At 50.4% G+C, this 105,265-nt stretch overlaps 1 protein-coding gene across 1 annotated transcript; it reads right to left on the bottom strand.

The window, feature by feature from the left end:
• Nucleotides 1-20,792: 20,792 nt before the first annotated feature.
• On the bottom strand, nucleotides 20,793-103,940 carry LOC308610868 (uncharacterized protein; the record flags this gene model as incomplete). The annotated part of the gene is made up of 3 exons (XM_081259869.1): nucleotides 20,793-21,401; nucleotides 27,988-28,596; nucleotides 103,338-103,940. Coding segments are annotated over 3 exons (1,821 nt in total), but the record flags the coding sequence as incomplete, so codon positions are not given.
• Nucleotides 103,941-105,265: the final 1,325 nt, after the last annotated feature.

Genomic DNA, 105,265 nt, shown 5'->3' with positions numbered 1-105,265 from the left:
ACTGTGTACTTGCTAAGGGCAGGCATCCTATGGGAATTGCTGTTCTCTGTGTCCCCAGCGTATATAGCACAGTGCTGGCAGGAACTTAGAAAGAGTGCTACGTGTCAGAGTCCCACTGGTACTGTCATTTCCAGGATATGGAGAATTTTCTCACCCATTTTCTCTTTTCAAGGAGGCTAACTTTTGTTTATATTTATATTTATATTTATATTTTTTACAGTTTTAGAAACTTTTTATTGTGAAATATAACACACATTCATGAAAGTGCAGAAAGCATAAATATAGCTTAATGAGTAACAAGAAAGTGAACACCCTTGTAGCTGCCACCCAGAGCAAGAAATAGAACCCTGCCAGCCCCTCTTCTGCATGCTCCCTCCCCACAAAGGTAACCCAAACTTGGATTGTATTTATTTTCTTTTCCTTCTTCTTTTTTATTGATGTATAGTTGATTTACAATGTTGTGTTAATTTGTGTTGTGTTAATTTCTTCGGTTAATTTCTGATTCAGTTTTTTGTATACATACATTCTTTTTCCTATTCTTTTCCATTATGGTTTATCACAGGATACTGAATATAGTTCTCTGTGCTCTACAGTAGGACCCTGCTGTTTATCCATCCTGTAGTTTGTATCTGCTAATCCCAAACTCCCAATCCTTCCCTCCTTGACCCCTGCTTGTTTTTTTGTTTTTTTTTTTTTTTTTTTTTTGCGGTACACGGGCCTCTCACTGTTGTGGCCTCTCTCGTTGCGGAGCACAGGCTCCGGAGCCATGGCTCACGGGCCCAGCCGCTCCGCGGCATGTGGGGCCCTCCCGGACCGGGGCACGAACCCGTGTCCCCTGTGTCGGCAGGCAGACTCCCAACCACTGCGCCACCAGGGAAGCCCGAAGCTGAGCTCTTGAACTGGAGTGACCCTTCCGAGAGGGTCTGTGTTGGGCTACGACGGCCTGACCTTCACACTCCACATCAATCATTTCTTGCCGTGCACCTTGGGTGAGGAACCCAGGCAATTTCCAAACTCACTGCCAGCTGAAGGCTTTCTGTGGGATGCACCCCCAGCAGCTGGGGCCACAAGTCCTTCGTTGAAGAAATGCACCCCACGTGGATATTTCAAATGGAACGGTGTCTTTCAAAGCATACCCTCCAATCTCCTCATTATATAGATCCTGTGGCCCCAAATAGGAAGTAACATAAAGTCCCATATTAACAACCCCCCCAGCCAAATACTTCTTTTCACAGAAACCACAGTACCCTCCACAAAGTGCACATTTGATCAGGCCACTCCCCTCTTGAAAACATATCATGGCTTTGCATCACTCCAAGGTCAGAAATCAAACTCCTTTAAATGGACCTCAAAGCCTTGCATGGCGTGGCCCCTGCTGTGTTCCCCAGCATCACATCACGCTTGCTGTGCCAGCCACGACACTGCCTTCAATATGCCTCCCACCGTAGCACATCTTCAACAATCCTGTGAATGACCTTATTTTGCTGTAGGGAAAAAAACCCTTTCTAGTATGTATGTGTGTTGCCAGACTTGAAGTTTGGGACATTGGTTAGTTTGTAATCAACCATCCATTGCCTAATTGCACTTGCAGCTGCAGAATTGCTACCACGGTGATGAATATTGCTGTCCAAAATATTGGCCTTTATCTGATAGGGTGTACTGACTTGATACCCAAATTGATGTCTCCCTCCAGAAGAAGATGCCTGTTGCTTTGAAATACGTAGGTATCTGTGCATGTGTCTCTTGATGAACCGTCAAGATAGAAAAGGAAATCCAGAGCAAGTGCCAGGCAGGGCACGTTGCGGTGGGCAAGTCCCCACCTCCACTTTACTACTGCACTGGAGGTGTAAATTGTGTCAACTGTGGGTCTGCTCAGCTAACGCCCTGCATAGTGGACTAACTAGGTTCACGTTAAAGAAGTCCTTTGGGGTGAGGGAGTGAGAATGCCTAATACAGGCTAAGAAAGACAAAAGGTAAAGCCAAGGGTACAGAATCCTAAGATGAAGCTGTTTTAAGTAGGCTGATTCAGCCTCTGGCATAGTGAAAATCTGGGGCTCTGAGTCAAAGGCTTTGGAAAGAGTTCCCCTTTATCTCCCTCCTCTACCCCGTAACTCCTCACATTTCCGGAAGGCTTCCCCCAAACCCCTCTCAGGTCTTAGAGAACATGGCTCTTTCTCTCCTCTTACCAAGACCCACTGCTTCAAGAGGTAACTCCCAGGACACATTGATCCCCACAATCTATTGGTCTTTGTGTATCGGAAATCACAAGATGGGATTTTCCAGCCACCCACCAGAGCAACTGAGAAGGGCTTCCTCTCATCCTCCCAAGCTACCACTCCTCCCAGAATCCGTATCTTATTTCTCACCTCCTCCACCTCTACCACTTAATTTGCTCTGCAGAGAAAGTCCCTAAGTTTTACTGGAAACCCAACTTCCATCCTAGTAGACCCTGTTGTCACAGAAGGGAATGAGCAGAGAATTGCAAGGCTAGCAGATGACTCCCCGGTTCATACAAAGACACATGGGGCTTCCCTGGTGGCGCAGTGGTTGGGAGTCCGCCTGCCGATGCAGGGGGCACGGGTTCGTGTCCCTGTCCGGGAAGATCCTACATGCCGTGGAGCCGCTGGGCCCGTGAGCCATGGCCGCTGAGCCTGTGCGTCCGGAGCCTGTGCTCCGCAATGGGAGAGGCCACAGCAGCGAGAGGCCCGCATACCGCAAAAAAAAAAAAAACCGCAAAACAAAAAACACACATGGTTCTCAGAGGCATTCTTCTCAAATCCGACGGTTGTTAACTGTTATCAACAGTTACTCTAATCCAACTGTCATCAAGTGTTGTTAACAATTTAATGATTTTCATGGACTCATGAAATTTATTTACAACTTTTTTTTAAACTGGAAAGACTTTTTTATGATGGACATTTAAAAATGCATAATCTCAGTATGAAATGAGATTTCATAATCTCATTTATGATTTTTTTTATTTTTAGAATCGCTTTCCACATGCATACATAATTTGCATAGTTCATCAGTACAGAGCATTTTGGATTATTCTGTTATTCCTTAGCAATATATCTAAACCTTTCTTGTGTTCCTGGATAGTGAGTATTTATGTCCCTTAGTTTCTTTATGTTATAGTTCTTGAAAGATATCTTTCAGACTTTGTCATCCATCTCTTGTGCATATATTGAAAGGAAAACAACAGTGAAACAAATTGGTTGAGATATTTCTAAGGCAGTGACTGCCACTTGGCTGACAGCAGTATAAGAATCATCCTGATGTCAGAGACGTTAAAATAAAATGGAAACGATAATACATTCCCATGGACATACCGCTTTGCATAATAGCTTTTCCTCCCAGACCATCCCTCCCTTGTTTTGACCCTACAGAAATCCAGTATTGTGAATTTTGTGTTTATCATGTCCTTGTTTTTTTCTCCCCTTTTAGCAAATGTGTGCTAAACATGGAAGCCAACCGGGGCTTTGTCTGCCTCTCAATGGTCATGTGTGAGCCTTGTTTCTGAACCAGGAATGACTCTGAAGCTCCTAAAGAAGGAGAGGATCTTACTGGATGTCTTACTTAGAGTCCCTGAACTGGTGGCGGACTGGCTGTTCCTCAGTTTGCGAGCTGTCCTCCCGTCCTTTGTCAACTTTGGAGTTTCCATGGCCAGATGAGGACCAGTGGGAGGATGATTTCTGGGTCTTGTCCCCTCCTGTCCTGTGGTGACCTTCACGTGTCCTGCGGTGATGGGAACTTTTCCTCGATGAAGACGTGTCCTTCTTTTCTTTTTTTCTCTCCAGGCTTCATCCCTGGGGTGGAAGCCCTTCTGGCTTCCATCCCGTTCAGACATGTAGCCTTCGGTCTGCAAGGTGGAGACCACGGGGTCTGCGACCTTCCCTTCAGCTCTTCCAGCAGCAGGCTTGCTGGTTGTGACTGCAACTGGCAACACCATGCTCATGCTGCTCTCTGGACCATCTGCCCCCGTCGAGGATGTGCTGGCATCATCGGCCAAGACCAGGTTCGTGTCCTGCAAGGATAAGCTGGCAGCACCTGCAGTGTCCTCGCCGGATCCGCTTTCTCCTGGATCCTTGATGGTGGCTCCCGCCAGGCCCATGGTCAACCCTGCCGCTGCTCCTTCGGCGCTTTTCACGGCTGCAGTTGATCCATGGGGGGCACCTGCAATGGCCTCGCCAGATCCGCTTTCTCCTGGATCCTTGATGGTGGCTCCCGCCAGGCCCATGGTCAACCCTGCCGCTGATCCTTCGGCGCTTTTCACGGCTGCAGTTGATCCATGGGGGGCACCTGCAATGGCCTCGCCAGATCCGCTTTCTCCTGGATCCTTGATGGTGGCTCCAGCCAGGCCCATGGCCATTCCTGCCGCTGATCCTTCGGCGCTTTTCACGGCTGCATTTGATCCATGGGGGGCACCTGCAATGGCCTCGCCGGATCCGCTTTCTCCTGGATCCTTGATAATGGCTCCCGCCAGGCCCATGGACATCCCTGCCGCTGATCCTTCGATGCATTTCACGGCTGCAGTTGATCCATGGGGGGGCACCTGCAGTGGCCTCACCGGATCCGCTTTCTCCTGGATCCTTGATGGTGGCTCCCGCCAGACCGGTGGTCATCCCTGCCGCTGATCCTTCGGCGGTTTTCACGGCTGCAGTTGAGACATGGGGGGCACCTGCAATGGCCTCGCTGAATCCGCTTTCTCTTGGATCCTTGATGGTGGCTACAGCCAGGTCCGTGGTCATCCCTGCCGCTGATCCATCGGCGCTTTTCACGGCTGCAGTTGATCCAAGGGGGGCACCTGCAGTGGCCTCGCCGGATCCGCTTTTTCCTGGATCCTTGACCGTGGCTCCCGCCAGGTCCGTGGTCATCCCTGCCGCTGATTCTTCGGAGCTTTTCACGGCTGCACTTGATGTGTGGTGGCACCTGCAATGGCCTCGCCGGATCCGCTTTCTCCAGGATCCTTGATGGTGGCTCCTTGATGGTGGCTCCAGCCAGGCCCATGGCCATTCCTGCCACTGTTCCTTCGTCGCTTTTCACGGCGGTAGTAGATCCATGGTGGGTACCTGCAATGGCCTCGCCGGATCTGCTTTCTCCTGGATCCTGGATAATGGCTCCCGCCAGGCCCATGGACAACCCTGCCGCTGATCCTTCGGCGCTTTTCACGCCTGCAGTTGATCCATCGGGGATACCTGCAGTGGCCTCGCCGGATCCGCTTTCTCCTGGATCCTTGATGGTGGCTCCCGCCAGGCCCATGGTCATTCCTCCTGCTGATCCTTCGGCACTTTTTGTGGCTCCAGTCACGTCACGAAGCTTGTGAAGCCCAGCCTCATCCTGATCCCTTTCTCTGTGGAGCTCTGTGGTCTGAGCCAAGGGGAGGAGAATCAGGTAAGTTAGAGATGACAGAAAGTGAGATCTGAACTGTCTGCTCCTCTCTCATCCTGGAGCTGAGCAACTCAAGGGCTTATACTTAGAATAACCTTTGAGATCACCCAGTCTAAGCTCCCATTGGATGCTAGATCCCATCTACTGCACCGCTCTCAAACGGCCACTCCATTTTACTTGAACAGTCCCAGGGTCAGGGAAAGCACTGATACAGTTCTCCATGATACACACTTTAATTTTATACCCTTGTGCTTCTCTCTCTGCAGGACAGACTCCTAGAAGTGGGGTTCCCGGGTCAAGGGATGCACACCTTCTGCATTTTGGTGACTCCACGGGTTGGGCTGATTTGAATCAGCATGTCGGCGTCACGGGGAGACACAATGAAGGAAGGACTTCCTAACTGTGAATGATGTTCCACAACTGATGAGACTACCTGGGCTGGGGTAAGTGTTCAAGAAGAGACCAGACAGTCAGGATGCTGTAGGAGGGATTACAGCCCTGGTGAGGAGACCAGTGCAGCTGATAATGATACCTAAGGTCTCTCTGAAATTCAGCCCTGTGGGACAAGGTGGAGAAGCACTCGGAACCTCTCCAGTGTGGTGAATCCCATAGTGATAGCTCGTTTGTCCCTGACCCTTTTCAACAATAGAAGGTATTTCCCAGGTGAGTCTCAGAGAGCACCAAAGGCTATGAAGGACCAGCTTTGCCCTGCTCTCCCAAAGCACCCTGCCCCGTGTTCTTGAGTCTCTGTGGGTGCTTCCCACTAGGATTTTGGCATCCTCTGTAGTCGCTGCATCTCCAGTTTGGAGCATCGGGGTACTGCTGTAACTGTCTACCGGTGGTCTCAGGATATAGACAAGCTTTTCCCAATGGGAAAAGAGGTCTTTTTGTGCATCGGAAGAGGGGCACAGCTGCAGATAGAAAGTCCGGCCGGTAGCAAGATTCAGGCACAGCTGCTGTTTCTCACGGTTGTGGATGGAGATCTTGACAAACTTCAAGGGAAGCAGCCTGGTGAGCTCTAGGGTCTTCACGGGCTTGCAACCTCTCCCCTTGGTGATCCCGGCGCATCTGACATGCTCTTCACAGACTTTCGTTGTTCGGGCCAGCAGCATGACGTCAGGTAGTGGGAAGAGGGGGCTGGTGGATGCGACACCCACAGTCACCCTTCGGACGCGGTTGTCTAGGTCAATCAGTTCTCCTTTCTTGCTGACCTGGATAAAGTCGCTCTCAAACATGGGAGCGTACTTGAAAATGTCATACTCTCCTCCCTCGTACAGTTGTCGTTGCAGGACCCCCATGGAGGTCCTCAACACCCCCACTGAACAGTAGCTATTGGCCGTGTAATGAGGTAAACTCTCACTGCTCATGGCTCTCTTCGTTCAAGACAGAGCCACCAGCCACAAATTGAGTCTCGGAGAGAGAGAGGGAACGAAAGCAACTCGTCACCTCCCTGCAGGACTCTGCCAGAGTCTCTTGGCCCGACCATATTTATACCGCAAGTCCTTTGTGACCCGTCACCATCACATCGCACACCCCTTTGTTGAGCCTCCAAGTCCCCACCCCCTTGGGGCAGGCTCACCAGCCTCCCCCTAAACCAACCACCATGTCCATAGGGAACAGGCTGACCCTGCCAGGGTATAGGTGTGGGTAGGCTGGATAGTCTTTCTACTCAAAAGGTTGAGAAAACCCTCCTGCTTTTGTAAATATCTGGGTGGTTTCCAGTCTTGTTGTTGTTACAAATCTCCCTGCAGGGGTCATCTTCGTGCTTCTGCTGAATGATGTCCTGGGGATAAAATCCTGGAAGTGGACTGTGTACTTGCTAAGGGCAGGCATCCTATGGGAATTGCTGTTCTCTGTGTCCCCAGCGTATATAGCACAGTGCTGGCAGGAACTTAGAAAGAGTGCTACGTGTCAGAGTCCCACTGGTACTGTCATTTCCAGGATATGGAGAATTTTCTCACCCATTTTCTCTTTTCAAGGAGGCTAACTTTTGTTTATATTTATATTTATATTTATATTTTTTACAGTTTTAGAAACTTTTTATTGTGAAATATAACACACATTCATGAAAGTGCAGAAAGCATAAATATAGCTTAATGAGTAACAAGAAAGTGAACACCCTTGTAGCTGCCACCCAGAGCAAGAAATAGAACCCTGCCAGCCCCTCTTCTGCATGCTCCCTCCCCACAAAGGTAACCCAAACTTGGATTGTATTTATTTTCTTTTCCTTCTTCTTTTTTATTGATGTATAGTTGATTTACAATGTTGTGTTAATTTGTGTTGTGTTAATTTCTTCGGTTAATTTCTGATTCAGTTTTTTGTATACATACATTCTTTTTCCTATTCTTTTCCATTATGGTTTATCACAGGATACTGAATATAGTTCTCTGTGCTCTACAGTAGGACCCTGCTGTTTATCCATCCTGTAGTTTGTATCTGCTAATCCCAAACTCCCAATCCTTCCCTCCTTGACCCCTGCTTGTTTTTTTTTTTTTTTTTTTTTTTTTTTTTTGCGGTACGCGGGCCTCTCACTGTTGTGGCCTCTCTCGTTGCGGAGCACAGGCTCCGGAGCCATGGCTCACGGGCCCAGCCGCTCCGCGGCATGTGGGGCCCTCCCGGACCGGGGCACGAACCCGTGTCCCCTGTGTCGGCAGGCAGACTCCCAACCACTGCGCCACCAGGGAAGCCCGAAGCTGAGCTCTTGAACTGGAGTGACCCTTCCGAGAGGGTCTGTGTTGGGCTACGACGGCCTGACCTTCACACTCCACATCAATCATTTCTTGCCGTGCACCTCGGGTGAGGAACCCAGGCAATTTCCAAACTCACTGCCAGCTGAAGGCTTTCTGTGGGATGCACCCCCAGCAGCTGGGGCCACAAGTCCTTCGTTGAAGAAATGCACCCCACGTGGATATTTCAAATGGAACGGTGTCTTTCAAAGCATACCCTCCAATCTCCTCATTATATAGATCCTGTGGCCCCAAATAGGAAGTAACATAAAGTCCCATATTAACAACCCCCCCAGCCAAATACTTCTTTTCACAGAAACCACAGTACCCTCCACAAAGTGCACATTTGATCAGGCCACTCCCCTCTTGAAAACATATCATGGCTTTGCATCACTCCAAGGTCAGAAATCAAACTCCTTTAAATGGACCTCAAAGCCTTGCATGGCGTGGCCCCTGCTGTGTTCCCCAGCATCACATCACGCTTGCTGTGCCAGCCACGACACTGCCTTCAATATGCCTCCCACCGTAGCACATCTTCAACAATCCTGTGAATGACCTTATTTTGCTGTAGGGAAAAAAACCCTTTCTAGTATGTATGTGTGTTGCCAGACTTGAAGTTTGGGACATTGGTCAGTTTGTAATCAACCATCCATTGCGTAATTGCACTTGCAGCTGCAGAATTGCTACCACGGTGATGAATATTGCTGTCCAAAATATTGGCCTTTATCTGATAGGGTGTACTGACTTGATACCCAAATTGATGTCTCCCTCCAGAGGAAGATGCCTGTTGCTTTGAAATACGTAGGTATCTGTGCATGTGTCTCTTGATGAACCGTCAAGATAGAAAAGGAAATCCAGAGCAAGTGCCAGGCAGGGCACGTTGCGGTGGGCAAGTCCCCACCTCCACTTTACTACTGCACTGGAGGTGTAAATTGTGTCAACTGTGGGTCTGCTCAGCTAACGCCCTGCATAGTGGACTAACTAGGTTCACGTTAAAGAAGTCCTTTGGGGTGAGGGAGTGAGAATGCCTAATACAGGCTAAGAAAGACAAAAGGTAAAGCCAAGGGTACAGAATCCTAAGATGAAGCTGTTTTAAGTAGGCTGATTCAGCCTCTGGCATGGTGAAAATCTGGGGCTCTGAGTCAAAGGCTTTGGAAAGAGTTCCCCTTTATCTCCCTCCTCTACCCCGTAACTCCTCACATTTCCGGAAGGCTTCCCCCAAACCCCTCTCAGGTCTTAGAGAACATGGCTCTTTCTCTCCTCTTACCAAGACCCACTGCTTCAAGAGGTAACTCCCAGGACACATTGATCCCCACAATCTATTGGTCTTTGTGTATCGGAAATCACAAGATGGGATTTTCCAGCCACCCACCAGAGCAACTGAGAAGGGCTTCCTCTCATCCTCCCAAGCTACCACTCCTCCCAGAATCCGTATCTTATTTCTCACCTCCTCCACCTCTACCACTTAATTTGCTCTGCAGAGAAAGTCCCTAAGTTTTACTGGAAACCCAACTTCCATCCTAGTAGACCCTGTTGTCACAGAAGGGAATGAGCAGAGAATTGCAAGGCTAGCAGATGACTCCCCGGTTCATACAAAGACACATGGGGCTTCCCTGGTGGCGCAGTGGTTGGGAGTCCGCCTGCCGATGCAGGGGGCACGGGTTCGTGTCCCTGTCCGGGAAGATCCTACATGCCGTGGAGCCGCTGGGCCCGTGAGCCATGGCCGCTGAGCCTGTGCGTCCGGAGCCTGTGCTCCGCAATGGGAGAGGCCACAGCAGCGAGAGGCCCGCATACCGCAAAAAAAAAACAAACCGCAAAACAAAAAACACACATGGTTCTCAGAGGCATTCTTCTCAAATCCGACGGTTGTTAACTGTTATCAACAGTTACTCTAATCCAACTGTCATCAAGTGTTGTTAACAATTTAATGATTTTCATGGACTCATGAAATTTATTTACAACTTTTTTTTAAACTGGAAAGACTTTTTTATGATGGACATTTAAAAATGCATAATCTCAGTATGAAATGAGATTTCATAATCTCATTTATGATTTTTTTTATTTTTAGAATCGCTTTCCACATGCATACATAATTTGCATAGTTCATCAGTACAGAGCATTTTGGATTATTCTGTTATTCCTTAGCAATATATCTAAACCTTTCTTGTGTTCCTGGATAGTGAGTATTTATGTCCCTTAGTTTCTTTATGTTATAGTTCTTGAAAGATATCTTTCAGACTTTGTCATCCATCTCTTGTGCATATATTGAAAGGAAAACAACAGTGAAACAAATTGGTTGAGATATTTCTAAGGCAGTGACTGCCACTTGGCTGACAGCAGTATAAGAATCATCCTGATGTCAGAGACGTTAAAATAAAATGGAAACGATAATACATTCCCATGGACATACCGCTTTGCATAATAGCTTTTCCTCCCAGACCATCCCTCCCTTGTTTTGACCCTACAGAAATCCAGTATTGTGAATTTTGTGTTTATCATGTCCTTGTTTTTTTCTCCCCTTTTAGCAAATGTGTGCTAAACATGGAAGCCAACCGGGGCTTTGTCTGCCTCTCAATGGTCATGTGTGAGCCTTGTTTCTGAACCAGGAATGACTCTGAAGCTCCTAAAGAAGGAGAGGATCTTACTGGATGTCTTACTTAGAGTCCCTGAACTGGTGGCGGACTGGCTGTTCCTCAGTTTGCGAGCTGTCCTCCCGTCCTTTGTCAACTTTGGAGTTTCCATGGCCAGATGAGGACCAGTGGGAGGATGATTTCTGGGTCTTGTCCCCTCCTGTCCTGTGGTGACCTTCACGTGTCCTGCGGTGATGGGAACTTTTCCTCGATGAAGACGTGTCCTTCTTTTCTTTTTTTCTCTCCAGGCTTCATCCCTGGGGTGGAAGCCCTTCTGGCTTCCATCCCGTTCAGACATGTAGCCTTCGGTCTGCAAGGTGGAGACCACGGGGTCTGCGACCTTCCCTTCAGCTCTTCCAGCAGCAGGCTTGCTGGTTGTGACTGCAACTGGCAACACCATGCTCATGCTGCTCTCTGGACCATCTGCCCCCGTCGAGGATGTGCTGGCATCATCGGCCAAGACCAGGTTCGTGTCCTGCAAGGATAAGCTGGCAGCACCTGCAGTGTCCTCGCCGGATCCGCTTTCTCCTGGATCCTTGATGGTGGCTCCCGCCAGGCCCATGGTCAACCCTGCCGCTGCTCCTTCGGCGCTTTTCACGGCTGCAGTTGATCCATGGGGGGCACCTGCAATGGCCTCGCCAGATCCGCTTTCTCCTGGATCCTTGATGGTGGCTCCCGCCAGGCCCATGGTCAACCCTGCCGCTGATCCTTCGGCGCTTTTCACGGCTGCAGTTGATCCATGGGGGGCACCTGCAATGGCCTCGCCAGATCCGCTTTCTCCTGGATCCTTGATGGTGGCTCCAGCCAGGCCCATGGCCATTCCTGCCGCTGATCCTTCGGCGCTTTTCACGGCTGCATTTGATCCATGGGGGGCACCTGCAATGGCCTCGCCGGATCCGCTTTCTCCTGGATCCTTGATAATGGCTCCCGCCAGGCCCATGGACATCCCTGCCGCTGATCCTTCGATGCATTTCACGGCTGCAGTTGATCCATGGGGGGGCACCTGCAGTGGCCTCACCGGATCCGCTTTCTCCTGGATCCTTGATGGTGGCTCCCGCCAGACCGGTGGTCATCCCTGCCGCTGATCCTTCGGCGGTTTTCACGGCTGCAGTTGAGACATGGGGGGCACCTGCAATGGCCTCGCCGGAACCGCTTTCTCCTGTATCCGTGATGGTGCCTCCCGCCAGCCGATGGATATCCCTGTCGCTGATCCTTCGGCGCTTTTCACGGCTGCAGTTGATCCATGGCTGGGCACCTGCAATGGCCTCGCCGGAACCGCTTTCTCCTGAATCTTTGATGGTGGTTCCCGCCAGGCCCGTGGTCATCCCTGCCGGTGATCCTTCTGTGCTTTTCACGGCTGCAGTTGATCCATGGGGGGCACCTGCAATGGCCTCGCTGAATCCGCTTTCTCTTGGATCCTTGATGGTGGCTACAGCCAGGTCCGTGGTCATCCCTGCCGCTGATCCATCGGCACTTTTCACGGCTGCAGTTGATCCAAGGGGGGCACCTGCAGTGGCCTCGCCGGATCCGCTTTTTCCTGGATCCTTGACCGTGGCTCCCGCCAGGTCCGTGGTCATCCCTGCCGCTGATTCTTCGGAGCTTTTCACGGCTGCACTTGATGTGTGGTGGCACCTGCAATGGCCTCGCCGGATCCGCTTTCTCCAGGATCCTTGATGGTGGCTCCTTGATGGTGGCTCCAGCCAGGCCCATGGCCATTCCTGCCACTGTTCCTTCGTCGCTTTTCACGGCGGTAGTAGATCCATGGTGGGTACCTGCAATGGCCTCGCCGGATCTGCTTTCTCCTGGATCCTGGATAATGGCTCCCGCCAGGCCCATGGGCAACCCTGCCGCTGATCCTTCGGCGCTCTTCACGCCTGCAGTTGATCCATCGGGGATACCTGCAGTGGCCTCGCCGGATCCGCTTTCTCCTGGATCCTTGATGGTGGCTCCCGCCAGGCCCATGGTCATTCCTCCTGCTGATCCTTCGGCACTTTTTGTGGCTCCAGTCACGTCACGAAGCTTGTGAAGCCCAGCCTCATCCTGATCCCTTTCTCTGTGGAGCTCTGTGGTCTGAGCCAAGGGGAGGAGAATCAGGTAAGTTAGAGATGACAGAAAGTGAGATCTGAACTGTCTGCTCCTCTCTCATCCTGGAGCTGAGCAACTCAAGGGCTTATACTTAGAATAACCTTTGAGATCACCCAGTCTAAGCTCCCATTGGATGCTAGATCCCATCTACTGCACCGCTCTCAAACGGCCACTCCATTTTACTTGAACAGTCCCAGGGTCAGGGAAAGCACTGATACAGTTCTCCATGATACACACTTTAATTTTATACCCTTGTGCTTCTCTCTCTGCAGGACAGACTCCTAGAAGTGGGGTTCCCGGGTCAAGGGATGCACACCTTCTGCATTTTGGTGACTCCACGGGTTGGGCTGATTTGAATCAGCATGTCGGCGTCACGGGGAGACACAATGAAGGAAGGACTTCCTAACTGTGAATGATGTTCCACAACTGATGAGACTACCGGGGCTGGGGTAAGTGTTCAAGAAGAGACCAGACAGTCAGGATGCTGTAGGAGGGATTACAGCCCTGGTGAGGAGACCAGTGCAGCTGATAATGATACCTAAGGTCTCTCTGAAATTCAGCCCTGTGGGACAAGGTGGAGAAGCACTCGGAACCTCTCCAGTGTGGTGAATCCCATAGTGATAGCTCGTTTGTCCCTGACCCTTTTCAACAATAGAAGGTATTTCCCAGGTGAGTCTCAGAGAGCACCAAAGGCTATGAAGGACCAGCTTTGCCCTGCTCTCCCAAAGCACCCTGCCCCGTGTTCTTGAGTCTCTGTGGGTGCTTCCCACTAGGATTTTGGCATCCTCTGTAGTCGCTGCATCTCCAGTTTGGAGCATCGGGGTACTGCTGTAACTGTCTACCGGTGGTCTCAGGATATAGACAAGCTTTTCCCAATGGGAAAAGAGGTCTTTTTGTGCATCGGAAGAGGGGCACAGCTGCAGATAGAAAGTCCGGCCGGTAGCAAGATTCAGGCACAGCTGCTGTTTCTCACGGTTGTGGATGGAGATCTTGACAAACTTCAAGGGAAGCAGCCTGGTGAGCTCTAGGGTCTTCACGGGCTTGCAACCTCTCCCCTTGGTGATCCCGGCGCATCTGACATGCTCTTCACAGACTTTCGTTGTTCGGGCCAGCAGCATGACGTCAGGTAGTGGGAAGAGGGGGCTGGTGGATGCGACACCCACAGTCACCCTTCGGACGCGGTTGTCTAGGTCAATCAGTTCTCCTTTCTTGCTGACCTGGATAAAGTCGCTCTCAAACATGGGAGCGTACTTGAAAATGTCATACTCTCCTCCCTCGTACAGTTGTCGTTGCAGGACCCCCATGGAGGTCCTCAACACCCCCACTGAACAGTAGCTATTGGCCGTGTAATGAGGTAAACTCTCACTGCTCATGGCTCTCTTCGTTCAAGACAGAGCCACCAGCCACAAATTGAGTCTCGGAGAGAGAGAGGGAACGAAAGCAACTCGTCACCTCCCTGCAGGACTCTGCCAGAGTCTCTTGGCCCGACCATATTTATACCGCAAGTCCTTTGTGACCCGTCACCATCACATCGCACACCCCTTTGTTGAGCCTCCAAGTCCCCACCCCCTTGGGGCAGGCTCACCAGCCTCCCCCTAAACCAACCACCATGTCCATAGGGAACAGGCTGACCCTGCCAGGGTATAGGTGTGGGTAGGCTGGATAGTCTTTCTACTCAAAAGGTTGAGAAAACCCTCCTGCTTTTGTAAATATCTGGGTGGTTTCCAGTCTTGTTGTTGTTACAAATCTCCCTGCAGGGGTCATCTTCGTGCTTCTGCTGAATGATGTCCTGGGGATAAAATCCTGGAAGTGGACTGTGTACTTGCTAAGGGCAGGCATCCTATGGGAATTGCTGTTCTCTGTGTCCCCAGCGTATATAGCACAGTGCTGGCAGGAACTTAGAAAGAGTGCTACGTGTCAGAGTCCCACTGGTACTGTCATTTCCAGGATATGGAGAATTTTCTCACCCATTTTCTCTTTTCAAGGAGGCTAACTTTTGTTTATATTTATATTTATATTTATATTTTTTACAGTTTTAGAAACTTTTTATTGTGAAATATAACACACATTCATGAAAGTGCAGAAAGCATAAATATAGCTTAATGAGTAACAAGAAAGTGAACACCCTTGTAGCTGCCACCCAGAGCAAGAAATAGAACCCTGCCAGCCCCTCTTCTGCATGCTCCCTCCCCACAAAGGTAACCCAAACTTGGATTGCATTTATTTTCTTTTCCTTCTTCTTTTTTATTGATGTATAGTTGATTTACAATGTTGTGTTAATTTGTGTTGTGTTAATTTCTTCGGTTAATTTCTGATTCAGTTTTTTGTATACATACATTCTTTTTCCTATTCTTTTCCATTATGGTTTATCACAGGATACTGAATATAGTTCTCTGTGCTCTACAGTAGGACCCTGCTGTTTATCCATCCTGTAGTTTGTATCTGCTAATCCCAAACTCCCAATCCTTCCCTCCTTGACCCCTGCTTGTTTTTTTGTTTGTTTTTTTTTTTTTTTTGCGGTACGCGGGCCTCTCACTGTTGTGGCCTCTCTCGTTGCGGAGCACAGGCTCCGGAGCCATGGCTCACGGGCCCAGCCGCTCCGCGGCATGTGGGGCCCTCCCGGACCGGGGCACGAACCCGTGTCCCCTGTGTCGGCAGGCAGACTCCCAACCACTGCGCCACCAGGGAAGCCCGAAGCTGAGCTCTTGAACTGGAGTGACCCTTCCGAGAGGGTCTGTGTTGGGCTACGACGGCCTGACCTTCACACTCCACATCAATCATTTCTTGCCGTGCACCTCGGGTGAGGAACCCAGGCAATTTCCAAACTCACTGCCAGCTGAAGGCTTTCTGTGGGATGCACCCCCAGCAGCTGGGGCCACAAGTCCTTCGTTGAAGAAATGCACCCCACGTGGATATTTCAAATGGAACGGTGTCTTTCAAAGCATACCCTCCAATCTCCTCATTATATAGATCCTGTGGCCCCAAATAGGAAGTAACATAAAGTCCCATATTAACAACCCCCCCAGCCAAATACTTCTTTTCACAGAAACCACAGTACCCTCCACAAAGTGCACATTTGATCAGGCCACTCCCCTCTTGAAAACATATCATGGCTTTGCATCACTCCAAGGTCAGAAATCAAACTCCTTTAAATGGACCTCAAAGCCTTGCATGGCGTGGCCCCTGCTGTGTTCCCCAGCATCACATCACGCTTGCTGTGCCAGCCACGACACTGCCTTCAATATGCCTCCCACCGTAGCACATCTTCAACAATCCTGTGAATGACCTTATTTTGCTGTAGGGAAGAAAACCCTTTCTAGTATGTATGTGTGTTGCCAGACTTGAAGTTTGGGACATTGGTTAGTTTGTAATCAACCATCCATTGCCTAATTGCACTTGCAGCTGCAGAATTGCTACCACGGTGATGAATATTGCTGTCCAAAATATTGGCCTTTATCTGATAGGGTGTACTGACTTGATACCCAAATTGATGTCTCCCTCCAGAGGAAGATGCCTGTCGCTTTGAAATACGTAGGTATCTGTGCATGTGTCTCTTGATGAACCGTCAAGATAGAAAAGGAAATCCAGAGCAAGTGCCAGGCAGGGCACGTTGCGGTGGGCAAGTCCCCACCTCCACTTTACTACTGCACTGGAGGTGTAAATTGTGTCAACTGTGGGTCTGCTCAGCTAACGCCCTGCATAGTGGACTAACTAGGTTCACGTTAAAGAAGTCCTTTGGGGTGAGGGAGTGAGAATGCCTAATACAGGCTAAGAAAGACAAAAGGTAAAGCCAAGGGTACAGAATCCTAAGATGAAGCTGTTTTAAGTAGGCTGATTCAGCCTCTGGCATAGTGAAAATCTGGGGCTCTGAGTCAAAGGCTTTGGAAAAAGTTCCCCTTTATCTCCCTCCTCTACCCCGTAACTCCTCACATTTCCGGAAGGCTTCCCCCAAACCCCTCTCAGGTCTTAGAGAACATGGCTCTTTCTCTCCTCTTACCAAGACCCACTGCTTCAAGAGGTAACTCCCAGGACACATTGATCCCCACAATCTATTGGTCTTTGTGTATTGGAAATCACAAGATGGGATTTTCCAGCCACCCACCAGAGCAACTGAGAAGGGCTTCCTCTCATCCTCCCAAGCTACCACTCCTCCCAGAATCCGTATCTTATTTCTCACCTCCTCCACCTCTACCACTTAATTTGCTCTGCAGAGAAAGTCCCTAAGTTTTACTGGAAACCCAACTTCCATCCTAGTAGACCCTGTTGTCACAGAAGGGAATGAGCAGAGAATTGCAAGGCTAGCAGATGACTCCCCGGTTCATACAAAGACACATGGGGCTTCCCTGGTGGCGCAGTGGTTGGGAGTCCGCCTGCCGATGCAGGGGGCACGGGTTCGTGTCCCTGTCCGGGAAGATCCTACATGCCGTGGAGCCGCTGGGCCCGTGAGCCATGGCCGCTGAGCCTGTGCGTCCGGAGCCTGTGCTCCGCAATGGGAGAGGCCACAGCAGCGAGAGGCCCGCATACCGCAAAAAAAAAAAAAACCGCAAAACAAAAAACACACATGGTTCTCAGAGGCATTCTTCTCAAATCCGACGGTTGTTAACTGTTATCAACAGTTACTCTAATCCAACTGTCATCAAGTGTTGTTAACAATTTAATGATTTTCATGGACTCATGAAATTTATTTACAACTTTTTTTTAAACTGGAAAGACTTTTTTATGATGGACATTTAAAAATGCATAATCTCAGTATGAAATGAGATTTCATAATCTCATTTATGATTTTTTTTATTTTTAGAATCGCTTTCCACATGCATACATAATTTGCATAGTTCATCAGTACAGAGCATTTTGGATTATTCTGTTATTCCTTAGCAATATATCTAAACCTTTCTTGTGTTCCTGGATAGTGAGTATTTATGTCCCTTAGTTTCTTTATGTTATAGTTCTTGAAAGATATCTTTCAGACTTTGTCATCCATCTCTTGTGCATATATTGAAAGGAAAACAACAGTGAAACAAATTGGTTGAGATATTTCTAAGGCAGTGACTGCCACTTGGCTGACAGCAGTATAAGAATCATCCTGATGTCAGAGACGTTAAAATAAAATGGAAACGATAATACATTCCCATGGACATACCGCTTTGCATAATAGCTTTTCCTCCCAGACCATCCCTCCCTTGTTTTGACCCTACAGAAATCCAGTATTGTGAATTTTGTGTTTATCATGTCCTTGTTTTTTTCTCCCCTTTTAGCAAATGTGTGCTAAACATGGAAGCCAACCGGGGCTTTGTCTGCCTCTCAATGGTCATGTGTGAGCCTTGTTTCTGAACCAGGAATGACTCTGAAGCTCCTAAAGAAGGAGAGGATCTTACTGGATGTCTTACTTAGAGTCCCTGAACTGGTGGCGGACTGGCTGTTCCTCAGTTTGCGAGCTGTCCTCCCGTCCTTTGTCAACTTTGGAGTTTCCATGGCCAGATGAGGACCAGTGGGAGGATGATTTCTGGGTCTTGTCCCCTCCTGTCCTGTGGTGACCTTCACGTGTCCTGCGGTGATGGGAACTTTTCCTCGATGAAGACGTGTCCTTCTTTTCTTTTTTTCTCTCCAGGCTTCATCCCTGGGGTGGAAGCCCTTCTGGCTTCCATCCCGTTCAGACATGTAGCCTTCGGTCTGCAAGGTGGAGACCACGGGGTCTGCGACCTTCCCTTCAGCTCTTCCAGCAGCAGGCTTGCTGGTTGTGACTGCAACTGGCAACACCATGCTCATGCTGCTCTCTGGACCATCTGCCCCCGTCGAGGATGTGCTGGCATCATCGGCCAAGACCAGGTTCGTGTCCTGCAAGGATAAGCTGGCAGCACCTGCAGTGTCCTCGCCGGATCCGCTTTCTCCTGGATCCTTGATGGTGGCTCCCGCCAGGCCCATGGTCAACCCTGCCGCTGCTCCTTCGGCGCTTTTCACGGCTGCAGTTGATCCATGGGGGGCACCTGCAATGGCCTCGCCAGATCCGCTTTCTCCTGGATCCTTGATGGTGGCTCCCGCCAGGCCCATGGTCAACCCTGCCGCTGATCCTTCGGCGCTTTTCACGGCTGCAGTTGATCCATGGGGGGCACCTGCAATGGCCTCGCCAGATCCGCTTTCTCCTGGATCCTTGATGGTGGCTCCAGCCAGGCCCATGGCCATTCCTGCCGCTGATCCTTCGGCGCTTTTCACGGCTGCATTTGATCCATGGGGGGCACCTGCAATGGCCTCGCCGGATCCGCTTTCTCCTGGATCCTTGATAATGGCTCCCGCCAGGCCCATGGACATCCCTGCCGCTGATCCTTCGATGCATTTCACGGCTGCAGTTGATCCATGGGGGGGCACCTGCAGTGGCCTCACCGGATCCGCTTTCTCCTGGATCCTTGATGGTGGCTCCCGCCAGACCGGTGGTCATCCCTGCCGCTGATCCTTCGGCGGTTTTCACGGCTGCAGTTGAGACATGGGGGGCACCTGCAATGGCCTCGCTGAATCCGCTTTCTCTTGGATCCTTGATGGTGGCTACAGCCAGGTCCGTGGTCATCCCTGCCGCTGATCCATCGGCGCTTTTCACGGCTGCAGTTGATCCAAGGGGGGCACCTGCAGTGGCCTCGCCGGATCCGCTTTTTCCTGGATCCTTGACCGTGGCTCCCGCCAGGTCCGTGGTCATCCCTGCCGCTGATTCTTCGGAGCTTTTCACGGCTGCACTTGATCTATGGTGGCACCTGCAATGGCCTCGCCGGATCCGCTTTCTCCAGGATCCTTGATGGTGGCTCCTTGATGGTGGCTCCAGCCAGGCCCATGGCCATTCCTGCCACTGTTCCTTCGTCGCTTTTCACGGCGGTAGTAGATCCATGGTGGGTACCTGCAATGGCCTCGCCGGATCTGCTTTCTCCTGGATCCTGGATAATGGCTCCCGCCAGGCCCATGGACAACCCTGCCGCTGATCCTTCGGCGCTTTTCACGCCTGCAGTTGATCCATCGGGGATACCTGCAGTGGCCTCGCCGGATCCGCTTTCTCCTGGATCCTTGATGGTGGCTCCCGCCAGGCCCATGGTCATTCCTCCTGCTGATCCTTCGGCACTTTTTGTGGCTCCAGTCACGTCACGAAGCTTGTGAAGCCCAGCCTCATCCTGATCCCTTTCTCTGTGGAGCTCTGTGGTCTGAGCCAAGGGGAGGAGAATCAGGTAAGTTAGAGATGACAGAAAGTGAGATCTGAACTGTCTGCTCCTCTCTCATCCTGGAGCTGAGCAACTCAAGGGCTTATACTTAGAATAACCTTTGAGATCACCCAGTCTAAGCTCCCATTGGATGCTAGATCCCATCTACTGCACCGCTCTCAAACGGCCACTCCATTTTACTTGAACAGTCCCAGGGTCAGGGAAAGCACTGATACAGTTCTCCATGATACACACTTTAATTTTATACCCTTGTGCTTCTCTCTCTGCAGGACAGACTCCTAGAAGTGGGGTTCCCGGGTCAAGGGATGCACACCTTCTGCATTTTGGTGACTCCACGGGTTGGGCTGATTTGAATCAGCATGTCGGCGTCACGGGGAGACACAATGAAGGAAGGACTTCCTAACTGTGAATGATGTTCCACAACTGATGAGACTACCTGGGCTGGGGTAAGTGTTCAAGAAGAGACCAGACAGTCAGGATGCTGTAGGAGGGATTACAGCCCTGGTGAGGAGACCAGTGCAGCTGATAATGATACCTAAGGTCTCTCTGAAATTCAGCCCTGTGGGACAAGGTGGAGAAGCACTCGGAACCTCTCCAGTGTGGTGAATCCCATAGTGATAGCTCGTTTGTCCCTGACCCTTTTCAACAATAGAAGGTATTTCCCAGGTGAGTCTCAGAGAGCACCAAAGGCTATGAAGGACCAGCTTTGCCCTGCTCTCCCAAAGCACCCTGCCCCGTGTTCTTGAGTCTCTGTGGGTGCTTCCCACTAGGATTTTGGCATCCTCTGTAGTCGCTGCATCTCCAGTTTGGAGCATCGGGGTACTGCTGTAACTGTCTACCGGTGGTCTCAGGATATAGACAAGCTTTTCCCAATGGGAAAAGAGGTCTTTTTGTGCATCGGAAGAGGGGCACAGCTGCAGATAGAAAGTCCGGCCGGTAGCAAGATTCAGGCACAGCTGCTGTTTCTCACGGTTGTGGATGGAGATCTTGACAAACTTCAAGGGAAGCAGCCTGGTGAGCTCTAGGGTCTTCACGGGCTTGCAACCTCTCCCCTTGGTGATCCCGGCGCATCTGACATGCTCTTCACAGACTTTCGTTGTTCGGGCCAGCAGCATGACGTCAGGTAGTGGGAAGAGGGGGCTGGTGGATGCGACACCCACAGTCACCCTTCGGACGCGGTTGTCTAGGTCAATCAGTTCTCCTTTCTTGCTGACCTGGATAAAGTCGCTCTCAAACATGGGAGCGTACTTGAAAATGTCATACTCTCCTCCCTCGTACAGTTGTCGTTGCAGGACCCCCATGGAGGTCCTCAACACCCCCACTGAACAGTAGCTATTGGCCGTGTAATGAGGTAAACTCTCACTGCTCATGGCTCTCTTCGTTCAAGACAGAGCCACCAGCCACAAATTGAGTCTCGGAGAGAGAGAGGGAACGAAAGCAACTCGTCACCTCCCTGCAGGACTCTGCCAGAGTCTCTTGGCCCGACCATATTTATACCGCAAGTCCTTTGTGACCCGTCACCATCACATCGCACACCCCTTTGTTGAGCCTCCAAGTCCCCACCCCCTTGGGGCAGGCTCACCAGCCTCCCCCTAAACCAACCACCATGTCCATAGGGAACAGGCTGACCCTGCCAGGGTATAGGTGTGGGTAGGCTGGATAGTCTTTCTACTCAAAAGGTTGAGAAAACCCTCCTGCTTTTGTAAATATCTGGGTGGTTTCCAGTCTTGTTGTTGTTACAAATCTCCCTGCAGGGGTCATCTTCGTGCTTCTGCTGAATGATGTCCTGGGGATAAAATCCTGGAAGTGGACTGTGTACTTGCTAAGGGCAGGCATCCTATGGGAATTGCTGTTCTCTGTGTCCCCAGCGTATATAGCACAGTGCTGGCAGGAACTTAGAAAGAGTGCTACGTGTCAGAGTCCCACTGGTACTGTCATTTCCAGGATATGGAGAATTTTCTCACCCATTTTCTCTTTTCAAGGAGGCTAACTTTTGTTTATATTTATATTTATATTTATATTTTTTACAGTTTTAGAAACTTTTTATTGTGAAATATAACACACATTCATGAAAGTGCAGAAAGCATAAATATAGCTTAATGAGTAACAAGAAAGTGAACACCCTTGTAGCTGCCACCCAGAGCAAGAAATAGAACCCTGCCAGCCCCTCTTCTGCATGCTCCCTCCCCACAAAGGTAACCCAAACTTGGATTGTATTTATTTTCTTTTCCTTCTTCTTTTTTATTGATGTATAGTTGATTTACAATGTTGTGTTAATTTGTGTTGTGTTAATTTCTTCGGTTAATTTCTGATTCAGTTTTTTGTATACATACATTCTTTTTCCTATTCTTTTCCATTATGGTTTATCACAGGATACTGAATATAGTTCTCTGTGCTCTACAGTAGGACCCTGCTGTTTATCCATCCTGTAGTTTGTATCTGCTAATCCCAAACTCCCAATCCTTCCCTCCTTGACCCCTGCTTGTTTTTTTGTTTTTTTTTTTTTTTTTTTTTTGCGGTACACGGGCCTCTCACTGTTGTGGCCTCTCTCGTTGCGGAGCACAGGCTCCGGAGCCATGGCTCACGGGCCCAGCCGCTCCGCGGCATGTGGGGCCCTCCCGGACCGGGGCACGAACCCGTGTCCCCTGTGTCGGCAGGCAGACTCCCAACCACTGCGCCACCAGGGAAGCCCGAAGCTGAGCTCTTGAACTGGAGTGACCCTTCCGAGAGGGTCTGTGTTGGGCTACGACGGCCTGACCTTCACACTCCACATCAATCATTTCTTGCCGTGCACCTTGGGTGAGGAACCCAGGCAATTTCCAAACTCACTGCCAGCTGAAGGCTTTCTGTGGGATGCACCCCCAGCAGCTGGGGCCACAAGTCCTTCGTTGAAGAAATGCACCCCACGTGGATATTTCAAATGGAACGGTGTCTTTCAAAGCATACCCTCCAATCTCCTCATTATATAGATCCTGTGGCCCCAAATAGGAAGTAACATAAAGTCCCATATTAACAACCCCCCCAGCCAAATACTTCTTTTCACAGAAACCACAGTACCCTCCACAAAGTGCACATTTGATCAGGCCACTCCCCTCTTGAAAACATATCATGGCTTTGCATCACTCCAAGGTCAGAAATCAAACTCCTTTAAATGGACCTCAAAGCCTTGCATGGCGTGGCCCCTGCTGTGTTCCCCAGCATCACATCACGCTTGCTGTGCCAGCCACGACACTGCCTTCAATATGCCTCCCACCGTAGCACATCTTCAACAATCCTGTGAATGACCTTATTTTGCTGTAGGGAAAAAAACCCTTTCTAGTATGTATGTGTGTTGCCAGACTTGAAGTTTGGGACATTGGTTAGTTTGTAATCAACCATCCATTGCCTAATTGCACTTGCAGCTGCAGAATTGCTACCACGGTGATGAATATTGCTGTCCAAAATATTGGCCTTTATCTGATAGGGTGTACTGACTTGATACCCAAATTGATGTCTCCCTCCAGAAGAAGATGCCTGTTGCTTTGAAATACGTAGGTATCTGTGCATGTGTCTCTTGATGAACCGTCAAGATAGAAAAGGAAATCCAGAGCAAGTGCCAGGCAGGGCACGTTGCGGTGGGCAAGTCCCCACCTCCACTTTACTACTGCACTGGAGGTGTAAATTGTGTCAACTGTGGGTCTGCTCAGCTAACGCCCTGCATAGTGGACTAACTAGGTTCACGTTAAAGAAGTCCTTTGGGGTGAGGGAGTGAGAATGCCTAATACAGGCTAAGAAAGACAAAAGGTAAAGCCAAGGGTACAGAATCCTAAGATGAAGCTGTTTTAAGTAGGCTGATTCAGCCTCTGGCATAGTGAAAATCTGGGGCTCTGAGTCAAAGGCTTTGGAAAGAGTTCCCCTTTATCTCCCTCCTCTACCCCGTAACTCCTCACATTTCCGGAAGGCTTCCCCCAAACCCCTCTCAGGTCTTAGAGAACATGGCTCTTTCTCTCCTCTTACCAAGACCCACTGCTTCAAGAGGTAACTCCCAGGACACATTGATCCCCACAATCTATTGGTCTTTGTGTATCGGAAATCACAAGATGGGATTTTCCAGCCACCCACCAGAGCAACTGAGAAGGGCTTCCTCTCATCCTCCCAAGCTACCACTCCTCCCAGAATCCGTATCTTATTTCTCACCTCCTCCACCTCTACCACTTAATTTGCTCTGCAGAGAAAGTCCCTAAGTTTTACTGGAAACCCAACTTCCATCCTAGTAGACCCTGTTGTCACAGAAGGGAATGAGCAGAGAATTGCAAGGCTAGCAGATGACTCCCCGGTTCATACAAAGACACATGGGGCTTCCCTGGTGGCGCAGTGGTTGGGAGTCCGCCTGCCGATGCAGGGGGCACGGGTTCGTGTCCCTGTCCGGGAAGATCCTACATGCCGTGGAGCCGCTGGGCCCGTGAGCCATGGCCGCTGAGCCTGTGCGTCCGGAGCCTGTGCTCCGCAATGGGAGAGGCCACAGCAGCGAGAGGCCCGCATACCGCAAAAAAAAAAAAAACCGCAAAACAAAAAACACACATGGTTCTCAGAGGCATTCTTCTCAAATCCGACGGTTGTTAACTGTTATCAACAGTTACTCTAATCCAACTGTCATCAAGTGTTGTTAACAATTTAATGATTTTCATGGACTCATGAAATTTATTTACAACTTTTTTTTAAACTGGAAAGACTTTTTTATGATGGACATTTAAAAATGCATAATCTCAGTATGAAATGAGATTTCATAATCTCATTTATGATTTTTTTTATTTTTAGAATCGCTTTCCACATGCATACATAATTTGCATAGTTCATCAGTACAGAGCATTTTGGATTATTCTGTTATTCCTTAGCAATATATCTAAACCTTTCTTGTGTTCCTGGATAGTGAGTATTTATGTCCCTTAGTTTCTTTATGTTATAGTTCTTGAAAGATATCTTTCAGACTTTGTCATCCATCTCTTGTGCATATATTGAAAGGAAAACAACAGTGAAACAAATTGGTTGAGATATTTCTAAGGCAGTGACTGCCACTTGGCTGACAGCAGTATAAGAATCATCCTGATGTCAGAGACGTTAAAATAAAATGGAAACGATAATACATTCCCATGGACATACCGCTTTGCATAATAGCTTTTCCTCCCAGACCATCCCTCCCTTGTTTTGACCCTACAGAAATCCAGTATTGTGAATTTTGTGTTTATCATGTCCTTGTTTTTTTCTCCCCTTTTAGCAAATGTGTGCTAAACATGGAAGCCAACCGGGGCTTTGTCTGCCTCTCAATGGTCATGTGTGAGCCTTGTTTCTGAACCAGGAATGACTCTGAAGCTCCTAAAGAAGGAGAGGATCTTACTGGATGTCTTACTTAGAGTCCCTGAACTGGTGGCGGACTGGCTGTTCCTCAGTTTGCGAGCTGTCCTCCCGTCCTTTGTCAACTTTGGAGTTTCCATGGCCAGATGAGGACCAGTGGGAGGATGATTTCTGGGTCTTGTCCCCTCCTGTCCTGTGGTGACCTTCACGTGTCCTGCGGTGATGGGAACTTTTCCTCGATGAAGACGTGTCCTTCTTTTCTTTTTTTCTCTCCAGGCTTCATCCCTGGGGTGGAAGCCCTTCTGGCTTCCATCCCGTTCAGACATGTAGCCTTCGGTCTGCAAGGTGGAGACCACGGGGTCTGCGACCTTCCCTTCAGCTCTTCCAGCAGCAGGCTTGCTGGTTGTGACTGCAACTGGCAACACCATGCTCATGCTGCTCTCTGGACCATCTGCCCCCGTCGAGGATGTGCTGGCATCATCGGCCAAGACCAGGTTCGTGTCCTGCAAGGATAAGCTGGCAGCACCTGCAGTGTCCTCGCCGGATCCGCTTTCTCCTGGATCCTTGATGGTGGCTCCCGCCAGGCCCATGGTCAACCCTGCCGCTGCTCCTTCGGCGCTTTTCACGGCTGCAGTTGATCCATGGGGGGCACCTGCAATGGCCTCGCCAGATCCGCTTTCTCCTGGATCCTTGATGGTGGCTCCCGCCAGGCCCATGGTCAACCCTGCCGCTGATCCTTCGGCGCTTTTCACGGCTGCAGTTGATCCATGGGGGGCACCTGCAATGGCCTCGCCAGATCCGCTTTCTCCTGGATCCTTGATGGTGGCTCCAGCCAGGCCCATGGCCATTCCTGCCGCTGATCCTTCGGCGCTTTTCACGGCTGCATTTGATCCATGGGGGGCACCTGCAATGGCCTCGCCGGATCCGCTTTCTCCTGGATCCTTGATAATGGCTCCCGCCAGGCCCATGGACATCCCTGCCGCTGATCCTTCGATGCATTTCACGGCTGCAGTTGATCCATGGGGGGGCACCTGCAGTGGCCTCACCGGATCCGCTTTCTCCTGGATCCTTGATGGTGGCTCCCGCCAGACCGGTGGTCATCCCTGCCGCTGATCCTTCGGCGGTTTTCACGGCTGCAGTTGAGACATGGGGGGCACCTGCAATGGCCTCGCTGAATCCGCTTTCTCTTGGATCCTTGATGGTGGCTACAGCCAGGTCCGTGGTCATCCCTGCCGCTGATCCATCGGCGCTTTTCACGGCTGCAGTTGATCCAAGGGGGGCACCTGCAGTGGCCTCGCCGGATCCGCTTTTTCCTGGATCCTTGACCGTGGCTCCCGCCAGGTCCGTGGTCATCCCTGCCGCTGATTCTTCGGAGCTTTTCACGGCTGCACTTGATGTGTGGTGGCACCTGCAATGGCCTCGCCGGATCCGCTTTCTCCAGGATCCTTGATGGTGGCTCCTTGATGGTGGCTCCAGCCAGGCCCATGGCCATTCCTGCCACTGTTCCTTCGTCGCTTTTCACGGCGGTAGTAGATCCATGGTGGGTACCTGCAATGGCCTCGCCGGATCTGCTTTCTCCTGGATCCTGGATAATGGCTCCCGCCAGGCCCATGGACAACCCTGCCGCTGATCCTTCGGCGCTTTTCACGCCTGCAGTTGATCCATCGGGGATACCTGCAGTGGCCTCGCCGGATCCGCTTTCTCCTGGATCCTTGATGGTGGCTCCCGCCAGGCCCATGGTCATTCCTCCTGCTGATCCTTCGGCACTTTTTGTGGCTCCAGTCACGTCACGAAGCTTGTGAAGCCCAGCCTCATCCTGATCCCTTTCTCTGTGGAGCTCTGTGGTCTGAGCCAAGGGGAGGAGAATCAGGTAAGTTAGAGATGACAGAAAGTGAGATCTGAACTGTCTGCTCCTCTCTCATCCTGGAGCTGAGCAACTCAAGGGCTTATACTTAGAATAACCTTTGAGATCACCCAGTCTAAGCTCCCATTGGATGCTAGATCCCATCTACTGCACCGCTCTCAAACGGCCACTCCATTTTACTTGAACAGTCCCAGGGTCAGGGAAAGCACTGATACAGTTCTCCATGATACACACTTTAATTTTATACCCTTGTGCTTCTCTCTCTGCAGGACAGACTCCTAGAAGTGGGGTTCCCGGGTCAAGGGATGCACACCTTCTGCATTTTGGTGACTCCACGGGTTGGGCTGATTTGAATCAGCATGTCGGCGTCACGGGGAGACACAATGAAGGAAGGACTTCCTAACTGTGAATGATGTTCCACAACTGATGAGACTACCTGGGCTGGGGTAAGTGTTCAAGAAGAGACCAGACAGTCAGGATGCTGTAGGAGGGATTACAGCCCTGGTGAGGAGACCAGTGCAGCTGATAATGATACCTAAGGTCTCTCTGAAATTCAGCCCTGTGGGACAAGGTGGAGAAGCACTCGGAACCTCTCCAGTGTGGTGAATCCCATAGTGATAGCTCGTTTGTCCCTGACCCTTTTCAACAATAGAAGGTATTTCCCAGGTGAGTCTCAGAGAGCACCAAAGGCTATGAAGGACCAGCTTTGCCCTGCTCTCCCAAAGCACCCTGCCCCGTGTTCTTGAGTCTCTGTGGGTGCTTCCCACTAGGATTTTGGCATCCTCTGTAGTCGCTGCATCTCCAGTTTGGAGCATCGGGGTACTGCTGTAACTGTCTACCGGTGGTCTCAGGATATAGACAAGCTTTTCCCAATGGGAAAAGAGGTCTTTTTGTGCATCGGAAGAGGGGCACAGCTGCAGATAGAAAGTCCGGCCGGTAGCAAGATTCAGGCACAGCTGCTGTTTCTCACGGTTGTGGATGGAGATCTTGACAAACTTCAAGGGAAGCAGCCTGGTGAGCTCTAGGGTCTTCACGGGCTTGCAACCTCTCCCCTTGGTGATCCCGGCGCATCTGACATGCTCTTCACAGACTTTCGTTGTTCGGGCCAGCAGCATGACGTCAGGTAGTGGGAAGAGGGGGCTGGTGGATGCGACACCCACAGTCACCCTTCGGACGCGGTTGTCTAGGTCAATCAGTTCTCCTTTCTTGCTGACCTGGATAAAGTCGCTCTCAAACATGGGAGCGTACTTGAAAATGTCATACTCTCCTCCCTCGTACAGTTGTCGTTGCAGGACCCCCATGGAGGTCCTCAACACCCCCACTGAACAGTAGCTATTGGCCGTGTAATGAGGTAAACTCTCACTGCTCATGGCTCTCTTCGTTCAAGACAGAGCCACCAGCCACAAATTGAGTCTCGGAGAGAGAGAGGGAACGAAAGCAACTCGTCACCTCCCTGCAGGACTCTGCCAGAGTCTCTTGGCCCGACCATATTTATACCGCAAGTCCTTTGTGACCCGTCACCATCACATCGCACACCCCTTTGTTGAGCCTCCAAGTCCCCACCCCCTTGGGGCAGGCTCACCAGCCTCCCCCTAAACCAACCACCATGTCCATAGGGAACAGGCTGACCCTGCCAGGGTATAGGTGTGGGTAGGCTGGATAGTCTTTCTACTCAAAAGGTTGAGAAAACCCTCCTGCTTTTGTAAATATCTGGGTGGTTTCCAGTCTTGTTGTTGTTACAAATCTCCCTGCAGGGGTCATCTTCGTGCTTCTGCTGAATGATGTCCTGGGGATAAAATCCTGGAAGTGGACTGTGTACTTGCTAAGGGCAGGCATCCTATGGGAATTGCTGTTCTCTGTGTCCCCAGCGTATATAGCACAGTGCTGGCAGGAACTTAGAAAGAGTGCTACGTGTCAGAGTCCCACTGGTACTGTCATTTCCAGGATATGGAGAATTTTCTCACCCATTTTCTCTTTTCAAGGAGGCTAACTTTTGTTTATATTTATATTTATATTTATATTTTTTACAGTTTTAGAAACTTTTTATTGTGAAATATAACACACATTCATGAAAGTGCAGAAAGCATAAATATAGCTTAATGAGTAACAAGAAAGTGAGCACCCTTGTAGCTGCCACCCAGAGCAAGAAATAGAACCCTGCCAGCCCCTCTTCTGCATGCTCCCTCCCCACAAAGGGAACCCAACCTTGGCTTCTATTTTTTTTCTTTTCCCCCTTCTTTTTTATTGACAGTGTAGTTGATTTACAAGGTTGTATTCGTTTCTGTTGTGTTAATTTCTGATTCAGTTTCATGTGTATTCTTTGTATATTTCATGTATAGTCTTTTTCCTATTCTTTTCCATTATGGTTTATCACAGGATACTGACTATAGTTCTCTGTGCTCTACAGTAGGACCCTGCTGTTTATCCACCCTGTAGTTTGTATCTGCTAATCCCAAACTCCCAATCCTTCCCCGCCCCCAACCCCACTGAAAACCCCAAGTCTCTTCCCTATGTCTGGGAGTCTGTTTCTGTTTTGCAGATATGTTCATTTGCGTCGTACTTTAGAGTCCACGTATAAGGGCTATCATGTGGTGAGAAATGTTATTTTTTAAATAGGCTTCCCAGGTGATCCTTATGCATGTGAATGTTGGAGAACTACTGTCTTCCACTGTAAAGTTATGGCATACTGGGGCTGAAAGAGGCCCCCCAGACCTCCTAGCCCAGTGGTTTTCCAACTTGGCTGCTGCACAGTAGAATTATTGGGTGAGATTTTTAAAACTCCCGGTGCTGGAGGGCTTACCCCACCTAAATGTCATCAGAATCTCTGGGATTGGGGTCAGGCTATCAATGTTTGTTTGTTTGTTTGTTTTGAAGCTCCCCAGGGAACTCCCAACATACAACCAAGGGTAAGAATCACTGCAGCGGTCCAATCCATTGGTTTTACAGTTGGGGACCCCGTGGCTGCCCACAGAGGTACCATTACAGAGAGGCAGAGTGACCCAGGAGAGTCAGTGGCCCAGACAGGATAGGAACTCAGATTTCCTGACTCCTCGTTGGTGCTGCTTCTACCATAAAGATTGTGTCCCTTTGTTGAGCCAATGACAACCCTGATCCCCCCCGTGTTCTGTTTTACCCTACACAAAGTAAAATAACTCCCAATGGTTTCATTTCCTTACAAGCCAGAGAGAGTTTCTGTTTTCATAAGGTGAACCTCTGACCCCAGCTATGGCCTAAAGCTCAGCCCCGGCTGCAGACTTGTCCTCCCTCCACCCTACGTGCCCTGGAGAAGCCTTGCTGGGAAAACAGGCTTCTCTTTCGGGCAGTGGCTATGCACGTGTGACCTGCGAGCAAGCGACCAAAACCTTTTTCTGTGCTTATTTCCTTGCCTTCTACAGAGTGCCCATAACCAAACCAAAGGGCTTTGCTGAGAAAAGGATGGTTTTTCCATAACATAGCCTCGTGCTAGGCACAGCACGGCACAGACACCCCGTAAATACTTGATGAATTCAGTAATTAATTCAGCAACGCAAGTTTACACATCACGCAGTCACCTCCCCCAGCTTATCTTCTCCCCAAACTATATTTACATAGTAAATCTTATTTCCAAAGATTCGCAACCTCGCAATGAACATTTCTGTATAGTGCATCTATTTCCAGCCCTAGTGAATGGCTGAATGATACTTAATACCTATCTTGTACAACAAAATTTTGATTCTGGGGTCTCAGGCCAAAGCACAATTCGCATCACAGAAGTCACTGTCAAGTCCCTACCAGGCGAGGGGACATAGAAAACACAAGATAGCATTTCTTTTGGAGTTGTACGGTTTCCTTTATTAAAGAAAGTAGGAACTGCCTCTCTAGGGAAGGACCCAAGCCAACCGGGGCTTTGTCTACCTCCCAGTGGTCATGTGTGAGCCTTGGTGCTGAATCAGGAGTGACTGAAGCGCCTAAAGAAGGAGAGGATCTCACTGGATGCCTTACTTAGAGTCCCCGAACTGGTGGCGGGCTGGCTCTTCCTCCGTCTGCGAGCTGTCCTCCCCTCCTTGGTCAACTTTGGGGTTTTCATGGCCGCATGAGGACCAGTGGGAGGATGCTTTCTGGGTCTTGTCCCCTCGTGTCCTGTGGTGACCTTCACCTGTCCTGCGGTGATGGGAACTTTTCCTCGATGAAGACGTGTCCTTCTTTCCTTTTTTTCCTTCCAGGCTTCATCCCTGGGGTGGGAGACCTTCTGGCTTCCATCCCCTTCAGACGTGTAGCCTTCGCTCTGCAAGGTGGAGACCACGGGGGCTGCGACCTTCCCTTCAGCTCTTCCAGCAGCAGGCTTGCTGGTTGTGACTGCACCTGGCAACACCATGCTCATGCTGCTCTCTGGACCATCTGCCCCCGTCGAGGATGTGCTGGCAACATCCGCCGAGACCAGGCTCGTGTCCTGCAGGGATAGGCTGGCAGCACCTGCAGTGGCCTGGCCGGATCTGCTTTCTCCTGGATCCTCGATGGTGGCTCCCGCCAGGCCCACGGTCATCCCTGCCGCCGATCCTTCGGCGCCTTTCAGGGCTGCAGGTGACCCACGGGGGGCATGATGGATTCCCTCTCCCCCCACATAAGCACAAGACGTGGCTCCAGTCACGTCACGAAGCTTGCGAAGCCCAACCTCATCCTGATCCCTTTCTCTGTGGAGCTCTGTGGTCTGAGCCAAGGGGAGGAGAGACAGGTAAGATAGAGATGACAGAAAGTGAGCTCAGAACTGTCCGCTCCTCTCTCATCCTGGAGCTGAGCAACTCAAGGCCTTATACTTAGAATAACCTTTGAAATCACCCAGTCTAAGCTCCCATTGGATGCAAGACCCCATCTACTGCACCCCTGTCAAACGGCCACTCCACTGTACTTGAACAGTCCCAGGGCCAGGGAGAGCACTGATACAATTCTCCATGATGCTATGCACTTTAACTTTATACCCTTGTGCTTCTCTCCCTGCAGGACAGATTCCTAGAAGTGGGGTTCCTGGGTCAAGGGATGCACACCTTCTACATTTTGGTGACTCCACGGGTTGGGCTGATTTGAGTCAGCATGTCGGAGTCCCGGGGAGACACAATGAAGGAAGGACTTCCTAGCTGTGAATGACGTTCCCCACCTGCTGAGACTACCTGGGCTGGGGTAAGTGTTCAGGAAGAGAGCAGACAGTCAGGATGCTGTAGGAGGGATTACAGCCCTGGTGATGAGACCAGTGCAGCCGAGATGATACCTAAGGTCTCTCTGAAATTCGGCCTCGTGGGACAAGGTGGAGAAGCACTCGGAACCTCTCCCGTGTGGGGACTCCCGTAGTGATAGCTCGTTTGTCCCTGACCCTTTTCAACGGTAGAAGGTATTTCCCAGGCGAGTCTCAGAGAGCACCAAAGGCTATGAAGGACCAGCTTTGCCCTGCTCTCCCAAAGCACCCTGCCCCGTGTTCTTGAGTCCCTGTCGGTGCTTACCACTAGGATGTTGGCATCCTCTGTAGTCGCTGCATCTCCAGTTTGGAGCATCGGGGTACTGCTGTAACTGTCTACCGGTGGTCTCAGGATATAGACAAGCTTTTCCCAATAGGAAAAGAGGTCTTCTTGTGCGTCGGAAGAGGGGCACAGCTGCAGGTAGAAAGTCCGGCCGGTAGCAAGATTCAGGCACAGCTGCTGTTTCTCCCGGTTGTGGATGGAGATCTTGACAAACTTCAAGGGGAGCAGCCTGGTGAGCTCTAGGGTCTTCACGGGCTTGCAACCTCTCCCCTTGGTGACCCCGGCACAGACTCTCCTTGGTCGGGCCAGCAGCATGACGTCAGGTAGCGGGAAGAGGGGGCTGGTGGATGCGACGCCCACAGTCACCGTTCGGACGCGGTTGTCTAGGTCAATCAGTTCTCCTTCCTTGCTGACCTGGATAAAGTCGCTCTCCAACATGGGAGCGTGCTTGAAAATGTCATACTCTCCTCCCTCGTACAGTTGTCGTTGCAGGACCCCCATGGAGGTCCTCGACACCCCCACTGAACAGTAGCTGTTGGCCGTGTAATGAGGTAAACTCTCACTGCTCATGGCTCTCTTCGTTCAAGACAGAGCCACCAGCCACAAACTGAGTCTCGGAGGGAGAGAGAGAGAGGGAACGAAAGCACCTCGTCACCTCCCTGCAGGACTCTGCCAGAGTCTCTTGACCCGACCCTATTTATACCGCAAGCCCTTTGTGACCCGTCACCATCGCATCACACACCCCTTTGTTGAGCGTCCAAGCCCCCACCCCCTTGGGGCAGGCTCACCAGCCTCCCCCTAAACCAACCACCACGTCCATAGGGAAGAGGCTGACCCTGCCAGGGTATAGGTGTGGGTAGGCTGGATAGTCTTTCTACTCAAAAGGTTGAGAAAACCCTCCTGCTCTTGTAAATATCTGGGTGGCTTCCAGTCTTGTTGTTGTTACAGATCTCCATCATCTTGGCGCTTCTGCTGAATGATGTCCTGGGGATAAAATCCTGGAAGTGGACCGTGTACTTGCTAAGGGCAGGCATCCTATGGGGATTGCTGTTCTCTGTGCCCCCAGCGTATACAGCCCAGTGCTGGCAGGAACTTAGAAAGAGTGCTGCTACCTGTCAGAGTCCCACTGGTACTGTCATTTCCAGGATATGGAGAATTTTCTCACCCATTTTCTCTTTTCAAGGAGGCTAACTTTTGTTTATATTTATATTTATATTTCTTACAGTTTTAGAAACTTTTTATTGTGAAATATAACACACATTCATGAAAGTGCAGAAAGCATAAATATAGCTTAATGAGTAACAAGAAAGTGAACACCCTTGTAGCTGCCACCCAGAGCAAGAAATAGATCCCTGCCAGCCCCTCTTCTGCATGCTCCCTCCCCACAAAGGTAACCCAAACTTGGATTGTATTTATTTTCTTTTCCTTCTTCTTTTTTATTAATGTATAGTTGATTTACAATGTTGTGTTAATTTGTGTTGTGTTAATTTCTTCGGTTAATTTCTGATTCAGTTTTTTGTATACATACATTCTTTTTCCTATTCTTTTCCATTATGGTTTATCACAGGATACTGAATATAGTTCTCTGTGCTCTACAGTAGGACCCTGCTGTTTATCCATCCTGTAGTTTGTATCTGCTAATCCCAAACTCCCAATCCTTCCCTCCTTGACCCCTGCTTGTTTTTTTGTTTGTTTTTTTTTTTTTTTTGCGGTACGCGGGCCTCTCACTGTTGTGGCCTCTCTCGTTGCGGAGCACAGGCTCCGGAGCCATGGCTCACGGGCCCAGCCGCTCCGCGGCATGTGGGGCCCTCCCGGACCGGGGCACGAACCCGTGTCCCCTGTGTCGGCAGGCGGACTCCCAACCACTGCGCCACCAGGGAAGCCCGAAGCTGAGCTCTTGAACTGGAGTGACCCTTCCGAGAGGGTCTGTGTTGGGCTACGACGGCCTGACCTTCACACTCCACATCAATCATTTCTTGCCGTGCACCTCGGGTGAGGAACCCAGGCAATTTCCAAACTCACTGCCAGCTGAAGGCTTTCTGTGGGATGCACCCCCAGCAGCTGGGGCCACAAGTCCTTCGTTGAAGAAATGCACCCCACGTGGATATTTCAAATGGAACGGTGTCTTTCAAAGCATACCCTCCAATCTCCTCATTATATAGATCCTGTGGCCCCAAATAGGAAGTAACATAAAGTCCCATATTAACAACCCCCCCAGCCAAATACTTCTTTTCACAGAAACCACAGTACCCTCCACAAAGTGCACATTTGATCAGGCCACTCCCCTCTTGAAAACATATCATGGCTTTGCATCACTCCAAGGTCAGAAATCAAACTCCTTTAAATGGACCTCAAAGCCTTGCATGGCGTGGCCCCTGCTGTGTTCCCCAGCATCACATCACGCTTGCTGTGCCAGCCACGACACTGCCTTCAATATGCCTCCCACCGTAGCACATCTTCAACAATCCTGTGAATGACCTTATTTTGCTGTAGGGAAAAAAACCCTTTCTAGTATGTATGTGTGTTGCCAGACTTGAAGTTTGGGACATTGGTCAGTTTGTAATCAACCATCCATTGCGTAATTGCACTTGCAGCTGCAGAATTGCTACCACGGTGATGAATATTGCTGTCCAAAATATTGGCCTTTATCTGATAGGGTGTACTGACTTGATACCCAAATTGATGTCTCCCTCCAGAGGAAGATGCCTGTTGCTTTGAAATACGTAGGTATCTGTGCATGTGTCTCTTGATGAACCGTCAAGATAGAAAAGGAAATCCAGAGCAAGTGCCAGGCAGGGCACGTTGCGGTGGGCAAGTCCCCACCTCCACTTTACTACTGCACTGGAGGTGTAAATTGTGTCAACTGTGGGTCTGCTCAGCTAACGCCCTGCATAGTGGACTAACTAGGTTCACGTTAAAGAAGTCCTTTGGGGTGAGGGAGTGAGAATGCCTAATACAGGCTAAGAAAGACAAAAGGTAAAGCCAAGGGTACAGAATCCTAAGATGAAGCTGTTTTAAGTAGGCTGATTCAGCCTCTGGCATGGTGAAAATCTGGGGCTCTGAGTCAAAGGCTTTGGAAAGAGTTCCCCTTTATCTCCCTCCTCTACCCCGTAACTCCTCACATTTCCGGAAGGCTTCCCCCAAACCCCTCTCAGGTCTTAGAGAACATGGCTCTTTCTCTCCTCTTACCAAGACCCACTGCTTCAAGAGGTAACTCCCAGGACACATTGATCCCCACAATCTATTGGTCTTTGTGTATCGGAAATCACAAGATGGGATTTTCCAGCCACCCACCAGAGCAACTGAGAAGGGCTTCCTCTCATCCTCCCAAGCTACCACTCCTCCCAGAATCCGTATCTTATTTCTCACCTCCTCCACCTCTACCACTTAATTTGCTCTGCAGAGAAAGTCCCTAAGTTTTACTGGAAACCCAACTTCCATCCTAGTAGACCCTGTTGTCACAGAAGGGAATGAGCAGAGAATTGCAAGGCTAGCAGATGACTCCCCGGTTCATACAAAGACACATGGGGCTTCCCTGGTGGCGCAGTGGTTGGGAGTCCGCCTGCCGATGCAGGGGGCACGGGTTCGTGTCCCTGTCCGGGAAGATCCTACATGCCGTGGAGCCGCTGGGCCCGTGAGCCATGGCCGCTGAGCCTGTGCGTCCGGAGCCTGTGCTCCGCAATGGGAGAGGCCACAGCAGCGAGAGGCCCGCATACCGCAAAAAAAAAACAAACCGCAAAACAAAAAACACACATGGTTCTCAGAGGCATTCTTCTCAAATCCGACGGTTGTTAACTGTTATCAACAGTTACTCTAATCCAACTGTTATCAAGTGTTGTTAACAATTTAATGATTTTCATGGACTCATGAAATTTATTTACAACTTTTTTTTAAACTGGAAAGACTTTTTTATGATGGACATTTAAAAATGCATAATCTCAGTATGAAATGAGATTTCATAATCTCATTTATGATTTTTTTTATTTTTAGAATCGCTTTCCACATGCATACATAATTTGCATAGTTCATCAGTACAGAGCATTTTGGATTATTCTGTTATTCCTTAGCAATATATCTAAACCTTTCTTGTGTTCCTGGATAGTGAGTATTTATGTCCCTTAGTTTCTTTATGTTATAGTTCTTGAAAGATATCTTTCAGACTTTGTCATCCATCTCTTGTGCATATATTGAAAGGAAAACAACAGTGAAACAAATTGGTTGAGATATTTCTAAGGCAGTGACTGCCACTTGGCTGACAGCAGTATAAGAATCATCCTGATGTCAGAGATGTTAAAATAAAATGGAAACGATAATACATTCCCATGGACATACCGCTTTGCATAATAGCTTTTCCTCCCAGACCATCCCTCCCTTGTTTTGACCCTACAGAAATCCAGTATTGTGAATTTTGTGTTTATCATGTCCTTGTTTTTTTCTCCCCTTTTAGCAAATGTGTGCTAAACATGGAAGCCAACCGGGGCTTTGTCTGCCTCTCAATGGTCATGTGTGAGCCTTGTTTCTGAACCAGGAATGACTCTGAAGCTCCTAAAGAAGGAGAGGATCTTACTGGATGTCTTACTTAGAGTCCCTGAACTGGTGGCGGACTGGCTGTTCCTCAGTTTGCGAGCTGTCCTCCCGTCCTTTGTCAACTTTGGAGTTTCCATGGCCAGATGAGGACCAGTGGGAGGATGATTTCTGGGTCTTGTCCCCTCCTGTCCTGTGGTGACCTTCACGTGTCCTGCGGTGATGGGAACTTTTCCTCGATGAAGACGTGTCCTTCTTTTCTTTTTTTCTCTCCAGGCTTCATCCCTGGGGTGGAAGCCCTTCTGGCTTCCATCCCGTTCAGACATGTAGCCTTCGGTCTGCAAGGTGGAGACCACGGGGTCTGCGACCTTCCCTTCAGCTCTTCCAGCAGCAGGCTTGCTGGTTGTGACTGCAACTGGCAACACCATGCTCATGCTGCTCTCTGGACCATCTGCCCCCGTCGAGGATGTGCTGGCATCATCGGCCAAGACCAGGTTCGTGTCCTGCAAGGATAAGCTGGCAGCACCTGCAGTGTCCTCGCCGGATCCGCTTTCTCCTGGATCCTTGATGGTGGCTCCCGCCAGGCCCATGGTCAACCCTGCCGCTGCTCCTTCGGCGCTTTTCACGGCTGCAGTTGATCCATGGGGGGCACCTGCAATGGCCTCGCCAGATCCGCTTTCTCCTGGATCCTTGATGGTGGCTCCCGCCAGGCCCATGGTCAACCCTGCCGCTGATCCTTCGGCGCTTTTCACGGCTGCAGTTGATCCATGGGGGGCACCTGCAATGGCCTCGCCAGATCCGCTTTCTCCTGGATCCTTGATGGTGGCTCCAGCCAGGCCCATGGCCATTCCTGCCGCTGATCCTTCGGCGCTTTTCACGGCTGCATTTGATCCATGGGGGGCACCTGCAATGGCCTCGCCGGATCCGCTTTCTCCTGGATCCTTGATAATGGCTCCCGCCAGGCCCATGGACATCCCTGCCGCTGATCCTTCGATGCATTTCACGGCTGCAGTTGATCCATGGGGGGGCACCTGCAGTGGCCTCACCGGATCCGCTTTCTCCTGGATCCTTGATGGTGGCTCCCGCCAGACCGGTGGTCATCCCTGCCGCTGATCCTTCGGCGGTTTTCACGGCTGCAGTTGAGACATGGGGGGCACCTGCAATGGCCTCGCCGGAACCGCTTTCTCCTGTATCCGTGATGGTGCCTCCCGCCAGCCGATGGATATCCCTGTCGCTGATCCTTCGGCGCTTTTCACGGCTGCAGTTGATCCAAGGGGGGCACCTGCAATGGCCTCGCCGGAACCGCTTTCTCCTGAATCTTTGATGGTGGTTCCCGCCAGGCCCGTGGTCATCCCTGCCGGTGATCCTTCTGTGCTTTTCACGGCTGCAGTTGATCCATGGGGGGCACCTGCAATGGCCTCGCTGAATCCGCTTTCTCTTGGATCCTTGATGGTGGCTACAGCCAGGTCCGTGGTCATCCCTGCCGCTGATCCATCGGCACTTTTCACGGCTGCAGTTGATCCAAGGGGGGCACCTGCAGTGGCCTCGCCGGATCCGCTTTTTCCTGGATCCTTGACCGTGGCTCCCGCCAGGTCCGTGGTCATCCCTGCCGCTGATTCTTCGGAGCTTTTCACGGCTGCACTTGATGTGTGGTGGCACCTGCAATGGCCTCGCCGGATCCGCTTTCCCCAGGATCCTTGATGGCGGCTCCTTGATCGTGGCTCCAGCCAGGCCCATGGCCATTCCTGCCACTGTTCCTTCGTCGCTTTTCACGGCGGTAGTAGATCCATGGTGGGTACCTGCAATGGCCTCGCCGGATCTGCTTTCTCCTGGATCCTGGATAATGGCTCCCGCCAGGCCCATGGGCAACCCTGCCGCTGATCCTTCGGCGCTTTTCACGCCTGCAGTTGATCCATCGGGGATACCTGCAGTGGCCTCGCCGGATCCGCTTTCTCCTGGATCCTTGATGGTGGCTCCCGCCAGGCCCATGGTCATTCCTCCTGCTGATCCTTCGGCACTTTTTGTGGCTCCAGTCACGTCACGAAGCTTGTGAAGCCCAGCCTCATCCTGATCCCTTTCTCTGTGGAGCTCTGTGGTCTGAGCCAAGGGGAGGAGAATCAGGTAAGTTAGAGATGACAGAAAGTGAGATCTGAACTGTCTGCTCCTCTCTCATCCTGGAGCTGAGCAACTCAAGGGCTTATACTTAGAATAACCTTTGAGATCACCCAGTCTAAGCTCCCATTGGATGCTAGATCCCATCTACTGCACCGCTCTCAAACGGCCACTCCATTTTACTTGAACAGTCCCAGGGTCAGGGAAAGCACTGATACAGTTCTCCATGATACACACTTTAATTTTATACCCTTGTGCTTCTCTCTCTGCAGGACAGACTCCTAGAAGTGGGGTTCCCGGGTCAAGGGATGCACACCTTCTGCATTTTGGTGACTCCACGGGTTGGGCTGATTTGAATCAGCATGTCGGCGTCACGGGGAGACACAATGAAGGAAGGACTTCCTAACTGTGAATGATGTTCCACAACTGATGAGACTACCTGGGCTGGGGTAAGTGTTCAAGAAGAGACCAGACAGTCAGGATGCTGTAGGAGGGATTACAGCCCTGGTGAGGAGACCAGTGCAGCTGATAATGATACCTAAGGTCTCTCTGAAATTCAGCCCTGTGGGACAAGGTGGAGAAGCACTCGGAACCTCTCCAGTGTGGTGAATCCCATAGTGATAGCTCGTTTGTCCCTGACCCTTTTCAACAATAGAAGGTATTTCCCAGGTGAGTCTCAGAGAGCACCAAAGGCTATGAAGGACCAGCTTTGCCCTGCTCTCCCAAAGCACCCTGCCCCGTGTTCTTGAGTCTCTGTGGGTGCTTCCCACTAGGATTTTGGCATCCTCTGTAGTCGCTGCATCTCCAGTTTGGAGCATCGGGGTACTGCTGTAACTGTCTACCGGTGGTCTCAGGATATAGACAAGCTTTTCCCAATGGGAAAAGAGGTCTTTTTGTGCATCGGAAGAGGGGCACAGCTGCAGATAGAAAGTCCGGCCGGTAGCAAGATTCAGGCACAGCTGCTGTTTCTCACGGTTGTGGATGGAGATCTTGACAAACTTCAAGGGAAGCAGCCTGGTGAGCTCTAGGGTCTTCACGGGCTTGCAACCTCTCCCCTTGGTGATCCCGGCGCATCTGACATGCTCTTCACAGACTTTCGTTGTTCGGGCCAGCAGCATGACGTCAGGTAGTGGGAAGAGGGGGCTGGTGGATGCGACACCCACAGTCACCCTTCGGACGCGGTTGTCTAGGTCAATCAGTTCTCCTTTCTTGCTGACCTGGATAAAGTCGCTCTCAAACATGGGAGCGTACTTGAAAATGTCATACTCTCCTCCCTCGTACAGTTGTCGTTGCAGGACCCCCATGGAGGTCCTCAACACCCCCACTGAACAGTAGCTATTGGCCGTGTAATGAGGTAAACTCTCACTGCTCATGGCTCTCTTCGTTCAAGACAGAGCCACCAGCCACAAATTGAGTCTCGGAGAGAGAGAGGGAACGAAAGCAACTCGTCACCTCCCTGCAGGACTCTGCCAGAGTCTCTTGGCCCGACCATATTTATACCGCAAGTCCTTTGTGACCCGTCACCATCACATCGCACACCCCTTTGTTGAGCCTCCAAGTCCCCACCCCCTTGGGGCAGGCTCACCAGCCTCCCCCTAAACCAACCACCATGTCCATAGGGAACAGGCTGACCCTGCCAGGGTATAGGTGTGGGTAGGCTGGATAGTCTTTCTACTCAAAAGGTTGAGAAAACCCTCCTGCTTTTGTAAATATCTGGGTGGTTTCCAGTCTTGTTGTTGTTACAAATCTCCCTGCAGGGGTCATCTTCGTGCTTCTGCTGAATGATGTCCTGGGGATAAAATCCTGGAAGTGGACTGTGTACTTGCTAAGGGCAGGCATCCTATGGGAATTGCTGTTCTCTGTGTCCCCAGCGTATATAGCACAGTGCTGGCAGGAACTTAGAAAGAGTGCTACGTGTCAGAGTCCCACTGGTACTGTCATTTCCAGGATATGGAGAATTTTCTCACCCATTTTCTCTTTTCAAGGAGGCTAACTTTTGTTTATATTTATATTTATATTTATATTTTTTACAGTTTTAGAAACTTTTTATTGTGAAATATAACACACATTCATGAAAGTGCAGAAAGCATAAATATAGCTTAATGAGTAACAAGAAAGTGAACACCCTTGTAGCTGCCACCCAGAGCAAGAAATAGAACCCTGCCAGCCCCTCTTCTGCATGCTCCCTCCCCACAAAGGTAACCCAAACTTGGATTGTATTTATTTTCTTTTCCTTCTTCTTTTTTATTGATGTATAGTTGATTTACAATGTTGTGTTAATTTGTGTTGTGTTAATTTCTTCGGTTAATTTCTGATTCAGTTTTTTGTATACATACATTCTTTTTCCTATTCTTTTCCATTATGGTTTATCACAGGATACTGAATATAGTTCTCTGTGCTCTACAGTAGGACCCTGCTGTTTATCCATCCTGTAGTTTGTATCTGCTAATCCCAAACTCCCAATCCTTCCCTCCTTGACCCCTGCTTGTTTTTTTTTTTTTTTTTTTTTTTTGCGGTACGCGGGCCTCTCACTGTTGTGGCCTCTCTCGTTGCGGAGCACAGGCTCCGGAGCCATGGCTCACGGGCCCAGCCGCTCCGCGGCATGTGGGGCCCTCCCGGACCGGGGCACGAACCCGTGTCCCCTGTGTCGGCAGGCGGACTCCCAACCACTGCGCCACCAGGGAAGCCCGAAGCTGAGCTCTTGAACTGGAGTGACCCTTCCGAGAGGGTCTGTGTTGGGCTACGACGGCCTGACCTTCACACTCCACATCAATCATTTCTTGCCGTGCACCTCGGGTGAGGAACCCAGGCAATTTCCAAACTCACTGCCAGCTGAAGGCTTTCTGTGGGATGCACCCCCAGCAGCTGGGGCCACAAGTCCTTCGTTGAAGAAATGCACCCCACGTGGATATTTCAAATGGAACGGTGTCTTTCAAAGCATACCCTCCAATCTCCTCATTATATAGATCCTGTGGCCCCAAATAGGAAGTAACATAAAGTCCCATATTAACAACCCCCCCAGCCAAATACTTCTTTTCACAGAAACCACAGTACCCTCCACAAAGTGCACATTTGATCAGGCCACTCCCCTCTTGAAAACATATCATGGCTTTGCATCACTCCAAGGTCAGAAATCAAACTCCTTTAAATGGACCTCAAAGCCATGCATGGCGTGGCCCCTGCTGTGTTCCCCAGCATCACATCACGCTTGCTGTGCCAGCCACGACACTGCCTTCAATATGCCTCCCACCGTAGCACATCTTCAACAATCCTGTGAATGACCTTATTTTGCTGTAGGGAAAAAAACCCTTTCTAGTATGTATGTGTGTTGCCAGACTTGAAGTTTGGGACATTGGTCAGTTTGTAATCAACCATCCATTGCGTAATTGCACTTGCAGCTGCAGAATTGCTACCACGGTGATGAATATTGCTGTCCAAAATATTGGCCTTTATCTGATAGGGTGTACTGACTTGATACCCAAATTGATGTCTCCCTCCAGAGGAAGATGCCTGTTGCTTTGAAATACGTAGGTATCTGTGCATGTGTCTCTTGATGAACCGTCAAGATAGAAAAGGAAATCCAGAGCAAGTGCCAGGCAGGGCACGTTGCGGTGGGCAAGTCCCCACCTCCACTTTACTACTGCACTGGAGGTGTAAATTGTGTCAACTGTGGGTCTGCTCAGCTAACGCCCTGCATAGTGGACTAACTAGGTTCACGTTAAAGAAGTCCTTTGGGGTGAGGGAGTGAGAATGCCTAATACAGGCTAAGAAAGACAAAAGGTAAAGCCAAGGGTACAGAATCCTAAGATGAAGCTGTTTTAAGTAGGCTGATTCAGCCTCTGGCATGGTGAAAATCTGGGGCTCTGAGTCAAAGGCTTTGGAAAGAGTTCCCCTTTATCTCCCTCCTCTACCCCGTAACTCCTCACATTTCCGGAAGGCTTCCCCCAAACCCCTCTCAGGTCTTAGAGAACATGGCTCTTTCTCTCCTCTTACCAAGACCCACTGCTTCAAGAGGTAACTCCCAGGACACATTGATCCCCACAATCTATTGGTCTTTGTGTATCGGAAATCACAAGATGGGATTTTCCAGCCACCCACCAGAGCAACTGAGAAGGGCTTCCTCTCATCCTCCCAAGCTACCACTCCTCCCAGAATCCGTATCTTATTTCTCACCTCCTCCACCTCTACCACTTAATTTGCTCTGCAGAGAAAGTCCCTAAGTTTTACTGGAAACCCAACTTCCATCCTAGTAGACCCTGTTGTCACAGAAGGGAATGAGCAGAGAATTGCAAGGCTAGCAGATGACTCCCCGGTTCATACAAAGACACATGGGGCTTCCCTGGTGGCGCAGTGGTTGGGAGTCCGCCTGCCGATGCAGGGGGCACGGGTTCGTGTCCCTGTCCGGGAAGATCCTACATGCCGTGGAGCCGCTGGGCCCGTGAGCCATGGCCGCTGAGCCTGTGCGTCCGGAGCCTGTGCTCCGCAATGGGAGAGGCCACAGCAGCGAGAGGCCCGCATACCGCAAAAAAAAAACAAACCGCAAAACAAAAAACACACATGGTTCTCAGAGGCATTCTTCTCAAATCCGACGGTTGTTAACTGTTATCAACAGTTACTCTAATCCAACTGTTATCAAGTGTTGTTAACAATTTAATGATTTTCATGGACTCATGAAATTTATTTACAACTTTTTTTTAAACTGGAAAGACTTTTTTATGATGGACATTTAAAAATGCATAATCTCAGTATGAAATGAGATTTCATAATCTCATTTATGATTTTTTTTATTTTTAGAATCGCTTTCCACATGCATACATAATTTGCATAGTTCATCAGTACAGAGCATTTTGGATTATTCTGTTATTCCTTAGCAATATATCTAAACCTTTCTTGTGTTCCTGGATAGTGAGTATTTATGTCCCTTAGTTTCTTTATGTTATAGTTCTTGAAAGATATCTTTCAGACTTTGTCATCCATCTCTTGTGCATATATTGAAAGGAAAACAACAGTGAAACAAATTGGTTGAGATATTTCTAAGGCAGTGACTGCCACTTGGCTGACAGCAGTATAAGAATCATCCTGATGTCAGAGATGTTAAAATAAAATGGAAACGATAATACATTCCCATGGACATACCGCTTTGCATAATAGCTTTTCCTCCCAGACCATCCCTCCCTTGTTTTGACCCTACAGAAATCCAGTATTGTGAATTTTGTGTTTATCATGTCCTTGTTTTTTTCTCCCCTTTTAGCAAATGTGTGCTAAACATGGAAGCCAACCGGGGCTTTGTCTGCCTCTCAATGGTCATGTGTGAGCCTTGTTTCTGAACCAGGAATGACTCTGAAGCTCCTAAAGAAGGAGAGGATCTTACTGGATGTCTTACTTAGAGTCCCTGAACTGGTGGCGGACTGGCTGTTCCTCAGTTTGCGAGCTGTCCTCCCGTCCTTTGTCAACTTTGGAGTTTCCATGGCCAGATGAGGACCAGTGGGAGGATGATTTCTGGGTCTTGTCCCCTCCTGTCCTGTGGTGACCTTCACGTGTCCTGCGGTGATGGGAACTTTTCCTCGATGAAGACGTGTCCTTCTTTTCTTTTTTTCTCTCCAGGCTTCATCCCTGGGGTGGAAGCCCTTCTGGCTTCCATCCCGTTCAGACATGTAGCCTTCGGTCTGCAAGGTGGAGACCACGGGGTCTGCGACCTTCCCTTCAGCTCTTCCAGCAGCAGGCTTGCTGGTTGTGACTGCAACTGGCAACACCATGCTCATGCTGCTCTCTGGACCATCTGCCCCCGTCGAGGATGTGCTGGCATCATCGGCCAAGACCAGGTTCGTGTCCTGCAAGGATAAGCTGGCAGCACCTGCAGTGTCCTCGCCGGATCCGCTTTCTCCTGGATCCTTGATGGTGGCTCCCGCCAGGCCCATGGTCAACCCTGCCGCTGCTCCTTCGGCGCTTTTCACGGCTGCAGTTGATCCATGGGGGGCACCTGCAATGGCCTCGCCAGATCCGCTTTCTCCTGGATCCTTGATGGTGGCTCCCGCCAGGCCCATGGTCAACCCTGCCGCTGATCCTTCGGCGCTTTTCACGGCTGCAGTTGATCCATGGGGGGCACCTGCAATGGCCTCGCCAGATCCGCTTTCTCCTGGATCCTTGATGGTGGCTCCAGCCAGGCCCATGGCCATTCCTGCCGCTGATCCTTCGGCGCTTTTCACGGCTGCATTTGATCCATGGGGGGCACCTGCAATGGCCTCGCCGGATCCGCTTTCTCCTGGATCCTTGATAATGGCTCCCGCCAGGCCCATGGACATCCCTGCCGCTGATCCTTCGATGCATTTCACGGCTGCAGTTGATCCATGGGGGGGCACCTGCAGTGGCCTCACCGGATCCGCTTTCTCCTGGATCCTTGATGGTGGCTCCCGCCAGACCGGTGGTCATCCCTGCCGCTGATCCTTCGGCGGTTTTCACGGCTGCAGTTGAGACATGGGGGGCACCTGCAATGGCCTCGCCGGAACCGCTTTCTCCTGTATCCGTGATGGTGCCTCCCGCCAGCCGATGGATATCCCTGTCGCTGATCCTTCGGCGCTTTTCACGGCTGCAGTTGATCCAAGGGGGGCACCTGCAATGGCCTCGCCGGAACCGCTTTCTCCTGAATCTTTGATGGTGGTTCCCGCCAGGCCCGTGGTCATCCCTGCCGGTGATCCTTCTGTGCTTTTCACGGCTGCAGTTGATCCATGGGGGGCACCTGCAATGGCCTCGCTGAATCCGCTTTCTCTTGGATCCTTGATGGTGGCTACAGCCAGGTCCGTGGTCATCCCTGCCGCTGATCCATCGGCACTTTTCACGGCTGCAGTTGATCCAAGGGGGGCACCTGCAGTGGCCTCGCCGGATCCGCTTTTTCCTGGATCCTTGACCGTGGCTCCCGCCAGGTCCGTGGTCATCCCTGCCGCTGATTCTTCGGAGCTTTTCACGGCTGCACTTGATGTGTGGTGGCACCTGCAATGGCCTCGCCGGATCCGCTTTCCCCAGGATCCTTGATGGCGGCTCCTTGATCGTGGCTCCAGCCAGGCCCATGGCCATTCCTGCCACTGTTCCTTCGTCGCTTTTCACGGCGGTAGTAGATCCATGGTGGGTACCTGCAATGGCCTCGCCGGATCTGCTTTCTCCTGGATCCTGGATAATGGCTCCCGCCAGGCCCATGGGCAACCCTGCCGCTGATCCTTCGGCGCTTTTCACGCCTGCAGTTGATCCATCGGGGATACCTGCAGTGGCCTCGCCGGATCCGCTTTCTCCTGGATCCTTGATGGTGGCTCCCGCCAGGCCCATGGTCATTCCTCCTGCTGATCCTTCGGCACTTTTTGTGGCTCCAGTCACGTCACGAAGCTTGTGAAGCCCAGCCTCATCCTGATCCCTTTCTCTGTGGAGCTCTGTGGTCTGAGCCAAGGGGAGGAGAATCAGGTAAGTTAGAGATGACAGAAAGTGAGATCTGAACTGTCTGCTCCTCTCTCATCCTGGAGCTGAGCAACTCAAGGGCTTATACTTAGAATAACCTTTGAGATCACCCAGTCTAAGCTCCCATTGGATGCTAGATCCCATCTACTGCACCGCTCTCAAACGGCCACTCCATTTTACTTGAACAGTCCCAGGGTCAGGGAAAGCACTGATACAGTTCTCCATGATACACACTTTAATTTTATACCCTTGTGCTTCTCTCTCTGCAGGACAGACTCCTAGAAGTGGGGTTCCCGGGTCAAGGGATGCACACCTTCTGCATTTTGGTGACTCCACGGGTTGGGCTGATTTGAATCAGCATGTCGGCGTCACGGGGAGACACAATGAAGGAAGGACTTCCTAACTGTGAATGATGTTCCACAACTGATGAGACTACCTGGGCTGGGGTAAGTGTTCAAGAAGAGACCAGACAGTCAGGATGCTGTAGGAGGGATTACAGCCCTGGTGAGGAGACCAGTGCAGCTGATAATGATACCTAAGGTCTCTCTGAAATTCAGCCCTGTGGGACAAGGTGGAGAAGCACTCGGAACCTCTCCAGTGTGGTGAATCCCATAGTGATAGCTCGTTTGTCCCTGACCCTTTTCAACAATAGAAGGTATTTCCCAGGTGAGTCTCAGAGAGCACCAAAGGCTATGAAGGACCAGCTTTGCCCTGCTCTCCCAAAGCACCCTGCCCCGTGTTCTTGAGTCTCTGTGGGTGCTTCCCACTAGGATTTTGGCATCCTCTGTAGTCGCTGCATCTCCAGTTTGGAGCATCGGGGTACTGCTGTAACTGTCTACCGGTGGTCTCAGGATATAGACAAGCTTTTCCCAATGGGAAAAGAGGTCTTTTTGTGCATCGGAAGAGGGGCACAGCTGCAGATAGAAAGTCCGGCCGGTAGCAAGATTCAGGCACAGCTGCTGTTTCTCACGGTTGTGGATGGAGATCTTGACAAACTTCAAGGGAAGCAGCCTGGTGAGCTCTAGGGTCTTCACGGGCTTGCAACCTCTCCCCTTGGTGATCCCGGCGCATCTGACATGCTCTTCACAGACTTTCGTTGTTCGGGCCAGCAGCATGACGTCAGGTAGTGGGAAGAGGGGGCTGGTGGATGCGACACCCACAGTCACCCTTCGGACGCGGTTGTCTAGGTCAATCAGTTCTCCTTTCTTGCTGACCTGGATAAAGTCGCTCTCAAACATGGGAGCGTACTTGAAAATGTCATACTCTCCTCCCTCGTACAGTTGTCGTTGCAGGACCCCCATGGAGGTCCTCAACACCCCCACTGAACAGTAGCTATTGGCCGTGTAATGAGGTAAACTCTCACTGCTCATGGCTCTCTTCGTTCAAGACAGAGCCACCAGCCACAAATTGAGTCTCGGAGAGAGAGAGGGAACGAAAGCAACTCGTCACCTCCCTGCAGGACTCTGCCAGAGTCTCTTGGCCCGACCATATTTATACCGCAAGTCCTTTGTGACCCGTCACCATCACATCGCACACCCCTTTGTTGAGCCTCCAAGTCCCCACCCCCTTGGGGCAGGCTCACCAGCCTCCCCCTAAACCAACCACCATGTCCATAGGGAACAGGCTGACCCTGCCAGGGTATAGGTGTGGGTAGGCTGGATAGTCTTTCTACTCAAAAGGTTGAGAAAACCCTCCTGCTTTTGTAAATATCTGGGTGGTTTCCAGTCTTGTTGTTGTTACAAATCTCCCTGCAGGGGTCATCTTCGTGCTTCTGCTGAATGATGTCCTGGGGATAAAATCCTGGAAGTGGACTGTGTACTTGCTAAGGGCAGGCATCCTATGGGAATTGCTGTTCTCTGTGTCCCCAGCGTATATAGCACAGTGCTGGCAGGAACTTAGAAAGAGTGCTACGTGTCAGAGTCCCACTGGTACTGTCATTTCCAGGATATGGAGAATTTTCTCACCCATTTTCTCTTTTCAAGGAGGCTAACTTTTGTTTATATTTATATTTATATTTATATTTTTTACAGTTTTAGAAACTTTTTATTGTGAAATATAACACACATTCATGAAAGTGCAGAAAGCATAAATATAGCTTAATGAGTAACAAGAAAGTGAACACCCTTGTAGCTGCCACCCAGAGCAAGAAATAGAACCCTGCCAGCCCCTCTTCTGCATGCTCCCTCCCCACAAAGGTAACCCAAACTTGGATTGTATTTATTTTCTTTTCCTTCTTCTTTTTTATTGATGTATAGTTGATTTACAATGTTGTGTTAATTTGTGTTGTGTTAATTTCTTCGGTTAATTTCTGATTCAGTTTTTTGTATACATACATTCTTTTTCCTATTCTTTTCCATTATGGTTTATCACAGGATACTGAATATAGTTCTCTGTGCTCTACAGTAGGACCCTGCTGTTTATCCATCCTGTAGTTTGTATCTGCTAATCCCAAACTCCCAATCCTTCCCTCCTTGACCCCTGCTTGTTTTTTTTTTTTTTTTTTTTTTTTGCGGTACGCGGGCCTCTCACTGTTGTGGCCTCTCTCGTTGCGGAGCACAGGCTCCGGAGCCATGGCTCACGGGCCCAGCCGCTCCGCGGCATGTGGGGCCCTCCCGGACCGGGGCACGAACCCGTGTCCCCTGTGTCGGCAGGCGGACTCCCAACCACTGCGCCACCAGGGAAGCCCGAAGCTGAGCTCTTGAACTGGAGTGACCCTTCCGAGAGGGTCTGTGTTGGGCTACGACGGCCTGACCTTCACACTCCACATCAATCATTTCTTGCCGTGCACCTCGGGTGAGGAACCCAGGCAATTTCCAAACTCACTGCCAGCTGAAGGCTTTCTGTGGGATGCACCCCCAGCAGCTGGGGCCACAAGTCCTTCGTTGAAGAAATGCACCCCACGTGGATATTTCAAATGGAACGGTGTCTTTCAAAGCATACCCTCCAATCTCCTCATTATATAGATCCTGTGGCCCCAAATAGGAAGTAACATAAAGTCCCATATTAACAACCCCCCCAGCCAAATACTTCTTTTCACAGAAACCACAGTACCCTCCACAAAGTGCACATTTGATCAGGCCACTCCCCTCTTGAAAACATATCATGGCTTTGCATCACTCCAAGGTCAGAAATCAAACTCCTTTAAATGGACCTCAAAGCCATGCATGGCGTGGCCCCTGCTGTGTTCCCCAGCATCACATCACGCTTGCTGTGCCAGCCACGACACTGCCTTCAATATGCCTCCCACCGTAGCACATCTTCAACAATCCTGTGAATGACCTTATTTTGCTGTAGGGAAAAAAACCCTTTCTAGTATGTATGTGTGTTGCCAGACTTGAAGTTTGGGACATTGGTCAGTTTGTAATCAACCATCCATTGCGTAATTGCACTTGCAGCTGCAGAATTGCTACCACGGTGATGAATATTGCTGTCCAAAATATTGGCCTTTATCTGATAGGGTGTACTGACTTGATACCCAAATTGATGTCTCCCTCCAGAGGAAGATGCCTGTTGCTTTGAAATACGTAGGTATCTGTGCATGTGTCTCTTGATGAACCGTCAAGATAGAAAAGGAAATCCAGAGCAAGTGCCAGGCAGGGCACGTTGCGGTGGGCAAGTCCCCACCTCCACTTTACTACTGCACTGGAGGTGTAAATTGTGTCAACTGTGGGTCTGCTCAGCTAACGCCCTGCATAGTGGACTAACTAGGTTCACGTTAAAGAAGTCCTTTGGGGTGAGGGAGTGAGAATGCCTAATACAGGCTAAGAAAGACAAAAGGTAAAGCCAAGGGTACAGAATCCTAAGATGAAGCTGTTTTAAGTAGGCTGATTCAGCCTCTGGCATGGTGAAAATCTGGGGCTCTGAGTCAAAGGCTTTGGAAAGAGTTCCCCTTTATCTCCCTCCTCTACCCCGTAACTCCTCACATTTCCGGAAGGCTTCCCCCAAACCCCTCTCAGGTCTTAGAGAACATGGCTCTTTCTCTCCTCTTACCAAGACCCACTGCTTCAAGAGGTAACTCCCAGGACACATTGATCCCCACAATCTATTGGTCTTTGTGTATCGGAAATCACAAGATGGGATTTTCCAGCCACCCACCAGAGCAACTGAGAAGGGCTTCCTCTCATCCTCCCAAGCTACCACTCCTCCCAGAATCCGTATCTTATTTCTCACCTCCTCCACCTCTACCACTTAATTTGCTCTGCAGAGAAAGTCCCTAAGTTTTACTGGAAACCCAACTTCCATCCTAGTAGACCCTGTTGTCACAGAAGGGAATGAGCAGAGAATTGCAAGGCTAGCAGATGACTCCCCGGTTCATACAAAGACACATGGGGCTTCCCTGGTGGCGCAGTGGTTGGGAGTCCGCCTGCCGATGCAGGGGGCACGGGTTCGTGTCCCTGTCCGGGAAGATCCTACATGCCGTGGAGCCGCTGGGCCCGTGAGCCATGGCCGCTGAGCCTGTGCGTCCGGAGCCTGTGCTCCGCAATGGGAGAGGCCACAGCAGCGAGAGGCCCGCATACCGCAAAAAAAAAACAAACCGCAAAACAAAAAACACACATGGTTCTCAGAGGCATTCTTCTCAAATCCGACGGTTGTTAACTGTTATCAACAGTTACTCTAATCCAACTGTTATCAAGTGTTGTTAACAATTTAATGATTTTCATGGACTCATGAAATTTATTTACAACTTTTTTTTAAACTGGAAAGACTTTTTTATGATGGACATTTAAAAATGCATAATCTCAGTATGAAATGAGATTTCATAATCTCATTTATGATTTTTTTTATTTTTAGAATCGCTTTCCACATGCATACATAATTTGCATAGTTCATCAGTACAGAGCATTTTGGATTATTCTGTTATTCCTTAGCAATATATCTAAACCTTTCTTGTGTTCCTGGATAGTGAGTATTTATGTCCCTTAGTTTCTTTATGTTATAGTTCTTGAAAGATATCTTTCAGACTTTGTCATCCATCTCTTGTGCATATATTGAAAGGAAAACAACAGTGAAACAAATTGGTTGAGATATTTCTAAGGCAGTGACTGCCACTTGGCTGACAGCAGTATAAGAATCATCCTGATGTCAGAGATGTTAAAATAAAATGGAAACGATAATACATTCCCATGGACATACCGCTTTGCATAATAGCTTTTCCTCCCAGACCATCCCTCCCTTGTTTTGACCCTACAGAAATCCAGTATTGTGAATTTTGTGTTTATCATGTCCTTGTTTTTTTCTCCCCTTTTAGCAAATGTGTGCTAAACATGGAAGCCAACCGGGGCTTTGTCTGCCTCTCAATGGTCATGTGTGAGCCTTGTTTCTGAACCAGGAATGACTCTGAAGCTCCTAAAGAAGGAGAGGATCTTACTGGATGTCTTACTTAGAGTCCCTGAACTGGTGGCGGACTGGCTGTTCCTCAGTTTGCGAGCTGTCCTCCCGTCCTTTGTCAACTTTGGAGTTTCCATGGCCAGATGAGGACCAGTGGGAGGATGATTTCTGGGTCTTGTCCCCTCCTGTCCTGTGGTGACCTTCACGTGTCCTGCGGTGATGGGAACTTTTCCTCGATGAAGACGTGTCCTTCTTTTCTTTTTTTCTCTCCAGGCTTCATCCCTGGGGTGGAAGCCCTTCTGGCTTCCATCCCGTTCAGACATGTAGCCTTCGGTCTGCAAGGTGGAGACCACGGGGTCTGCGACCTTCCCTTCAGCTCTTCCAGCAGCAGGCTTGCTGGTTGTGACTGCAACTGGCAACACCATGCTCATGCTGCTCTCTGGACCATCTGCCCCCGTCGAGGATGTGCTGGCATCATCGGCCAAGACCAGGTTCGTGTCCTGCAAGGATAAGCTGGCAGCACCTGCAGTGTCCTCGCCGGATCCGCTTTCTCCTGGATCCTTGATGGTGGCTCCCGCCAGGCCCATGGTCAACCCTGCCGCTGCTCCTTCGGCGCTTTTCACGGCTGCAGTTGATCCATGGGGGGCACCTGCAATGGCCTCGCCAGATCCGCTTTCTCCTGGATCCTTGATGGTGGCTCCCGCCAGGCCCATGGTCAACCCTGCCGCTGATCCTTCGGCGCTTTTCACGGCTGCAGTTGATCCATGGGGGGCACCTGCAATGGCCTCGCCAGATCCGCTTTCTCCTGGATCCTTGATGGTGGCTCCAGCCAGGCCCATGGCCATTCCTGCCGCTGATCCTTCGGCGCTTTTCACGGCTGCATTTGATCCATGGGGGGCACCTGCAATGGCCTCGCCGGATCCGCTTTCTCCTGGATCCTTGATAATGGCTCCCGCCAGGCCCATGGACATCCCTGCCGCTGATCCTTCGATGCATTTCACGGCTGCAGTTGATCCATGGGGGGGCACCTGCAGTGGCCTCACCGGATCCGCTTTCTCCTGGATCCTTGATGGTGGCTCCCGCCAGACCGGTGGTCATCCCTGCCGCTGATCCTTCGGCGGTTTTCACGGCTGCAGTTGAGACATGGGGGGCACCTGCAATGGCCTCGCCGGAACCGCTTTCTCCTGTATCCGTGATGGTGCCTCCCGCCAGCCGATGGATATCCCTGTCGCTGATCCTTCGGCGCTTTTCACGGCTGCAGTTGATCCAAGGGGGGCACCTGCAATGGCCTCGCCGGAACCGCTTTCTCCTGAATCTTTGATGGTGGTTCCCGCCAGGCCCGTGGTCATCCCTGCCGGTGATCCTTCTGTGCTTTTCACGGCTGCAGTTGATCCATGGGGGGCACCTGCAATGGCCTCGCTGAATCCGCTTTCTCTTGGATCCTTGATGGTGGCTACAGCCAGGTCCGTGGTCATCCCTGCCGCTGATCCATCGGCACTTTTCACGGCTGCAGTTGATCCAAGGGGGGCACCTGCAGTGGCCTCGCCGGATCCGCTTTTTCCTGGATCCTTGACCGTGGCTCCCGCCAGGTCCGTGGTCATCCCTGCCGCTGATTCTTCGGAGCTTTTCACGGCTGCACTTGATGTGTGGTGGCACCTGCAATGGCCTCGCCGGATCCGCTTTCCCCAGGATCCTTGATGGCGGCTCCTTGATCGTGGCTCCAGCCAGGCCCATGGCCATTCCTGCCACTGTTCCTTCGTCGCTTTTCACGGCGGTAGTAGATCCATGGTGGGTACCTGCAATGGCCTCGCCGGATCTGCTTTCTCCTGGATCCTGGATAATGGCTCCCGCCAGGCCCATGGGCAACCCTGCCGCTGATCCTTCGGCGCTTTTCACGCCTGCAGTTGATCCATCGGGGATACCTGCAGTGGCCTCGCCGGATCCGCTTTCTCCTGGATCCTTGATGGTGGCTCCCGCCAGGCCCATGGTCATTCCTCCTGCTGATCCTTCGGCACTTTTTGTGGCTCCAGTCACGTCACGAAGCTTGTGAAGCCCAGCCTCATCCTGATCCCTTTCTCTGTGGAGCTCTGTGGTCTGAGCCAAGGGGAGGAGAATCAGGTAAGTTAGAGATGACAGAAAGTGAGATCTGAACTGTCTGCTCCTCTCTCATCCTGGAGCTGAGCAACTCAAGGGCTTATACTTAGAATAACCTTTGAGATCACCCAGTCTAAGCTCCCATTGGATGCTAGATCCCATCTACTGCACCGCTCTCAAACGGCCACTCCATTTTACTTGAACAGTCCCAGGGTCAGGGAAAGCACTGATACAGTTCTCCATGATACACACTTTAATTTTATACCCTTGTGCTTCTCTCTCTGCAGGACAGACTCCTAGAAGTGGGGTTCCCGGGTCAAGGGATGCACACCTTCTGCATTTTGGTGACTCCACGGGTTGGGCTGATTTGAATCAGCATGTCGGCGTCACGGGGAGACACAATGAAGGAAGGACTTCCTAACTGTGAATGATGTTCCACAACTGATGAGACTACCTGGGCTGGGGTAAGTGTTCAAGAAGAGACCAGACAGTCAGGATGCTGTAGGAGGGATTACAGCCCTGGTGAGGAGACCAGTGCAGCTGATAATGATACCTAAGGTCTCTCTGAAATTCAGCCCTGTGGGACAAGGTGGAGAAGCACTCGGAACCTCTCCAGTGTGGTGAATCCCATAGTGATAGCTCGTTTGTCCCTGACCCTTTTCAACAATAGAAGGTATTTCCCAGGTGAGTCTCAGAGAGCACCAAAGGCTATGAAGGACCAGCTTTGCCCTGCTCTCCCAAAGCACCCTGCCCCGTGTTCTTGAGTCTCTGTGGGTGCTTCCCACTAGGATTTTGGCATCCTCTGTAGTCGCTGCATCTCCAGTTTGGAGCATCGGGGTACTGCTGTAACTGTCTACCGGTGGTCTCAGGATATAGACAAGCTTTTCCCAATGGGAAAAGAGGTCTTTTTGTGCATCGGAAGAGGGGCACAGCTGCAGATAGAAAGTCCGGCCGGTAGCAAGATTCAGGCACAGCTGCTGTTTCTCACGGTTGTGGATGGAGATCTTGACAAACTTCAAGGGAAGCAGCCTGGTGAGCTCTAGGGTCTTCACGGGCTTGCAACCTCTCCCCTTGGTGATCCCGGCGCATCTGACATGCTCTTCACAGACTTTCGTTGTTCGGGCCAGCAGCATGACGTCAGGTAGTGGGAAGAGGGGGCTGGTGGATGCGACACCCACAGTCACCCTTCGGACGCGGTTGTCTAGGTCAATCAGTTCTCCTTTCTTGCTGACCTGGATAAAGTCGCTCTCAAACATGGGAGCGTACTTGAAAATGTCATACTCTCCTCCCTCGTACAGTTGTCGTTGCAGGACCCCCATGGAGGTCCTCAACACCCCCACTGAACAGTAGCTATTGGCCGTGTAATGAGGTAAACTCTCACTGCTCATGGCTCTCTTCGTTCAAGACAGAGCCACCAGCCACAAATTGAGTCTCGGAGAGAGAGAGGGAACGAAAGCAACTCGTCACCTCCCTGCAGGACTCTGCCAGAGTCTCTTGGCCCGACCATATTTATACCGCAAGTCCTTTGTGACCCGTCACCATCACATCGCACACCCCTTTGTTGAGCCTCCAAGTCCCCACCCCCTTGGGGCAGGCTCACCAGCCTCCCCCTAAACCAACCACCATGTCCATAGGGAACAGGCTGACCCTGCCAGGGTATAGGTGTGGGTAGGCTGGATAGTCTTTCTACTCAAAAGGTTGAGAAAACCCTCCTGCTTTTGTAAATATCTGGGTGGTTTCCAGTCTTGTTGTTGTTACAAATCTCCCTGCAGGGGTCATCTTCGTGCTTCTGCTGAATGATGTCCTGGGGATAAAATCCTGGAAGTGGACTGTGTACTTGCTAAGGGCAGGCATCCTATGGGAATTGCTGTTCTCTGTGTCCCCAGCGTATATAGCACAGTGCTGGCAGGAACTTAGAAAGAGTGCTACGTGTCAGAGTCCCACTGGTACTGTCATTTCCAGGATATGGAGAATTTTCTCACCCATTTTCTCTTTTCAAGGAGGCTAACTTTTGTTTATATTTATATTTATATTTATATTTTTTACAGTTTTAGAAACTTTTTATTGTGAAATATAACACACATTCATGAAAGTGCAGAAAGCATAAATATAGCTTAATGAGTAACAAGAAAGTGAACACCCTTGTAGCTGCCACCCAGAGCAAGAAATAGAACCCTGCCAGCCCCTCTTCTGCATGCTCCCTCCCCACAAAGGTAACCCAAACTTGGATTGTATTTATTTTCTTTTCCTTCTTCTTTTTTATTGATGTATAGTTGATTTACAATGTTGTGTTAATTTGTGTTGTGTTAATTTCTTCGGTTAATTTCTGATTCAGTTTTTTGTATACATACATTCTTTTTCCTATTCTTTTCCATTATGGTTTATCACAGGATACTGAATATAGTTCTCTGTGCTCTACAGTAGGACCCTGCTGTTTATCCATCCTGTAGTTTGTATCTGCTAATCCCAAACTCCCAATCCTTCCCTCCTTGACCCCTGCTTGTTTTTTTGTTTTTTTTTTTTTTTTTTTTTGCGGTACGCGGGCCTCTCACTGTTGTGGCCTCTCTCGTTGCGGAGCACAGGCTCCGGAGCCATGGCTCACGGGCCCAGCCGCTCCGCGGCATGTGGGGCCCTCCCGGACCGGGGCACGAACCCGTGTCCCCTGTGTCGGCAGGCAGACTCCCAACCACTGCGCCACCAGGGAAGCCCGAAGCTGAGCTCTTGAACTGGAGTGACCCTTCCGAGAGGGTCTGTGTTGGGCTACGACGGCCTGACCTTCACACTCCACATCAATCATTTCTTGCCGTGCACCTTGGGTGAGGAACCCAGGCAATTTCCAAACTCACTGCCAGCTGAAGGCTTTCTGTGGGATGCACCCCCAGCAGCTGGGGCCACAAGTCCTTCGTTGAAGAAATGCACCCCACGTGGATATTTCAAATGGAACGGTGTCTTTCAAAGCATACCCTCCAATCTCCTCATTATATAGATCCTGTGGCCCCAAATAGGAAGTAACATAAAGTCCCATATTAACAACCCCCCCAGCCAAATACTTCTTTTCACAGAAACCACAGTACCCTCCACAAAGTGCACATTTGATCAGGCCACTCCCCTCTTGAAAACATATCATGGCTTTGCATCACTCCAAGGTCAGAAATCAAACTCCTTTAAATGGACCTCAAAGCCTTGCATGGCGTGGCCCCTGCTGTGTTCCCCAGCATCACATCACGCTTGCTGTGCCAGCCACGACACTGCCTTCAATATGCCTCCCACCGTAGCACATCTTCAACAATCCTGTGAATGACCTTATTTTGCTGTAGGGAAAAAAACCCTTTCTAGTATGTATGTGTGTTGCCAGACTTGAAGTTTGGGACATTGGTCAGTTTGTAATCAACCATCCATTGCGTAATTGCACTTGCAGCTGCAGAATTGCTACCACGGTGATGAATATTGCTGTCCAAAATATTGGCCTTTATCTGATAGGGTGTACTGACTTGATACCCAAATTGATGTCTCCCTCCAGAGGAAGATGCCTGTTGCTTTGAAATACGTAGGTATCTGTGCATGTGTCTCTTGATGAACCGTCAAGATAGAAAAGGAAATCCAGAGCAAGTGCCAGGCAGGGCACGTTGCGGTGGGCAAGTCCCCACCTCCACTTTACTACTGCACTGGAGGTGTAAATTGTGTCAACTGTGGGTCTGCTCAGCTAACGCCCTGCATAGTGGACTAACTAGGTTCACGTTAAAGAAGTCCTTTGGGGTGAGGGAGTGAGAATGCCTAATACAGGCTAAGAAAGACAAAAGGTAAAGCCAAGGGTACAGAATCCTAAGATGAAGCTGTTTTAAGTAGGCTGATTCAGCCTCTGGCATGGTGAAAATCTGGGGCTCTGAGTCAAAGGCTTTGGAAAGAGTTCCCCTTTATCTCCCTCCTCTACCCCGTAACTCCTCACATTTCCGGAAGGCTTCCCCCAAACCCCTCTCAGGTCTTAGAGAACATGGCTCTTTCTCTCCTCTTACCAAGACCCACTGCTTCAAGAGGTAACTCCCAGGACACATTGATCCCCACAATCTATTGGTCTTTGTGTATCGGAAATCACAAGATGGGATTTTCCAGCCACCCACCAGAGCAACTGAGAAGGGCTTCCTCTCATCCTCCCAAGCTACCACTCCTCCCAGAATCCGTATCTTATTTCTCACCTCCTCCACCTCTACCACTTAATTTGCTCTGCAGAGAAAGTCCCTAAGTTTTACTGGAAACCCAACTTCCATCCTAGTAGACCCTGTTGTCACAGAAGGGAATGAGCAGAGAATTGCAAGGCTAGCAGATGACTCCCCGGTTCATACAAAGACACATGGGGCTTCCCTGGTGGCGCAGTGGTTGGGAGTCCGCCTGCCGATGCAGGGGGCACGGGTTCGTGTCCCTGTCCGGGAAGATCCTACATGCCGTGGAGCCGCTGGGCCCGTGAGCCATGGCCGCTGAGCCTGTGCGTCCGGAGCCTGTGCTCCGCAATGGGAGAGGCCACAGCAGCGAGAGGCCCGCATACCGCAAAAAAAAAAAAAACCGCAAAACAAAAAACACACATGGTTCTCAGAGGCATTCTTCTCAAATCCGACGGTTGTTAACTGTTATCAACAGTTACTCTAATCCAACTGTCATCAAGTGTTGTTAACAATTTAATGATTTTCATGGACTCATGAAATTTATTTACAACTTTTTTTTAAACTGGAAAGACTTTTTTATGATGGACATTTAAAAATGCATAATCTCAGTATGAAATGAGATTTCATAATCTCATTTATGATTTTTTTTATTTTTAGAATCGCTTTCCACATGCATACATAATTTGCATAGTTCATCAGTACAGAGCATTTTGGATTATTCTGTTATTCCTTAGCAATATATCTAAACCTTTCTTGTGTTCCTGGATAGTGAGTATTTATGTCCCTTAGTTTCTTTATGTTATAGTTCTTGAAAGATATCTTTCAGACTTTGTCATCCATCTCTTGTGCATATATTGAAAGGAAAACAACAGTGAAACAAATTGGTTGAGATATTTCTAAGGCAGTGACTGCCACTTGGCTGACAGCAGTATAAGAATCATCCTGATGTCAGAGATGTTAAAATAAAATGGAAACGATAATACATTCCCATGGACATACCGCTTTGCATAATAGCTTTTCCTCCCAGACCATCCCTCCCTTGTTTTGACCCTACAGAAATCCAGTATTGTGAATTTTGTGTTTATCATGTCCTTGTTTTTTTCTCCCCTTTTAGCAAATGTGTGCTAAACATGGAAGCCAACCGGGGCTTTGTCTGCCTCTCAATGGTCATGTGTGAGCCTTGTTTCTGAACCAGGAATGACTCTGAAGCTCCTAAAGAAGGAGAGGATCTTACTGGATGTCTTACTTAGAGTCCCTGAACTGGTGGCGGACTGGCTGTTCCTCAGTTTGCGAGCTGTCCTCCCGTCCTTTGTCAACTTTGGAGTTTCCATGGCCAGATGAGGACCAGTGGGAGGATGATTTCTGGGTCTTGTCCCCTCCTGTCCTGTGGTGACCTTCACGTGTCCTGCGGTGATGGGAACTTTTCCTCGATGAAGACGTGTCCTTCTTTTCTTTTTTTCTCTCCAGGCTTCATCCCTGGGGTGGAAGCCCTTCTGGCTTCCATCCCGTTCAGACATGTAGCCTTCGGTCTGCAAGGTGGAGACCACGGGGTCTGCGACCTTCCCTTCAGCTCTTCCAGCAGCAGGCTTGCTGGTTGTGACTGCAACTGGCAACACCATGCTCATGCTGCTCTCTGGACCATCTGCCCCCGTCGAGGATGTGCTGGCATCATCGGCCAAGACCAGGTTCGTGTCCTGCAAGGATAAGCTGGCAGCACCTGCAGTGTCCTCGCCGGATCCGCTTTCTCCTGGATCCTTGATGGTGGCTCCCGCCAGGCCCATGGTCAACCCTGCCGCTGCTCCTTCGGCGCTTTTCACGGCTGCAGTTGATCCATGGGGGGCACCTGCAATGGCCTCGCCAGATCCGCTTTCTCCTGGATCCTTGATGGTGGCTCCCGCCAGGCCCATGGTCAACCCTGCCGCTGATCCTTCGGCGCTTTTCACGGCTGCAGTTGATCCATGGGGGGCACCTGCAATGGCCTCGCCAGATCCGCTTTCTCCTGGATCCTTGATGGTGGCTCCAGCCAGGCCCATGGCCATTCCTGCCGCTGATCCTTCGGCGCTTTTCACGGCTGCATTTGATCCATGGGGGGCACCTGCAATGGCCTCGCCGGATCCGCTTTCTCCTGGATCCTTGATAATGGCTCCCGCCAGGCCCATGGACATCCCTGCCGCTGATCCTTCGATGCATTTCACGGCTGCAGTTGATCCATGGGGGGGCACCTGCAGTGGCCTCACCGGATCCGCTTTCTCCTGGATCCTTGATGGTGGCTCCCGCCAGACCGGTGGTCATCCCTGCCGCTGATCCTTCGGCGGTTTTCACGGCTGCAGTTGAGACATGGGGGGCACCTGCAATGGCCTCGCCGGAACCGCTTTCTCCTGTATCCGTGATGGTGCCTCCCACCAGCCGATGGATATCCCTGTCGCTGATCCTTCGGCGCTTTTCACGGCTGCAGTTGATCCATGGCTGGGCACCTGCAATGGCCTCGCCGGAACCGCTTTCTCCTGAATCTTTGATGGTGGTTCCCGCCAGGCCCGTGGTCATCCCTGCCGGTGATCCTTCTGTGCTTTTCACGGCTGCAGTTGATCCATGGGGGGCACCTGCAATGGCCTCGCTGAATCCGCTTTCTCTTGGATCCTTGATGGTGGCTACAGCCAGGTCCGTGGTCATCCCTGCCGCTGATCCATCGGCACTTTTCACGGCTGCAGTTGATCCAAGGGGGGCACCTGCAGTGGCCTCGCCGGATCCGCTTTTTCCTGGATCCTTGACCGTGGCTCCCGCCAGGTCCGTGGTCATCCCTGCCGCTGATTCTTCGGAGCTTTTCACGGCTGCACTTGATGTGTGGTGGCACCTGCAATGGCCTCGCCGGATCCGCTTTCTCCAGGATCCTTGATGGTGGCTCCTTGATCGTGGCTCCAGCCAGGCCCATGGCCATTCCTGCCACTGTTCCTTCGTCGCTTTTCACGGCGGTAGTAGATCCATGGTGGGTACCTGCAATGGCCTCGCCGGATCTGCTTTCTCCTGGATCCTGGATAATGGCTCCCGCCAGGCCCATGGGCAACCCTGCCGCTGATCCTTCGGCGCTTTTCACGCCTGCAGTTGATCCATCGGGGATACCTGCAGTGGCCTCGCCGGATCCGCTTTCTCCTGGATCCTTGATGGTGGCTCCCGCCAGGCCCATGGTCATTCCTCCTGCTGATCCTTCGGCACTTTTTGTGGCTCCAGTCACGTCACGAAGCTTGTGAAGCCCAGCCTCATCCTGATCCCTTTCTCTGTGGAGCTCTGTGGTCTGAGCCAAGGGGAGGAGAATCAGGTAAGTTAGAGATGACAGAAAGTGAGATCTGAACTGTCTGCTCCTCTCTCATCCTGGAGCTGAGCAACTCAAGGGCTTATACTTAGAATAACCTTTGAGATCACCCAGTCTAAGCTCCCATTGGATGCTAGATCCCATCTACTGCACCGCTCTCAAACGGCCACTCCATTTTACTTGAACAGTCCCAGGGTCAGGGAAAGCACTGATACAGTTCTCCATGATACACACTTTAATTTTATACCCTTGTGCTTCTCTCTCTGCAGGACAGACTCCTAGAAGTGGGGTTCCCGGGTCAAGGGATGCACACCTTCTGCATTTTGGTGACTCCACGGGTTGGGCTGATTTGAATCAGCATGTCGGCGTCACGGGGAGACACAATGAAGGAAGGACTTCCTAACTGTGAATGATGTTCCACAACTGATGAGACTACCTGGGCTGGGGTAAGTGTTCAAGAAGAGACCAGACAGTCAGGATGCTGTAGGAGGGATTACAGCCCTGGTGAGGAGACCAGTGCAGCTGATAATGATACCTAAGGTCTCTCTGAAATTCAGCCCTGTGGGACAAGGTGGAGAAGCACTCGGAACCTCTCCAGTGTGGTGAATCCCATAGTGATAGCTCGTTTGTCCCTGACCCTTTTCAACAATAGAAGGTATTTCCCAGGTGAGTCTCAGAGAGCACCAAAGGCTATGAAGGACCAGCTTTGCCCTGCTCTCCCAAAGCACCCTGCCCCGTGTTCTTGAGTCTCTGTGGGTGCTTCCCACTAGGATTTTGGCATCCTCTGTAGTCGCTGCATCTCCAGTTTGGAGCATCGGGGTACTGCTGTAACTGTCTACCGGTGGTCTCAGGATATAGACAAGCTTTTCCCAATGGGAAAAGAGGTCTTTTTGTGCATCGGAAGAGGGGCACAGCTGCAGATAGAAAGTCCGGCCGGTAGCAAGATTCAGGCACAGCTGCTGTTTCTCACGGTTGTGGATGGAGATCTTGACAAACTTCAAGGGAAGCAGCCTGGTGAGCTCTAGGGTCTTCACGGGCTTGCAACCTCTCCCCTTGGTGATCCCGGCGCATCTGACATGCTCTTCACAGACTTTCGTTGTTCGGGCCAGCAGCATGACGTCAGGTAGTGGGAAGAGGGGGCTGGTGGATGCGACACCCACAGTCACCCTTCGGACGCGGTTGTCTAGGTCAATCAGTTCTCCTTTCTTGCTGACCTGGATAAAGTCGCTCTCAAACATGGGAGCGTACTTGAAAATGTCATACTCTCCTCCCTCGTACAGTTGTCGTTGCAGGACCCCCATGGAGGTCCTCAACACCCCCACTGAACAGTAGCTATTGGCCGTGTAATGAGGTAAACTCTCACTGCTCATGGCTCTCTTCGTTCAAGACAGAGCCACCAGCCACAAATTGAGTCTCGGAGAGAGAGAGGGAACGAAAGCAACTCGTCACCTCCCTGCAGGACTCTGCCAGAGTCTCTTGGCCCGACCATATTTATACCGCAAGTCCTTTGTGACCCGTCACCATCACATCGCACACCCCTTTGTTGAGCCTCCAAGTCCCCACCCCCTTGGGGCAGGCTCACCAGCCTCCCCCTAAACCAAGCACCATGTCCATAGGGAACAGGCTGACCCTGCCAGGGTATAGGTGTGGGTAGGCTGGATAGTCTTTCTACTCAAAAGGTTGAGAAAACCCTCCTGCTCTTGTAAATATCTGGGTGGCTTCCAGTCTTGTTGTTGTTACAGATCTCCATCATCTTGGCGCTTCTGCTGAATGATGTCCTGGGGATAAAATCCTGGAAGTGGACCGTGTACTTGCTAAGGGCAGGCATCCTATGGGGATTGCTGTTCTCTGTGCCCCCAGCGTATACAGCCCAGTGCTGGCAGGAACTTAGAAAGAGTGCTGCTACCTGTCAGAGTCCCACTGGTACTGTCATTTCCAGGATATGGAGAATTTTCTCACCCATTTTCTCTTTTCAAGGAGGCTAACTTTTTATATTTGTGGTTTTTTTTTTTTACAGTTTTAGAAACTGTTTTTATTGTGAAATACAACACACACTCATGAAAGTGCACAAACCATAAATATATAGCTTAATGAGTAACAAGAAAGTGAGCACCCTTGTAGCTGCCACCCAGAGCAAGAAATAGAACCCTGCCAGCCCCTCTTCTGCATGCTCCCTCCCCACAAAGGGAACCCAACCTTGGCTTCTATTTTTTTTCTTTTCCCCCTTCTTTTTTATTGACAGTGTAGTTGATTTACAAGGTTGTATTCGTTTCTGTTGTGTTAATTTCTGATTCAGTTTCATGTGTATTCTTTGTATATTTCATGTATAGTCTTTTTCCTATTCTTTTCCATTATGGTTTATCACAGGATACTGACTATAGTTCTCTGTGCTCTACAGTAGGACCCTGCTGTTTATCCACCCTGTAGTTTGTATCTGCTAATCCCAAACTCCCAATCCTTCCCCGCCCCCAACCCCACTGAAAACCCCAAGTCTCTTCCCTATGTCTGGGAGTCTGTTTCTGTTTTGCAGATATGTTCATTTGCGTCGTACTTTAGAGTCCACGTATAAGGGCTATCATGTGGTGAGAAATGTTATTTTTTAAATAGGCTTCCCAGGTGATCCTTATGCATGTGAATGTTGGAGAACTACTGTCTTCCACTGTAAAGTTATGGCATACTGGGGCTGAAAGAGGCCCCCCAGACCTCCTAGCCCAGTGGTTTTCCAACTTGGCTGCTGCACAGTAGAATTATTGGGTGAGATTTTTAAAACTCCCGGTGCTGGAGGGCTTACCCCACCTAAATGTCATCAGAATCTCTGGGATTGGGGTCAGGCTATCAATGTTTGTTTGTTTGTTTGTTTTGAAGCTCCCCAGGGAACTCCCAACATACAACCAAGGGTAAGAATCACTGCAGCGGTCCAATCCATTGGTTTTACAGTTGGGGACCCCGTGGCTGCCCACAGAGGTACCATTACAGAGAGGCAGAGTGACCCAGGAGAGTCAGTGGCCCAGACAGGATAGGAACTCAGATTTCCTGACTCCTCGTTGGTGCTGCTTCTACCATAAAGATTGTGTCCCTTTGTTGAGCCAATGACAACCCTGATCCCCCCCGTGTTCTGTTTTACCCTACACAAAGTAAAATAACTCCCAATGGTTTCATTTCCTTACAAGCCAGAGAGAGTTTCTGTTTTCATAAGGTGAACCTCTGACCCCAGCTATGGCCTAAAGCTCAGCCCCGGCTGCAGACTTGTCCTCCCTCCACCCTACGTGCCCTGGAGAAGCCTTGCTGGGAAAACAGGCTTCTCTTTCGGGCAGTGGCTATGCACGTGTGACCTGCGAGCAAGCGACCAAAACCTTTTTCTGTGCTTATTTCCTTGCCTTCTACAGAGTGCCCATAACCAAACCAAAGGGCTTTGCTGAGAAAAGGATGGTTTTTCCATAACATAGCCTCGTGCTAGGCACAGCACGGCACAGACACCCCGTAAATACTTGATGAATTCAGTAATTAATTCAGCAACGCAAGTTTACACATCACGCAGTCACCTCCCCCAGCTTATCTTCTCCCCAAACTATATTTACATAGTAAATCTTATTTCCAAAGATTCGCAACCTCGCAATGAACATTTCTGTATAGTGCATCTATTTCCAGCCCTAGTGAATGGCTGAATGATACTTAATACCTATCTTGTACAACAAAATTTTGATTCTGGGGTCTCAGGCCAAAGCACAATTCGCATCACAGAAGTCACTGTCAAGTCCCTACCAGGCGAGGGGACATAGAAAACACAAGATAGCATTTCTTTTGGAGTTGTACGGTTTCCTTTATTAAAGAAAGTAGGAACTGCCTCTCTAGGGAAGGACCCAAGCCAACCGGGGCTTTGTCTACCTCCCAGTGGTCATGTGTGAGCCTTGGTGCTGAATCAGGAGTGACTGAAGCGCCTAAAGAAGGAGAGGATCTCACTGGATGCCTTACTTAGAGTCCCCGAACTGGTGGCGGGCTGGCTCTTCCTCCGTCTGCGAGCTGTCCTCCCCTCCTTGGTCAACTTTGGGGTTTTCATGGCCGCATGAGGACCAGTGGGAGGATGCTTTCTGGGTCTTGTCCCCTCGTGTCCTGTGGTGACCTTCACCTGTCCTGCGGTGATGGGAACTTTTCCTCGATGAAGACGTGTCCTTCTTTCCTTTTTTTCCTTCCAGGCTTCATCCCTGGGGTGGGAGACCTTCTGGCTTCCATCCCCTTCAGACGTGTAGCCTTCGCTCTGCAAGGTGGAGACCACGGGGGCTGCGACCTTCCCTTCAGCTCTTCCAGCAGCAGGCTTGCTGGTTGTGACTGCACCTGGCAACACCATGCTCATGCTGCTCTCTGGACCATCTGCCCCCGTCGAGGATGTGCTGGCAACATCCGCCGAGACCAGGCTCGTGTCCTGCAGGGATAGGCTGGCAGCACCTGCAGTGGCCTGGCCGGATCTGCTTTCTCCTGGATCCTCGATGGTGGCTCCCGCCAGGCCCACGGTCATCCCTGCCGCCGATCCTTCGGCGCCTTTCAGGGCTGCAGGTGACCCACGGGGGGCATGATGGATTCCCTCTCCCCCCACATAAGCACAAGACGTGGCTCCAGTCACGTCACGAAGCTTGCGAAGCCCAACCTCATCCTGATCCCTTTCTCTGTGGAGCTCTGTGGTCTGAGCCAAGGGGAGGAGAGACAGGTAAGATAGAGATGACAGAAAGTGAGCTCAGAACTGTCCGCTCCTCTCTCATCCTGGAGCTGAGCAACTCAAGGCCTTATACTTAGAATAACCTTTGAAATCACCCAGTCTAAGCTCCCATTGGATGCAAGACCCCATCTACTGCACCCCTGTCAAACGGCCACTCCACTGTACTTGAACAGTCCCAGGGCCAGGGAGAGCACTGATACAATTCTCCATGATGCTATGCACTTTAACTTTATACCCTTGTGCTTCTCTCCCTGCAGGACAGATTCCTAGAAGTGGGGTTCCTGGGTCAAGGGATGCACACCTTCTACATTTTGGTGACTCCACGGGTTGGGCTGATTTGAGTCAGCATGTCGGAGTCCCGGGGAGACACAATGAAGGAAGGACTTCCTAGCTGTGAATGACGTTCCCCACCTGCTGAGACTACCTGGGCTGGGGTAAGTGTTCAGGAAGAGAGCAGACAGTCAGGATGCTGTAGGAGGGATTACAGCCCTGGTGATGAGACCAGTGCAGCCGAGATGATACCTAAGGTCTCTCTGAAATTCGGCCTCGTGGGACAAGGTGGAGAAGCACTCGGAACCTCTCCCGTGTGGGGACTCCCGTAGTGATAGCTCGTTTGTCCCTGACCCTTTTCAACGGTAGAAGGTATTTCCCAGGCGAGTCTCAGAGAGCACCAAAGGCTATGAAGGACCAGCTTTGCCCTGCTCTCCCAAAGCACCCTGCCCCGTGTTCTTGAGTCCCTGTCGGTGCTTACCACTAGGATGTTGGCATCCTCTGTAGTCGCTGCATCTCCAGTTTGGAGCATCGGGGTACTGCTGTAACTGTCTACCGGTGGTCTCAGGATATAGACAAGCTTTTCCCAATAGGAAAAGAGGTCTTCTTGTGCGTCGGAAGAGGGGCACAGCTGCAGGTAGAAAGTCCGGCCGGTAGCAAGATTCAGGCACAGCTGCTGTTTCTCCCGGTTGTGGATGGAGATCTTGACAAACTTCAAGGGGAGCAGCCTGGTGAGCTCTAGGGTCTTCACGGGCTTGCAACCTCTCCCCTTGGTGACCCCGGCACAGACTCTCCTTGGTCGGGCCAGCAGCATGACGTCAGGTAGCGGGAAGAGGGGGCTGGTGGATGCGACGCCCACAGTCACCGTTCGGACGCGGTTGTCTAGGTCAATCAGTTCTCCTTCCTTGCTGACCTGGATAAAGTCGCTCTCCAACATGGGAGCGTGCTTGAAAATGTCATACTCTCCTCCCTCGTACAGTTGTCGTTGCAGGACCCCCATGGAGGTCCTCGACACCCCCACTGAACAGTAGCTGTTGGCCGTGTAATGAGGTAAACTCTCACTGCTCATGGCTCTCTTCGTTCAAGACAGAGCCACCAGCCACAAACTGAGTCTCGGAGGGAGAGAGAGAGAGGGAACGAAAGCACCTCGTCACCTCCCTGCAGGACTCTGCCAGAGTCTCTTGACCCGACCCTATTTATACCGCAAGCCCTTTGTGACCCGTCACCATCGCATCACACACCCCTTTGTTGAGCGTCCAAGCCCCCACCCCCTTGGGGCAGGCTCACCAGCCTCCCCCTAAACCAACCACCACGTCCATAGGGAAGAGGCTGACCCTGCCAGGGTATAGGTGTGGGTAGGCTGGATAGTCTTTCTACTCAAAAGGTTGAGAAAACCCTCCTGCTCTTGTAAATATCTGGGTGGCTTCCAGTCTTGTTGTTGTTACAGATCTCCATCATCTTGGCGCTTCTGCTGAATGATGTCCTGGGGATAAAATCCTGGAAGTGGACCGTGTACTTGCTAAGGGCAGGCATCCTATGGGGATTGCTGTTCTCTGTGCCCCCAGCGTATACAGCCCAGTGCTGGCAGGAACTTAGAAAGAGTGCAGCTACCTGTCAGAGTCCCACTGGTACTGTCATTTCCAGGATATGGAGAATTTTCTCACCCATTTTCTCTTTTCAAGGAGGCTAACTTTTGTTTATATTTATATTTATATTTCTTACAGTTTTAGAAACTTTTTATTGTGAAATATAACACACATTCATGAAAGTGCAGAAAGCATAAATATAGCTTAATGAGTAACAAGAAAGTGAACACCCTTGTAGCTGCCACCCAGAGCAAGAAATAGATCCCTGCCAGCCCCTCTTCTGCATGCTCCCTCCCCACAAAGGTAACCCAAACTTGGATTGTATTTATTTTCTTTTCCTTCTTCTTTTTTATTAATGTATAGTTGATTTACAATGTTGTGTTAATTTGTGTTGTGTTAATTTCTTCGGTTAATTTCTGATTCAGTTTTTTGTATACATACATTCTTTTTCCTATTCTTTTCCATTATGGTTTATCACAGGATACTGAATATAGTTCTCTGTGCTCTACAGTAGGACCCTGCTGTTTATCCATCCTGTAGTTTGTATCTGCTAATCCCAAACTCCCAATCCTTCCCTCCTTGACCCCTGCTTGTTTTTTTGTTTGTTTTTTTTTTTTTTTTGCGGTACGCGGGCCTCTCACTGTTGTGGCCTCTCTCGTTGCGGAGCACAGGCTCCGGAGCCATGGCTCACGGGCCCAGCCGCTCCGCGGCATGTGGGGCCCTCCCGGACCGGGGCACGAACCCGTGTCCCCTGTGTCGGCAGGCGGACTCCCAACCACTGCGCCACCAGGGAAGCCCGAAGCTGAGCTCTTGAACTGGAGTGACCCTTCCGAGAGGGTCTGTGTTGGGCTACGACGGCCTGACCTTCACACTCCACATCAATCATTTCTTGCCGTGCACCTCGGGTGAGGAACCCAGGCAATTTCCAAACTCACTGCCAGCTGAAGGCTTTCTGTGGGATGCACCCCCAGCAGCTGGGGCCACAAGTCCTTCGTTGAAGAAATGCACCCCACGTGGATATTTCAAATGGAACGGTGTCTTTCAAAGCATACCCTCCAATCTCCTCATTATATAGATCCTGTGGCCCCAAATAGGAAGTAACATAAAGTCCCATATTAACAACCCCCCCAGCCAAATACTTCTTTTCACAGAAACCACAGTACCCTCCACAAAGTGCACATTTGATCAGGCCACTCCCCTCTTGAAAACATATCATGGCTTTGCATCACTCCAAGGTCAGAAATCAAACTCCTTTAAATGGACCTCAAAGCCTTGCATGGCGTGGCCCCTGCTGTGTTCCCCAGCATCACATCACGCTTGCTGTGCCAGCCACGACACTGCCTTCAATATGCCTCCCACCGTAGCACATCTTCAACAATCCTGTGAATGACCTTATTTTGCTGTAGGGAAAAAAACCCTTTCTAGTATGTATGTGTGTTGCCAGACTTGAAGTTTGGGACATTGGTCAGTTTGTAATCAACCATCCATTGCGTAATTGCACTTGCAGCTGCAGAATTGCTACCACGGTGATGAATATTGCTGTCCAAAATATTGGCCTTTATCTGATAGGGTGTACTGACTTGATACCCAAATTGATGTCTCCCTCCAGAGGAAGATGCCTGTTGCTTTGAAATACGTAGGTATCTGTGCATGTGTCTCTTGATGAACCGTCAAGATAGAAAAGGAAATCCAGAGCAAGTGCCAGGCAGGGCACGTTGCGGTGGGCAAGTCCCCACCTCCACTTTACTACTGCACTGGAGGTGTAAATTGTGTCAACTGTGGGTCTGCTCAGCTAACGCCCTGCATAGTGGACTAACTAGGTTCACGTTAAAGAAGTCCTTTGGGGTGAGGGAGTGAGAATGCCTAATACAGGCTAAGAAAGACAAAAGGTAAAGCCAAGGGTACAGAATCCTAAGATGAAGCTGTTTTAAGTAGGCTGATTCAGCCTCTGGCATGGTGAAAATCTGGGGCTCTGAGTCAAAGGCTTTGGAAAGAGTTCCCCTTTATCTCCCTCCTCTACCCCGTAACTCCTCACATTTCCGGAAGGCTTCCCCCAAACCCCTCTCAGGTCTTAGAGAACATGGCTCTTTCTCTCCTCTTACCAAGACCCACTGCTTCAAGAGGTAACTCCCAGGACACATTGATCCCCACAATCTATTGGTCTTTGTGTATCGGAAATCACAAGATGGGATTTTCCAGCCACCCACCAGAGCAACTGAGAAGGGCTTCCTCTCATCCTCCCAAGCTACCACTCCTCCCAGAATCCGTATCTTATTTCTCACCTCCTCCACCTCTACCACTTAATTTGCTCTGCAGAGAAAGTCCCTAAGTTTTACTGGAAACCCAACTTCCATCCTAGTAGACCCTGTTGTCACAGAAGGGAATGAGCAGAGAATTGCAAGGCTAGCAGATGACTCCCCGGTTCATACAAAGACACATGGGGCTTCCCTGGTGGCGCAGTGGTTGGGAGTCCGCCTGCCGATGCAGGGGGCACGGGTTCGTGTCCCTGTCCGGGAAGATCCTACATGCCGTGGAGCCGCTGGGCCCGTGAGCCATGGCCGCTGAGCCTGTGCGTCCGGAGCCTGTGCTCCGCAATGGGAGAGGCCACAGCAGCGAGAGGCCCGCATACCGCAAAAAAAAAAAAAACCGCAAAACAAAAAACACACATGGTTCTCAGAGGCATTCTTCTCAAATCCGACGGTTGTTAACTGTTATCAACAGTTACTCTAATCCAACTGTCATCAAGTGTTGTTAACAATTTAATGATTTTCATGGACTCATGAAATTTATTTACAACTTTTTTTTAAACTGGAAAGACTTTTTTATGATGGACATTTAAAAATGCATAATCTCAGTATGAAATGAGATTTCATAATCTCATTTATGATTTTTTTTATTTTTAGAATCGCTTTCCACATGCATACATAATTTGCATAGTTCATCAGTACAGAGCATTTTGGATTATTCTGTTATTCCTTAGCAATATATCTAAACCTTTCTTGTGTTCCTGGATAGTGAGTATTTATGTCCCTTAGTTTCTTTATGTTATAGTTCTTGAAAGATATCTTTCAGACTTTGTCATCCATCTCTTGTGCATATATTGAAAGGAAAACAACAGTGAAACAAATTGGTTGAGATATTTCTAAGGCAGTGACTGCCACTTGGCTGACAGCAGTATAAGAATCATCCTGATGTCAGAGACGTTAAAATAAAATGGAAACGATAATACATTCCCATGGACATACCGCTTTGCATAATAGCTTTTCCTCCCAGACCATCCCTCCCTTGTTTTGACCCTACAGAAATCCAGTATTGTGAATTTTGTGTTTATCATGTCCTTGTTTTTTTCTCCCCTTTTAGCAAATGTGTGCTAAACATGGAAGCCAACCGGGGCTTTGTCTGCCTCTCAATGGTCATGTGTGAGCCTTGTTTCTGAACCAGGAATGACTCTGAAGCTCCTAAAGAAGGAGAGGATCTTACTGGATGTCTTACTTAGAGTCCCTGAACTGGTGGCGGACTGGCTGTTCCTCAGTTTGCGAGCTGTCCTCCCGTCCTTTGTCAACTTTGGAGTTTCCATGGCCAGATGAGGACCAGTGGGAGGATGATTTCTGGGTCTTGTCCCCTCCTGTCCTGTGGTGACCTTCACGTGTCCTGCGGTGATGGGAACTTTTCCTCGATGAAGACGTGTCCTTCTTTTCTTTTTTTCTCTCCAGGCTTCATCCCTGGGGTGGAAGCCCTTCTGGCTTCCATCCCGTTCAGACATGTAGCCTTCGGTCTGCAAGGTGGAGACCACGGGGTCTGCGACCTTCCCTTCAGCTCTTCCAGCAGCAGGCTTGCTGGTTGTGACTGCAACTGGCAACACCATGCTCATGCTGCTCTCTGGACCATCTGCCCCCGTCGAGGATGTGCTGGCATCATCGGCCAAGACCAGGTTCGTGTCCTGCAAGGATAAGCTGGCAGCACCTGCAGTGTCCTCGCCGGATCCGCTTTCTCCTGGATCCTTGATGGTGGCTCCCGCCAGGCCCATGGTCAACCCTGCCGCTGCTCCTTCGGCGCTTTTCACGGCTGCAGTTGATCCATGGGGGGCACCTGCAATGGCCTCGCCAGATCCGCTTTCTCCTGGATCCTTGATGGTGGCTCCCGCCAGGCCCATGGTCAACCCTGCCGCTGATCCTTCGGCGCTTTTCACGGCTGCAGTTGATCCATGGGGGGCACCTGCAATGGCCTCGCCAGATCCGCTTTCTCCTGGATCCTTGATGGTGGCTCCAGCCAGGCCCATGGCCATTCCTGCCGCTGATCCTTCGGCGCTTTTCACGGCTGCATTTGATCCATGGGGGGCACCTGCAATGGCCTCGCCGGATCCGCTTTCTCCTGGATCCTTGATAATGGCTCCCGCCAGGCCCATGGACATCCCTGCCGCTGATCCTTCGATGCATTTCACGGCTGCAGTTGATCCATGGGGGGGCACCTGCAGTGGCCTCACCGGATCCGCTTTCTCCTGGATCCTTGATGGTGGCTCCCGCCAGACCGGTGGTCATCCCTGCCGCTGATCCTTCGGCGGTTTTCACGGCTGCAGTTGAGACATGGGGGGCACCTGCAATGGCCTCGCCGGAACCGCTTTCTCCTGTATCCGTGATGGTGCCTCCCGCCAGCCGATGGATATCCCTGTCGCTGATCCTTCGGCGCTTTTCACGGCCGCAGTTGATCCATGGCTGGGCACCTGCAATGGCCTCGCCGGAACCGCTTTCTCCTGAATCTTTGATGGTGGTTCCCGCCAGGCCCGTGGTCATCCCTGCCGGTGATCCTTCTGTGCTTTTCACGGCTGCAGTTGATCCATGGGGGGCACCTGCAATGGCCTCGCTGAATCCGCTTTCTCTTGGATCCTTGATGGTGGCTACAGCCAGGTCCGTGGTCATCCCTGCCGCTGATCCATCGGCACTTTTCACGGCTGCAGTTGATCCAAGGGGGGCACCTGCAGTGGCCTCGCCGGATCCGCTTTTTCCTGGATCCTTGACCGTGGCTCCCGCCAGGTCCGTGGTCATCCCTGCCGCTGATTCTTCGGAGCTTTTCACGGCTGCACTTGATGTGTGGTGGCACCTGCAATGGCCTCGCCGGATCCGCTTTCTCCAGGATCCTTGATGGTGGCTCCTTGATGGTGGCTCCAGCCAGGCCCATGGCCATTCCTGCCACTGTTCCTTCGTCGCTTTTCACGGCGGTAGTAGATCCATGGTGGGTACCTGCAATGGCCTCGCCGGATCTGCTTTCTCCTGGATCCTGGATAATGGCTCCCGCCAGGCCCATGGGCAACCCTGCCGCTGATCCTTCGGCGCTTTTCACGCCTGCAGTTGATCCATCGGGGATACCTGCAGTGGCCTCGCCGGATCCGCTTTCTCCTGGATCCTTGATGGTGGCTCCCGCCAGGCCCATGGTCATTCCTCCTGCTGATCCTTCGGCACTTTTTGTGGCTCCAGTCACGTCACGAAGCTTGTGAAGCCCAGCCTCATCCTGATCCCTTTCTCTGTGGAGCTCTGTGGTCTGAGCCAAGGGGAGGAGAATCAGGTAAGTTAGAGATGACAGAAAGTGAGATCTGAACTGTCTGCTCCTCTCTCATCCTGGAGCTGAGCAACTCAAGGGCTTATACTTAGAATAACCTTTGAGATCACCCAGTCTAAGCTCCCATTGGATGCTAGATCCCATCTACTGCACCGCTCTCAAACGGCCACTCCATTTTACTTGAACAGTCCCAGGGTCAGGGAAAGCACTGATACAGTTCTCCATGATACACACTTTAATTTTATACCCTTGTGCTTCTCTCTCTGCAGGACAGACTCCTAGAAGTGGGGTTCCCGGGTCAAGGGATGCACACCTTCTGCATTTTGGTGACTCCACGGGTTGGGCTGATTTGAATCAGCATGTCGGCGTCACGGGGAGACACAATGAAGGAAGGACTTCCTAACTGTGAATGATGTTCCACAACTGATGAGACTACCTGGGCTGGGGTAAGTGTTCAAGAAGAGACCAGACAGTCAGGATGCTGTAGGAGGGATTACAGCCCTGGTGAGGAGACCAGTGCAGCTGATAATGATACCTAAGGTCTCTCTGAAATTCAGCCCTGTGGGACAAGGTGGAGAAGCACTCGGAACCTCTCCAGTGTGGTGAATCCCATAGTGATAGCTCGTTTGTCCCTGACCCTTTTCAACAATAGAAGGTATTTCCCAGGTGAGTCTCAGAGAGCACCAAAGGCTATGAAGGACCAGCTTTGCCCTGCTCTCCCAAAGCACCCTGCCCCGTGTTCTTGAGTCTCTGTGGGTGCTTCCCACTAGGATTTTGGCATCCTCTGTAGTCGCTGCATCTCCAGTTTGGAGCATCGGGGTACTGCTGTAACTGTCTACCGGTGGTCTCAGGATATAGACAAGCTTTTCCCAATGGGAAAAGAGGTCTTTTTGTGCATCGGAAGAGGGGCACAGCTGCAGATAGAAAGTCCGGCCGGTAGCAAGATTCAGGCACAGCTGCTGTTTCTCACGGTTGTGGATGGAGATCTTGACAAACTTCAAGGGAAGCAGCCTGGTGAGCTCTAGGGTCTTCACGGGCTTGCAACCTCTCCCCTTGGTGATCCCGGCGCATCTGACATGCTCTTCACAGACTTTCGTTGTTCGGGCCAGCAGCATGACGTCAGGTAGTGGGAAGAGGGGGCTGGTGGATGCGACACCCACAGTCACCCTTCGGACGCGGTTGTCTAGGTCAATCAGTTCTCCTTTCTTGCTGACCTGGATAAAGTCGCTCTCAAACATGGGAGCGTACTTGAAAATGTCATACTCTCCTCCCTCGTACAGTTGTCGTTGCAGGACCCCCATGGAGGTCCTCAACACCCCCACTGAACAGTAGCTATTGGCCGTGTAATGAGGTAAACTCTCACTGCTCATGGCTCTCTTCGTTCAAGACAGAGCCACCAGCCACAAATTGAGTCTCGGAGAGAGAGAGGGAACGAAAGCAACTCGTCACCTCCCTGCAGGACTCTGCCAGAGTCTCTTGGCCCGACCATATTTATACCGCAAGTCCTTTGTGACCCGTCACCATCACATCGCACACCCCTTTGTTGAGCCTCCAAGTCCCCACCCCCTTGGGGCAGGCTCACCAGCCTCCCCCTAAACCAACCACCATGTCCATAGGGAACAGGCTGACCCTGCCAGGGTATAGGTGTGGGTAGGCTGGATAGTCTTTCTACTCAAAAGGTTGAGAAAACCCTCCTGCTTTTGTAAATATCTGGGTGGTTTCCAGTCTTGTTGTTGTTACAAATCTCCCTGCAGGGGTCATCTTCGTGCTTCTGCTGAATGATGTCCTGGGGATAAAATCCTGGAAGTGGACTGTGTACTTGCTAAGGGCAGGCATCCTATGGGAATTGCTGTTCTCTGTGTCCCCAGCGTATATAGCACAGTGCTGGCAGGAACTTAGAAAGAGTGCTACGTGTCAGAGTCCCACTGGTACTGTCATTTCCAGGATATGGAGAATTTTCTCACCCATTTTCTCTTTTCAAGGAGGCTAACTTTTGTTTATATTTATATTTATATTTATATTTTTTACAGTTTTAGAAACTTTTTATTGTGAAATATAACACACATTCATGAAAGTGCAGAAAGCATAAATATAGCTTAATGAGTAACAAGAAAGTGAACACCCTTGTAGCTGCCACCCAGAGCAAGAAATAGAACCCTGCCAGCCCCTCTTCTGCATGCTCCCTCCCCACAAAGGTAACCCAAACTTGGATTGCATTTATTTTCTTTTCCTTCTTCTTTTTTATTGATGTATAGTTGATTTACAATGTTGTGTTAATTTGTGTTGTGTTAATTTCTTCGGTTAATTTCTGATTCAGTTTTTTGTATACATACATTCTTTTTCCTATTCTTTTCCATTATGGTTTATCACAGGATACTGAATATAGTTCTCTGTGCTCTACAGTAGGACCCTGCTGTTTATCCATCCTGTAGTTTGTATCTGCTAATCCCAAACTCCCAATCCTTCCCTCCTTGACCCCTGCTTGTTTTTTTGTTTGTTTTTTTTTTTTTTTTGCGGTACGCGGGCCTCTCACTGTTGTGGCCTCTCTCGTTGCGGAGCACAGGCTCCGGAGCCATGGCTCACGGGCCCAGCCGCTCCGCGGCATGTGGGGCCCTCCCGGACCGGGGCACGAACCCGTGTCCCCTGTGTCGGCAGGCAGACTCCCAACCACTGCGCCACCAGGGAAGCCCGAAGCTGAGCTCTTGAACTGGAGTGACCCTTCCGAGAGGGTCTGTGTTGGGCTACGACGGCCTGACCTTCACACTCCACATCAATCATTTCTTGCCGTGCACCTCGGGTGAGGAACCCAGGCAATTTCCAAACTCACTGCCAGCTGAAGGCTTTCTGTGGGATGCACCCCCAGCAGCTGGGGCCACAAGTCCTTCGTTGAAGAAATGCACCCCACGTGGATATTTCAAATGGAACGGTGTCTTTCAAAGCATACCCTCCAATCTCCTCATTATATAGATCCTGTGGCCCCAAATAGGAAGTAACATAAAGTCCCATATTAACAACCCCCCCAGCCAAATACTTCTTTTCACAGAAACCACAGTACCCTCCACAAAGTGCACATTTGATCAGGCCACTCCCCTCTTGAAAACATATCATGGCTTTGCATCACTCCAAGGTCAGAAATCAAACTCCTTTAAATGGACCTCAAAGCCTTGCATGGCGTGGCCCCTGCTGTGTTCCCCAGCATCACATCACGCTTGCTGTGCCAGCCACGACACTGCCTTCAATATGCCTCCCACCGTAGCACATCTTCAACAATCCTGTGAATGACCTTATTTTGCTGTAGGGAAGAAAACCCTTTCTAGTATGTATGTGTGTTGCCAGACTTGAAGTTTGGGACATTGGTTAGTTTGTAATCAACCATCCATTGCCTAATTGCACTTGCAGCTGCAGAATTGCTACCACGGTGATGAATATTGCTGTCCAAAATATTGGCCTTTATCTGATAGGGTGTACTGACTTGATACCCAAATTGATGTCTCCCTCCAGAGGAAGATGCCTGTCGCTTTGAAATACGTAGGTATCTGTGCATGTGTCTCTTGATGAACCGTCAAGATAGAAAAGGAAATCCAGAGCAAGTGCCAGGCAGGGCACGTTGCGGTGGGCAAGTCCCCACCTCCACTTTACTACTGCACTGGAGGTGTAAATTGTGTCAACTGTGGGTCTGCTCAGCTAACGCCCTGCATAGTGGACTAACTAGGTTCACGTTAAAGAAGTCCTTTGGGGTGAGGGAGTGAGAATGCCTAATACAGGCTAAGAAAGACAAAAGGTAAAGCCAAGGGTACAGAATCCTAAGATGAAGCTGTTTTAAGTAGGCTGATTCAGCCTCTGGCATAGTGAAAATCTGGGGCTCTGAGTCAAAGGCTTTGGAAAAAGTTCCCCTTTATCTCCCTCCTCTACCCCGTAACTCCTCACATTTCCGGAAGGCTTCCCCCAAACCCCTCTCAGGTCTTAGAGAACATGGCTCTTTCTCTCCTCTTACCAAGACCCACTGCTTCAAGAGGTAACTCCCAGGACACATTGATCCCCACAATCTATTGGTCTTTGTGTATTGGAAATCACAAGATGGGATTTTCCAGCCACCCACCAGAGCAACTGAGAAGGGCTTCCTCTCATCCTCCCAAGCTACCACTCCTCCCAGAATCCGTATCTTATTTCTCACCTCCTCCACCTCTACCACTTAATTTGCTCTGCAGAGAAAGTCCCTAAGTTTTACTGGAAACCCAACTTCCATCCTAGTAGACCCTGTTGTCACAGAAGGGAATGAGCAGAGAATTGCAAGGCTAGCAGATGACTCCCCGGTTCATACAAAGACACATGGGGCTTCCCTGGTGGCGCAGTGGTTGGGAGTCCGCCTGCCGATGCAGGGGGCACGGGTTCGTGTCCCTGTCCGGGAAGATCCTACATGCCGTGGAGCCGCTGGGCCCGTGAGCCATGGCCGCTGAGCCTGTGCGTCCGGAGCCTGTGCTCCGCAATGGGAGAGGCCACAGCAGCGAGAGGCCCGCATACCGCAAAAAAAAAAAAAACCGCAAAACAAAAAACACACATGGTTCTCAGAGGCATTCTTCTCAAATCCGACGGTTGTTAACTGTTATCAACAGTTACTCTAATCCAACTGTCATCAAGTGTTGTTAACAATTTAATGATTTTCATGGACTCATGAAATTTATTTACAACTTTTTTTTAAACTGGAAAGACTTTTTTATGATGGACATTTAAAAATGCATAATCTCAGTATGAAATGAGATTTCATAATCTCATTTATGATTTTTTTTATTTTTAGAATCGCTTTCCACATGCATACATAATTTGCATAGTTCATCAGTACAGAGCATTTTGGATTATTCTGTTATTCCTTAGCAATATATCTAAACCTTTCTTGTGTTCCTGGATAGTGAGTATTTATGTCCCTTAGTTTCTTTATGTTATAGTTCTTGAAAGATATCTTTCAGACTTTGTCATCCATCTCTTGTGCATATATTGAAAGGAAAACAACAGTGAAACAAATTGGTTGAGATATTTCTAAGGCAGTGACTGCCACTTGGCTGACAGCAGTATAAGAATCATCCTGATGTCAGAGACGTTAAAATAAAATGGAAACGATAATACATTCCCATGGACATACCGCTTTGCATAATAGCTTTTCCTCCCAGACCATCCCTCCCTTGTTTTGACCCTACAGAAATCCAGTATTGTGAATTTTGTGTTTATCATGTCCTTGTTTTTTTCTCCCCTTTTAGCAAATGTGTGCTAAACATGGAAGCCAACCGGGGCTTTGTCTGCCTCTCAATGGTCATGTGTGAGCCTTGTTTCTGAACCAGGAATGACTCTGAAGCTCCTAAAGAAGGAGAGGATCTTACTGGATGTCTTACTTAGAGTCCCTGAACTGGTGGCGGACTGGCTGTTCCTCAGTTTGCGAGCTGTCCTCCCGTCCTTTGTCAACTTTGGAGTTTCCATGGCCAGATGAGGACCAGTGGGAGGATGATTTCTGGGTCTTGTCCCCTCCTGTCCTGTGGTGACCTTCACGTGTCCTGCGGTGATGGGAACTTTTCCTCGATGAAGACGTGTCCTTCTTTTCTTTTTTTCTCTCCAGGCTTCATCCCTGGGGTGGAAGCCCTTCTGGCTTCCATCCCGTTCAGACATGTAGCCTTCGGTCTGCAAGGTGGAGACCACGGGGTCTGCGACCTTCCCTTCAGCTCTTCCAGCAGCAGGCTTGCTGGTTGTGACTGCAACTGGCAACACCATGCTCATGCTGCTCTCTGGACCATCTGCCCCCGTCGAGGATGTGCTGGCATCATCGGCCAAGACCAGGTTCGTGTCCTGCAAGGATAAGCTGGCAGCACCTGCAGTGTCCTCGCCGGATCCGCTTTCTCCTGGATCCTTGATGGTGGCTCCCGCCAGGCCCATGGTCAACCCTGCCGCTGCTCCTTCGGCGCTTTTCACGGCTGCAGTTGATCCATGGGGGGCACCTGCAATGGCCTCGCCAGATCCGCTTTCTCCTGGATCCTTGATGGTGGCTCCCGCCAGGCCCATGGTCAACCCTGCCGCTGATCCTTCGGCGCTTTTCACGGCTGCAGTTGATCCATGGGGGGCACCTGCAATGGCCTCGCCAGATCCGCTTTCTCCTGGATCCTTGATGGTGGCTCCAGCCAGGCCCATGGCCATTCCTGCCGCTGATCCTTCGGCGCTTTTCACGGCTGCATTTGATCCATGGGGGGCACCTGCAATGGCCTCGCCGGATCCGCTTTCTCCTGGATCCTTGATAATGGCTCCCGCCAGGCCCATGGACATCCCTGCCGCTGATCCTTCGATGCATTTCACGGCTGCAGTTGATCCATGGGGGGGCACCTGCAGTGGCCTCACCGGATCCGCTTTCTCCTGGATCCTTGATGGTGGCTCCCGCCAGACCGGTGGTCATCCCTGCCGCTGATCCTTCGGCGGTTTTCACGGCTGCAGTTGAGACATGGGGGGCACCTGCAATGGCCTCGCTGAATCCGCTTTCTCTTGGATCCTTGATGGTGGCTACAGCCAGGTCCGTGGTCATCCCTGCCGCTGATCCATCGGCGCTTTTCACGGCTGCAGTTGATCCAAGGGGGGCACCTGCAGTGGCCTCGCCGGATCCGCTTTTTCCTGGATCCTTGACCGTGGCTCCCGCCAGGTCCGTGGTCATCCCTGCCGCTGATTCTTCGGAGCTTTTCACGGCTGCACTTGATCTATGGTGGCACCTGCAATGGCCTCGCCGGATCCGCTTTCTCCAGGATCCTTGATGGTGGCTCCTTGATGGTGGCTCCAGCCAGGCCCATGGCCATTCCTGCCACTGTTCCTTCGTCGCTTTTCACGGCGGTAGTAGATCCATGGTGGGTACCTGCAATGGCCTCGCCGGATCTGCTTTCTCCTGGATCCTGGATAATGGCTCCCGCCAGGCCCATGGACAACCCTGCCGCTGATCCTTCGGCGCTTTTCACGCCTGCAGTTGATCCATCGGGGATACCTGCAGTGGCCTCGCCGGATCCGCTTTCTCCTGGATCCTTGATGGTGGCTCCCGCCAGGCCCATGGTCATTCCTCCTGCTGATCCTTCGGCACTTTTTGTGGCTCCAGTCACGTCACGAAGCTTGTGAAGCCCAGCCTCATCCTGATCCCTTTCTCTGTGGAGCTCTGTGGTCTGAGCCAAGGGGAGGAGAATCAGGTAAGTTAGAGATGACAGAAAGTGAGATCTGAACTGTCTGCTCCTCTCTCATCCTGGAGCTGAGCAACTCAAGGGCTTATACTTAGAATAACCTTTGAGATCACCCAGTCTAAGCTCCCATTGGATGCTAGATCCCATCTACTGCACCGCTCTCAAACGGCCACTCCATTTTACTTGAACAGTCCCAGGGTCAGGGAAAGCACTGATACAGTTCTCCATGATACACACTTTAATTTTATACCCTTGTGCTTCTCTCTCTGCAGGACAGACTCCTAGAAGTGGGGTTCCCGGGTCAAGGGATGCACACCTTCTGCATTTTGGTGACTCCACGGGTTGGGCTGATTTGAATCAGCATGTCGGCGTCACGGGGAGACACAATGAAGGAAGGACTTCCTAACTGTGAATGATGTTCCACAACTGATGAGACTACCTGGGCTGGGGTAAGTGTTCAAGAAGAGACCAGACAGTCAGGATGCTGTAGGAGGGATTACAGCCCTGGTGAGGAGACCAGTGCAGCTGATAATGATACCTAAGGTCTCTCTGAAATTCAGCCCTGTGGGACAAGGTGGAGAAGCACTCGGAACCTCTCCAGTGTGGTGAATCCCATAGTGATAGCTCGTTTGTCCCTGACCCTTTTCAACAATAGAAGGTATTTCCCAGGTGAGTCTCAGAGAGCACCAAAGGCTATGAAGGACCAGCTTTGCCCTGCTCTCCCAAAGCACCCTGCCCCGTGTTCTTGAGTCTCTGTGGGTGCTTCCCACTAGGATTTTGGCATCCTCTGTAGTCGCTGCATCTCCAGTTTGGAGCATCGGGGTACTGCTGTAACTGTCTACCGGTGGTCTCAGGATATAGACAAGCTTTTCCCAATGGGAAAAGAGGTCTTTTTGTGCATCGGAAGAGGGGCACAGCTGCAGATAGAAAGTCCGGCCGGTAGCAAGATTCAGGCACAGCTGCTGTTTCTCACGGTTGTGGATGGAGATCTTGACAAACTTCAAGGGAAGCAGCCTGGTGAGCTCTAGGGTCTTCACGGGCTTGCAACCTCTCCCCTTGGTGATCCCGGCGCATCTGACATGCTCTTCACAGACTTTCGTTGTTCGGGCCAGCAGCATGACGTCAGGTAGTGGGAAGAGGGGGCTGGTGGATGCGACACCCACAGTCACCCTTCGGACGCGGTTGTCTAGGTCAATCAGTTCTCCTTTCTTGCTGACCTGGATAAAGTCGCTCTCAAACATGGGAGCGTACTTGAAAATGTCATACTCTCCTCCCTCGTACAGTTGTCGTTGCAGGACCCCCATGGAGGTCCTCAACACCCCCACTGAACAGTAGCTATTGGCCGTGTAATGAGGTAAACTCTCACTGCTCATGGCTCTCTTCGTTCAAGACAGAGCCACCAGCCACAAATTGAGTCTCGGAGAGAGAGAGGGAACGAAAGCAACTCGTCACCTCCCTGCAGGACTCTGCCAGAGTCTCTTGGCCCGACCATATTTATACCGCAAGTCCTTTGTGACCCGTCACCATCACATCGCACACCCCTTTGTTGAGCCTCCAAGTCCCCACCCCCTTGGGGCAGGCTCACCAGCCTCCCCCTAAACCAACCACCATGTCCATAGGGAACAGGCTGACCCTGCCAGGGTATAGGTGTGGGTAGGCTGGATAGTCTTTCTACTCAAAAGGTTGAGAAAACCCTCCTGCTTTTGTAAATATCTGGGTGGTTTCCAGTCTTGTTGTTGTTACAAATCTCCCTGCAGGGGTCATCTTCGTGCTTCTGCTGAATGATGTCCTGGGGATAAAATCCTGGAAGTGGACTGTGTACTTGCTAAGGGCAGGCATCCTATGGGAATTGCTGTTCTCTGTGTCCCCAGCGTATATAGCACAGTGCTGGCAGGAACTTAGAAAGAGTGCTACGTGTCAGAGTCCCACTGGTACTGTCATTTCCAGGATATGGAGAATTTTCTCACCCATTTTCTCTTTTCAAGGAGGCTAACTTTTGTTTATATTTATATTTATATTTATATTTTTTACAGTTTTAGAAACTTTTTATTGTGAAATATAACACACATTCATGAAAGTGCAGAAAGCATAAATATAGCTTAATGAGTAACAAGAAAGTGAACACCCTTGTAGCTGCCACCCAGAGCAAGAAATAGAACCCTGCCAGCCCCTCTTCTGCATGCTCCCTCCCCACAAAGGTAACCCAAACTTGGATTGTATTTATTTTCTTTTCCTTCTTCTTTTTTATTGATGTATAGTTGATTTACAATGTTGTGTTAATTTGTGTTGTGTTAATTTCTTCGGTTAATTTCTGATTCAGTTTTTTGTATACATACATTCTTTTTCCTATTCTTTTCCATTATGGTTTATCACAGGATACTGAATATAGTTCTCTGTGCTCTACAGTAGGACCCTGCTGTTTATCCATCCTGTAGTTTGTATCTGCTAATCCCAAACTCCCAATCCTTCCCTCCTTGACCCCTGCTTGTTTTTTTTTTTTTTTTTTTTTTTTTTTTTGCGGTACGCGGGCCTCTCACTGTTGTGGCCTCTCTCGTTGCGGAGCACAGGCTCCGGAGCCATGGCTCACGGGCCCAGCCGCTCCGCGGCATGTGGGGCCCTCCCGGACCGGGGCACGAACCCGTGTCCCCTGTGTCGGCAGGCAGACTCCCAACCACTGCGCCACCAGGGAAGCCCGAAGCTGAGCTCTTGAACTGGAGTGACCCTTCCGAGAGGGTCTGTGTTGGGCTACGACGGCCTGACCTTCACACTCCACATCAATCATTTCTTGCCGTGCACCTTGGGTGAGGAACCCAGGCAATTTCCAAACTCACTGCCAGCTGAAGGCTTTCTGTGGGATGCACCCCCAGCAGCTGGGGCCACAAGTCCTTCGTTGAAGAAATGCACCCCACGTGGATATTTCAAATGGAACGGTGTCTTTCAAAGCATACCCTCCAATCTCCTCATTATATAGATCCTGTGGCCCCAAATAGGAAGTAACATAAAGTCCCATATTAACAACCCCCCCAGCCAAATACTTCTTTTCACAGAAACCACAGTACCCTCCACAAAGTGCACATTTGATCAGGCCACTCCCCTCTTGAAAACATATCATGGCTTTGCATCACTCCAAGGTCAGAAATCAAACTCCTTTAAATGGACCTCAAAGCCTTGCATGGCGTGGCCCCTGCTGTGTTCCCCAGCATCACATCACGCTTGCTGTGCCAGCCACGACACTGCCTTCAATATGCCTCCCACCGTAGCACATCTTCAACAATCCTGTGAATGACCTTATTTTGCTGTAGGGAAAAAAACCCTTTCTAGTATGTATGTGTGTTGCCAGACTTGAAGTTTGGGACATTGGTTAGTTTGTAATCAACCATCCATTGCGTAATTGCACTTGCAGCTGCAGAATTGCTACCACGGTGATGAATATTGCTGTCCAAAATATTGGCCTTTATCTGATAGGGTGTACTGACTTGATACCCAAATTGATGTCTCCCTCCAGAAGAAGATGCCTGTTGCTTTGAAATACGTAGGTATCTGTGCATGTGTCTCTTGATGAACCGTCAAGATAGAAAAGGAAATCCAGAGCAAGTGCCAGGCAGGGCACGTTGCGGTGGGCAAGTCCCCACCTCCACTTTACTACTGCACTGGAGGTGTAAATTGTGTCAACTGTGGGTCTGCTCAGCTAACGCCCTGCATAGTGGACTAACTAGGTTCACGTTAAAGAAGTCCTTTGGGGTGAGGGAGTGAGAATGCCTAATACAGGCTAAGAAAGACAAAAGGTAAAGCCAAGGGTACAGAATCCTAAGATGAAGCTGTTTTAAGTAGGCTGATTCAGCCTCTGGCATAGTGAAAATCTGGGGCTCTGAGTCAAAGGCTTTGGAAAGAGTTCCCCTTTATCTCCCTCCTCTACCCCGTAACTCCTCACATTTCCGGAAGGCTTCCCCCAAACCCCTCTCAGGTCTTAGAGAACATGGCTCTTTCTCTCCTCTTACCAAGACCCACTGCTTCAAGAGGTAACTCCCAGGACACATTGATCCCCACAATCTATTGGTCTTTGTGTATCGGAAATCACAAGATGGGATTTTCCAGCCACCCACCAGAGCAACTGAGAAGGGCTTCCTCTCATCCTCCCAAGCTACCACTCCTCCCAGAATCCGTATCTTATTTCTCACCTCCTCCACCTCTACCACTTAATTTGCTCTGCAGAGAAAGTCCCTAAGTTTTACTGGAAACCCAACTTCCATCCTAGTAGACCCTGTTGTCACAGAAGGGAATGAGCAGAGAATTGCAAGGCTAGCAGATGACTCCCCGGTTCATACAAAGACACATGGGGCTTCCCTGGTGGCGCAGTGGTTGGGAGTCCGCCTGCCGATGCAGGGGGCACGGGTTCGTGTCCCTGTCCGGGAAGATCCTACATGCCGTGGAGCCGCTGGGCCCGTGAGCCATGGCCGCTGAGCCTGTGCGTCCGGAGCCTGTGCTCCGCAATGGGAGAGGCCACAGCAGCGAGAGGCCCGCATACCGCAAAAAAAAAACAAACCGCAAAACAAAAAACACACATGGTTCTCAGAGGCATTCTTCTCAAATCCGACGGTTGTTAACTGTTATCAACAGTTACTCTAATCCAACTGTTATCAAGTGTTGTTAACAATTTAATGATTTTCATGGACTCATGAAATTTATTTACAACTTTTTTTTAAACTGGAAAGACTTTTTTATGATGGACATTTAAAAATGCATAATCTCAGTATGAAATGAGATTTCATAATCTCATTTATGATTTTTTTTATTTTTAGAATCGCTTTCCACATGCATACATAATTTGCATAGTTCATCAGTACAGAGCATTTTGGATTATTCTGTTATTCCTTAGCAATATATCTAAACCTTTCTTGTGTTCCTGGATAGTGAGTATTTATGTCCCTTAGTTTCTTTATGTTATAGTTCTTGAAAGATATCTTTCAGACTTTGTCATCCATCTCTTGTGCATATATTGAAAGGAAAACAACAGTGAAACAAATTGGTTGAGATATTTCTAAGGCAGTGACTGCCACTTGGCTGACAGCAGTATAAGAATCATCCTGATGTCAGAGACGTTAAAATAAAATGGAAACGATAATACATTCCCATGGACATACCGCTTTGCATAATAGCTTTTCCTCCCAGACCATCCCTCCCTTGTTTTGACCCTACAGAAATCCAGTATTGTGAATTTTGTGTTTATCATGTCCTTGTTTTTTTCTCCCCTTTTAGCAAATGTGTGCTAAACATGGAAGCCAACCGGGGCTTTGTCTGCCTCTCAATGGTCATGTGTGAGCCTTGTTTCTGAACCAGGAATGACTCTGAAGCTCCTAAAGAAGGAGAGGATCTTACTGGATGTCTTACTTAGAGTCCCTGAACTGGTGGCGGACTGGCTGTTCCTCAGTTTGCGAGCTGTCCTCCCGTCCTTTGTCAACTTTGGAGTTTCCATGGCCAGATGAGGACCAGTGGGAGGATGATTTCTGGGTCTTGTCCCCTCCTGTCCTGTGGTGACCTTCACGTGTCCTGCGGTGATGGGAACTTTTCCTCGATGAAGACGTGTCCTTCTTTTCTTTTTTTCTCTCCAGGCTTCATCCCTGGGGTGGAAGCCCTTCTGGCTTCCATCCCGTTCAGACATGTAGCCTTCGGTCTGCAAGGTGGAGACCACGGGGTCTGCGACCTTCCCTTCAGCTCTTCCAGCAGCAGGCTTGCTGGTTGTGACTGCAACTGGCAACACCATGCTCATGCTGCTCTCTGGACCATCTGCCCCCGTCGAGGATGTGCTGGCATCATCGGCCAAGACCAGGTTCGTGTCCTGCAAGGATAAGCTGGCAGCACCTGCAGTGTCCTCGCCGGATCCGCTTTCTCCTGGATCCTTGATGGTGGCTCCCGCCAGGCCCATGGTCAACCCTGCCGCTGCTCCTTCGGCGCTTTTCACGGCTGCAGTTGATCCATGGGGGGCACCTGCAATGGCCTCGCCAGATCCGCTTTCTCCTGGATCCTTGATGGTGGCTCCCGCCAGGCCCATGGTCAACCCTGCCGCTGATCCTTCGGCGCTTTTCACGGCTGCAGTTGATCCATGGGGGGCACCTGCAATGGCCTCGCCAGATCCGCTTTCTCCTGGATCCTTGATGGTGGCTCCAGCCAGGCCCATGGCCATTCCTGCCGCTGATCCTTCGGCGCTTTTCACGGCTGCATTTGATCCATGGGGGGCACCTGCAATGGCCTCGCCGGATCCGCTTTCTCCTGCATCCTTGATAATGGCTCCCGCCAGGCCCATGGACATCCCTGCCGCTGATCCTTCGATGCATTTCACGGCTGCAGTTGATCCATGGGGGGGCACCTGCAGTGGCCTCACCGGATCCGCTTTCTCCTGGATCCTTGATGGTGGCTCCCGCCAGACCGGTGGTCATCCCTGCCGCTGATCCTTCGGCGGTTTTCACGGCTGCAGTTGAGACATGGGGGGCACCTGCAATGGCCTCGCTGAATCCGCTTTCTCTTGGATCCTTGATGGTGGCTACAGCCAGGTCCGTGGTCATCCCTGCCACTGATCCATCGGCGCTTTTCACGGCTGCAGTTGATCCAAGGGGGGCACCTGCAGTGGCCTCGCCGGATCCGCTTTTTCCTGGATCCTTGACCGTGGCTCCCGCCAGGTCCGTGGTCATCCCTGCCGCTGATTCTTCGGAGCTTTTCACGGCTGCACTTGATCTATGGTGGCACCTGCAATGGCCTCGCCGGATCCGCTTTCTCCAGGATCCTTGATGGTGGCTCCTTGATGGTGGCTCCAGCCAGGCCCATGGCCATTCCTGCCACTGTTCCTTCGTCGCTTTTCACGGCGGTAGTAGATCCATGGTGGGTACCTGCAATGGCCTCGCCGGATCTGCTTTCTCCTGGATCCTGGATAATGGCTCCCGCCAGGCCCATGGACAACCCTGCCGCTGATCCTTCGGCGCTTTTCACGCCTGCAGTTGATCCATCGGGGATACCTGCAGTGGCCTCGCCGGATCCGCTTTCTCCTGGATCCTTGATGGTGGCTCCCGCCAGGCCCATGGTCATTCCTCCTGCTGATCCTTCGGCACTTTTTGTGGCTCCAGTCACGTCACGAAGCTTGTGAAGCCCAGCCTCATCCTGATCCCTTTCTCTGTGGAGCTCTGTGGTCTGAGCCAAGGGGAGGAGAATCAGGTAAGTTAGAGATGACAGAAAGTGAGATCTGAACTGTCTGCTCCTCTCTCATCCTGGAGCTGAGCAACTCAAGGGCTTATACTTAGAATAACCTTTGAGATCACCCAGTCTAAGCTCCCATTGGATGCTAGATCCCATCTACTGCACCGCTCTCAAACGGCCACTCCATTTTACTTGAACAGTCCCAGGGTCAGGGAAAGCACTGATACAGTTCTCCATGATACACACTTTAATTTTATACCCTTGTGCTTCTCTCTCTGCAGGACAGACTCCTAGAAGTGGGGTTCCCGGGTCAAGGGATGCACACCTTCTGCATTTTGGTGACTCCACGGGTTGGGCTGATTTGAATCAGCATGTCGGCGTCACGGGGAGACACAATGAAGGAAGGACTTCCTAACTGTGAATGATGTTCCACAACTGATGAGACTACCTGGGCTGGGGTAAGTGTTCAAGAAGAGACCAGACAGTCAGGATGCTGTAGGAGGGATTACAGCCCTGGTGAGGAGACCAGTGCAGCTGATAATGATACCTAAGGTCTCTCTGAAATTCAGCCCTGTGGGACAAGGTGGAGAAGCACTCGGAACCTCTCCAGTGTGGTGAATCCCATAGTGATAGCTCGTTTGTCCCTGACCCTTTTCAACAATAGAAGGTATTTCCCAGGTGAGTCTCAGAGAGCACCAAAGGCTATGAAGGACCAGCTTTGCCCTGCTCTCCCAAAGCACCCTGCCCCGTGTTCTTGAGTCTCTGTGGGTGCTTCCCACTAGGATTTTGGCATCCTCTGTAGTCGCTGCATCTCCAGTTTGGAGCATCGGGGTACTGCTGTAACTGTCTACCGGTGGTCTCAGGATATAGACAAGCTTTTCCCAATGGGAAAAGAGGTCTTTTTGTGCATCGGAAGAGGGGCACAGCTGCAGATAGAAAGTCCGGCCGGTAGCAAGATTCAGGCACAGCTGCTGTTTCTCACGGTTGTGGATGGAGATCTTGACAAACTTCAAGGGAAGCAGCCTGGTGAGCTCTAGGGTCTTCACGGGCTTGCAACCTCTCCCCTTGGTGATCCCGGCGCATCTGACATGCTCTTCACAGACTTTCGTTGTTCGGGCCAGCAGCATGACGTCAGGTAGTGGGAAGAGGGGGCTGGTGGATGCGACACCCACAGTCACCCTTCGGACGCGGTTGTCTAGGTCAATCAGTTCTCCTTTCTTGCTGACCTGGATAAAGTCGCTCTCAAACATGGGAGCGTACTTGAAAATGTCATACTCTCCTCCCTCGTACAGTTGTCGTTGCAGGACCCCCATGGAGGTCCTCAACACCCCCACTGAACAGTAGCTATTGGCCGTGTAATGAGGTAAACTCTCACTGCTCATGGCTCTCTTCGTTCAAGACAGAGCCACCAGCCACAAATTGAGTCTCGGAGAGAGAGAGGGAACGAAAGCAACTCGTCACCTCCCTGCAGGACTCTGCCAGAGTCTCTTGGCCCGACCATATTTATACCGCAAGTCCTTTGTGACCCGTCACCATCACATCGCACACCCCTTTGTTGAGCCTCCAAGTCCCCACCCCCTTGGGGCAGGCTCACCAGCCTCCCCCTAAACCAACCACCATGTCCATAGGGAACAGGCTGACCCTGCCAGGGTATAGGTGTGGGTAGGCTGGATAGTCTTTCTACTCAAAAGGTTGAGAAAACCCTCCTGCTTTTGTAAATATCTGGGTGGTTTCCAGTCTTGTTGTTGTTACAAATCTCCCTGCAGGGGTCATCTTCGTGCTTCTGCTGAATGATGTCCTGGGGATAAAATCCTGGAAGTGGACTGTGTACTTGCTAAGGGCAGGCATCCTATGGGAATTGCTGTTCTCTGTGTCCCCAGCGTATATAGCACAGTGCTGGCAGGAACTTAGAAAGAGTGCTACGTGTCAGAGTCCCACTGGTACTGTCATTTCCAGGATATGGAGAATTTTCTCACCCATTTTCTCTTTTCAAGGAGGCTAACTTTTGTTTATATTTATATTTATATTTATATTTTTTACAGTTTTAGAAACTTTTTATTGTGAAATATAACACACATTCATGAAAGTGCAGAAAGCATAAATATAGCTTAATGAGTAACAAGAAAGTGAACACCCTTGTAGCTGCCACCCAGAGCAAGAAATAGAACCCTGCCAGCCCCTCTTCTGCATGCTCCCTCCCCACAAAGGTAACCCAAACTTGGATTGTATTTATTTTCTTTTCCTTCTTCTTTTTTATTGATGTATAGTTGATTTACAATGTTGTGTTAATTTGTGTTGTGTTAATTTCTTCGGTTAATTTCTGATTCAGTTTTTTGTATACATACATTCTTTTTCCTATTCTTTTCCATTATGGTTTATCACAGGATACTGAATATAGTTCTCTGTGCTCTACAGTAGGACCCTGCTGTTTATCCATCCTGTAGTTTGTATCTGCTAATCCCAAACTCCCAATCCTTCCCTCCTTGACCCCTGCTTGTTTTTTTTTTTTTTTTTTTTTTTTTTTTTTTGCGGTACGCGGGCCTCTCACTGTTGTGGCCTCTCTCGTTGCGGAGCACAGGCTCCGGAGCCATGGCTCACGGGCCCAGCCGCTCCGCGGCATGTGGGGCCCTCCCGGACCGGGGCACGAACCCGTGTCCCCTGTGTCGGCAGGCAGACTCCCAACCACTGCGCCACCAGGGAAGCCCGAAGCTGAGCTCTTGAACTGGAGTGACCCTTCCGAGAGGGTCTGTGTTGGGCTACGACGGCCTGACCTTCACACTCCACATCAATCATTTCTTGCCGTGCACCTTGGGTGAGGAACCCAGGCAATTTCCAAACTCACTGCCAGCTGAAGGCTTTCTGTGGGATGCACCCCCAGCAGCTGGGGCCACAAGTCCTTCGTTGAAGAAATGCACCCCACGTGGATATTTCAAATGGAACGGTGTCTTTCAAAGCATACCCTCCAATCTCCTCATTATATAGATCCTGTGGCCCCAAATAGGAAGTAACATAAAGTCCCATATTAACAACCCCCCCAGCCAAATACTTCTTTTCACAGAAACCACAGTACCCTCCACAAAGTGCACATTTGATCAGGCCACTCCCCTCTTGAAAACATATCATGGCTTTGCATCACTCCAAGGTCAGAAATCAAACTCCTTTAAATGGACCTCAAAGCCTTGCATGGCGTGGCCCCTGCTGTGTTCCCCAGCATCACATCACGCTTGCTGTGCCAGCCACGACACTGCCTTCAATATGCCTCCCACCGTAGCACATCTTCAACAATCCTGTGAATGACCTTATTTTGCTGTAGGGAAGAAAACCCTTTCTAGTATGTATGTGTGTTGCCAGACTTGAAGTTTGGGACATTGGTTAGTTTGTAATCAACCATCCATTGCCTAATTGCACTTGCAGCTGCAGAATTGCTACCACGGTGATGAATATTGCTGTCCAAAATATTGGCCTTTATCTGATAGGGTGTACTGACTTGATACCCAAATTGATGTCTCCCTCCAGAGGAAGATGCCTGTCGCTTTGAAATACGTAGGTATCTGTGCATGTGTCTCTTGATGAACCGTCAAGATAGAAAAGGAAATCCAGAGCAAGTGCCAGGCAGGGCACGTTGCGGTGGGCAAGTCCCCACCTCCACTTTACTACTGCACTGGAGGTGTAAATTGTGTCAACTGTGGGTCTGCTCAGCTAACGCCCTGCATAGTGGACTAACTAGGTTCACGTTAAAGAAGTCCTTTGGGGTGAGGGAGTGAGAATGCCTAATACAGGCTAAGAAAGACAAAAGGTAAAGCCAAGGGTACAGAATCCTAAGATGAAGCTGTTTTAAGTAGGCTGATTCAGCCTCTGGCATAGTGAAAATCTGGGGCTCTGAGTCAAAGGCTTTGGAAAAAGTTCCCCTTTATCTCCCTCCTCTACCCCGTAACTCCTCACATTTCCGGAAGGCTTCCCCCAAACCCCTCTCAGGTCTTAGAGAACATGGCTCTTTCTCTCCTCTTACCAAGACCCACTGCTTCAAGAGGTAACTCCCAGGACACATTGATCCCCACAATCTATTGGTCTTTGTGTATCGGAAATCACAAGATGGGATTTTCCAGCCACCCACCAGAGCAACTGAGAAGGGCTTCCTCTCATCCTCCCAAGCTACCACTCCTCCCAGAATCCGTATCTTATTTCTCACCTCCTCCACCTCTACCACTTAATTTGCTCTGCAGAGAAAGTCCCTAAGTTTTACTGGAAACCCAACTTCCATCCTAGTAGACCCTGTTGTCACAGAAGGGAATGAGCAGAGAATTGCAAGGCTAGCAGATGACTCCCCGGTTCATACAAAGACACATGGGGCTTCCCTGGTGGCGCAGTGGTTGGGAGTCCGCCTGCCGATGCAGGGGGCACGGGTTCGTGTCCCTGTCCGGGAAGATCCTACATGCCGTGGAGCCGCTGGGCCCGTGAGCCATGGCCGCTGAGCCTGTGCGTCCGGAGCCTGTGCTCCGCAATGGGAGAGGCCACAGCAGCGAGAGGCCCGCATACCGCAAAAAAAAAAAAAACCGCAAAACAAAAAACACACATGGTTCTCAGAGGCATTCTTCTCAAATCCGACGGTTGTTAACTGTTATCAACAGTTACTCTAATCCAACTGTCATCAAGTGTTGTTAACAATTTAATGATTTTCATGGACTCATGAAATTTATTTACAACTTTTTTTTAAACTGGAAAGACTTTTTTATGATGGACATTTAAAAATGCATAATCTCAGTATGAAATGAGATTTCATAATCTCATTTATGATTTTTTTTATTTTTAGAATCGCTTTCCACATGCATACATAATTTGCATAGTTCATCAGTACAGAGCATTTTGGATTATTCTGTTATTCCTTAGCAATATATCTAAACCTTTCTTGTGTTCCTGGATAGTGAGTATTTATGTCCCTTAGTTTCTTTATGTTATAGTTCTTGAAAGATATCTTTCAGACTTTGTCATCCATCTCTTGTGCATATATTGAAAGGAAAACAACAGTGAAACAAATTGGTTGAGATATTTCTAAGGCAGTGACTGCCACTTGGCTGACAGCAGTATAAGAATCATCCTGATGTCAGAGACGTTAAAATAAAATGGAAACGATAATACATTCCCATGGACATACCGCTTTGCATAATAGCTTTTCCTCCCAGACCATCCCTCCCTTGTTTTGACCCTACAGAAATCCAGTATTGTGAATTTTGTGTTTATCATGTCCTTGTTTTTTTCTCCCCTTTTAGCAAATGTGTGCTAAACATGGAAGCCAACCGGGGCTTTGTCTGCCTCTCAATGGTCATGTGTGAGCCTTGTTTCTGAACCAGGAATGACTCTGAAGCTCCTAAAGAAGGAGAGGATCTTACTGGATGTCTTACTTAGAGTCCCTGAACTGGTGGCGGACTGGCTGTTCCTCAGTTTGCGAGCTGTCCTCCCGTCCTTTGTCAACTTTGGAGTTTCCATGGCCAGATGAGGACCAGTGGGAGGATGATTTCTGGGTCTTGTCCCCTCCTGTCCTGTGGTGACCTTCACGTGTCCTGCGGTGATGGGAACTTTTCCTCGATGAAGACGTGTCCTTCTTTTCTTTTTTTCTCTCCAGGCTTCATCCCTGGGGTGGAAGCCCTTCTGGCTTCCATCCCGTTCAGACATGTAGCCTTCGGTCTGCAAGGTGGAGACCACGGGGTCTGCGACCTTCCCTTCAGCTCTTCCAGCAGCAGGCTTGCTGGTTGTGACTGCAACTGGCAACACCATGCTCATGCTGCTCTCTGGACCATCTGCCCCCGTCGAGGATGTGCTGGCATCATCGGCCAAGACCAGGTTCGTGTCCTGCAAGGATAAGCTGGCAGCACCTGCAGTGTCCTCGCCGGATCCGCTTTCTCCTGGATCCTTGATGGTGGCTCCCGCCAGGCCCATGGTCAACCCTGCCGCTGCTCCTTCGGCGCTTTTCACGGCTGCAGTTGATCCATGGGGGGCACCTGCAATGGCCTCGCCAGATCCGCTTTCTCCTGGATCCTTGATGGTGGCTCCCGCCAGGCCCATGGTCAACCCTGCCGCTGATCCTTCGGCGCTTTTCACGGCTGCAGTTGATCCATGGGGGGCACCTGCAATGGCCTCGCCAGATCCGCTTTCTCCTGGATCCTTGATGGTGGCTCCAGCCAGGCCCATGGCCATTCCTGCCGCTGATCCTTCGGCGCTTTTCACGGCTGCATTTGATCCATGGGGGGCACCTGCAATGGCCTCGCCGGATCCGCTTTCTCCTGGATCCTTGATAATGGCTCCCGCCAGGCCCATGGACATCCCTGCCGCTGATCCTTCGATGCATTTCACGGCTGCAGTTGATCCATGGGGGGGCACCTGCAGTGGCCTCACCGGATCCGCTTTCTCCTGGATCCTTGATGGTGGCTCCCGCCAGACCGGTGGTCATCCCTGCCGCTGATCCTTCGGCGGTTTTCACGGCTGCAGTTGAGACATGGGGGGCACCTGCAATGGCCTCGCTGAATCCGCTTTCTCTTGGATCCTTGATGGTGGCTACAGCCAGGTCCGTGGTCATCCCTGCCGCTGATCCATCGGCGCTTTTCACGGCTGCAGTTGATCCAAGGGGGGCACCTGCAGTGGCCTCGCCGGATCCGCTTTTTCCTGGATCCTTGACCGTGGCTCCCGCCAGGTCCGTGGTCATCCCTGCCGCTGATTCTTCGGAGCTTTTCACGGCTGCACTTGATCTATGGTGGCACCTGCAATGGCCTCGCCGGATCCGCTTTCTCCAGGATCCTTGATGGTGGCTCCTTGATGGTGGCTCCAGCCAGGCCCATGGCCATTCCTGCCACTGTTCCTTCGTCGCTTTTCACGGCGGTAGTAGATCCATGGTGGGTACCTGCAATGGCCTCGCCGGATCTGCTTTCTCCTGGATCCTGGATAATGGCTCCCGCCAGGCCCATGGACAACCCTGCCGCTGATCCTTCGGCGCTTTTCACGCCTGCAGTTGATCCATCGGGGATACCTGCAGTGGCCTCGCCGGATCCGCTTTCTCCTGGATCCTTGATGGTGGCTCCCGCCAGGCCCATGGTCATTCCTCCTGCTGATCCTTCGGCACTTTTTGTGGCTCCAGTCACGTCACGAAGCTTGTGAAGCCCAGCCTCATCCTGATCCCTTTCTCTGTGGAGCTCTGTGGTCTGAGCCAAGGGGAGGAGAATCAGGTAAGTTAGAGATGACAGAAAGTGAGATCTGAACTGTCTGCTCCTCTCTCATCCTGGAGCTGAGCAACTCAAGGGCTTATACTTAGAATAACCTTTGAGATCACCCAGTCTAAGCTCCCATTGGATGCTAGATCCCATCTACTGCACCGCTCTCAAACGGCCACTCCATTTTACTTGAACAGTCCCAGGGTCAGGGAAAGCACTGATACAGTTCTCCATGATACACACTTTAATTTTATACCCTTGTGCTTCTCTCTCTGCAGGACAGACTCCTAGAAGTGGGGTTCCCGGGTCAAGGGATGCACACCTTCTGCATTTTGGTGACTCCACGGGTTGGGCTGATTTGAATCAGCATGTCGGCGTCACGGGGAGACACAATGAAGGAAGGACTTCCTAACTGTGAATGATGTTCCACAACTGATGAGACTACCTGGGCTGGGGTAAGTGTTCAAGAAGAGACCAGACAGTCAGGATGCTGTAGGAGGGATTACAGCCCTGGTGAGGAGACCAGTGCAGCTGATAATGATACCTAAGGTCTCTCTGAAATTCAGCCCTGTGGGACAAGGTGGAGAAGCACTCGGAACCTCTCCAGTGTGGTGAATCCCATAGTGATAGCTCGTTTGTCCCTGACCCTTTTCAACAATAGAAGGTATTTCCCAGGTGAGTCTCAGAGAGCACCAAAGGCTATGAAGGACCAGCTTTGCCCTGCTCTCCCAAAGCACCCTGCCCCGTGTTCTTGAGTCTCTGTGGGTGCTTCCCACTAGGATTTTGGCATCCTCTGTAGTCGCTGCATCTCCAGTTTGGAGCATCGGGGTACTGCTGTAACTGTCTACCGGTGGTCTCAGGATATAGACAAGCTTTTCCCAATGGGAAAAGAGGTCTTTTTGTGCATCGGAAGAGGGGCACAGCTGCAGATAGAAAGTCCGGCCGGTAGCAAGATTCAGGCACAGCTGCTGTTTCTCACGGTTGTGGATGGAGATCTTGACAAACTTCAAGGGAAGCAGCCTGGTGAGCTCTAGGGTCTTCACGGGCTTGCAACCTCTCCCCTTGGTGATCCCGGCGCATCTGACATGCTCTTCACAGACTTTCGTTGTTCGGGCCAGCAGCATGACGTCAGGTAGTGGGAAGAGGGGGCTGGTGGATGCGACACCCACAGTCACCCTTCGGACGCGGTTGTCTAGGTCAATCAGTTCTCCTTTCTTGCTGACCTGGATAAAGTCGCTCTCAAACATGGGAGCGTACTTGAAAATGTCATACTCTCCTCCCTCGTACAGTTGTCGTTGCAGGACCCCCATGGAGGTCCTCAACACCCCCACTGAACAGTAGCTATTGGCCGTGTAATGAGGTAAACTCTCACTGCTCATGGCTCTCTTCGTTCAAGACAGAGCCACCAGCCACAAATTGAGTCTCGGAGAGAGAGAGGGAACGAAAGCAACTCGTCACCTCCCTGCAGGACTCTGCCAGAGTCTCTTGGCCCGACCATATTTATACCGCAAGTCCTTTGTGACCCGTCACCATCACATCGCACACCCCTTTGTTGAGCCTCCAAGTCCCCACCCCCTTGGGGCAGGCTCACCAGCCTCCCCCTAAACCAACCACCATGTCCATAGGGAACAGGCTGACCCTGCCAGGGTATAGGTGTGGGTAGGCTGGATAGTCTTTCTACTCAAAAGGTTGAGAAAACCCTCCTGCTTTTGTAAATATCTGGGTGGTTTCCAGTCTTGTTGTTGTTACAAATCTCCCTGCAGGGGTCATCTTCGTGCTTCTGCTGAATGATGTCCTGGGGATAAAATCCTGGAAGTGGACTGTGTACTTGCTAAGGGCAGGCATCCTATGGGAATTGCTGTTCTCTGTGTCCCCAGCGTATATAGCACAGTGCTGGCAGGAACTTAGAAAGAGTGCTACGTGTCAGAGTCCCACTGGTACTGTCATTTCCAGGATATGGAGAATTTTCTCACCCATTTTCTCTTTTCAAGGAGGCTAACTTTTGTTTATATTTATATTTATATTTATATTTTTTACAGTTTTAGAAACTTTTTATTGTGAAATATAACACACATTCATGAAAGTGCAGAAAGCATAAATATAGCTTAATGAGTAACAAGAAAGTGAACACCCTTGTAGCTGCCACCCAGAGCAAGAAATAGAACCCTGCCAGCCCCTCTTCTGCATGCTCCCTCCCCACAAAGGTAACCCAAACTTGGATTGCATTTATTTTCTTTTCCTTCTTCTTTTTTATTGATGTATAGTTGATTTACAATGTTGTGTTAATTTGTGTTGTGTTAATTTCTTCGGTTAATTTCTGATTCAGTTTTTTGTATACATACATTCTTTTTCCTATTCTTTTCCATTATGGTTTATCACAGGATACTGAATATAGTTCTCTGTGCTCTACAGTAGGACCCTGCTGTTTATCCATCCTGTAGTTTGTATCTGCTAATCCCAAACTCCCAATCCTTCCCTCCTTGACCCCTGCTTGTTTTTTTGTTTTTTTTTTTTTTTTTTTTTGCGGTACGCGGGCCTCTCACTGTTGTGGCCTCTCTCGTTGCGGAGCACAGGCTCCGGAGCCATGGCTCACGGGCCCAGCCGCTCCGCGGCATGTGGGGCCCTCCCGGACCGGGGCACGAACCCGTGTCCCCTGTGTCGGCAGGCAGACTCCCAACCACTGCGCCACCAGGGAAGCCCGAAGCTGAGCTCTTGAACTGGAGTGACCCTTCCGAGAGGGTCTGTGTTGGGCTACGACGGCCTGACCTTCACACTCCACATCAATCATTTCTTGCCGTGCACCTTGGGTGAGGAACCCAGGCAATTTCCAAACTCACTGCCAGCTGAAGGCTTTCTGTGGGATGCACCCCCAGCAGCTGGGGCCACAAGTCCTTCGTTGAAGAAATGCACCCCACGTGGATATTTCAAATGGAACGGTGTCTTTCAAAGCATACCCTCCAATCTCCTCATTATATAGATCCTGTGGCCCCAAATAGGAAGTAACATAAAGTCCCATATTAACAACCCCCCCAGCCAAATACTTCTTTTCACAGAAACCACAGTACCCTCCACAAAGTGCACATTTGATCAGGCCACTCCCCTCTTGAAAACATATCATGGCTTTGCATCACTCCAAGGTCAGAAATCAAACTCCTTTAAATGGACCTCAAAGCCTTGCATGGCGTGGCCCCTGCTGTGTTCCCCAGCATCACATCACGCTTGCTGTGCCAGCCACGACACTGCCTTCAATATGCCTCCCACCGTAGCACATCTTCAACAATCCTGTGAATGACCTTATTTTGCTGTAGGGAAAAAAACCCTTTCTAGTATGTATGTGTGTTGCCAGACTTGAAGTTTGGGACATTGGTTAGTTTGTAATCAACCATCCATTGCCTAATTGCACTTGCAGCTGCAGAATTGCTACCACGGTGATGAATATTGCTGTCCAAAATATTGGCCTTTATCTGATAGGGTGTACTGACTTGATACCCAAATTGATGTCTCCCTCCAGAAGAAGATGCCTGTTGCTTTGAAATACGTAGGTATCTGTGCATGTGTCTCTTGATGAACCGTCAAGATAGAAAAGGAAATCCAGAGCAAGTGCCAGGCAGGGCACGTTGCGGTGGGCAAGTCCCCACCTCCACTTTACTACTGCACTGGAGGTGTAAATTGTGTCAACTGTGGGTCTGCTCAGCTAACGCCCTGCATAGTGGACTAACTAGGTTCACGTTAAAGAAGTCCTTTGGGGTGAGGGAGTGAGAATGCCTAATACAGGCTAAGAAAGACAAAAGGTAAAGCCAAGGGTACAGAATCCTAAGATGAAGCTGTTTTAAGTAGGCTGATTCAGCCTCTGGCATAGTGAAAATCTGGGGCTCTGAGTCAAAGGCTTTGGAAAGAGTTCCCCTTTATCTCCCTCCTCTATCCCGTAACTCCTCACATTTCCGGAAGGCTTCCCCCAAACCCCTCTCAGGTCTTAGAGAACATGGCTCTTTCTCTCCTCTTACCAAGACCCACTGCTTCAAGAGGTAACTCCCAGGACACATTGATCCCCACAATCTATTGGTCTTTGTGTATCGGAAATCACAAGATGGGATTTTCCAGCCACCCACCAGAGCAACTGAGAAGGGCTTCCTCTCATCCTCCCAAGCTACCACTCCTCCCAGAATCCGTATCTTATTTCTCACCTCCTCCACCTCTACCACTTAATTTGCTCTGCAGAGAAAGTCCCTAAGTTTTACTGGAAACCCAACTTCCATCCTAGTAGACCCTGTTGTCACAGAAGGGAATGAGCAGAGAATTGCAAGGCTAGCAGATGACTCCCCAGTTCATACAAAGACACATGGGGCTTCCCTGGTGGCGCAGTGGTTGGGAGTCCGCCTGCCGATGCAGGGGGCACGGGTTCGTGTCCCTGTCCGGGAAGATCCTACATGCCGTGGAGCCGCTGGGCCCGTGAGCCATGGCCGCTGAGCCTGTGCGTCCGGAGCCTGTGCTCCGCAATGGGAGAGGCCACAGCAGCGAGAGGCCCGCATACCGCAAAAAAAAAAAAACCGCAAAACAAAAAACACACATGGTTCTCAGAGGCATTCTTCTCAAATCCGACGGTTGTTAACTGTTATCAACAGTTACTCTAATCCAACTGTCATCAAGTGTTGTTAACAATTTAATGATTTTCATGGACTCATGAAATTTATTTACAACTTTTTTTTAAACTGGAAAGACTTTTTTATGATGGACATTTAAAAATGCATAATCTCAGTATGAAATGAGATTTCATAATCTCATTTATGATTTTTTTTATTTTTAGAATCGCTTTCCACATGCATACATAATTTGCATAGTTCATCAGTACAGAGCATTTTGGATTATTCTGTTATTCCTTAGCAATATATCTAAACCTTTCTTGTGTTCCTGGATAGTGAGTATTTATGTCCCTTAGTTTCTTTATGTTATAGTTCTTGAAAGATATCTTTCAGACTTTGTCATCCATCTCTTGTGCATATATTGAAAGGAAAACAACAGTGAAACAAATTGGTTGAGATATTTCTAAGGCAGTGACTGCCACTTGGCTGACAGCAGTATAAGAATCATCCTGATGTCAGAGACGTTAAAATAAAATGGAAACGATAATACATTCCCATGGACATACCGCTTTGCATAATAGCTTTTCCTCCCAGACCATCCCTCCCTTGTTTTGACCCTACAGAAATCCAGTATTGTGAATTTTGTGTTTATCATGTCCTTGTTTTTTTCTCCCCTTTTAGCAAATGTGTGCTAAACATGGAAGCCAACCGGGGCTTTGTCTGCCTCTCAATGGTCATGTGTGAGCCTTGTTTCTGAACCAGGAATGACTCTGAAGCTCCTAAAGAAGGAGAGGATCTTACTGGATGTCTTACTTAGAGTCCCTGAACTGGTGGCGGACTGGCTGTTCCTCAGTTTGCGAGCTGTCCTCCCGTCCTTTGTCAACTTTGGAGTTTCCATGGCCAGATGAGGACCAGTGGGAGGATGATTTCTGGGTCTTGTCCCCTCCTGTCCTGTGGTGACCTTCACGTGTCCTGCGGTGATGGGAACTTTTCCTCGATGAAGACGTGTCCTTCTTTTCTTTTTTTCTCTCCAGGCTTCATCCCTGGGGTGGAAGCCCTTCTGGCTTCCATCCCGTTCAGACATGTAGCCTTCGGTCTGCAAGGTGGAGACCACGGGGTCTGCGACCTTCCCTTCAGCTCTTCCAGCAGCAGGCTTGCTGGTTGTGACTGCAACTGGCAACACCATGCTCATGCTGCTCTCTGGACCATCTGCCCCCGTCGAGGATGTGCTGGCATCATCGGCCAAGACCAGGTTCGTGTCCTGCAAGGATAAGCTGGCAGCACCTGCAGTGTCCTCGCCGGATCCGCTTTCTCCTGGATCCTTGATGGTGGCTCCCGCCAGGCCCATGGTCAACCCTGCCGCTGCTCCTTCGGCGCTTTTCACGGCTGCAGTTGATCCATGGGGGGCACCTGCAATGGCCTCGCCAGATCCGCTTTCTCCTGGATCCTTGATGGTGGCTCCCGCCAGGCCCATGGTCAACCCTGCCGCTGATCCTTCGGCGCTTTTCACGGCTGCAGTTGATCCATGGGGGGCACCTGCAATGGCCTCGCCAGATCCGCTTTCTCCTGGATCCTTGATGGTGGCTCCAGCCAGGCCCATGGCCATTCCTGCCGCTGATCCTTCGGCGCTTTTCACGGCTGCATTTGATCCATGGGGGGCACCTGCAATGGCCTCGCCGGATCCGCTTTCTCCTGGATCCTTGATAATGGCTCCCGCCAGGCCCATGGACATCCCTGCCGCTGATCCTTCGATGCATTTCACGGCTGCAGTTGATCCATGGGGGGGCACCTGCAGTGGCCTCACCGGATCCGCTTTCTCCTGGATCCTTGATGGTGGCTCCCGCCAGACCGGTGGTCATCCCTGCCGCTGATCCTTCGGCGGTTTTCACGGCTGCAGTTGAGACATGGGGGGCACCTGCAATGGCCTCGCTGAATCCGCTTTCTCTTGGATCCTTGATGGTGGCTACAGCCAGGTCCGTGGTCATCCCTGCCGCTGATCCATCGGCGCTTTTCACGGCTGCAGTTGATCCAAGGGGGGCACCTGCAGTGGCCTCGCCGGATCCGCTTTTTCCTGGATCCTTGACCGTGGCTCCCGCCAGGTCCGTGGTCATCCCTGCCGCTGATTCTTCGGAGCTTTTCACGGCTGCACTTGATCTATGGTGGCACCTGCAATGGCCTCGCCGGATCCGCTTTCTCCAGGATCCTTGATGGTGGCTCCTTGATGGTGGCTCCAGCCAGGCCCATGGCCATTCCTGCCACTGTTCCTTCGTCGCTTTTCACGGCGGTAGTAGATCCATGGTGGGTACCTGCAATGGCCTCGCCGGATCTGCTTTCTCCTGGATCCTGGATAATGGCTCCCGCCAGGCCCATGGACAACCCTGCCGCTGATCCTTCGGCGCTTTTCACGCCTGCAGTTGATCCATCGGGGATACCTGCAGTGGCCTCGCCGGATCCGCTTTCTCCTGGATCCTTGATGGTGGCTCCCGCCAGGCCCATGGTCATTCCTCCTGCTGATCCTTCGGCACTTTTTGTGGCTCCAGTCACGTCACGAAGCTTGTGAAGCCCAGCCTCATCCTGATCCCTTTCTCTGTGGAGCTCTGTGGTCTGAGCCAAGGGGAGGAGAATCAGGTAAGTTAGAGATGACAGAAAGTGAGATCTGAACTGTCTGCTCCTCTCTCATCCTGGAGCTGAGCAACTCAAGGGCTTATACTTAGAATAACCTTTGAGATCACCCAGTCTAAGCTCCCATTGGATGCTAGATCCCATCTACTGCACCGCTCTCAAACGGCCACTCCATTTTACTTGAACAGTCCCAGGGTCAGGGAAAGCACTGATACAGTTCTCCATGATACACACTTTAATTTTATACCCTTGTGCTTCTCTCTCTGCAGGACAGACTCCTAGAAGTGGGGTTCCCGGGTCAAGGGATGCACACCTTCTGCATTTTGGTGACTCCACGGGTTGGGCTGATTTGAATCAGCATGTCGGCGTCACGGGGAGACACAATGAAGGAAGGACTTCCTAACTGTGAATGATGTTCCACAACTGATGAGACTACCTGGGCTGGGGTAAGTGTTCAAGAAGAGACCAGACAGTCAGGATGCTGTAGGAGGGATTACAGCCCTGGTGAGGAGACCAGTGCAGCTGATAATGATACCTAAGGTCTCTCTGAAATTCAGCCCTGTGGGACAAGGTGGAGAAGCACTCGGAACCTCTCCAGTGTGGTGAATCCCATAGTGATAGCTCGTTTGTCCCTGACCCTTTTCAACAATAGAAGGTATTTCCCAGGTGAGTCTCAGAGAGCACCAAAGGCTATGAAGGACCAGCTTTGCCCTGCTCTCCCAAAGCACCCTGCCCCGTGTTCTTGAGTCTCTGTGGGTGCTTCCCACTAGGATTTTGGCATCCTCTGTAGTCGCTGCATCTCCAGTTTGGAGCATCGGGGTACTGCTGTAACTGTCTACCGGTGGTCTCAGGATATAGACAAGCTTTTCCCAATGGGAAAAGAGGTCTTTTTGTGCATCGGAAGAGGGGCACAGCTGCAGATAGAAAGTCCGGCCGGTAGCAAGATTCAGGCACAGCTGCTGTTTCTCACGGTTGTGGATGGAGATCTTGACAAACTTCAAGGGAAGCAGCCTGGTGAGCTCTAGGGTCTTCACGGGCTTGCAACCTCTCCCCTTGGTGATCCCGGCGCATCTGACATGCTCTTCACAGACTTTCGTTGTTCGGGCCAGCAGCATGACGTCAGGTAGTGGGAAGAGGGGGCTGGTGGATGCGACACCCACAGTCACCCTTCGGACGCGGTTGTCTAGGTCAATCAGTTCTCCTTTCTTGCTGACCTGGATAAAGTCGCTCTCAAACATGGGAGCGTACTTGAAAATGTCATACTCTCCTCCCTCGTACAGTTGTCGTTGCAGGACCCCCATGGAGGTCCTCAACACCCCCACTGAACAGTAGCTATTGGCCGTGTAATGAGGTAAACTCTCACTGCTCATGGCTCTCTTCGTTCAAGACAGAGCCACCAGCCACAAATTGAGTCTCGGAGAGAGAGAGGGAACGAAAGCAACTCGTCACCTCCCTGCAGGACTCTGCCAGAGTCTCTTGGCCCGACCATATTTATACCGCAAGTCCTTTGTGACCCGTCACCATCACATCGCACACCCCTTTGTTGAGCCTCCAAGTCCCCACCCCCTTGGGGCAGGCTCACCAGCCTCCCCCTAAACCAACCACCATGTCCATAGGGAACAGGCTGACCCTGCCAGGGTATAGGTGTGGGTAGGCTGGATAGTCTTTCTACTCAAAAGGTTGAGAAAACCCTCCTGCTTTTGTAAATATCTGGGTGGTTTCCAGTCTTGTTGTTGTTACAAATCTCCCTGCAGGGGTCATCTTCGTGCTTCTGCTGAATGATGTCCTGGGGATAAAATCCTGGAAGTGGACTGTGTACTTGCTAAGGGCAGGCATCCTATGGGAATTGCTGTTCTCTGTGTCCCCAGCGTATATAGCACAGTGCTGGCAGGAACTTAGAAAGAGTGCTACGTGTCAGAGTCCCACTGGTACTGTCATTTCCAGGATATGGAGAATTTTCTCACCCATTTTCTCTTTTCAAGGAGGCTAACTTTTGTTTATATTTATATTTATATTTATATTTTTTACAGTTTTAGAAACTTTTTATTGTGAAATATAACACACATTCATGAAAGTGCAGAAAGCATAAATATAGCTTAATGAGTAACAAGAAAGTGAACACCCTTGTAGCTGCCACCCAGAGCAAGAAATAGAACCCTGCCAGCCCCTCTTCTGCATGCTCCCTCCCCACAAAGGTAACCCAAACTTGGATTGTATTTATTTTCTTTTCCTTCTTCTTTTTTATTGATGTATAGTTGATTTACAATGTTGTGTTAATTTGTGTTGTGTTAATTTCTTCGGTTAATTTCTGATTCAGTTTTTTGTATACATACATTCTTTTTCCTATTCTTTTCCATTATGGTTTATCACAGGATACTGAATATAGTTCTCTGTGCTCTACAGTAGGACCCTGCTGTTTATCCATCCTGTAGTTTGTATCTGCTAATCCCAAACTCCCAATCCTTCCCTCCTTGACCCCTGCTTGTTTTTTTTTTTTTTTTTTTTTTTTGCGGTACGCGGGCCTCTCACTGTTGTGGCCTCTCTCGTTGCGGAGCACAGGCTCTGGAGCCATGGCTCACGGGCCCAGCCGCTCCGCGGCATGTGGGGCCCTCCCGGACCGGGGCACGAACCCGTGTCCCCTGTGTCGGCAGGCGGACTCCCAACCACTGCGCCACCAGGGAAGCCCGAAGCTGAG

This window comes from Mesoplodon bidens, assembly GCF_964165515.1.
Source record: "Mesoplodon bidens genome assembly, contig: HAP1_SCAFFOLD_472, whole genome shotgun sequence".
In the NCBI taxonomy this organism is placed as follows: Eukaryota; Metazoa; Chordata; class Mammalia; order Artiodactyla; family Ziphiidae; genus Mesoplodon; species Mesoplodon bidens.
The sequence above is the reverse complement of the archived record's forward strand: the minus strand, read 5'-3'. Positions and strand labels throughout refer to the sequence as shown.